This window comes from Phascolarctos cinereus, unplaced genomic scaffold, assembly GCF_003287225.1.
Source record: "Phascolarctos cinereus isolate Bilbo 61053 unplaced genomic scaffold, phaCin_HiC Scaffold_5;HRSCAF=322, whole genome shotgun sequence".
Lineage (NCBI taxonomy): Eukaryota > Metazoa > Chordata > Mammalia > Diprotodontia > Phascolarctidae > Phascolarctos > Phascolarctos cinereus.
This window is the reverse complement of record NW_027555958.1, coordinates 87,782,979-87,927,157: the sequence shown is the minus strand read 5'-3', so window position 1 is coordinate 87,927,157 and position 144,179 is coordinate 87,782,979.

Genomic DNA, 144,179 nt, shown 5'->3' with positions numbered 1-144,179 from the left:
TGCTATATCATGCTACTGATTCAAACTCCTTATTTTGCATAGAGGAAACAGATGAGCTCTAGAGGGATTAAATAACTTATTCAAGGCCTAGAACAACAGAATTGGAGTTTGAAGCCAGGTCTTCTGACTCTCAAGGAAGCACTCCTTGACTATCCCTGCTTTTAGAGTGGAATCCAGGGAGCCACACTTTCCTCAAAGCTACCATGGGATATCTCCTTCATTCCATATGATGATGAGAATCTAGAGGACCCTACAGGAGGGCAAGTTTTCAAATTCCCTGTAGAAGCAACATCACAGGAAGTTTGGGGAAATTTGGAGGTAATGGAAGCTGTTTCTTGATAAACAATATTGAACAAATTTCTCTTTACTCAAATCCTTTTGAGAAGCTACCAGGAATTGTCAGTTCAATCTCCTCAATGCCAGATCTCATTGTATCTTACTTAAATACTGGACCATGTGTAGCTTACTTGCCCAGTTTTTGAAAAATGTGAAACTTTTGCCAGACCTTTTTCAGTTCTGTATAGTCCACCCATCAAGATTCTCATCTACTCAAAGGCCTACCTTTGAGTGATGCCATAACTCTAGAACATCCTGGATTCCAGAGTTGACACCAAGGAGTACTCCAGTGACTAACATGTGGGTAACTGAGTTCACATTAGGTTCTTGAGTGTGGGGTATATTGAACTTTTTACCTAATATTATTGCCTATTTTAGGTAGAAGGGGGAAAGGTAATTTTGGCACCCTCTTTCACTGCTATAGATTTCATCCCTTTCACACACCTTAGAAGACAATCTCTGCAAATCGTCACTGAAACGTTAGGTGTTGAGCCTCTCTCGATTTAGCTGGGCTGGCTGTCAAATATACACTCTGTGAGTTGGTTCATACTTGAAGCCTTCCCATCTTGGTAGCATAACCTTTAAGCAATGGTGTTTTGAATCACCATCACAAATTTATCTCTGTGATGTCCAATGATATTTTATGTTATTGTGAATATACTTCATTATAAACCCAAGGTTACCTCTTTGCAAAAAGGACTTCAGTAGAGTATAGTAGACTTTTGTAAATACTCAGGGGACATAATGCCTGACAAACCTGGTAGTCCAAGGTCCTTTTCTCACACTCATGTTCCTCAGGAAATTTGTTGAATATTTTTATTGTTGACATCTCACTTCAAGAAGTTACTCAGGGTTGCTGAAGTCACGAATCACATGTTTGTCTCTAATGTGAAGCAAACTTTCCAAATGATGAGCTGAAAACTTGTGTCATGGAAATGGGGAAGGAGCAGGATTATAATTTTGTTTAAGACCTCCACGCTATGAAAATTATGTTTGAATTTCCCTTGGTACCACTTAAGAGATTTGCAGAAGAGTAAGCTTGCACGATGAATAATGTAGCATGGCTTCCTGAGGTGAGGATTTATAACTAGAGTTCTGGAATACTGGGGCAAACTGACTTAAGCCAATTTTCTGCATATAGGGTCACCAAACACACCTGAAAACCGTACCAAAGAAGAGATATGAGAAAATCCTCCCCCCCTCCCCCAATATATATGCTCCTTTGTAGAGGCTGGAGGTCCACAGGTGTGAAATTTTCAGATTGTTTTTTTCCCATTCACTGATTGGTTTTGCTAACTGTTCTTCCCTATTATTTCACTCTTTTTAATTAAAAATAATTTTTGTTTTATGAGATGGCTCTCTGGGAGAGAGACAGGAAATTTTAGGTAATGTCAAAACAAAAGGTATCAACAAAAAATATTTAAAAATTTCAGTAAAAATATTCACCTTTGCATGACACACTTAGCTATGCCTTTCAGAGGAAAGATTAATTACATTAGTAGTCCATTAATATTCCAGGTTGCATTGGGTTACAATGACCAAAGAATTCATCACAAAGTCACCAGCCTACTGACCACTGGACAAGAGAAATGTTATAAAGGATGTCATCACAGAAATGAGTGGCCCCAAAGTGGTTCAGAATGACCGGAAAATAAAGTGGGTCAGTGTTTTGGTGAGGTATAATCAATACACAGCCCACATAATTCATTGGTATTCACAAAATGCCAAGAGCACTAGAGGAAGACCCCCAGTGGGAAAGACCCTTTGTGGAGGATTTATGAGAAGAGATAGAAGTTGCACAGGATGACAGGACATGGAGGTGTTGCAATTGGCACTGTTACAAAGATGGGCCACATCCATTATACTATACATCTATCAACATATACCAAAATACCCAAGCTTTCTAGGTTCTAATATATGTATGAAGAATCATATTTTCTCCCCCCTTTTTCTTCTCTTGCTGTCTCCTGCAGACTGCTGGTAAAACTGCCACCCTGGACAGTTATCCCTTCCACATCATGGGAGTTAGGGTGGAAGTACCCTCTAGATCTGGAAAATCTTCCCCAAAACTTTTGGCCCTCCCTTCATACCAGAAGAGAAGTCTGAATTATTATGGTATTAAAAGATAAAATAAGTTGATACTATACAATTGTATATATATATATATATATATATAAAATGCATTTCTGAGTTTCTAAACTTTTTCTGTGTCATCTGCTGGCCTTTACATGTCATCTGCAGCTTCTGCAAAAGTCCCCAAAATTCCCATTTAATTTCTTATGCTGAACTGCAATATAGCAAAACCACAATGGGAAAGCTGTGATGTGGAAGGAATAAGTGTAATAATGTATACTTTTCTCTGACTCTCACCATTATTTTGTAGGTTCGCTGAAATGCTGTAATTTAAATATTTATCAAGTTGCATCACAGCGGAGCAAGAAATACTCTTATTCTGTATTATATTTATTGGTTACAACAGAAGGCTTCACAAGGGAATGGGGGCTTGGGGGAGGAACTGATGAGCCATGATAGTGATACAAAAAAGAAGAAATAATTGAGCATCAATGAAACAAAAGATACGTTGAATAGGGTAGAAGGAACCTTAAAGAAACAAAAGCAAGTAAAGCCATTTTGTTAATATAACGTTCAATTTAGTATAGACTTTTCAAAAGCCGGATGTTAGAGGAGATCACAGTTTCAATGAATTAATAAACATCCATTTAACTTCCTACTCTTTGCAGACACAGTACTGGGCACTGGGGAATACAAAAAATGAAACTATCTTTGTTCTTAAGGAACTTAGATTCTATCTGGGGTTTAAAGCTCTCTATTGTTTCCTGCATAATCTTCATTTTTTTGTTTTTGTACATTAAAATATATGTATTTATTGATGCTTGTAGAATTCATAATAAAAGAGAAAATTGCAATACAAAAAAGAAAAGGAAGCAGATAGACCAATTTAGAGATGGAGATAAAATGTAATGGGGGAGGTGAACAATTCATTCCTTTTATTTGGTGTAGAACAAGCTGGAGAGTCCTACTAAAATTTCCAGTGGTAGGGTAAAGAAAACTTGCAAACCAGAGCTAGGTGTCCTCAGGACTTTTTTTTTCTTCCAGGATGGTATTTTTAGTGGGTTTAAGGCATTATAGGAGGATCTATGAGCACTGTGCCACACTCCCTTCTCAGATACCAATGCACGCCTCAGATGTTCATGGAATGAATAGTTTCTAAAGAGGGAAGAAAAACCATGAGGGTGATAGAGAGAAGATTTCCATTGGTGGAAAAAAAACAAAACAAAGGCATAATGTACTTCCTCTTAAAGTCTGTGCTTGGAAAGCCTGTCCTTGTCCCCATCCTCTCCAGTGCTCCAAATTCAAGGATTGGAGATAAGAGTGTAAACTTGAAGCCAGAGAGAATGTTTTACTGACAGCACTCTAAATTATCTCAGACTTACTACAAATTCAATTTAGTTTTAACAAGAAAGTTATTGTGTGTTAATTAAACACCTATTGATTGCTAAAAGCATACCCATTGAGGATTAGCTATGTAATAGATAGGGGCATATGTCATAACTGCTAAATCTAGTACTTAACAAGTAATAACTGCCTGTCTTGTTAGAAAGAAATTAAATGTCTATATAATTATGAAACTTCATGTTACTATTTTCATTCATTGGACTCACTGGTGCAAGAATGCAAATAAGTTTTATTTGAAGTATCACTTTCAAAACAGTCTCCTACTTGCCACCATCTTGCTGAGTTTCTCATTCTCACAGAGGGGAGTATTGTCGCGACTTTCTCACTGGCTACAGAGCCTACCTAGGACCCAGGGTTTCCCAATCACCTGAAGAATCAAGACCAGCTTGATCTTTCACTCCGAACACGCATTGATGAGGCAGGAGAAAAGATGGCAGCAACTCTGTTTATTTTTGGCAAAGCACTTACTTTTATAGTAAAATAACAGGAACTCTTTCTCAAGTTACAATGACGTATAACCCATGCTGTGTTCGTGGACAGTGCATGCGCAGTCCATGCACTTACCTACCGCCAATCACAAATACACTGTTAATGACTAATGAGTAACTAGGGAAATTAAAGAGACATGGGAAGGAGCACCAAACCAGGCATCTTGCTCGCGGACCAACACCCGAGAGGGGCCTCAGCCCTTCAGTGAGATCTCGTGAACTGTCTGTAGCCCTCTACATTCTTACAGATCCCTAACGGAGTATAAAGGGAAGGTTCCTGAGATCTTGCCTCTGAGCCTTGACCATGCCAAGACCACATGTACCATAAACTTGGACCCTGCACTCAAGCTACAAAATAGGAATCCAAGATTAAATTAGAATAGAAATATGTCTTCCTCAATATTAGTCAATCGCTGCTAAAGTCTGATGCTCCTCAGAAACACCTAGTATTGTAGCACAAAATTCCAAGGACAGCTAGGCACAAATCCCAGAATCAATTAGCCAACAAATATCATTTGACCGCCTACCATGTGCTCAGGAATTTTGTACATTGTAGAGACAGGACTGACTAAGCTCCCTACAAATTCATACCATCTAATCTGAGATGGGTCCTCCCCACTGCTTGGCAATCCTTTTATTCACCTCTTATTGAGCCTAATTTTACTCTGATGCCATATTGTGGCATGGCAATAATCCTGAGCTGTCAAATGCCATGCCAATTGAATGCAACCTTGGACAGGATTACTAAGTTGAAAATGTTTAATGTGGAAATGGATAATATTTGTTATCTGAAGGGCCTCCTAACTAAGTTCAAAGAGGTTCCTCACCAGAAGCTGGCCACCAACTGATCTTTGTTCTTGGCAATAGTCCCTCATGAAAACTGGCTACTAAGGGTAGAGAGGTTGCAGCCTTCATTGGAGTGGAGGAAGTAACCACTTTATAAAGATACGTTCAAGAATCCTGAAAGTATAAAAATACTGAAGGACTTTGCAGCTAGGTGGTGCAGTGGATAGAGCACCAGGCCTAGAGTGAAGTAGACTTGAGTTCATATCTTGCCTCAGACACTTACAAGCTATGCGACCCTGGCAAGTCACTTGAATTCTCTGTGCCTCAATTTCTTCATCTATAAAATGGGGGTGATAATAGCACCTATCTCCTAAAGCTATTAAGAGGAACAAGTGAGATAACATACGTAAAGTGCTTTGCAATTTATAAAGCACTACATAAATGCTAGCTATTATTGTTGTTGTTGTTGTGACTAAAGTAAGAAGTTAGCTATAGTGCTGTTTCCAACAATATTCCAAAGCTGCTTGGCTTTCTTCAAGCTACCATCCTCAAACACCTCCCATTCTGAGCAGGTAACTTCATCTGTCACTTTATTGAGATCAAGGTCATTCAGCTTGAGCACCTCCAACTTCTTTTCTCTTCTATTGAACATTTCTCAGTCTCCTTCCCTCATATCTCAGGAGAATAAACATTCCTCCTGTTTTACAAGCTTAAACTACAGTTTCATAGGATCAGAGATTTAGAACTGGAAGAAATTTCAGGTGCCATGAGGCCCAACCTAATCATTTTACAGATAAGGTAGTTGAAGCCCAGATAAGTTAAAAGGCTTGCCAAAAGTTACATAGATAGTAAGTGACCAAGGTGGAATTTGAACCTAGGTCTTCTAACTTTATTATCTACCTGCACTCTTGATCCTATGTTCTCTCTCCTTCTTGACCTTCTTCCCTCTCTTTCTGGATTCTTCAATTCTGCTTTCTTCATTGTACCTTCCCAAGTACCATGCAAACATGTTCAGCTTTATCTTTCCAATGATAATGATGAATAATAATACTAACACTTCTATAGGATCTTAAAGTTTGCAAAGAAAACCTTTCCCTTGATCCTCTACCCCCACCGGACTGTTGTCTTCTCTTCTTCCTTTCACTGCCAAAAATCTTGAGAGTATTCTCCATTTACTTCCTCCAGTCTTCACTACCTACTCCTTTGTCTTTGAAATATGAAATCTATCACCACCGTGATACTCAAAATGCCCTTTCCTAGGGTCCCCTAACATACTGGAGTGTCTTCTTGAATTTCTTCTCCCCAAGATTAAAAAAAAAATCTATCCTGTTGCCATTAGGTTCTCACTTTTATTTAGAACAATTATGACCAAGTGTTAAGAACAATTTTCATGCATATGTAAACCTAAAAGGTACCACCAAGATATAAACTCAGATCACTGGATTCAAAATCCAGAGTGCTAAATCACACTGTAGAACCACCTGGGAGCTTGGTATAGTGGGTAGAGAGTCATTATCAGAGCCAGGAAGTTCAGGGTTCTGGTCCCCCTCTGACACATACTGGCTAGACAAATCACTTGCCCTCTCAGTGCTCTGGATGAGTCTCTAAGACTATATAAATTGTAAGGAAGGTGCAGCCTTACATTGATAGAGATAATTTCCTCATCTGGAAGTCCTTTATACCAATAAAATCCAAGTCCAACCCTAATCTCAATCTTCACATAAATAGAGACTCATCACCAACACTGTTTACCACCCATACTGTTAGATTTAATTTTCACCTTGCTGTGCCAGAAGAAAATCCTTCTGTTGAGACTTCTATGTAATGCACAACACAGGCAAACTTGGAGTTATACTTTATAGAATATTCATGGGATGTTCCTGGGACATAGAGCAGGAAGATAGCTTAGATATCATCTAATCCAACCTCTGCATTTTACAGATAAGGAAAATGAGATCCAAAGTGCCTTAAAAAGTGAATCCAAAGGGTTATGTTGAAGAAGAGGAAAGAATTAAAGGGTGTGAGTTTCTGAGGGAAGGAACAGGGCAATAGGATCAAGAGCACAGGTGTAGAGATTAGCGTTGAAAAAAGGAGAGATGCTTCCTGAGACAGAATCGAAGGAAAGAGTGGGCAAAGATATAGGGACATTTAAGTGGAAAGGAAAGAAGCTGGGGGAGCTCATGTTGGATGGCCTTGATGTCATTAAAGAAGTTGGGATCATTTGCTAAGAAGTCAGTTAGCAATAGATCTGAGGACAGGAGATGAGAGAAGAGAAGGTTTAAAACAGCCTCATTTGGGACCGGAATGAGAGCCATCTCACTTCTTGTTCACAACTTGATTTTGTCAGTGTGACTTTTTCCTCTTTGTCGCAATCACAAAATCACATAGGTTACCCAAATACTAAGTGGCAGACCCAAAACTCAAAATCGTGTCATCTGACCTCAAATCCACTGCTATACCTCGTCACTGATGAAAGTTTCCTGGGTAATATTAGCAACTTCAGTCTTCCTCCCTGTCTGCTCCTGCAAACTATCACAGACAACAGTAAGTCAATAAACATTTATTAAGTACCCACTAGGTGCCAGGCACTGTGCTAAGCATTGACAGTACACAGAAAGAAAAAAGAGTCCATGCTCTTGAGGAGCTCATAGGCTAACAGAGGAGACAGCATGCAGATAACTACATATCAACAAGCTATATACAGGGTAAATTGGAAATAATGAACAGAAAGAGGGCACTAGAATTAAAAGGGTTTGAGATACATTAGAAAATGAAGGTCATATGAGAAAAAAAAGACATCAAGAAAAACAATTGAAAGCAAAAGAACAGTCTTTCCTGCTTTCCCATTGAGCACCTGCTTCCATCTGTCAGGACTATCATTGGCTGCTATTGATGCTTCTTCCTTAAAGGAATATGCCTGGGGACTAATCAGCACATTTTCAGCTCTTCTGCAAATCAGACCCACAGTTACACTTAGCTGGCATTCGAAATGGACTCTCAGGTTGTCAAGACCCTTTTCTCCACTCACATTCTACCTCTGACCGATGAGCCATCCTTCAACCCTCCCTGCTACTCGGTTTAGGGAAACTGAACTCATGCCCTCAGCAACTAGTACCAGTACCATGTAAGTGACCTTGAATTTTCAGTAACCCTCCAGAAGGTACCTAGCAATCCTGGAGGGAAGCTATTGATTACCACGGCAAAGAGCTCTGTTTCCCCTTATACAAGTCTAATTTTGCTGAAGAGAATAAATATGCCAGGTCATGGGTACCAAAATGCATATACCCTTCAAATGCAACGTATCTCACAGGCAGATCATCATAAAATCCATCTTATCTAAAAAAAAAATTATCCAGTATCACAACTGGAATAAAGAAGTCTGATATCTGCGATAAATAACGAGGATTATAGCCGATCTAAAAGAAGGGTCAACAAAATTTACGTTCCATGTCATCAGTCATTGCTTGTCTCATGGTCCAGAAGCCACAGAAAGTACCAGCAAACTAAAGTTTCCCTATGACTCTGCTGAAACTCCCTCTCAGTGGTGACATTGGACGCCACGTACAGAATCGCTCTGCCAATCTATAGAGACCTTGTCTTGATCTTTGTCAACCCATTTTCCCGTGTTCCAAGACTTCATGCTTTGCCTCCTCCTTTCTTTCTCTCCGGATCCTTTTTCTTTGTTTAAGGGGGAAATGCGGCTTCCTGCAGGGACCCCCGGGTGTGATCCTATTGTTAGCAAAGGCGCCGTCAGCCCTGAAAATGGCAGCGACTGCTTAATCATGAGCCCCTGCAACATTCCATAGAAATGCAAAGTCTTTGTATAAACCAGATGGCTATAATGTGTTTTTATAGTTACCTTGAAAAAGAACAGGACAATGGAAGTTATCTAAACACAATGAAGGGAAACGCAGCAACACAGAAGTGCCTGGTGCCTTGCACGCTTCCATCTGCTTCTCTGTCTAATTTCTAAACAATTCATACTGGTCTAATATCTTCCATCTGGGACTGGGCCACCGCTTTAGTCAATTAGGCATTTTGCCTAGTGGTCCTAGGAATAACCTACATTTACTGCAGGATTCTGGGCAGGTGAGAAAGTAATGGTCTTTTTCCACTGGAAGTTCAGTTTGGAGCAATCTGGCATTCTGGGAAGTTGTTCTGCCTGCCCCATGGAGTCTCTATTTCTATATGTAGACCTTAAAAAACAACCTAGGGCCCGTGAAGGAAGAATGGTTATAGGGGTCAAATGATGGACAAGCTGCATTGTGGAAGTAAAGCCCAGAGGGACAAGAGAGGTTCAAAATTGAAATTCTGAAGTCACAAAGGGAAACAATTCCAATGAGGAAAAATGAGAGTTGTCTGAAAAGACTGAAATGGAGGCAACTTGGATTTTTTTAAAAAGGAAATGCACAGAAGATGGGAGGATGGGCTGGCAAGAAGAAGAACATGATATAGTCCTATAAAAATGGTGTCAAGAGTGCTAAAGCTCACAATTAGCTGGTGAGGAAAGATAAAGAAAAATTTTAAAGAGTGAGTAGTTATGCTGGGAAAAAAAAAGGAGAAACAAAGTAAAACTAAGTCCTTTGCTTGGCTGGAAGATAATAAAACTGACAAGAAAAAAAACAAAGCTGCTCAGCTCTCATTTTGTTTCTATTTTCTTTGCCAATGACAATGAACCCTGCATTGAAAATGACAGAACAAAAACAGTTAACTGGTAGCGAACACTCAAGATAAACACAATTGTTAACAGGGGAGAACCTGTTTAGTTGCCTTTGATTAATTCAAGTTACCTGGTCCAGAAGAACTGTATCTTTGTATAACACTGACCTACTTGGACAAGTGGTATAACCTTGCAGGTGAGCTGTCCAACATGGCACTTGTATCTCCCTATTCTCTCTCTGGACTGACTCTCTCCAATTTGCACTCATACTAGCCAGTCTGAGGAGGCTTTCCCAGATTAAGGACTCAGCTATGAGCATGTGTATGATGCAATATCTCACTTTCAGGGTCCTAGAGATTACAATGCTATGGAGAGAGATACATTCATACTATTTGCCATTGTAGCTCCTGAGACCCCACAAGTGTGCTCCTTATTTACAATAAGCAATTAAAATGACACCATTGACTCTTAAACACAAAGTATTTATTAAACATAAAGACAAAAGAATAATCACATTCACTAATTAGAAGACAAAAGAAGAAATAATCAAAATATAACACTCCAACCAAAAACTTGAATAGCACTCCCCCACCACAGTGTCTGAAAGGGAAAGATACATACTTAGAAATATATCAGGGGCAGCTAGGGGGCGCAGTAGATAGAGCACTGGCCTTGGAGTCAGAAGGACCTGAGTTCAAATATCACCTCAGACACTTGACACTTATTAGCTGTGTGACGCTGGGCAAGTCATTTAACCCCAATTGCCTAGTCAAAAAACAAACAAAAAAACCCCCCAAAAAACTATATTAATGATATATACATATAGTAGGGAAGGTACCCCAGGGTACCTTAAGTCTCTAGACTATTAGTCTGAATTTTGGTTGTCTTTTTTAGGGAGGAGTCTGTCACACGTGTCACCTGCTCATGTTCTGAACCTCTCCACTCTTCTGGACAAATTCACCTTTCAGCTACCCTTGGGTCACTGAAGCAGTATTAAAGTAGTGTTAATAGATTCTTTCATTGAAATAGCAGCTCTAAAACCATGGTCAGTAGCTTTCCAGGTATGCTGATTTGTCTAGGTTCTGAAGCAGCATTGAACTATTTCACCAACAAAGAGTTCCCTGATAGAGAGAACAACATACTCTTCAGAGATTCTCTCTGGAGTTCTAAGGAGTCTCTTCATCTCAAGCCAGAGTGATAACATAATCAAGCACCTGAGGTTCTTCCCCTTTCTTGGACTGAATTTGTCACTAGAAGGTGATAGTGACAAGCCCTGCCATTTCTTCAGTAGAAGGATTCTTTCTCCAATAAGCTTCTAGTATTCAGCTCTGCTCTAATAAAAACAGTAGCTACTGAGCCTATGTGGCTTCAATGAGTTTTCTTAGCTTACTCATCTCTATTCCATTCAGTCCAAGCACCAGGGACAATTCCCACCATTAATTTCTCTCTTCAGGTGGTTACTATGTCTTCTCATTCTCCTAATTGCCGGCTTATCTTCTCACCTTCTATCTTCAGTCATAGCTTCTAATGTCTCAAATCAGGCTTCCTCATGAGTAATGACCAACCTCTAACTCAGGTTGAAAAGAAACCCCAAATCTACAATTTAACATGATATAACACAAATAAACATTATACAATTTCATCTCAATCTTCAAGCAGTTTATTTTCAGTTTCTCAGCTATATTTTTTAAAACCCTGAAAAGAGTCATATGCCAATGAACTGATGGACAGCCGTGCCTTACATCTTTATTTTCAGTCAGTTCTTCTGACTCTGAAAGGCTTTCAAAAATAACCTCTAAGTACACTTGTATGAAGTGTGGCTCTTTTAAGGTCCTCAGAACTCTCTTAAGCTACTTTCCTCATACAATGCTCTTTTCTGCCCTTTTCAGCAACTAAAATTCAAAGGGGATAGTACCTTATATTTCGGTATTAAAAGAGATGGCAAATGTGGTTGCTGAACCACTATCAGTGGTTCATGAATGACAACGAAGAAAAGAAGAAATATTACAAAAATGGAGAAAGGCAAATGCTATTCTGATATTCAACATGGGAAGAGAAAAGGAATCTGAAAATCATAGGTCAGTGATTTGGACATGGATTCTTGGGGAAATGCTATAATAAATCATTAAAGAGAGGGTTAATAAATGGTTAGAAAAGGAATCTATTATTACTAAGAGCAAGTATTCATTAAGAAAAGGTCATACCAGACTAACATTTCATTTTTTTTAATGTTACTAAACTTGTAAATCAGGGGAATGCTGTAAACATAATTTACCTGGATTTTAACAAAGCATCTGGGAAATTTCCACTTACTATTCTTGTGGAAAAGATTAAGAGATATGGACACCAGACTTGTTGAATGAATGGATCTAAAAAGCTAATGGTTCAATGTTAACTTGGCTTGGAGGTCTTCAGAGGAACACCCCAAGTATCTGTGGTTGGTCTGGTACTGTTGACATTTTTATCAATGACTTAGTTAAAGCCATAGATGACATGCTTATCAAACGTGAAGACAACACAATGCAGGCAGGGATGACTAGTTCACTGACCACTAATGACTAATACACTTTGACAGGCTAGAGTATTGGGCTGAATTTAATACAGTTATCCCTACCACATAACAGGGGCTAGCGGCTCAATGGTCCCCTTTCCCCCATCTGGAAAATCCATGTAAAATTTTTTGGCCCTCTCTACATACCAAAGAAGAAGTCTTCAGGCTTTGTGGATTTTCTTCTCTTGCTTATTGATATTATACAACATTATACACATATTTTATGCATTTCTGAGTTTCTAAACTTTTTCTGTGTCATCTGTTGGCCTTTGTGTATCTTCTGTGGCTTCTGCAAAACTTCCCCAAAATCTCAATTTAATTTCATATGCCAACCTGTGATATATTGAAACTGTGATGTGGAAGAGATTACTGTAATTTGAAATTCAGTAGGAATAAATGTTGTCATCCTTGGGTTAAGGAAAAACTCAACTTCACAGGTGCAAAATGGAAGAGTAATTATTAGATAGTAATTTGCCTAGAAAAAGATCTGGGGACTTTAGTGGACTGCATACTCAATATAAGACATCAATGTGTTGTAGAAGCCAAAAAAATGAATCTGGTCTTGGGCTGCATTAAGAGAATAAGCCAGCATAGTACCTTGGTGCTCTGCTCTAGGCAGATCTCACCTGGAATACTGCATTCATTTCTGAGTGCCACAGTTTGAAAAGAACAGCTATAGGCTGAGGAGCACCCAGACAAGGGCAACCAGAATAATGAAGTCAATGTCATATGGGAATCACAGTATTGTAAGCCTATTAGGGACTAGTAAACACAGCATGGCTGTATGAGAGGATCTCAGTGCCTCCTAGTCAAAGGTTTATATTGCAAAATAAATAGCATAAGATATTGTTTGGCAACCCACGGATAAATGGGCATGGCGATTCAAACCAGCACTTCTTAAGTGTTTAATTAAAGTACTACTAAAAAAGGTATTATTCTATAATTTCTTTATTGTATTCCTCAAACCATATCAACATGAAACAAAGATTCTAGTTCTGAGAAGTCAAATAATCTCTGGATGACCTTTTTCCTTCTCTTTCCTGGACTGACAGGTAAAGATATGTGATCCTCTGTAATTCATGGTCAACATCAACTATCACGTAAAGCAGATATAATTTTAGGTGATGGGAAGATAGTTGGTAACCATGAGTAGGTTAGGTCAATTAAGGCTGGCCAATGTCCCCTGCTATTTGTCAAGCATTTGGGATTTGGCACCAGCTGTGCTATGGTTTCCACTCACTGTTTTGTTGATCATGTTGCAAGGGGAGGAACTCTGACAGAATGGTTTATTAGGACAATTGGTGTTCCATGTTTTTCCATGAATATCTTCCTTTGTGTTTTCTCTAGAGAAAAGGGACCTTAAGGTATCATGAGATCATATCTAGAGCTGGAAGGGACCTTGGGCATCTTCTAGTCCAGCTCCTTTATTTTAGAGATGAGGAAAAGGAAGCCCAGGGATAATGAGTGACTTGCTCAGGGTCACACAGGTCCTTGAATAGAAAATGATTGCAGTTCAGTTAAAAAAAAAAAGACCTTTCATAGATCATTCCAGGGTGTTAAACTTGATCAAAAACCCTATTCTCTACCTCTTGTCAACATTGACATGTTCAGACAAGCTATTCCCCATCCCACCCTTCAATTATCTGAACTCTGAGATCTGCAGTACCTGAGGCAAAATGAACAGTCATGTAGATAGAGCAAGTGATGTGAATAGCTGTGTTTCCTGAGAATCTAGTGGGCAAAGGAGAGAGGTCAAACATTGAGTCGTAATGAAAATCTGTTATATAGATAATTCAGAGTGATAGAAAACCCTCTGCAGAGGTACATTATCATAGAAATGAAAAATATCTTCTATCTCCTACCCAAAATCAATGCTGAGTACATTATAGTTCAAAACAGGTTCCCCAAACCAAGGCAGTCTTGAATAGTCAAGAAATGGCAATGCCTATAAATTACAATGAGAAGGTCTACCCCCTCCCACAGGGCCTTAGGAGAGACACCATGAAAAGGGGATAGGTTAGAGTGGGGGTGAGAAAAAATGAACGTGTTTAGAGAAAAGAAAGGATACCATGTTAGTCTTTCAGAGCCGATCTCTATTTTTTACTTTGGAGTTGGCCCCAGAAAACTCTCACTATGTTGAAATTTCTTTAGGAAGTGGAATTTGTCTAGCCTAGTAGTAAAATGAGATGAGTTTTGACATTAAGGGAATTCTTTTGACCCTCTCTTCTTTTTTCTTCTCCTCTCCTCTCCTTTCTTCTCTTCTCCTGTATTCTCTTCTCCTCTCCATCACCTTCTCCCCTCCAGAATACTGGAATTGAAGGTATTCATCTGATAATAGCAGGTTCATTGCTCCATAAAGTTATTGCTCAGCCTCACTTTTATAACTGCAGAGGATGGTACTCGCATTATGGCAATGGTATGTTAGAATGCTATGACTAGGAATTCTAGTTCTGCTTCTCCTGAATTTGCTGTGTGATTTTCCTAAATGTGCAATGAGAAGAATGAAATAATGCCATCACGAAACAAGACTTCTAGCAATTAAAAATGCTCAGAAAAGCAAGTTCAACATAAATATAATTTATTCAGAGTATTATTACTTAGAAATTTATTTAATATGTTACACTGCTTCAAAGATCTACATTATATGTTCTTACAATCATTTTATCTCACTAATCAGATGTAATCCCAATTATTATTTTGAAAGGAAAGGATTCCCCATGGAAAATTTATAATGTGATTGTACCAACTTGACTGTTTTTAAATGATCAGTTGTACACAGGGATAAGAAAGCTCAGGTTTCTTCTTAGGACCATCATTAAACAGTTTTATATTCATCACATTTTGTAAACTTCTGGACATCATGGGCAAAGATTGTGCTCCCAGCATAAGGAAGGAATGTCATAGATAGACTCCCAGAATAAAAGACTGGAAAGTACCATAGAGGCCATCTACCTTTCCACCTTTTCGCAGCCAAACTCCTAGAATCTACCTACACTTACTGCTTCTACCTCCTATCTTCTCATCCTTTTCAACCCTTTGCAATCTGGCTTCTTGATCATCACTCAGCTGAAACCATTCTCTCCAAAGTGACCAACGAACTCTCAGCACATCTGGTAGCCTTTCCTCAGTCTTCATCCTCTTTGAACTTTCTATTGATCTTCATCCCTTCTTGGATATTCTCTTTTTTTCTGGCTTTTTGTGATACTGTTCTCCCCTGATTTTCTTCCTATTTTTCTGAACCACACTCCTTCTCAGTCTTCTTTGCTTATTCACTATCCATATCATGATCTCTAACTGTGGGTATACCTCAAGACTGTCAAGGTCCCTCTCTCTTTCTACCCTCCCTTGGTCATCATCATCGGCTCCAGTGGCTTTAATTATCACCCCTATTCAGCTGACTCTAGATTTATACATTTAGCCTTTACACTGTCGTCAAGCCTGAAATGCACTCTTTCCTCACCTCCACCCCTTAGAATTAATCTCCTTTCCTTCAAGGTTCAGCATTCTCATGACCTTCTACATGAATCCTCTCTTGATTCTCCCAGATCCTAAGGCCTTCCTATCCAAAGTTACCTTGGATCTACTTTGTATATATTATATATGTCCAATTGAAGTCAATAAATCAAAAATAATTTATGATGTGATTACTATGTATTAAGCACCGGGGAAACAAGGAAAAGGAAAAATGGTCCCTACCCTTAAGGGTTCACACGTCAATGGTGGAGATATCTAAGACATATATGGAGGAATAGACAAGAGGTAAACTCTAAGGGGAAGACTCTAGCAGGGGTAGAAAAAGGACTGGGAAAAGTCTCCTGCTGAAGGCAGAATTTGGCTTAAGATTTGAAGGAAGTCAGGGAAGCTAAGCTGAAGATGAAGAATGTTCCAGATACGAAGTTTGGCCAGTATAACATTACAGAGATGGGAGATGGAGTGCTGTGCACAAGGAAGAGTAAACAGGCTACAGTAACTGACTTATAGTGTGTGGAAAAGAGTAAAATGTAAGACTGAAGGTGCAGCTAAGTGGTGCAGTGGATAGAGCACTGGCCCTGAAGTCAGGAGGACCTGAGTTCAAATCTGACCTCAGAACAAACACTTGAAGCTTACTAGTTATGTGACCCTGGGCAAGTCACTTAACCCCAATTGTGGAAAATTTTTTTTAAAAAAGGTAAGACTGGAAAGGCAGGAAGGTGCCAGATTATGAAGAGTTTTAAATGGCAAAGAGAGAAGTAGTATTGGTCCTGGAGCTAATGGAGAAACAGCCAAATTTGTGTGGGGGGTGGGTAGGGTATGGGGTACTATTACATGGTCAGGCTTGTGCTTTAGAAAAATCACTTCTGCAGCTGAGTAGAGGATGAATCGGAATGGGGAGAGACTTGAGGCAGGGAGACCACCACATTGAAATAGTCCAGTAGAGAGGCAATGAGGGCCTGCACCTAAGTGGCAGTTGTACGAGTACAGAAGCAGGGACATATATGAGAATTATTTTCAGGGTAGAAAGGACAAGATTTTGCAACTGATTTGAAATGTGAGATGGATGAAAGTGACAAGCCAAGGATCATCCTGAAGTTCTGAGCCTGGGTGATGGGGAGATTGGTTGTGTGCTGGACAGTAACAGAGAAGCTTAGTAGTGGGGAGCATTTGAAGGGAAAAATGACTTGTTTTGGATATCTCGAATTCTCGATTTGTGTGGGACATCCAGTTTCAGATGTTCAAAAGGTACTTAGTGGGACCACATATATTTGTATATTTGGACAGACAGTATGGTATAGTAATTAAAGAACTGGCCTTCTAGCTCAAAAGGCCTGGGTTCAAGTAACATATTTTGTACCTCCTGGCAAGTTATTTACTCTCTGAGTGCTCTAGGCAATTCACCAAGACCCTAAATTACAGAGATGGTGCTGACATGCATTGGTAGACGTGCGTTCTTCATCTACGTGTTCTCTATCCTATATGTACATACTTAATAGATGATGTCCTAAAAAGATTTAGTGCAGTTTTAGCCTCAGAATTGTGCGAAAACTTTTGAGGCATGATGTATATTTATTTATTTAACTGTTTACCCCCAATAAAATGTAAAGTAGGGACTCCGTATTCATGTCAGGCAGCTAATACAAGTGTTAGGTGTCTGACTTATGGGTGCTTAATAAATACTTACTGATTGATTGACCTCTTCTATTATTAGTCCAGTGATTGGCTTTTGCCAAGCTTTGGATACACTGTTGAGTTGCCCTTTATTTCACTGATACTCTTACTAGGAGGACAAATGCAGGTGTCTGATCATTTATATCTTGGAGGCAAGTTTAAGGTATGGGGATATTGAGGGTGATCAGAAGGCAGAAGTTACCAGAGAGGATTCTCTATGGTGCCTGGCACATGGTGAGGACTTAACAAATTGCCTTATCTATCTATGTATTTATTTATCAAGAAGGTCCCCCCTCACTCAATTTCTGAGGACAAGTTCTAGTTACTGAAGCATAGTGGACTCCACATTCTCTTTTATAACAACCACCACCACCACCACCACCCCTTTATATAGTACCTACTATGTTCTAGATACTATGCCAAGCACTTAACAAATATTATCCCATTTGATGTTCACAGCAAACCTGGGAGGTAGGTGCTGTCACTATCTCTATTTAAGTGACTTGCCTAAGGTCATATAGCCAATAAGTGTCTGAGGCCGGATTTGAACTTAGGTGTTCCTGACTCCAGACCCAGTACTCTATCCACTGTGCCATTAGCTACCCTAAGTAGAGTACTACAGGTGTGCCTTCTTATAGTCATATGGATACCTGAAAGGCAACTCACTGGGAGAAGATGGTATCTACAGCTCCCTAGATGATAATATGGAAAGAGACTGAGGCTTGGACTTGGGTGACATAGAGGCATAATATCTTTTTGCCTCTTTCTCGCTGTACTATTACTGGCCCCCTGGGGAGGCTGGACAGGGGAAGACCCTTGTCCTTTGTATGAATCCATGGAACAGAAATTTGGAATGAGCTTTTTGATGGTGATTAAGATCCTGACAGTTGCTCCTGTTTTCGACTCTTCTCTTTTTCCTATTTTGTTCCTCCCTCCTGAAATTGCATACTCCAAAATGCTGGAGGGTCCCACTTTGTATATGGCTTGAGGTGTTGAGGACTAGGAAAACCCAACAGTGTGCCTGAAGTAGTGAGGGGAAAAGAAGTTTTCTTCTCCAGGCTCTACCCCTTCTCAACTTTACCCAGCCCCATCACCCCAATCAAGACATTGTGTGACCTAAGTAAAGCTTCTTTCTGGCCCCCAACATACCCTGAAGGGCATAATCAGGAAACTTTGGATTAATCTTAGCAAATACTTCAGCTCCTTGTCTTCATTTGTTAGCCCTCCTGAGGGGTGGCTAAGTTACATAGTGGTTAGAGAGCACTGTGCCTGAAGTTAGGAAGAGCTGAGTTCAAATCCAGCTTTGGAAGCTTAATAGCTGTGTGACATTGGGCAAAGTCACTTAACCTCTATCTGCCCAAGCATCTTCAACTATGAAATTGGGCATAATAACAGCACTCACCTCTCAGGGTTGTTGTGAAGATCAAGTGGGATAATATTTGTAAAGCTCTTAGCACAGTGCCTGGCATGTAATAGGCAGTATGTAAGTGCTAATTCCCCACCCCTCCACCCCCTTCCCTCTTAGGTTTCTGTTACCTGGGAGAAGAATGCTTGTGTTCAGAGCTGCTTCCGTGAATAGTACTTTTCCACTTCTTGTGCTTGGGTATCTAGTACAAGATTTTACAGGCTAGTCAATTTATTCTTTTGATAGATGAGATAGTGAAGCTCTATGTAGGTTTCTTATATTTCCAGGAATAGGATTTAGTCAACAAGCATTTATTAAGCACTTACTGTGTGCCAGAGACTGGGCTGAGTTCTTTGGATACAAGAAAGAGGACGAAAAAACCAACAAAAAATACTCCCTGCATCAAGGACTTTATATCCTAATAGAGAGACAATACACAAGTAATGATACATGCAAGATAGGTGCGGTGCAAGTGGGTGTTTAACCTCAGATGGAAGGCCCTGATAGGTGTAGGCCTCCTGCAGAAGGTGGGATAGAAGATGAACATCAAGACCTTGAGAAGCTCGGTCATATAATGTGCTCAGACATTTTCTGTATGATGCTGGGCCCAACCTTCCTTCTTCTGTGGTCTAAGTCCCATAAATTTTCTGCTCTGGTTGCATCTTTTTGTCTCTGTTTGGGGCCTTGCTTGCAAGTGTTTAATGGCATCCTGCAATATTTGTGTCTGTGCCTGTGTAATCTCCAACAGATTAGGAACCTTATCTGTGGATGTGCTCGCTAGATTTGGCATGTGGGTTCTGATGACTCCTGTGAGGACAACTTGATAATTCGAGGTTTAAAGCAGACAGGGACTCAGGGATTTGCAGATGCAGCATACTTAATGAACACAGCCATCAAGAGTAGAGAAATAGATGTCATTTAGGGGAGAGGAGACAGGAGACGAGCAGGAGGGGGTGGTGCATGGTGGGAGAAATCTGGCACACTTTTAAATTATTAAAATCTTGATGGAAGGGACACATAATGACCAAGACCCTTCTTGGCATTTCCTTCTTGTCATTTATCTATTGTTCAACTGTATTTCCTTATTCTTTTGTGGCATGTGTTTTATTTTTAGGTTATAAATTGATTTTATAGAAAGGAAATACACGTTAAGTTAAATATAATATTTTGAATGTTGTTTAGAGTGTTGTTAATGCTTAAGAAATCTTAATAATCAGAATTAAAGGTAATTAAGGGAATTAAAGGTAAAAGTTGTTGCCCAAATCCCTAGAATGACAATAACTCAATCAATACTCAATTGAATCAGTGATCTCATCAGTGTGCCCTCCAATATTCAGACTGCAATCCATTCATACCTGCCCATCCTGTGCAACCATGTGTTATCTCATGTGCTATCTCATACTTTTGCAATGTCCACCCCTGGGGGCTTTTCTTCATTTCTCCTGGTATGAATCACACAGGCAATGCATTCCTCATTTTTATTTCTTGACTAGCCGATTTTCTTCTTCACTCTTCATTTCTCTCATAGCATCCTTTATTCCTATTCTCCTTTGAAATCCCTTCTTTGTTCTACTTTGCAGCTTGCTACACAAGCCATGCACATCTCCATAGCACTCTGTGGGATACTCATTTTTAATTCTTATGAGGCTGTAGTGTTCTAAGACTTGTAGCTATTTGAAAACACTAGTAGAATATTGGTATTAAAAAGATGGGCCTTTGTTTCTGGTAGAAGTTGGATATTATTAAAGGAGTTTTGCAGCTTCTCCAAGGCAACCCAGCCCATTTCTTTCTGTTTAATTCTGGGTCCAATTAATTTTCCATTCATACTTTTTGTCCAAGAGCTATCTATCTATCTAACTATCTATCTGTCTGTCTACAGAATACAAATAGAAAAAAAAAAGATAATACCTGCCCTCAGGGAGCTTACATTCTAATAGGAGGAGATAACACATGACACGTGTAAACTAGTAGTGGCCAGGAATGAGTATTTCATTTTAGAAAGTGATGGGGATAGTGCCTGGAACCTTGGGAGAGTAGATTGACATATTCTTTCTGATTTGATTTTGGTTCCAGAACTCGAAGAGGGATGAGGGGAAGAGGGGATACAGTTGGCAGACTGGACAGAAGATGACAGAGAAATAAAGTGAAGCATGGGAGGAATCAGTTATCCTGCCATGCTACTGGTGAGGCACTCAATTCTGGGCCTGATGAAGGGGTCCAGGTCAGGCTTTCTGGAGATGAAAGGATTATGTTACCAAATTTGATCTCTATAATAAGGTAGACAATACTAATATCTCTATTCAAATTATACAGATGAGGAAGCCATGGCCCAGAGGGGCTAAGTAATCTCAAGGTCACATAGATCTTAAAGAACAGATATTCACTCAAGGCTTCTGACTCCAAGTCTGAGGCTGTTCCCATTTAGTCCCTTGCTGCCTTCCTAATAAAATGAAAAATGAAAACAACTTTCCAAATCAGCAATTCAGGCAGGAGTGTCCAGGGTGTTAGAACGCTCTGTACCCTTTTGCAGAGTCTTTCAGTGAGCATTGTATTTTTAAGTACCAAATCAGAGAGGCAGATGTTTTTCTCATCTCCACCCACTACTCTGTCATCAGTTGCCAAGTCAGGCGGTGATCTACACAGAGCTCACACTACAAAAATGGTCACTGCAGGGGTGCTGAGCAGCAGCCCTTCTCCTCCCCCTCTCCCCAAAGCTCCTTCTCCTTGCTGCCCTTCTTATGTTTCCTCAGACAAACAATAAAACCCAAGTCAAAAGTGAGCAGGAAGGCAAGAACAAGTAAGAAAGGAACTAGTCATTTGGTTAAACTTTGCCTGCAAAGGCAGGGCTGGGTTTGAAAGGAAATGAAGAAAAATCCTGACTAATGGCTGAGAGAAAAATATTTGCTAAATTTAGAGCAGTTTGTACTTGTAGGCTTTGAATTTTGCAGCATTTTAGAAGCAAAGCACAACTTAGTTTCTGGGAGAAAAAGACTTGAAGCATCAATTAGAGCTGGTCAAATAGCATTTTGATGAGGCCAGGATCTCAAAAGAATTCAGGAACTCTTTTTTGGCATACAGCCTATGAGTTTTGAAATGAAAGGCATTGTATGGTGGGGACAGTTGAAAAGTTGCATGATTTTCACCAAATGTACCAAAACACAGCTGCTTTTCGAGTCTCTTGGCAGGATGGCTTAATCTACAGCACAGAGTCAGAGATGACTCTTAATTCCCACCCTTCAAACTGAAGACAAATATAGATCCTGAAAGGGTGTTATCAAACTCAAGTGCTTTGGGTCTGTGTGTCATTACTGGCTTCACTCTTCCCCAAGATCCCAGGGGACAGAAAAGTGCTGATCCACTGCTAAGGGCTTAAGGAGGAAGGATCCCAGATGAAATATCTGGAGCCGTTCCATAAGGTGAATGTCAATTTGTGGTAAGCAGTTCCTTTCCTCAGAAGTGCTATTGGAAAAATGACCTAGCAGGTGGCACCTTGTCATTCCAGGAAAGCATAGAGGTCTCTTCTCTTCTTTGTTTTAAATAGGAGATATGGAGAGGCTAATCTGGTTGCTTGTCAATCATTGTTCCCTTTTCATACTCAGATTATCTTCTTAAACGATCTGCCTCCATTGGGTCTTTTTAAAAAAAGATTTTAAAAAATAAGCATGGCGTAGTGGAAAGAGATCTGGGTTCTATTCTTTCTTCTAACTAGTCATGTGAACTTGATGGCATCATTTTCTATGTCCAGGTCTCAATTTCCACATCTGTAAAAAAGTTGATTAAAATCCCTTCCAGCTTTAACAGGCTATGAATCTATGTATCTGTTTGGCATAAGTGAACCTCTATGTGCCATTGCAAACAGCCTTTGACTTTCTGTCATGACCACATCCCGAGTGACCATTGGGGAACTTTGGAGAAGGAATATTTGAATGAGTCACCTATTACAGTAATTGCTAAACTAGGTCCAAGGGTAATAATTAAACTTCTATTTTACATTCTACCTTATTTGTTTCCCCTGACTCATATATTCTTGGGATATTACCAGATCAGGCATCTCCTGGTAGTCTAGATTATTTTAAAGGCTATATAGGCAATACAAAAATTTCTTTATCACTTATTACACAGCAAAGGTGAGGGTGGAGGGACCAAGGATTTATGACCTAATTAGCCTCTTGGATCAACTTTGAAATGATTTCAGAAGTCTAGAAAAAACCTTTGTTTTGATTCATCCTTTTGGAGTTCATTTAGGCCAAGTGATGTGGTAAAAAGAGCAAGGGTTTTGGAAACAAAGGATCTGGGCTTAAATCCTGCCTCTAAAGTTTACTATCTTGGCAAATTTACTGTAGGCAAATCACTTTAACTTCCAAGGCCTCAGTTTCCTCATCTGCAAAATAAGAGAGTTGAAATAACTGACCTACATGTCTCACTTGTTCGAACTGAGTTTTTTGAATTTGAATGTCTGAGTTGTTTGAATTCACTCTGACCAAAACCTGTACCCACTACAAACTTTGGCAAATTAAGTCAATAATAATGTGAGCAGAGAGATTCAGGACACAAAGAAGTTAATGAATAAGCAAAGTGATAAATGGTGAGTAGAGAGAGAATCCTGGGAATCACCAGTCAGAAGGCTTTGTCGATTTCATCAAGTATAACTTGTTGACCATTGGGCACATACTATGGATATGCTGTGAATGTTCTACAGAATCTAATTTTTTAGAAATCAGAAAAATAGGAAAAACCCAACATTCTGTTTACCCTTTTCATAAGAAACAAGCAATCAGGTGTTTATTGAGTAATATTAACAACTACCACTCATTACTATATGACATAATCCCTGCCTTTAAGAATTTAACAGGGTAGATGGTAAGATAGAGCTAATGTTCTTAAAAACAGCCAAAAGTAGCATAAAACAGTAGATATTTAGATATTTAAAGGGCAACACTGATAGTTACTCTAAGTTCAGAGAAGGGTGAGGTCAGTGAAGGCTCATCAAGGAAGGCTTCACATAATAAGAGATAGGTGTTGCCGTCATCTCTTTCCCACGTTCTACTTTAATAACCTATTCTTGGGTATTGGGAGGACTACTTAACATTCAATGCGTCTTTGCCACTGCCCAGCTTTAGTGAAAATGGGTGTTTATAGGATTTGAAGCTTTCTATGCCTTCTTGAAGGCACGGAACTAAAAGTGTTCAATATGAAGCCTAGAGGGCATGCTTACATTTCCTTTGGAGAGTGATTATCTCTCTAGAGTGGGTTTTCACCAAAGTGAATCCTGTTATCTAATAGTGGACACACATTGGGTCGAATGCCACTCATGAGTGCACCCTTACTGAAGGTTAAGTCTCCTTACTAAAGACCAAGTCTTCTTTCCCAAGGACAGCAGGTGTAGAAGAGGGCCCAGATCCCTGATTCCCTGTTTCTTAAAGCCTCAAGTCCAAACTCCTCTATGCGGCTTTTGAGGTCTTCCATCATCTGGCACCACCCTCTCTAATTTTATTTCCTTCTACTCTCCAGTGGGCTGCTAGGTGGTACAGCGGATAGAGTGCCAGGCCTGTAAGGAAGAATTGTCTTTCTGAGTTCAAATCTAGCCTCTTACCTGTGACCCTTGGCAAGTTACTTAACCCTATTTGCCTCAGCTGCTCATCTGTCAAATGAGCTGGAGTAGGAAATGGCAAACCACAGTTTCTTTGTCAGATGGGATCATGGAGTCTGACATGACTAAAATGACTGAACAACGCTCTCCAATCCAAACGCGCGTAGGTCTCTGGGTCATCCCATGAAGGCGCATTTCAAGATCACGCAGAAGAGGGACTGGAGTTGTTCTGTTTGGTCTCAGAGGACAGAACTAGGAATGATAGGTGCAAACCACAAAGAAGTAAGTTTAGGACTGAAATGAGTAAAAATTTATTTAATTGTTCAAAAGTAGAAGAGGCTGGCCCGGGAGATAACCGGTTCTTCCTCATTAGGAATCTTCAAACAAGGGCGAGGCAATCATTTGTCATTCATATTGCGCAGGTAATTCTTTGTTCTATTGTGTTCTACAAGAGGGTCAACAAAGTCCCTTTCAACTTTGAAAATTTGTGATTCTGTGAACACACCAATGCTTTCTCCTTTCTCCTAGCCTGAGGAGTTGGTCTCTTCCCTTCACCTCTCCTTAATAAAGACTAAGCTCAAGATGTACTCTCTCTGGCATAGGTCTGACTCAGGGAGTTCACATTTGCCCCTGAAGGAACATAACTACAGTTGACAGAGACCTTAAAGGCCATTGAGACCAACCCTTTCATTTTACAGATGAAGAAACTGAGGTCAAGATGTTGAGGTTTAGGGGTGCTGGGACCCTGAAATAGCAACAACATTTGTGATGCTCGAATTGACAAGTAGGCTAAATTGAATTTGAGCCATTGGCCAGATAGAACCTGAGCACCTTAATGGAGGTGAGATGGATGTCATATACAGAAAGACTGTGGGAGGGATCTAGGAGTGGCCAAGTAGTCTGGGGTGACTGGAGAAGGGGTCTAGGGAGGATCTTGATGGGAGTGGCAGGTTGGGGTCAATGCCTGGACCAAGAAAATGGGGTCTAGAGAGGATCAAGGAGTGGAGGTCTGGGGGTGGGGGGCCAGGTACAGACAATAAAAGGGCAGTTAATTAATTGGGAAGGGTTGATACCTCAGGTGAACACCACAGACTTGACTATGTGGGGAAATTAAAAGGGAGTTCAAGGAGGGGGGTGGTTTCCAGAGCCTGTATCCTGTCATTCCCTCCTCAAAACCCAAATTCTTTTGGGCTAAGGGACAAAGGTCTCGGCTTGGGACCGTACCCCATCAAAGAGAGGTTAAGTGACTTGCCCAGGTTACACATCTAATAAGTGTCCGTGGTGGGATTTGAATACAAGTATCTTTGGCCCCAATTCCAATGCTTTATTTAGTATACCATGAAAAGGGGGGGTTATAAGGTTATGGGGCTGGGATTCATTCATTGTTGTTTAACAAATACTTATTGGACATATTATATATGAGGTGAAGGCAGTGAGGATGAGAGGTTGAAGTGAGCATAAATGGTATGAAGGAATGGTTGGTGTGGGAAGCAGAATGGTGACAAAGTTAGAGGCAGTTGGAAGGGGGTGAGAGAGACCTGGTGTGGAAGGATACCATTTCTCAGGGAACAGAGACATACCAGAGGCACCACTCAAGCACAATAAGAAGAATAGAAAGGAAGTATATAGTTATACAAATATACAGAGAGCCAAGCACAGACATGTACACACCCCAGTGTTTCAAAATATTCCATTTTCATGTGAGGCTCAAAGGTCTTTTCTTTCTCCATCTGGCATTAATGGGAGCTTGTGTTGGAGCAATCCAAATAGCCTTGCAGGAGGCTCAAGGAGAGAGGAAATCCTGGTGAAGAAGAATGAAGCTTCACTGTAGCATACACAAACAACAGGAAATTCTTGTCCAATGCCAAGGGGAAATGATGGAAGTTTCTGTCACTGTGATGATGGGAAGAATATTTCTATAAGGAAAATTACAGATCTACTAAAAGAAAGAAGAGATGGTTAAGGTTGACTCTGCCTGACTCCATCTCTGAGAATGTAGGTAATCTGCTGGTTTACATACATCAACTCACTGTTCCTCTTCTTTGATGAGGATCCCTGAGAAGGGCAGAACAGACAAGGGACAAGCAGATGAATATTGAGCTTCTCATTTGGATGTGGAGGATGTGAACGGAGGAGTGGATGGACTCTGGTAGAGCTGGAGAACTTCCTGAGGCCTCTGTGTGATCCTCTGATTTGAGGATAAAATAAACTAAGGAGCCAAATAGAATGACAAATTGACTCAGTGTGAATGGACTAATTTTATTAGAACTGTGATAACTCTTCCCCCAATCCCAAAGGAAGCAATATAAATCTGTCCATATCTGTAACTTTAAAATGGGAGAATAAATCATTATTATCATCATCATCATCATCATCAACAGCTGCATCATCATCAGTAGCATTAGCAGCAGCCACCACCACAACCATCAAGCTTGGCTTTATTGAAATATGAGAATGAAATGGTTTTCCATCTTTGTAAAAATGAGTGACTTTGGGTGTTGGGCACTGCAGTATAATGTCAGATTTGAGTGATGTAGTTTTCTTTTATTATAAATTTTTTATCATATTATTTTTCCTGAACTATTTTCCCCTTTTATTCTTTGTTATGTGTCTGCTTCCATAGAGGAATGTAGAGAGGGAGGGATACTTTTAGAAATGAAAATTATGTGAAAAGAAAACCTTGAGACTAGATATGGATAGAGACTGGATGATTTCATGGATGTAGGAACTGGAGCAGGCATGTACCTTCTCTGCAACTTATAGTTCTAACTCTTAACTAGACCCTACCAAGCTTTCAAGTCACTAATCTATCTCTGTCCTTCTGTTCTCAGCCAAATTCTTAAAAATTATTGTGTACACTTTATGTCCCCACTTTCTCTCTTCTCACTCACTCCTCAACCCATTATAATCTGGCTTCTGATTTCATCACTTAATTCAAATTGCTATTTCTGAAGTTCCCAATGGTCACTTAATTGCTAAATATGATGGTCTTTTCTCAGTCCTCCTAACTGATCTCTGTTGCTTTTGACTACTCTTGTCTCTCTGGGTTCCATGATGCTGCTTTCTCTTGATTCTCCTCACCTGTCTGATTGCTCCTTCTCAGTATCCACTGCTGGTCTGTCATCAACATCACACCTAACTATGGGTGTTACTCACCAGGATATCTCTGTTTCTCTGTCTCTCCATATTTATTCTATATTGTCATATATTTACATACATATACACATAACATATCAACATATAGATAGAATGTAAGCTCTTTGAGAGTATGGATTGTTTCATATCTTGCTTTTGTATTGAAAGTTCCTGGCATACAACATGACATGTAGTAGGCGGCTGAATAAATTCTTGTTGATTAATTGAGAGATGCCTATGGCTGTGATCTTTTTTAATCCTCTACCCCATCAGTTAAAAAAAAAAAGATCATACACCTCCAATATGTGTATATGTACTCATTTGTAAATTGTATATGTGGAGAGTTGGTGTAACATGATAGGGCTGGCCTTGATGCCAAGATAACCTGGGTTCCAGTCCTTCCTCTGATATGTATTGAATGTGTGACCTTGGTTCAGTCACTTAATCTCTTAGATGATGATCTTCATTAACAGAGGGAATTTCTCCTAAAGGGATTTCCTATATCAAAGAAAGCATAGGTCTAGTCCCAATCTCTCTATATGTTATTATAGTCATAATCGTGTATATTGTAAAACTTGTACAAAAGTGAAATAATAAAAGATTGATTAAAAATGAAATAATATTTAATCCTAGAGTCAATATGGAATCCCTAGAGTTTATTGAATAAAGGAGTGACATAGACATTGAGGAAATTCACTTTGGCATCTATATGGAAAATGGATTGGAGTGGAGACGGACCTATCAAGACTATAGTAATAGTGGAGGTGAGAGGTGACTGGGGCCTGAACTTGCATGATGGCTTTATGAGTAGAGAGAAAGAGGACAGAGGAGAAGATCTAACCAATACTATTTGGAATCTTATTGTATGTGTGGGATGAGGAAAAGGAGGAATCAAACACGACACCAAGGTTCTGTGGGTAGAAACAGGGAAGTTGAAAGAAGGGTGTGGGAGAATAGATAATATAATTATATCTTTGATGAAGATCATCATCTTTAAGCATGTCTGCTCATCCTGTGTGACTCTCTCCCACCCAAAATGAAAAGACCAAGAGAAGACAGGGCTCTTACGGTGTCTCCTCCCCCCCCCTCGCTCCTTCCCTAGAAAATGCATCAGCCACTAGGTGATCTAGGAGGCAGCAGGTGGGGTGGTACTTTTCTCAATAGGACCAGCTCCCTGGGATCCCTGAAGGACCTACTTTCAGCTCAGATTTGGGGATTTTAGAAGCTTGCACAACTCAGGGAGAGGAAGAAGCAGGGAAGCGTTAGGAGAAAAGGTAGGTGTTGGACACAGGACCTATAATGAGTGATCACATAGGTGATCTATCTTTCCCATCCTTTGAATGGCTGATCACAAACCCTTTAGGATTAACCCTTGTGGTAAGGTCACAACTCCCCGGGAGTTCTGCTCTTCTACTTTGGAGACCACTGGCCTGGGGCACTAAGGGGTTAAGTGACTTGGCTAGGGTTACACAGCTAGTCTGTGTCACGGATAAGCTATGAACTCAGGTTTTCCTGGCTCTAAGACAACCTCTCTAACTCAGTGCCAAGTTGCCTCTTTAAAAAGAAAGAACTATCAATAAAAATAAAAACAAAGTTTATGGACAGAAAATGAAATAAAATGGATAAATTCAAGATATCAGGCTATCTTAGGAATGTCAGCTGCCACAATAGCTCTTACAGGGCGTAGACTTTTAGTATATTAAGAGGCCTCGTAGATGAACCTGTAAGTCACAGACTAAGTATGGTAAAAGTAGGCTCCATTCAGTAATTAAGGACCTGCTCATTTAACAAGGTACATTTATAGATTGTTATATTAAGGGACAATAACATTCTGCACTTACTCATTTTAGGAAAATCTTCTGAAGTTGAAGGAACTATCTAGTTACTAAAAGTGAATTTTTTTGTTGTTTTTATTATTATAGATTTGTGATTTGCAAAGCTCATATTTTAGGTACTCTTTTTTCTATATATAATATTGCAATTTGAGTAAACTACCATAAGGTATACAGTGGTGTCTGGGACACAAGATGGTAGGACATATATATATATATATATATATATATATATATATATATGTGTGTGTGTGTGTGTGTGTGTGTGTGTGTGTGTGTGTGTGTGTGTGTGTATGTGTGTGTGTGTGTATATATATATGTGTGTGTGTGTGTGTGTGTGTGTGTGTATGTATATATATATGTGTGTGTGTGTGTATATATATATATATATTTTTTTTTTTTGTCAAGGCAATTGGGATAAAGTGACTTGCCTAGAGTCACACAACTAGCAAGTGTTATATGTCTGAAGTTGGATTTGACCTCAGGTCCTTTTGACTCGAGGGCTGTTGCTCTCACTGTATCACCTAGCTGACCTCCATAAATTTGTTAAGTCGATTTCTGTTTTGTAGAGGGATTGTATCCTTGCCCCAGAACACATTTTTAAAAACATATTTAAACAAAGTATAGGATTTCAAAATGGATTTAAGAAGGTATTTCCTTTTTCTCCCTTCTACTTTTGGGCAAGGATACTCCTATATTAGTAATTGATGAACAATCAAATAAGTACCAAGTCCTAGGCATAATGCTAGGGACTAGGGATTACAGTACAAAGAAGGAAATAATTTTACTTGCTTATGGTCTAAGCAATGCAATGGTTAACTTCATTCATCTTTGGAAACTGCCTTTTAAATGAAAATGCTACAGAGAAATAAATCAACCCAGAGAAACAAGGGCTGGGGGAACAAGCAGGTCTATCCCTAGGAGCAGAAAGGATGGGGAAATGAGGAAATCACCACCTCTGTTTTCCACGGCTTGAAAAGTGCCAGCAGTTCAGCATCTGTAACACCTGCATAGCTCCATCACAAGCTCTCATCTTGTTGTCCCAGCATTTGATTTTCATGGTTTCTTAGCAGCCATGTCCTACCAGAACCCTTCTTGTCTTCTCTCCCTTTTCTCTTTTGCTGTACCCTCAGCATAGCTGTCCTTGGTGGCAGCAACTACATTTGCCTCCTGCCCATGGACACACCCAATCTCTTCCTCTTTCTGATCCAGTTGTGTTTTTTTTTTTTGTGATAGTAACCATGCCATTTGTCTTCCCAGGACTCATAGTACATATTCTGTTTTGCTGGCTTATGTCCATGTCAAACATATCACCTGTATATGGGGTTTCTGCCCTTCTTTTTCTCTCAGGATAGGTGGCTGAGTATATCACTTACGATCTATGAGTGATTGTCCACATGAAAGTTAACTTCTTGAGGACTGAGGACAGGATTGTTGGGGGATTTCCATCCTGACCACTGGGAGTCTCTCCAGTGGCCCTATGTTCACAGCAATCCAAATGGGCACAACACTCCCATCCTTCTGTGTTACCTTCAAGTCACTTCCCTTCTTGAGCCTCAGTTTCCTCATTGGTTAACAGAAGGAGTTCAGAGTTAATGAACCTAGGGTTTCTTTCAGTTCTCAGATTCTGTAATGGCCATTTTGCCATACTTCTCTGTATGGTTGCATGACCAGTGACTCTAGTAGGGGCAAGATAATTCCTGCTTTAGGATAGGTAGACTGGTTGAACAATCATTTTTAACTGCCTTTCTATCTCCCCTTACCTAGGATGGAGTTGAATTGACCTAAAAATCCATTTGTACTTCACCATGTGTTAAGTTTTTTAAAGCAATTGTATCTGAACGCTATCGCTATAGGTTGCCCTAATTAATTTTATTTTATCTTACATTCTTGAAATTAGGTGCTCAGAACTTGGCATACACATTTATGCAAAATAGTATGCAAATTAATGCTCTGGGCCAGGAGGCCTTTTTAGCAAACACAACCACCTTCTCCACTAGTTCTTTGTCTTGTTAATGCATTTCCTTTATTCCTGTTCTTTTCTTAAAAACAGAAGTGTGGATAAAAAAAAAAAAGAAATCAATGAGAGAAATAAAAATATACCACACACTGGGAATGGGCAAGTCAGTGATCAGAAAGGTCAGAGAAGTCTAGAAGTGCCTTTATTTTCCCACATTCTAGAAAATGTTTTGGCCATTGTAAATCTGTATTTGTGAGCATAGAATTTGCTTGTAGAAAAAGTCTTTCCAGAGTAAGTGGTAAATTGGATGTCAGGTGAATAAATTCTACTAAAGTCTGCCTCCACTTCCTGTGACCCTGTGTTCTGAAGGCTGTACTAATGAACCATAATGATGGATTGGTTCCACTAATCTGGAAAAGCTGTGAATATCATCCTGGCCAGTGACTTGGTTTCTATTGTGGAAGGAATAGCATTTCCAGGTTAGGAGAAGCTATGTTTGGAAGGCAATGGATATTGTGGCCAAAGACCTTGGTTTCAGTGCCAACTATACCACTTACTACTTGTATGGAATTGGGCACCTCAGTTCATCTCTTTGCAGGGTATAAAATGAGGGGGCTAGACAAGGTAACCTCCAATGTCCCTTCCGGCTCTAAATCTATGATCTCCTGAAAATTTGCCACCTGGTAATTGGCTATAGTGATTTATGATGGCATGGGGATTTGTTTGGCTTTGTTGGAAGAACTGCTCCTGTTGATGCAAAACTGCCTTTTTCTAAAGGCCTTTTCTCAATCCTTGACCTCTCTGAGCTTTTGACACTATTGATTACCTTCTCTCTAGGTTTTCATGACAGGTTCTCTCTTGGTTTTCCCACTTGTCTTACTACTTTTTTTCAGTCTCTTTTCCTTCATCTTCAGTCACATCATGCCCACTAATTATGGTATCCCTTAAAGCTCTGTTCTACGATCTTTTCCCTTTATATTATTTCCCTTGATGATCTCATTAGCTTCCATGAATTCAGTTTATTATCTCTATGCAGACAATTCTCAGATGACTATCCTAACCTCCAGACTCCTATCTCCAAGTGCTTCTTGGATAGCTTGAATTTGTTGCCCTTTAGGCTTCTTTTAACTCAATGTATCCAAAACAGAATTCATTAATGTTCCTCCCACCCCCACCCAAATCCCTCCCTTATACCTAACTTTCCTATTACTGTCAAGGGTATCACCATTTTTCCAGGCATATGGCTTACAATCTAAGTGTCTTCCTTGACTTCTCATTCTTTCCTCACCCTTATATGCAATCAGTCCTAATCTCTCTCCTGACTTCTAGTGTCACTTTTTTTTTTTTGGTGGGCAATTGGGGTTAAGTGACTTGCCCAGAGTCACACAGCTAGTGAGTGTTATATGTCTGAGGCCAGATTTGAGCTCAGGTCCTCCTGACTCCAGGGCTGGTGCTCTATCCACTGTACCACGTAGCTGCCCCCAATGATTTTTCGAAAGCATGGCTCTGCAGGTATTAGCTCCCTAGTAAATAAACTTCTATGGTTACTCATTACTTCCAGGATGAAATGTAAAATTCTCTTTAGCTTTAATGACCTTCACAACCCAGCCCCTTCCAATTCTTCCAGTTGTGTGTGTGGTTTTTTTCCTGCCCTCCATGTACCCTGCCGTCTAGCAATATTTGCCTCCTTGCTCTTCTTCACACATGACACTCCGTCTACCATCTCTGTAACTTTTCATTGCTATCCCCCATTCCTTGAATGCTCTTCTTCCTCATCTCTGCTTCCTGGCTTCTCTGGCTTCATTCAAATCCTATCTAAAATCTCACCTTTTCCAGCCCCCAGAATGCTGGTATTTTCCTTTGAGATTACCTCCAATTTACCCTGTAAATGTGTTGTATGGATATAATTTGTACATTGTCTCCCCCATTAGGATGTGAGCTCCTTGAAGACAGGGGCTATGTCTTTTCTTTTCCTGTTATCTCCAGTGCTTAGCACACAATAAGTACCCAATAAATGCTTGTTGACTTTTAAAATGTGGAAGTATTTAAGGAAGAAGAATGATTGGCACTGATTGGCACAGTTGGTACTCTCTTGTTTTTAACAGCTGACTGGCCCTTGGTGTCTTAGATCTTGTTAGCCAACCAAATTCTAGATCCTTGTAGATAACAGGGAGAGGTATGTGAGAAGACAACAAAGAATACCGAAAATGAAGAGAGTCCTTGTCTCATTGGGCTAATTAGACAGAGAAGTGCATTTCAACGTGGCCTAGAAGAATTGAGAGTCAGCATGTTGTAGTGCAGAGAGAACTAACCTCAGAGTTAAGAAGATCTGGATTCAAGTCCTGCCTGGGATGCCTACTGGACATGCAAACCTGGGCATGTCACCCAACCTCTTAGTGCCTGATCTGCATCAGTAGAAAGAATTTCTTTATATGAGAATTCCTAAAGAAATCACAGATCCAGTCCTTATCTCAATCCTAGAAAGGTTGTGAAGCATCATTTGGACAGATGCAAAAGGATGAAGGAAGTCTGTGTAGGGAATGGAATTATGAAGTGAGGATGAACTAATGAAGTTTTCAATCAGCTTATCAATTTTTGGGCAGAGTGGTAGGTTTCTAAGGCTCTTATTGAACTCAGAATTACTTTTGCAAACAGCAAGAACTTTTTAATTGAAAAAAAATTTTTTTTGACCAGACCTGTGATGTTGTCATTATGGGCAAGGAACTTCCTCTATCAATGCAGATAGGCAACTGTTTTTTAATTTATAAGCCAAGACTGTCTGGGGTTACTGAGAGTTTGCCCGGGGCTATTCAACCACAGTCAGATCAGAAAAGTGAAGGGAGGGCTAACCTGACTCATAAATTGGCTTTATGTCTATTGGACCACGCCGTCTCTCCATTTCGCAGATCTTCAGTTCTTCACCTTGTACCATATATTATTTCTGTGGAATCAAAAATTATTTCAATTTATATCAGATTTTCTAAACCACAACAGTTAGCTCCCTAAGCAGCACACATATACCCACACATAGTACAGATACATTACCAAAGTTAAACCAGAAGCCAAAATTGAGAAAAATTATTCAATTCTATGCTTTTAGCTACATAGCAAAAGGTGTTTTGAGGTACTAAACTGAATTCTGTTTATGTATATAGCAGATTGAAAAAAATTGAAATTCTGGTGTCAATGAAGAGAAGGATAGCACAGATGCTTTGGGTCTGGAGCCCAGATGTTTCAATAGTTGTAACAACACCTGGATCAAGTCCACTGGTAGCAGAAGCAGTCCCAACACGAGCACTGACAGCAGACAGGCCTCAGTGGAGGTCTGTAAACATGCCTGGGCTTCCTGGAGCCAGGGTCCTGGACAGCAGTCTGTACCAGATGGAGAGACCACACTTCCAGAGGAAGCTTGCCTCTATAGCTCAAGGGAAGGCATGTGTGAAATTGCTAATATTTCATTATCAGTTTTTGTTTTCTTCAAAGCAGAAGACTTGAATTTACTACTACCTACTATTAAGCAAGTTCTTTTTTCCTTATGCTTCCTTTCCCTTCCTACTTGGTCACAAGCATAGGCACATTGTGGATGATTTAGAGTGATGGCTGAACCACAACCAAAGTACAGGAGCATCTGATGTTGTGGAAGCTTGACTTTTGGAGGATTCAGCAGTTTCTTCACATACTAAATTCTGGCAGTTTAGCTATTAAAAAAAAAAAAGAGCCTGATTTGTAACCAGTCCATTAGAGGGGCCTCTTTTTCAGTGTCAGCTTCGTGTTCCATCCAGCCATTCTCTCACCCCACCCCCACAGGCCATCTCACTAGTATAGCACTGAGACTGGTACATTGTAGGTATTTAACAAATGCTTATTGACTGACCAGCTTCCTGTGCTGTCACCTCCCCACCTACACTAGCAAGGCCCTTCTACATTGGACCTGAGATTTCAGAATAGTCTACTCATCTTTGGGGCTCTTGTCCTAGGGCTCAACTCACTTGACTAGTGATAAGGCGTATAAAAATGACCTCACTTAGCTCCCCCTCTCCTTAGTGGATGGCTTTAGGTACATTAGTTTCACATTCCACTTAGCCACCCACGCAGGCCATTTCACCATCTACCTGGCACTGTTGATGTGCTCTTCTCCATCTGGACCAGTACTCTATACATTGAACCAGAAATGGCACCTCTCTCTCCCTCCCCCAATTTCTTACCTTCTTAGAATTAAATAATCCATACATGTGTCGTTGCTATTCATACACACACACACACACACACACACACACACACATACACACACGTATGTATGCATGTATCTATATATGTTGTCTTCCCCTGTTAGAGAAGAGCTTCTTAAGGCCAGGGACTGTATCTTTTAAAAAATATTTGCATCCCAGCACTTACTACAGTATCAATACAGAGTTAAATGCTTAATAAATGCTTTTTTGTTCATCCATCCATCCATCCATCCATCCATCCATCCATCCATCCATTCGTTCATTCAGAGTTATAATGATACTCTAGCAAAGTCATACTCTGATGTCTCATTGTGATATGGAAATGATATTGGGTTCTTGGAAACAATGCCAACAGAATACAAACTCAAGCAGGTCCTTCCAAGCTTGCTATCAAAGAGAGCATTCTAAAAGAGTTGCCTTGGGAGGTTGTGGGTTCTCCCTAATTAGAGGCTTTCATTCAAAAGCTCGATGAGTATTTTCTTCCTTAGCATACCACACACCTTGATCCTCAGAACACCTTCTGTGTCTCCACTCTTCAACTTACTCTAGTCTCCAATTCTGCGGCTGGGGAGTAAGAACCCTGCAATCACCTTTCATTTTCAGTGAAATGAAATGAGTTGGACATGATAAGTGGGTATAGACTGTCCCCTTTGCCTTAGACTGTCCCCTATTCCACTTTTCTCTACCTCTTAGAATCCCTTTTTCACTTCGAGCCTCAGCTCACACACCATTTTCTATGTTAAGCCTTTCTTGTTCTCACCATATCTTTCTCAAAATTACCTAACTTTTATTTTGTATATATTCTTTATACATTCATATAGTGAGGTCTAGATTTATTTTCCCAACCCCTACACCAGTAAGTAGCAAGGTCAGATTTCTAGAGCTTGACTTTCCCCTTCAGATGTCTTTGAGGTGCAATGAGGTTGTGTTGATACTATTTGCCTAGACTTCCTTTCTGGTATCTTTTCCTCAATATTAATTGCTGGTAGGTAGTAATCCATCACCATTTAACTCATTGAATACTCCTTGATAAGCAATTAACATCAATTAGGTTTTACAAAGTTATATACACATATACATATCTATATCTGTTTATACTGAAGAGATATCAAATAACTTTTTATGTATAGATATACAAACATATCTTCTCAAACTGGGCATACTCCTGTCTATCACCTTGGTCCAGGGGCATGCTGGTCCAGGGGCAGCCAGCTCATACTGGCTTAGCAGAGCCAATTGCTAATTTTTTAGTGTGAGAATTTAATTGGCAAATGTCACAAATAAAGGCTTTGATTTATTGTTTTGCTGATTGTCTAGACCAAGGGTTGCTAAAGTATGGCCTGCAGGCCAAATATGGCCCCAACTGTTTTGATATGGCATCATGAGCTAAATGGTTCTTACATTTTAAAATACAACTTTATTTAAACATAATTTTTATTTAAAATGTAAAAAAAAAATTTTAGCTCATGGGCTGTACAAAAACAGGTGGCTGGCCAGATTTGGCCCACGGGCCATGGTTTGCTGAGCCATGGTCAAGACTTAAGAAAATGGTGGAGAAAATGTCAATAATGCAGATGATTAAACTTAAAAGTGTATTGCGTGTACATTATTTTCTCACCTGAAATCCAATTGTTAAACATTTACCAGCCTTCTGCTGCATTGGTCCCATGGGAGAGTGGCTTAAACATAAAGCAGTTGCTACCAACTTAACCATTGACTATGCTATACCCAGAAGTAAATTCAATGGTAGAGTCCCTCCCTTGCTTGTAGGGCGTGGTGACTTGGCTGTCTGACCAATCCATTGAGGTCTATTCTCTTTATCCAGGGCAAATGAAGCCATGGGCACATGACATGATTGTTTTTCTGTTTCTATTGTGTTCCATTCTTTCCTGCTCTTGTTTGAATTTGTGCTGGAAATGGAACCAACTAGGCTATGATCTTATGAGCTTCAAAAGATCAGCAAAGCCACCAGGGGTCCAGTAACTGGTGGCCATACCAGAGTTTAATGGCAGCCAAATGTAGCGTATCCTTGAGGAGTGACTTGCTTGGCCCAGTCTGGATAAAAAAAAAATGACTCTTGGATCTGCGTGTTCCTTTATATAGCCACATTGATTGAGGCAGTGATAGAAAAGGGACAGAAGATGCTAAGAGTACTCAGCTCCTAATACCTCTAAAATCATAACTTAAGGATTGATACTCTTAGTATGTAATCCTTACTCAATAACCAAATTGCTATACCATATCTATATTCTCACTGTAGATGAAATCATAAGATAAAATGGAATTTTGGTTTATTGAGATATTGTAGACTATTTCTCCTTACAGAGTTGAATCAAAGATTGCAAGACTTGGCTTTATTGTGTCTTTGACTTAATCATCTTGCCTGGCAGTGATAATCTTCTTTGAAGGCAAATACATCTATATCCCAAATTTGCCTCTTCTACTTCCTCAGTGCCATATTACCTTTATAAGAATGGTCTGTGTCCACATAGATGATACCCTTTATGAAAATGTAACAGGAGAATAGGCAGACTTTGATTAAAAAATGTTATGTAGTGGACTCTATCTTTAGTCCCACAAGTGACTGAAAGGAACAGAGAATACAAAATTCTACTATGTCTACTGTTTGTTTTATTTTCAAAATGTATTTGACTTTAAAAGATAAAATGCAGAGTTGAAAAGATTCTTGGCAAACAATGTATTTTTCATACATCTGGCAAAATTATAAAAGAATGCATCAGATAGATATATAACTACAAAGTCAGTTAACTTTTCAACTAGGCACTGAGTATTAACATCAAGTGAAGCATAAAATATGGAGAAATTTGTTCACTATAGATATTTATCAACACCACGAAAACTGTCTCATTTAAAGTCCAGGTGGAAGGTGATGAGTTTCTCTTACACAAAGGTAAGTTTATATTAATGGAATTGAAACTCAGAACACTACAAAGACTCTGCAGTGAAATGATAATTATTCAAAAGATTTGTTTACACATCCATAATGGAAAAAAACAGTGGATAAAAATACAGGTTGTCCAAATTATAATGTACAGAAGGGCAGATAACCTAAATCTCTAGTGGCTGTATGTTGGATGATTAATTTTTTGGCCATGGAAACCCAAGAAAAGTATAAATTGATTCTCAGTCCTGTATAATCCCTATCTGCTTCTGTGGTGACTGGCAGAGAAGTAGAAAAGAATACAGGAGGTGCTAAGAATCAGACAAGTTTAAAAACTCTACATAAATATGAATTTAGCTGTTGAGAATTTAAATTTGAGATACTTTTGTAATGACCTTTGAGTAGACGTGTTTCTGGAGAAACTGAATAATATCCCTCTAGTTATCAGTGAAACCAGAATAAGTAAAGAAGTCACAGATAAATGTAACGATAGACTCCCAGGCTGTCCTTGGAAAGGCAAATAAAGGAGTTGATTTAATTTTGTGTCCATAGGCAAAAATAAACATCATGGAATATTTGACAAAGTCTAGTTCAATACTCAGGATGAATATAACCAAAAAGATTATCATGAAGATTATTGCAGTTTTCAGGTGCCAACATTGGTTGCAAGATGAAGAGCTGAAAAAGACCCTTCAAATTAAATGAACACATATTTTAATATTTAGTGACTTCAATGCAAAACTGGCTGCAGGTGAGGATTTTTCCACATATATTGAAAAATATGACCCAGGATCAAGAAATGAAAAAAGAAAAATGCTAATAGATTACATAGAAATCTCATGTCCACATATCATGAATATGTATATATATATATGGGTATATGTATATGTATATACACATATGTACATATATATATGTATATATGTGTGGGTATATATACATACATATGTGTGTATATATGTATGTATATATGTATATATATGTACATATATGTGTATATATACATATATACATATACATATACATATATACATATATGTATGTATATATATACATATATATACATATATGTATGTATATATATACATATATATACATATATATATACATATATATATACATATGTATATATATATATATATATATGTAGGCACGTTTGTTTTTTGAGAAAAGAAGCAGGAAGTACCAGACAAGGTATATATAAAAAACTCCAAAAAACAAAATTGAATATTTCTGAACATAGGAAATGACTAGTTACTAATGTGGGAAACATTTCTGTATCAGCTATCAGCACAAAGTCACACCACTGGTTTATCAGAGCAAGAACAAAGTCAACACGGAGTTAGGAAAAAAGAATAAAAATAAAACAATTTGGTGTATGGTCAAAACAGCTCCCACTTTACCTGTTTAAACAATCCATCAGGAAAATGGAACATGCATAAAGGAACAAACATTGACATTGATTATTATCTATAAAAGTTTAACATATGCAGAGCCATCACAATCTAGATAGTGGTAAGGTCCTCCTGTGAGATTCTTCTACCAAAGTTAACTCCTTGTAGAGCTAAGATTAATGTAATTAGGTCTTTGTTCTACCATTGCTGACTGTCTTGTTAAAGAATGAACTGGGGCTTCCCTGGGGATTTCAGATCTCTTTAATGTACTTTTGAGGATGACTGATAAAATCATGGTTCATCATTCACCTGAGATTTGCCATTGGACTTGATTTTTAAATAGAAGGCCAAAGAATAAAAGACACAGGGATTATCAGGACTGAGACAGGCAGACAGAAGCCGGTCAAACACACCTAAACTTCATTTTGTTGGGGGGAACCCTTTGTACCTCTATACTCCATGGACTATTATAGATAAATTGATGCACTATGGAAACACATGGCCCCCATAGATGAGGGAACCATGTGGCCCCAGCAATTGCAGTGATTGAAGTTATCAGTGTGGAATAGCAAAGCTGTGAGCCACAGGTAAATGAAGCAACAGCAGCGGGAAGAATGGTAGTAGAAGAGGGATGGGTGATGAATTCTGGGGCTCTGTCTCTTGGACCTGAAGGAGCAGTTCTTGGGCCATATAGAAATATCTGCTGCACAGGACAAAACCATGATGTAGAGGCACAAACCCAGGCTTTGCCCAATTCAACACTTGCTAGATATCTGATCCTAGGCAAGTTACTTTATATCTCTTAACCTCCCCTCAGATTCCTCCTTTGTGAAAGGTAGATGACAATACCTGTAGTATCTACCTCAAGGTTGATTTGAGGTTCAAATGACGTAAGTGATATCATTCTGGAAGCATCAAAATACTAATAAATGTCAACTCTTGCCATTCTTAGATGCATTGTGTGGATCTAGGTAAGCTGCTTTCCTTTGCTGGTGGGAAACTAACCACAAGGTAGAACTGGAATTCAGGAGGACCTCATAGATACCTAGAGCAGATAGGAAAGAGGTTACTTACCAGAAGAAGGGGGTTACTTAAATTTTGAGCAACCCTAAGTCTTTTCTCCTTGTGGAGGGCTTCCATCCTAGTATAGTGTTATAAATCTGGAGGACTCTCTGGGCCCTTAGTGGTGATTCACCAAAAAGAAAGAGGAAGGATTTTTTTTTAAGGGTTAGGGCATGAGTTCCTCCTGTTTGGGGTCTTTCTGTTGAGTTAAATAATTCTATTTTTCAATGTTATATTAATCTGCTTGCTTATATGAGAGCATAGAAAGCTTTACCTTTTCTAAATCTGATCATGTCTAGAGCCTTGTTGTTAAGTTGTTTCAATAATGTCTGACTCTTCGTGACCCTCTTTCTTTTTTGTGTTTGTTTTTGGCAAAGACACTGGAGTGGTTTGCCATTTCCTTCTGCAGCTCATTTTACAGATGAGGAAACTAAGGCAGAGTTAAGTGACTTGCCCAGAGTCACACAGCTAGTAAGTGTCTGCAGCCAGATTTGAACTTAGAAGGTGAGTCTTCTTGACTCCAGGCCCAGCATGCTATCCGCTATGGCACCCAGCTGCCCTTTCTAGAGCCTTAGATATGAACAAAAATCTGTTGTTCCCAGAAGAAACTCTAGCTATGGACAGAAGCCAGATTGATTTGTAAGCAGTCACCAAGATTGACTAATCTCATATTTCTTTCTCATTCTTCTTCCTAGGATAGTACTAGGCATCTAATTGGTATATGTATGTAATACATACTTGCTGATTAATTTATTAAACACATTATGTCTTATGTGAAAAGCTCAAACAAACTGCATTCTCTGTGTAAGGCATAGTTGCTGATGTTTACCAAGCAATAAATGACTTCTTTTCACTAGCTGGGTCCTTCAGGTCTGAGAGGTTGAAAAATGTAGGCTAGTCTGCAGCAATAGATTAAAGAGAGATGAGCTAGATTATGAATGGTTTACTAAACATGATTTAAAATAGGAAGGTGAAAAAATAGTCTACATTTTTTTTTCTTTTTATACTCTTTTTCATTTTTACCTTTTGTGTATAGATGTCTATGGAAAAGGTTGTAGGAGAATATCATAACTGCTATCCAGTAAAGATGACCTGAGAACAGGGGTGAGTACTACACAAAAAGGGTCATTTATGGTTTAAACTTTTTTTTTTCCTCTTTGTGTAATAGTGGTGATTCCTTTAAGGCACGATCATTCAGCATTCCATTCTAGGAAAACTGGACTCCTCCATTTCCTCCTCTCAATCTGCTCCCCCCACTCCACCCCACCACCTCCAACTTGGAGAATATGCAGATATTGTATCTGCCCCACAGGGACCAAGTGGTAACTTGAGCATGTCCAGCTTTTCTCTGTGTCCAGCTATATGCGACTCCTCCTTGGGTTGAGTCTCATTTATCATTGTTGAACTGGAAAAACTGATGATGCAGGTTCCATACCTGATAGAAGAAGAAGAAGTGATTTCTGGCTGGTGAGTCTCTTAGAAGCAGCTTTCAAGAAGGCAAAATGTGATTTCTGTTGGGTGGTAGAAGAAGGAAGAGTCCTCCATTTGGGCAAAATGATGGGTCCAGTGTCCTTTGATCCCTCACTCTCCACAGGGAGCATGGACTCAACTAGCTGGGCTCTTACTGGTGGGCCATGATTGCCTTGCCTCTCCTTTTTTGTTTTCTTTCTTTTAACATCAAGACAGTGAACATTCAAAGGTCCTAGAAGGCCTTTGAATGCTGGCTACAAGCATAGCGTCTACCAGAATGGATGCAGTTACAGCAAGATCAAGAGTAACAAAAAGAAACTATTGAAATCAAAGAGGGAAGTTCCCAGAAAAGGAGATCCCACTTGGATTCTGCCTGGTTATTTGAGATAATGCCATTGTATAGGTGAAATAGAAGACAGCTAATTAGCAACCTTGCATAACTTTGGTACTAAGAGCCAATTACCTGGCACTATCTCATTGGCAGAGATTGATACTTTGATTATGTTTCCTTTCCCAGAATACTACATGGAACTTTGGGGGAATTTCTCTTTAGGTGAGATATGGGACTCTCTCTCTTGGTTGAGCTGACTTATCTCATTCGCAGTGGTAGAGTTTATTCCCCTTTGTGTATTATCTGGTATATATTCTCCTACGTATATTTTCTCCGACTTCTTTTTATTATTGACTTGGAAAAATGAGTTTACTAGCTATTTGTTGTGTGTGTTCACTGTGGCACTGGCATTTGATGGAAAGTGAGTCAAGCCTTGGGTACATAGCTTGGGGCTATCCTCTCCCATTAAGGAGTAGTGATTAGCAGTACAGCTTGTACTTAAAAATTATTTCCTCTAGACTAATAATTAAGGGAGCAGATAAATATAATTCTAGCCCAGTACTCCTCTTTATCTGAGGACAACAGAGTGTCTAGCCTTTGGCCCCAACCTACTGCTTCCCTTCTTGGCAGGACAGAAGGTGAAGAGGAGACTATAGAAATATCTCTTTTTGCCTCCCTGAGAGTCCCATGCAGACACACATAACGCAGCACACCTAAACACCCTTGACATTTGCAAACACTATGTTTCAATGAGATTTAAGTATTAGCCTCCCATTATACTAGTCATGATAAGTTACTGATTCTTTTCTAAATGTCCTATCATTCTTTGTTGCTTAGATTTCCTTTTCTTTGTGGGAATAAATTACCTGTTCCATATATGATTCATTTTTGTACGTCAAGTACATTTTTTAATTTTTCCCCTTATGGGGGGCAACCCTAGACGTCAATTCTATAAGGGAAGGAAAAAGAGTAAGCATTAATGTAGTGTCTGCTGTGTGCCAGGCACTGTGCTATGTGCTGAAGAAGTATTAGCTCATTTGATTCTAACAACAATTCTAGGAGATAGGGGGCATTATTAATCTCATTTTACAGTTAATGAAATTGAGGCAAACAGAGACTCAATGATTTGCCCAGAATCACACAGCTAGGAAGTTTCTGAGGCTGTATTGAATGAAGGTCTTTCTGACTCCAGGCTCAGTATTCTATTTGCTGCACCATGATCCATGTACCACTAGATGCCCATAAATATTTCTATAAATAGTAACTTTATAAGTAATAAATTTATGTGGAATGGCTGAGGTAGGGGTGTTAAGCCAATGAATGTGAGTGTTGGGCAGCCTATTTTCTCTACTGAGAAGTCTGGCAAGAGAAATGAACTTGGCATACAGCCACATTGCTGAGCATAGAGAGCTAGGAGGGTTGGGTACTCTGACCAGACTTTGGGTATTGTCTGGTATATATTTTCACACTGCCCTTTCTCAAAGGCATGTGAGTCCCAATAGCAGAGGCCTCTAGCTTCTATGCTAGACCTGTATTTCTAGCTATAATGTGACAGATACAGCAGGAAAATATGAATGGATGAGCACCAAATGAACCCAGAAAACAATGATTCAAGCAAGAGCCTTATTTTCTTTTGTCAAGGTAATATAGGGAAAAATTAAATTCCATAAGCATGTATTCACTTTAACATCTAAGATGTAGGATTTCAGTGAGAGGATTGGTAGTCAATAGAGAGGAAGACTTGGAGTCATAAAGACCTGGGTTCTAGTTCTGCCTCTTACACATGATGTTTTTGTAACCCTAGGCAAGTCACTCAAATGTTTTAGGTAGCCCTCTAATTCAATTATTTTCATTTCAAGTAAATTAACATTTATTAAGCACATCTTGTATGTAAGTCTCATTTATCTAATTTTATACATGTATATACACACAGTAATATATATGGACATGTATGTCTATATATCTTGATACATATCTATATACATTGTGTATATCTGTACGTAGTGTATATATAGTATACACGTTGTATATGTTGTGTGTATATATATTATATATGGTATGTATATTTATATGTGTGTATGTGTCTATATATGTCTCTATTTATATGTGTAATTCATTCATTCAGTCCTATCTGACTCTTCTTGGGGATTTCTTGGCATAGATACTAGACTGGTTTGCCATTTCCTCCTCTAGTGTGTCCCCATTTTACAGATGAGGAACAGAAGCAAATAGGGGTTCTGTGACTTGCTGAAGGTCACACAGCTAATAAGTGTCTGTACTTGTACTATGAATCTCTCACCCTCTCCCTTTCCTTTTCTTTTACCTTCTTCTTCCCTTCCCTTCCTCCCTCCCTCACTTTCCTTCTCTCCATTGCCATCTATATCTATAAAATATGGACAAGTCAGACCTAAAGATAACAGACTGGGTTGACTTTGGGCTGACCCTTCACCAGTTGTGGCATCCATTCTGGACAAGTTGATCCACCTGATTCCCTGAACTTGCTTTTAGGTATGCAGCTGTAGTTTCCATCGTCTCCAGTCTCTGGCTTGGCTGGGTAATACTGTACTGCTTCTGCCGGGGCGTTGAGGTGTTTGTTTTCTAACTGGAATACTGTGGTGCCCTTTGAGAAAGGGCAAAGTCCTAAGCTTAGGATTGGCAAGAGCTTATCCTCTTTGGCTTTCTCTGGGCCTCAACCCTGAGGTCAATTCCCAGGCAAGAGATGGGAGAAAAATTGTGTCTCCTGTTGGACAATTCTTCCTCGCTCAGAGCTGGGTTCCTTCAGTATGGAAACCCACCCTGGTTTACAGTGACCTGCCCTTAGGAACCTTCTGGCACATGCTAAGCCCTTAATAAATACTGGTTGACTTGACCATCTAAGTATATTTGCCAGATTCTCGTTCAAAATATGTGGCTGGAGACAGAGGTAAGAAGCAGTCTATGCCTAGGAGCAAGCTTATTGTCTTTGCTGTTCTTTTCATAGGTGGCAGAGCTATGCAAACCTTCAGACCCCTCCTGAGGTGAGGAAGGCCTCCCTTTATATTTTATTGGCAAGGTCTCAGTCTCAGAAAGGGCTGCTAGTTGGCACAGTGGATACAGCACCTGCCCTAGAGTCAGGAGAACCTGAGTTCAAATGTGACCTCAGAGACTTATTAGTTGTGTGACCCTGGGCAAGTAACTTAACCCTGCTTGCCTCAGTTCCTCAACTGTAAAATGAGCTAGAGAGGGAAATTGCAAACCATTCCAGTATCCTTGCCAAAAACAAAAAACAAAACAAAAGAACAAAACAAAAACCCAAATGGAGTGAAAAAGAGGTGGACACACTGAAATGAGTTAATATCAACAATCTGGGAAGACCTTCAACTTTGCTGGAATCTAAATGGTACATACCTTTTCTAGAATGGAAAAGAAGGTGAAGGAAATGAGCATTTATTAAGTGCCTACTGGGTGCCAGATGGTCTGCTAAACACTTCACACATATTATCTCATTTGATCCTCACAAGAATCCTGTGAACTTTTATAGTTGGGGAAACTGAGGCAGGCATCAGTTAAGTGATTTGTCCAGGGTGACATAGCTAGTCATTGAGAATGGATTTGGACTCAGGTTTCCCTGACTCCAGGGCCAGTATCCACTGTACCAACTAGCTGCCTTTAGCTTATTAAGTAGATCTCTTAGGTGAAATTGTGGGGGAACATGAATCTGCATCATCGGAGGGGTTAGCTACATGTTGAAGAGATGGAATAACCATTTGAATAATCAGAGTAATTGAATATGTTCAAGATACTATATTGGGCTCTTAAAGACTAAGTGATAGACAAGTTGGTGTTCCGTATCAGTGGAGGTGATTTACACAGTAGAAACTTCCAACACCAGTGAAAGTATTGCTCTATACCCTACCCTTTACACCATGCTCACCCTGTAGGTTCCTCCCCACCACCCCAGGAAGAATGCAGTCGGGAAAACAAACCAAGAGTATGTTTGGGGAACAGGGAGCAGACCAGTTTTTCTGGACTACAGGCAGAAGAGGGTTGATAAATGTTTAACTGGTCCTCCCCTTCCCGCAAAGAACAGTATGCTTGGCACACTTTTAAGTTTAATCTGTATTGTTAATATTTTCTTCATCACTTTCTTAAATTTAGACATTTCACAGAACCATCAAACTCTGATTTGCAGATTACACTGAAAATTTAAGAAGCCAATATGAGATGACTCCGGCATGCTCTTGAGTGCTGAGTACGTACTGGGAGGGTGTAGCGTGAGAGGAGGCTGGTTAGGTGGGGTACAGGCTACTGAACTTTAAAGGTGAGAAGCCAGGCACAGAAAACAAGGAGAGAAGTGATAGAAGAACTCTTTTTAATAACTGACTACTCTCAAGTCCAAATCTAGAAAGAAACTTGGAGAAGAGAGTTGCTAAAATCAAGCAATAAATTGGAGGCACTGGGCTCCCAAGGAAAGACACCATGATTTACCCATTTTGTCTGACAGCTGCAATGCTTTAGTTGCTGTTTTGCCCTTTGCTGAGCATATGGAAGCTGAGAGTTCTTTGGCTGGTATCCAGGCATCCAAAAGTTAAATTGATGGGCACTGCCATGAGGGGTTCTAGCTAATGGGAAACATAAAGAATGAGGCCTGTTTGATTTTTGCTTGTTCCCTTTTCTTCCTTAAGAGTTTTCTTCGCAGAATAAACCTAGATACTACTCTGTTCAACATATTTCTTCTGTAGTTTCCCCCTAGGGATGACTCACACCAATACGAGCTCTGTTTTGCTGTTCCGGGCCATTGGGCTCATCAGTTTATTCAACTGACTTTTAAAATGGCCTCATTTTTCCCTGACATGGGGGAAAGAGGCAACAACGTGAATGCAGAAAAATAACTGGCGGCCCAGCTCCTGCAGAGTGTCATTAACCTTACGTCCAGCTTTGGGTCCAACACCAACATATTATAATCTTGACACTCTTTAGTAAGATGTCTGATATCTCTCCCTTGTGTCCCCCCTCCCTGGCCCCATTGAAGCACTCATGGTAATGGTGGGACATACACTAGGCCCTACGTTATTTTATAAATGAATGCTACAAAAGGATTAATGGATTTTTCTGGAGATGGTAAGTTCCATCTGAGCTTCTAAAGGATGAGGATATTCTAATCGGTGTGTCCAGGACTAAGCCTCAAATGTTTATTTACAGTTCTGTGTTTCAAGATATCCCTTGCCCCTGTCTTCTTTGCTTTTTAGCTTAATATATCAAACACTACACGGAAAGATAAGCCAGGGAAGGAATGGGAAACACTGGTAAGATATGTTACTACTGGTCAGTGCCTGGCACATAGCAGATACTTAATAAATGCTTGTTGACTGGACCATTGGACCAAACCTATATGCCGGTTTCCTTACTTGCCGAAGTACTTGAAAATTAGTGGTGATGTGTGAATCTGTTAGCCTTTCTGGGCCTTGGCTTTCTCATTTGTAAAATGAATGGACAAGCTAGATGACTTCTAAGGGTCACTGCAGTGCTGAATCTATGATTCCAAGATCTTATCGTAAGGGACTGCACAGATTGTGTCAAAAGGCTTCAATGATGCAACATCCCCACGTGGGACAGGCTGGAGAGGTAGGGGACTTATCCTCATGAAGAATAAAACACCTTGGAGAGACTGTAGGTGGGTGGTATGAAACTCAAACAGAAATGAGTCCACTAAACTATACATAAGGATCCCTGCAGGCAGCATATTGACTTAGAAAACCAAATAGTAATCTTTAATAATTAATTTAATGATTAAATATTAAAATAATTTAATTATTATTAATTTAATATTAATATCTTTGTTTTATCATATTTTATCTTATGAAATATTTCCCAGTAATGTTAATTTTCTTTGGGACACACTTGAGAGTGTCATGGCTGCATGCTCTCCACAGGTAGCGTGCTTGATACCTCTGCTAACTATATGGTTAAGAAAAGCCTTTTTTGATTGGCTATGTAGCCAAAACTGAGAGTCTTCAAAAAGTCCTGAGTCAGCCTTGACCTAGGCTCTTCATCTCATTCTCTTCAGGTACATGCTAGTGGTTTGACTCCTTCACTGATGGACACAGTAGAGACAGTTTAGGTAAGTGAGGGAATAGGCCTGTGTGGTTTTTTTCTCCTTGAGACCATGTGACCTTGGTCTTTGAACTCTATTTTAGTTCTATTCATTTTATTTTATTTTATTTTTTTAGTTCTATTCATTTTAGGTGAAGAGATTAGAAGATTTCAATCTTAAGAGTTTCAAAAACAATAAGCATCTTCCTTCCCAGGACCTGGGCTTTGTAGTCAGTTAAGCCTTAGTGACCAGAGGAGTAAAAAAAGACTTTTGGGAGTGACCTTTACAATCCTGTCCAGAGGCAGTGAGACAAGTCGTGGGGCAGTTGTATTGCATCTGCATGTGAACTAGGTGGGACTAATGCTATGTAAGAACTGAGCCAAGTTTGTACATACTCTCACTAGAGAATGAAGTCGGGTAGGGGAAGAATGTGTTCCACGGGTGGTGTGGGTAACCTGATGTTTCCTTAGTGCTGATTCTTCAAAGTACACAACCATTTGTAAAAGCTAACTGATGTCAAGATGGAACTGGGGTGCTACTCATTGGCCCCTAACAATTGGGGAGAATACTTCTGTAGAGATATGAGCTAATGGAAATAGAGAAGAACTGCTTCCCAACCCTTTGGGATACCCTAGAACCCAAGCCTGCTCTGGGAAAGTGAGCTAGAACATAGTTGCCACACTATGACTTAAAAAATGTATTGTTCTACATAGGGGAATGAAAGGAAGGAGTGTTTTAAAAGTATATGGTAGAAAATACTTCATGAAAGGAAACATCTGTTGATATACAGGAATAGAATTTGGCTAATTCTCTATTAATCAGCAGATGTAATTCAGAGCAATCCCCATGGTGTCATCCTTCAGAGAAAGCTTAATAACAAAGACTGATAGACAGTTTTCTTATTACTAAAAAGCTACTGGGCATAGATCGTCCTAAAAAAAACCCAACCCAACCTTTTTCAAGGACAAGGATCCTTTTCAAAACAAATGAGCACTTTCTGATCGTAATCTTTCATGGCATTATTCTTTGACTTGAGCTTACTGTATCTTCCCTGTTCTGTAAATGGATCATTTTGGCATAAATTTTGCATTTATCTAAAAAAATTGGGAAATCACACACCCATTCTAGGTAGTGAAAAGACTGTGACAACCCTATGTTTCACTTTCATTTCTTGTTATCTTCTTGGCCTCTGATACCTGTACACTGTACCATCTGGGAGAGAGTCTTTGAACTATGGGAATATTACCTTGTTGATATAATAAAAGATATATCAAATATATATTCCATTTTAGGATTTTGGTGAACTTGCGATCAAATCAATCAGAATGCTGCTGGTTATGTGACTGCATTATTCTTTGAACTAACAAAACAAAACATTGATAGTTGTAATCTGTTGCCTTGTCAATTATACAGACTTGTAATCCTACATGATTTCATATTGTTTTGGGTAATCCAGGCACATGGTGGAAATAGCTTTTCCAGACTAAATATTCTCAGTAGGTTTTCATGGCTTATCTTATTAGTAAGGATTAATAAAATCATTCAAGATAACAGCCAAGTAGACATTCTAGGTTAATTCAACTTTGTTTATCAAGAAAAAGCATTAACTGCGGACTCTTAAGATGTAGCCAATTCCATGACCTGGGGTGAAAAAACTTAAGATGGAGCCATAGGAAATTCAGTTGTCTGCTGATCTTAGCAGAATTATCTTTTCCTGGGTTACCTTCCTGAACACTGTAGTTCCTTTTTAAGGTGGTCGGACATATTTTCCTCTCAAATTCTCACAGCTATATGTGGATGAAATTCGAAATAGCACAACTATTATAAGGTGTCCTAGGTTCTTTAGCACTTTATTCTTATTGAGCCAAATTACCTCATTGGCAAAAATAAGTTCTTTTTGGATGTGTAATTCTTATTGATTCTATTTTTCTGATTTATTTGCTTCTCTTTTTATTACTACCACCACTACCCAGTAAAAGCCATTGTCACCTGCCTCTAAGACTATTGTAGTAACCTCCTAATAAGCCTTCCCACCTTCACTCTTGCTAGCCTTTCCCTCCCAGTTCCCACCCCCTCCCCTCATACTATCTATTGTTCACATTACTGTTAGACTAATCTTTATGTCATTTTGCTCAAATATCTTTAGGGGCTCCATATTGCCTACTAAATGAAATCCACATTTCTTTAGCTGGCAGTTAAAGGCTCTCTACAATCTGGTCTTATTATTATCTTATGAATTCCTTTCAGGTCTTATCTCATCCCACTTTCCTCCAAAGACTTCTGTTTCCCAAACACTCCCCTATGCTTTCTTTCTTCCTTGTCTATTGTTTCCTATGGGAAACAGCTTACACTGTTTCCTGTGCCTAGATTATCCTATCTTTCCTCCTCCTCATTACCTGATGAATTCCTGTCATTTAAAGCCAAATTCGAATGGTACCTCCTCTAAGAAATTTATTTTTAGATCTTCCCCAGTCAGTAACAACTTTTTTTTTCACTGTGTTTTGAACATTTTTAATACACTTATATGGAATTTTGTATTACACATATCTCTATATGTGGCATACTCCCCTGCTTAACTGTAAGTTTTATATCAAGAACTTTTTTGTCTAAACTTTGTATTTCTCTCAGTACCCAAATATAGTTCTGTATACACAGTAGGCACTTCAAAAATGTTTCTTGAATATAATTCTGCCCCCTCCCCAATTCTCAGAATCCCTTTAGTTTCAAAAAAGTTCTCTTCTTTCACAGATCTCATGTTTGCTTTGTGATGTAGTGGAGAGAGCATTAGATTTGGGAGTCAGAAAGACCTGAGTATGAATCCTGCCTCCAACACTTAATGGTTCTGTGATAATTGTTGTGAGACTAAAATGAAATACTATATTTAAACTGTTATAGAAATGCTAACTGTAGGGGCAGCTAGGTGGCCCAGTGGATAAAGCACTGGCCTTGGAGTCTGGAGGACCTGAGTTCAAATCTCTCGTCAGACATGTAACACTCACTAGCTGTGTGACTCTGGGCAAGTCACTTAACTACAATTGCCTCACCAAAAAAATTGCTAATATTATTATTATTATTATTATTATTATTATTATTATTATTATTATTATTATTATTATTATTATTATTATTATTATCATATTTGCTATTAGGGGCCAGGATGTATAACCCTAATGAATGCTACTCCTATCCTTTCCTCTCATACTGGAGTGGAATGTGACTTGCATATGACATCCACACCTTGCCTTGAATTGACTTGATCCACATGTCTGTCCACACAGCTTTCTCCATCTTGAAGGCCCAGCTTAGGTATCACTTTCTCTAGGATGCCTTTCCTGATTTTCCCAACTAGAAGGGATCTCCCACTCTTTGAAACTCTGACCTCTCTGATTCTGACCTCTCTTGTTATATACTTGAGAAGATTCTGACTTAAAACTGTTTATTTGCGTATCTGTTTTCCCTTCTTTACTAGACTATAAACATCTGGTAGACAGGGGCTGTATGTTTTGTCATCTTCGCACTTGCTTAGCACTTGGTATGAGAAGGTGCAGTGGATAGAGTGGCAGGCTTGGAGTCAGGAAGACCTAAGTTCAAATCCGGCCTCAGATACTAGCTTTGTGACCCTGAGAAAGTCCCTTAACCCTGTTTGCCTCCGTTTCCTCATTTGTAAAATGACCTGGAGAAGGAAAATGGCAAATCACTCCAGTGTCTTTGCCAAGAAAACCCCAAATGGTTTCACAAAGAATCAGACCCGACTGAAATGGCTGAACAACAACAAATTCAATCAATCCATAAAAGTTTATTAAGCATTTAATGTGTGCCAGTAACTATGTTAAGTGCTGGGAATGCAAAGACAAAATTGAAATAGCCCTTAACAGCTGATGCTCTAATGGCTAAAACAACATATCTATGTCAGTATGCAGCACATACAAACTCTGGGCTCTTTATGGAGCTTTGAATCTGTATCCAATTTCTCCTTGACTCCTGATGCAGACATTGCTGTCAGCTGTTCCAGGATTCCTGTTAGGTTACTACTGGGAAGTCCAAAGCCATCTTGATACTTCAAAGCTCAAAGATCCTCCTCTGGTCAAGGTAGGGAGGGGGCAAGGCAGAGGCCTAGATCTTGTCCTTAGGAGTGACTTCTTCTCTTCTCTGCTTTAGCAAGAGGTTTAAATCCTCCCTTATAGTTAGCTCCTTGGTTTTACGTAGGCCCCAGAGGATGTGACCAAGTCCATCAGTCAATCCAAATGGATTTTCTGTTGCTCCTAGAGAGGTGTTCAGACTTTTTTCACATGCAGTAAACAACACATAATTATGTATTTAATACCTGATAAGTGTTTCAAAGCTAAGTGGGGTGGGGACAATTTTAAGCAGACCCTTAAAATATATACCGAATATATACAAATTGTTATTAAATGTTTGTTCACTTGAATTGAATTGTATGAATATCTTCTTTAGGCAGACTCCCTGATACATACGCAAGCAGAGGGTACACACACACACACACACACACACACACACACACACAGTTTTCCTCTCAAGACTCAAGTGACCACACTGGAAAAAAATGCTTTGAGATACCAATGATTTCATTTCTAAATTCAGCTGTGGCTATATTTTGAACCACTGATAAGAATGATTGGAGGTCACTAAGTCGGGTGGAAAGAGATGGGGCTGAGGAAAGGAAGGAGCTGGTGGTGACAAAAGACAGACAGGGCCACGTCCTCTACCTTTCCTATAGTCATTTAATTCCCAAAGAAGGAAACTCTAACCTCCTGGTGACTATCATTACAGCTCCCTGTGAACCTTTCTGAGTAGACTGTTTGAGGCCCAGCTAGCAGAACCAAAGATAAAGGAAAACGGTTAAATCCCAAAGAGCTTTCCTTTCCCAGGCTTCCCAGATGTGAAAAGGTTGGGAATGCAGTATGGCAGCAACAGTGACAGGCCTTTGTGCCCCTGAAACGAAGAAAATAACTTTCCCCCTGTTTTCCTGGAGTACTTCCTCACCCTTCTTTTTTTTTTAATCACAGAATTTTGTGAGGTACAGGGGGAATACTGGTCAAACTACTTAATTGTAATATACTTAATTAGGTTCTTAGCCATGTACAATGCAAAGAGCACAGGCTCTAGAGTAAGGCAATCTGGGTTCAAATCCCTCTCCTGCCCAACATCCTGTGTGACCTTGGATATGCTATTTCACCTATTTGGGCTTTAATTTCCTCATCTATAAAACGAGGGAGGTGGAAAAATGGCCTCTGATTCATTCCGACTCTAAATCTGATTTTTTGATTCATAATAACTTAATGAGAAAACTCCCCCCCAACCATGTCCACTTTGCTTTGTAAAGATATAAAACTAACTCTTCTTCTGCGAAATAATAACTAACAATAGTTCACATTTATATAGTGTTTTAAGGTTGCAAAGTGCCTTACATTTATTATCTAATTTCTATCACTGATAATTCTATGTTGTACACAGATCTCTGATGGAAGAATGAAACATCTCTGGGGAAAAGGGAATACTTTGCTTTTAAGCTATTTAAAGTGCCTCTTTTTCCACTCAGAATATGGAATAGACTGTGGTTAATTGATCCCTTCCCAGCTGCAGAAGAGGGACCTCCCTTCAGAGGTAGTACCTGCTGGAAATTACTTGAAGATGGGAAGCTGATTAATTTTCCTTAGGGAGCATTTTTCTCCTCTTTTAAATGAGTTCAATGTGAAGAGGTATTTGATAAAATATCCCTAGTTTAAGACAAATCTTTTCCCTCAGTTCAGGACTAATTGTCCTCTGGGACACAACAGACCAGACAGCTAGAGCAGCCAGAAATAAAAGGGCATCTTGTGCCTTCAGTGTGAACTAGACAGCTCCACTCCCACCATAAATCATTAGGGGAGTTATCATGCCTGCTTACAGTTTATGCTATGTAAAGAAAGCCAGTGTTACAAACTGTGCGTGGGCCAGGCTGTAGGAGAGATCACCTGAAATGTGTATAAGAGATGCAAATCACGTGTATCTGAACTTATTTAGGAAAGTAGATCCACGTCACAAGGAAGGAAGGAAGGAAGGGAGGAAGAAAAGAAAAAAGGAAAGAAGGATGATGAGTTGATTGATTTAAATGATAAGAAAAAAGGTTTACACTTCTGAATTTCTTAAGCAATACCTGCCAGTTAAATAACAAATCGGGACCACGTCTCTTCAGGGTGGCATTGGACCCTGAATGCGGGGGCAGGGAAAGACAGATGTTTGATGCATTAAAAGAAAACAATTCATGGGATATAAACTAGGACACAAGATTAAGTAATCTGATTTCTAATTGGAGGAAAGATTAGGGGCTTTCTGAATTGGAGGGAAATGATTGAGTTTTGAGAATTGGGAGAGGGGAGAGTGAGCAGATAGACTTTCCCAGATGTGAAACAGAAAATGTCACTCAGTGCCCACAATTAGCAAGCAGGTGGAATTTACAGGAAAATGCAACTCAAGCCTCAAAAATGGAGTCAGTTTTAGAAGGTGGAGTCGTTTTGGTTCACACAATTCTCACATTTCTCTCAGGAAGGAAGAGAGGGAGGGAAGAAGGAGGGAAGGAAAAGAAAGAAGAGAGGAAGGAAGAGAGAATGAAGAAAAGAAGGGAAAGAAGAAAAGAGGGAGGTAGAAAAGGAAAGGAGGGAGAGAGGGAGAGAGGAGGAAAAAACATTAAGCACCACCATATGCCAGTCATTGTGCTAAAGGCTGGGATACAAATACAAACAAAAGAAAATCCCTGCCTGCAAAGAAGCTTACATTCTAATGGAGTAAGACAATATACAAAAGGAAACTGAAAAGGGGGGAGGGAAGGTGAAGGTACCTGATATAGGGGCATGGTTTGAAGTCCAGAGAAAGTTATCAGGAACAGAGTCAGGAAAGTAATGAAGGAAAGCTTGTCTGGACCTCTTCACATAATGGAGGCTCCAGGAGAAGCTTACCAACTGGGAGAAAGGGAGCAGGCCTTTCCTAGTGATGATCCTTTTGTTGACAAAACAGAACACTCCATGTGTCTTGTATTCAGCAGATGATGTGAACATTTTGAACATGGGGAAGAACGAAATGCAGGAGAAACATTTTAGTGATGTAAATTTTTTGTTGTTGTCATTTCCCTGAGTGGCTCTAAGTTCAGTCAGCCCAGGAAGTCATGCTTTAGTGAGGCAGTAAATGATAACTCTCGAATGGGGTCTGGTTTTTTGTTTGCTTGTTTTTTTAGCTGAAATGTATTAGTTGCGCTGTGGGTAGACATGAAGCCAGTGGTAAATTTACTCATTCATTTTATTGAACAAGTATTTGTTAAGTTCATGCTATGTTCCAGCTACTGTTTTAGGTGCTGGGGATACAAAGACAAAAACTAAATAGTACCTACCCACAAAGAGCTATGGGGGTGAGTGGGATGGACAATGACCATATGTACAGTTAAGTAAATTAATACATAGATATAGATAACCTATAGTCTTAGTTTATATATTTATATAATATGTGCAAATATATGTACATGTTTACCCATATAAGCACGTGTTTATCTAAACATGTATATACTTACACACATGCATACACACAACCCCCTTTACCCAAAGTAAAAACCAGGTGACTTGGCAGGAAGTTGGAGCTACTGGGAGGATCAGGAAAGACATGGGTAGGACAAGTAGTAGCACTTGAGCTGAGCCCCGAAGGAGCTGGGGATTCCAAGAGGTAGGAGTAAGGAGGGAATGGATTTTAGTCATTGGGGACAGCCTATGCAAAAACTAGAATAATGTATATGGAAAACTTAAATAAATATAAATATAAAATTGTCTATAATTTATATAATATAAAATAAAATATAAAATATAAATAAATGAGAATTACTGTGTCTTCTATTTTATGAAGAAGATCTAAGCCTTCTAGAAGACCTTCATCTATAACATTTTTTTTTTAACCTAAATTCTCAGGGGCCTGGATTATGGCACTAGCATATTTTCTGGTTTTCCTGATTCTGGTCTCACCTCCCTCCAAACCATCCTGTGTACTACCCCCAAAGTGATTGGCCTAAAATACCATCTTCATTACTTTACTCCTCTGTAAGTGTTTATGATAGGTTTCCATTGTATTTCAAGACTCCACTGAATTTTTTATCACCTAATCAATAAGCATTTATTAAATCAGTATTATGTTTTGGGCAATGTGCTTATTGCTGAGGAAACAAAGACAAAAGTGAAATAGTACCTGCCCTCTTGGAGCTTGCATTCTACTAGGGGAGGCAATATGTGCATATCATATTTATTAGTACAGGTCACAGCCTACCCCTACTTTGTTGTCCTGTCTATGGTTGCCCTGTCCATCATCCTTGTTGAGTCTTAGATCCTCAAAAGAGTATCTACTCCATCTCCTACTCTCGAATTGATCTGCCTAAAGCATAAGTTTTAAATTGATATTCCTAAAGTAGAAGTCTGACCATGTTACCACACTCCCCCACACAGCCTCCCTTCTCTCACCTTCCCTATCTCCTCCCAAAGAACAGTAATATTTCACTATTATCACACTCTAATGTTTCCCTGTGACCCCCCAGGATAAAATATAAAATTCTTGGTTTGGTGTTCATAGCCTTTCATGACTGGGCACCCTCCTATCTTTCCAGTCTGGTTATACCATACTCTTCTGTCTCCTCTGTGTATTCTGTGATCCAATGACCTTGACCTCCTTCTTGTTCCTTACACAAGATACTCCATCAACTAACTCTGGGCATTTTCACTGACTGTCTTCCATGCCTAGAATTCTCTCCCCCTTCTCATAGCCATTTCCTGGCCTCCCTGTCTTCCTTTAAGTCCCAGTAAAAAATTCACCTTCTACTTAAAGCCTTTCTCAGTCCCTTTCAGTATTAGTGTCTTTCTTCTGTGGATAATCTCCAATTTTATCTTGCATATTAACAAATGCTTGTTGACTGTTGGAGGTCTTTTTCTAGGTCTTTCTATCTATCATCAACATTACCAGAGCCCTTGGGCAGTTCATCTGTTATCATTTTGGTGGTGTATGTCGTCAATGGAAATCTATAGCTTATATCTACTAGATACTTTTCCATTGAATTTTTTTTTGAGACTGTGTTTTAGGATTCATAAATACACAGCAGCATTTTAAAAGGTTATTTTTTACTATTAGGAAAAAGGCTTGGGATGTCTGAAAGCGCTGCATAGTTTGTTAAATGCAATCCAATCTGCTCTCTTCTTCCTGCTGAGTTCTGGATCTAGTAAATCTGATGTTCCTATCAATGGTAAATGTACTGATGGACCAACTTAATTGACTGACCACCGAAGGGAATGCCATTGTCTTACACTTAGTTTTTCCTATATGGTTTATTTGTCCAATCTCTAGTTACCTTGAGAATAAGAGTTATGATTCTTTCTCTAATTAGCTAAATGACCTTAGGCAAGTAATAACTTTTTTTTCTCTCAGTTTCTTCATGTCTTAAATGGAGATGGTAGTACTCTTCTTTCTGTCATAGAGTTATTTTGTTTGTAAAAAAAAAGAGATGATAGGTGTAAAAACTACCTTAAGAGATCAAAATAATGTTTATATATATCATAAATATCATAGTATTATTGAACACTTCCTTCATATCCTTCCCTCTCCCATTACCTAGTATGGTGCTGGGTTCCTAATGAGTGCTTAATAAGCAGTTGGTCATTATTATTGAACAGAGTCTTTAATAAATATGCTGTCACTTAGAAGAAGTAGGAGAATGTTTGTATAGTGGACAGAGTATTGAAGGACTGAGGAGCTATAGCTGAAAGGGACATTAGCGGTCAACTAGCTAAATTCTCTTATTCTAGAGATGAGAAAAGAGGTTAGACTGCTTGCTCCAAATAGCATGAGTAGCAAGAGTCAAGATTTGCACTTGGGAACTATGACTCCAGGGCTGACTTTGAAGTCAAGAAGACTTGGGTTCAAGTTGTGCCTTTGATGCGTATTAGCTGTGTGAACATAGGCAAGATATCCAATTTCTCAGTGTCCTAGGCAGCTCTCAGAGAATGTAATTTATCAATGAGTTGCATCTGCATTGATGGATGGAGTTTCTATACTGGAAATTTCACTTACTATTGAAATCGCAGGTCCAAAGAGTGAAGAAAAGAAATCTAAAAGTTTGAAAGAGGAATGGTTCAAGGAAATATTTGATCCAGCCCTGAAACTTACACCCTTTCCAAAAATTTGTGGAAGAATCTAAAATAATTTTCCTTCTGAAATATTTTATTTTGTCATTTAGGTTTATCAACAGAGTTTGTTGAATTATATACTCTAAGAAAAAATATTGCCATCTAGTTTCTGGCCTAATTGGGGAGTATCAAAAAGATCTAATTTATATGAAGAACCTATCTTAGATTGTTAGGCCCTGAGACATAGGTTACATTTGTATCAAAATGTTTGGATGTGCATTTACATATTCTAGAATTCAGCATAAATTTAAGTAAGCAGAGCTGACCATTCCCCAAAGGTGACTGGGAAAATTCTCATGACAGCAGTCTACTAACACTCCTACATTCCAGATTTGTGTCCATGGCTATTCTCCACCCCTCACTCTAGATTGTTCAGATTAATCGTTTGGACATGGAGAAAAAGCCCAGTTGCTTTCTGGTTTATTTTTCCCCAATTTGTCAATTTTGTCCATTCAAGAAGCATCTATTAAGCACCAACTACAGGTATGGCCTTTTACTATGTATTGGGGATATAAAGACCAAAACAGAATAGTCCCTGTCCTCAGGGAGCTTACATTCTACTCTGCAAATTAAAGGTATAAAAAGAAACCTAAATGTCAACAGTTTGAGGAGGAAAAGTGCATGAATAACTAGGGGGATCAAGGAAAGACTTCCTGTAAAAGGGAGAACCTAGAATGATCCTTACTGGTAGCTAAGGCTTTTTTAGAGATTGCAGCATGAACAATGATTATGAAGAGGCTTGGAGTTGAAAGATGGACTACTGGGTATGATGAAGAGCACATAGATTAGATCAATCTCTCCTGGATCCATTTTTGTCATTGTCTATCTGTGCCATGTAGCAAAGACCTTTTCATGCAGATAAATATAGACCAACAGGAGATGAAATTAAAGGGAAAAGAATTTATAAAGCTTAGTTGAAAGCTCTCCTGAATTCTCTTGTCCAGCTGTCCATATTTTGCAACACCTTGGGCAAGTCATTTACCCCTTCAAGGAGATGACCACTAAGCTTTCTTAGGGTTCTTGTTCTCTGAATGTAGGAGCCTGTAAGCTCATGGGCCTTCTGCCTCTCAGTAAAGCTCTATAGACTCTGAAAAACATGGTACCTTTAGAGAATCAGCATTTGCTACCTAAAGCATGACTTCATGGGCTGACTGAACTTAAATGATCTCAGCAACATATAGGCCGATTGGCAATGCAAAGCATGTCTTGCCCGCAGGCTTTGACATGGCATAGACACCTAATGGAATAGTTGAAACTTCCTGCAGGGTGGGCAGATTTTTAATTTTCTGCAGAAATATGAAGGCAGCTAACTTTTTTTTCCCCCTAGGTTTTGAACTGCCCCAGTGAGTATTCCTTGACACCCGTGAAAATTGAGCCTGAGAATTATGCTGAAAGATTAGAACCCAAAGCAAAGGGGTCTTATTCAGAACTATATGAAATAGTCATAGGCAGCCTGGAAAGTAATCCTGCTTCCCATTCCTTCAGGCAGGACAGCTGATGAGATTTTAAAAGCCACCTTGAAGCACCCAAAGGATTCCATACTTTCCAAGGAGCGATGGAAATATGCAGGTTGCATTCATAAATTAGAATTCTCTAATAGGGCTGCCTGGTAACTTGTGCATTCATATGTTTCTAGTGCAAATCTATGAATTTTCTGATTTTGTCACACTCTGATAAGATTAAAAACATACTTAAATTTGCTCCTGCTAACTAAGTTGTGGAAGTAATTTCTCATACAATTGAAATCTAAAACTTTGGAGATCTCTTACCCATTGGGATGGAGAGCAATGTGTCAATTTCCATAAAATTCAGCCACCAATCAGAAGGGTTTTTTTCCCTCCCTTCTTTTTCTTAAACTTAGAAAACTTACCCAGCATCTATTTCCCATGTTGAAAGGGAATTTTATAAAGTAAATTTATCCTTGGTGCTGAGTCTAAAGTATCTTCTCCTTCAAGGGATTTCTCCTATCAGAGAGAAAAGCCAAATGATATATAAGGCAAGAGCCTATAGCTTTTTCTTTGAAAGGTGCAAAGCTGCAAGTAGTACTGGTGAAACGTCTTTTAGGATTTGAGCTGCTGAATGGGCACCTGTTGGCATCTTTAAGCTTTCTGACTTGGGAAAAGTCTTGAGGAAATATTTCTTGGGCCTTTGAACTTGTTGTACAGGAACATTTTTTAAACTGTCTATGTAAACCACAAAATATATTATTTCCCAAACCCTAAGAATGTATATCCCAGGTGCTGCTTCTCTATTTTTTTTATTATGTCCTTCTGTTTCTCTGTCCCTTTGTCCCTCTTTATTAGCCTATGTTCCGGTCTGTTCCTTCATCTCTGTCATGGTCTCATTCCTCTCTTTAAGACTGAATTTCATCATGTGTAAAATAGAGATGATAATAGTTGTACTATTTACCTCATGGAATTGTTTACCTCAAAGAGTTGACATTAAAGTATTAGTTGTGTATGTTAGTTCTCATTATTATCAAAAGTCTTACCAGTCTCATTGTACCATGGAAGTGACCCAAGGTTCCTAGGGGCTATGTCAGTACAGCTTAAATGATGTAACCATTTCTGGTAGCAGTGCAAGGTATAGGCTTTTCCTGAAAGGAAGATTTTTGTCCCCATGGTTACCACTACAATGCTTGGAGGGAAGAGTCCTCTGTATAAGCCAGCTATATTGATTTTTACCTCTAAGAAAACTGGGAGGAAGCAAATATTTACTAAAACATGGGAGCTTTAAAGCAGTGTGGGTGAGAATTTTTTCCTTCTTTTGTATGCTCTTTCTTTAATTAGGGAAGACTGAAACTTTTCCCACCAAATAACTGAGGAAACAAAAAATTCTGTTTTGTGTGTCAAAACAATGTCAATGAATCTTAATTCCATTTATATTGATAATGCACCAGTAAAGTATATGGAGCTAAAAATAGGAAGAAAATAACTCAATAGAGTTATAGCTGTGTGACCCTGGGCAAGTCAGTTAACTCCAATTGCCTGAAAAAAGAAAACAACATGTTTTTGAGGTTCAGATAATTGTAGGATTCCCTTCAAATCTTCAATGAAATGCTTTATCTCTAGGTCCTAATCCTCCCTCCCTCCTTTTCTTTCCTTCCTTCCTTCTTTCCCTCCTTCTGTCTTTCCTTTCTTCCTTATTTCTCTCTTCTCTCCCTCTTTCCATTCTTCCCTCTCTCCTTCCCAGAAGTGAGAAGGGAGTGCGTTCTAGGCATGGGGTAAGACAGTTATGCAAGGACATGGAGACAGGAGACATGATGTTTTATCTGTCAGTTTGGCTATAATAGGGCTTTTTAAAGTTTTTCCACTCCTGACTCCTTTTCAAGGCAGTTGGCATTGCATGGCCTAAGGGCATGCACAGTGCAAAGTGTGCATGCATTGTGCTCAGAACCAAGGCTGCAATGAAGTTGTATGATGCAACATGGGCAAGTGCTGCCAGAAACACCTTGGATTCATTACATGTTTGATTTTTAATTAACTCTTGGTCATTGCACATTCAGAAACCTTTTACCGTTGCCAGATTTTTTTGCAACCCCATATGGGGTTGTGACCCACAGTTTAAGAAGTGCTGGGCTAGAACATAGAATGTGTGAAGGTGAGTGGTAAGACTGGAAAGGGAGTCTAGAATCAGGTTGTGAAAGGTTTTGCTTGCCTCTGGAACTTGTATTTAATCCTATAGGCCTTGGGAACCCTTGACTTCTTGAGTGACATGGCCAGACTGGTACTTTATGAATATTGAATTTGACAGCTGTATGGTGTATGGACTGGAGAGGAGAGAGGCGGAGGCAGGGAGACCAATTAGGAAGGAGAGTTCAGATGAAAAGCAAGGAGGGCCCAAATTAGGTGGCTCAGGTGAGCAGAGAGAAGAGGAATGGACGCAAGAAACATTCTGGAGGTGAATGCAGGGTCCTAACGTCCCAAAGTCTGGACTTAGCTATTGCTCAGGCTGCATAGTTTTACAAACATTGTGAGATAGCTTCATCCATTTCTTTCAAGATTAGACATAAAGACAATCATGTGAAGTTTGACAGGAGATTATTAGATTTCTTTAGGCATCATCATCAGCATTCTAAAAAGGTGTCTGTCAAGTGCCCAGCTCTTTATGATGCCTTGCTAGGCACTGAATGGAGCAAGTTACTCCTTGTCTAGTTTATTCAGACCCTTAGTCAAATTCTAACCATTTTATTTAGAATCTAGTCTACACCTCAAGAGGTAGTTGAAAGAGTCCGCAGTCCTAGCAGCAGGAAAGACCCAATGTTTGGTCCTACCTCTGATGCTTATTAGTTGTGCAAAGATGGGCAAGATACTTAAATTCTTTTCTCCTCAGTTTTTTCATTGGTAAAATAGAAATAGTAATGTCTGTTGTGTCAAGACAATTAAGATAATAGCCCTTCATGTAACTTAATAAAATAAAAAGATGAGGTATTATTAGTATCATTATAATCTTATGTATTTTTGACTACTTTATTTCAATGATAGAGCCATAGAAAGGGAGAGTGTGCATATTGTACGTGCATGTGTGTGTACACATGGGTTTGTCTAAAAGGGATATATTGGGTGGCTTTGACAGATACCTTGATATTCTTACCCAGTTTTCTCCAAGGGAGAATTTGATTCCTGTCTAGAGGGGGGAATAGGAGAAGGGGTCAGGAGGCTAGTCTCTCTACTCTTCACAGAGAAAGGTTACTGGAACAAAATTATATCTATTTGTTTCTCTAAATATTGCTAGTCTAGGAGAATTGATTTGTCTCCATTAGTTTCAAGCTGCTTTTGTGATTGTTATCCTTTGTAGAGGAAGCTTACAATTAAGCTTATATCTGAAGCTTAACTCCTTCCTACCAAAGGCTAGTTACCCAAAAGACAATTCCAAATAACGAACAGCAAGTAAATCAACTTATTCAAGCTGATAACTAATGGAAATCAGTACAGTTATATAGATTAGAATATACCAAACAATACACAGAGTGAACAAGCTTTCCCATTGGTAACAAGATGTCTTAGTTCAACGAAGAGAGTCCCTGGTCATATCTAAGGAGGAATTCCCTAAATTTTCTAGTGAGGAAAGCTGGAGAAAAGGAATATGTTGGAGAGCTGATTTTTCCCCCAACATCGTTGCCTTCCAAAGTCACTTCTCTTTTTCTCTAGTTTCTTTTTGGGTTGTTGATGTTTGTTTGTTTGTTTTTCCCCTCTGAAGAGAGTCTAGAACAATATATGTACTCTCTGAAAGCAGGAACAAGTAGGTCTGGTCTCCCTTCTCCCAAGTTCTTACCAACTCTACCCAAGTATGTATGCACATTGAGCCATCATTCTCTTCACCAATGAAAAGAGTCTTATGCCCATGTGCCAGGCTTGGATCTAGGGTTACAGAAATGGGAGGAAATCCTCTAATGACTGGCAGGTAGAGAAATATTCCATCATTCAACCTCGGCTGGAGTTCTCCAATGTCTGCTTCTTGGAACCTCTAGTTCCCTTCAAGGGTTAGCAAAAATTCCACATTGGCTTTTTCTGAAATCCCCAGTTAGTAGTGTGTCTCTAAAACTATATTTATTTTGTATTTTCTGATTTTTGTACATATTCTTTCCCCTTTTTTACCACATAAGATGCCTTGAGAGGACAAGGACTATTTCTTTTTTCTCTTCATATTTCTGTTGACTGGCACTGTGATGTTTCACGAACTGGCTGGAATCGATTAAGTATCAAATAAGATTGTTTATATAAAACACTTTGAAAATCCCAAAATACTATATTAATGAATGAATGAAAATTCATTTACTAAATGTTTATTATAGTAAGCAATGGTTATGAAAATAGAAAATTGATACAGTCTTTGCTCTCACAAAACTCATATGCTATTTGGAAGAGACAAAATATAAAGAAGGGTCCAGATGAAGGGAGGGTAAAAGGAACCAGTGGTAGTAAAGATGTTGCTATGGGGCAGGTGGCAATGTCCAGGGATCATTAGGCTACATCAATAGGCCAGACAGGAATGCCTAGGAATATAAAGAGAGTAGTGGAAGGGCAATGGAAAGGCCCAGTGCTCATTTAGCTGAAAGGATTGTAGTTAACCCTGCTCTTCCAAGGTGTAGAGTGTCCATTTTCACAGCTCAGTTTGGGAGGGTGGCTAGAGGTCTCAGTCTATTACCTTAATTAAGCAAAAGAGAGAGTGGGCTCATGATTTGGAGTAGAATGGGGACTCTGGGTTTCTTTCTGGCAGGATGGGGATGAAAAAGTCAAATTCCATCCAGGTAGGTAATAAGGGAAGGAAACATTGACAGCCAGGTTGGGAGGAAAGGTTTCTCATGTGGAGATGGATGGGATATGGGCTAGGTAGGCAGATAGAATGAGGTAGGTGACAGGGAGAATATCTTGAGGCTTCTTTTTCCTTCTTGGCCCACTAAATGAGTTCTGGGCTAGATATTGACTGTCTGTTATTATGAGCAAATGTATAAAAAGAAATATGGACATAGATCATTATAGCCAATTTCTGTAATATTGATCACCTGAAAAATATCAAAACCATGAATTGGATCTGTGTGTAATTTTCTGGATTAGAATTTGGACAAGAAATGAATAACAAAAAATTATGAGTTCTAATTGAGGCAGTAGAATAGAAATTCTCTGAGGGCAGAGATTATTTTGTTTGTGGTTTTGTATTCCTAGCACTTCCTACCATGCCTGGCATTGAGAAGGTGCTTAATAAACATTTTGTTGAGTTGATGGACGAAGACAAAAAACAAAACAAAATGAAACAAACCCACAGTGTGCTTATTAAAAACATTTGCAGAGCAGTATACCAGTCAATGTTTTAAATAAGATGATGCAAATAATTATCTAAATCACAGCATTCGTATTCACCAATGCAAATATGTAAGGAGAAATTAAGTGTGACATCCTTGACAAAAAAGGGCTACAAATGACCAATTTAACATAGAGTTCAATATGACCTTTTATTTCCTTTAAATTTTAATCTTTGAATCATGTAACACATTGGAGAACAGTAAACCAACAATCACAGAAGGCAAACTTGCTATGTCCTCTTTAACTGATTTACAAAATTAGCAAACAAAGGAAGCAGTGAGTTTGACAAAGCATTGAATTGTCACCAAAATTTATTTGAAAATATGCAAATACTTTCACATGGATTTATATCTGCAGTTGAGATTTGTAATGAATGGCAATGTTAAGGGGTGATGTATTTAGTGGCTAGGGGTTGAATAGTAGGAAATGGGTTGGAAGGTCCCATAGGGGAGGAGAAGAGGCCCAAGCAGAGTTATAAGGATTTGTGTTCAGCTTAATACTATTAAACATCTTTATTAATGATGTGAAAGTGGGGGAGGGATAAACAGCTCATTAATTAAAATCCTGGAATCTAAATTGGGAGGTGTAGCAGAGGATGGACTAATCACTTTATCATTTACTGGGTGTGAGGAAGTTGTGTAATTTAGTGTGTATACTGATTAAAAGTGGAACAGATCTTGTTTGACAAAGGTATTTGCTCAATTTGTAGCCAGCACTTTGGTTTGTTTTCTTCAGACATCATATAATCTTATTCCCTAAGCCTTTTTATTTGTGTTAGATTCAGAATCATGCATCATTCTATTTATATTTTAAAAAATGCAAGTGGAAAGAAAATCCATTTTGAAAGAACAAAGTGGTGCAAACAATACTAACTATAGGGAAGTAATATAATGGAATTTCGGCTATGTAGCACATTTGGTTAGTGTCCAAGATCCAAGATTTTGTCCGTATATAGTTTTATTTTCTGTTAGCACAGACTACATCCCTTTCTTTAGTCAAAATTTTCAGAAACATTTCCAAAGGGGGAGCACTGGATGAGAGAGTATTGAAGGGTAGAGCAAATGCATCACTTCTGTGGTAGTTGATAATAATAGTTAAAAGGACATGTCTTGCTGCCCATGGTTAGAAAAACTAGGTGATGTAGAATCAGAATCAAAGGTTATTTAGTTGAACCCTTTACACAAACCTTCATTCCCCTCTTCAAATTCCATACAAGTGGTTATTTGATCTTGCTCTAATGCCCTTCAATGGGGAGGCAGCATGCTACATTGAAAAGAGCTATGGATTTGGAGGCAGAAAATTTGGGTTCAAAACCCAACTCTGTTACTTACTGTCTACATGACCTCAGGCAAATTATTTACTTATCTGGGTGTCACTTCTTTAAATGTAATATAAGGAATTTAATCTAGATGACCTTTAAGGTTCCTTCCATGGATGTCCAAAACAGGACTCATTCTCTTTCCCCTCCCCATAGCTTTCCCTCTTCTGAACTTCCCCATTACCGTAGAGAGCATCACCATCCTCCCAGTCACCCAGGTTAACACCCTCATTGTCATCCTTGACTTCTCACTCTCCAATAAGTTGGCAAGTCAATAATAATTCTACCTTCACAACATCTCTTGCAGTCATCCCTTTCTCTAGTTAGACTTTCCACACCTCTCACTTGAACTGTTTTGACAGTCTTACACTTGACTTGCCTCTTTTAAGTGCCTTCCCTTTTCAGGCTATCTTGCACACAGCTGTCAAATGGATATTCATAAAGCACAGGATCCTATTAAGAGGCAGCATGTCATAGTGAATGGGAGGCTTTGGACTTAGAGTCATGAAGACTTGGATTTGCATTGTCTCTCAAGTACTTATTGGCTGTGTGACCCTTCAAGTCCCTTAAATTCTCTGTGGTCAACCAAATGTGGACAGGGAGTACAATGAGATTTAGCGTGGAAAACAAGTGAATTCTTAGATATAGGAGGAAATTGGCAGGGCTCTGAGTCGGCAAAATGTAGCGGAACTATTTTCCAAATGCTATGGGTTCAATGACATATAAATGAATTTGCCAAAGACCTCTTCTTGTCATTTTTAAACCTCTGGTTTGTTTTAGCTAAAACATGATCTGTATGACCATGATTCTTTTACACTAAACTCATCAAAGCCTATTTGTTAGTGGTAGCCTGATGTTTCAGAAGCCTTCTGGGTCCATGCTGGGTGTGTTTCTCAGTTTTCTTTCTTTGGACCAGGAAATGGGATTTGCTAGCTTGGTATGGAACACAAATCTCCACAGATTTTAATTTTAATTTTTAGCTTATTTCTAATACTGATCTGATCCTCCCTCCCTCCTTCCTTCCCTTCCTCTCCTTCTTTCTTTCTTTCTCTTTCTTTCTTTCTTTCTTTCTTTCTTTCTTTCTTTCTTTCTTTCTTTCTTTCATTGTGCTATGGTTAACAGATTGCCCTTTATATTAGACCTGTGCCCTCCTCTCTGGTAAAGATTTTATATATCTATATCTATAAATATATGTCTGTAGATCTACAGATCTAGATATCTCTACATATTTAATTATCTCTATATGTAGTTAGATAAATATCTATATAAATTTATATAGATATATAGGTATAGATCTATTTCTATATAGAGATTATACCTCTACATACATATATGTATGTATGAGTATAGATACACACACACACACACACACACACACACACACACATGTCACCCCCTCCTTTCCTTATAGAATTGACCTGGGACAGAAATGTGATCTGAGTTGGAAAGAGAGTAAGTGCATACTTAAAAGTCAAACATTTTGTAACAGGGTGCCAATGAAACACAGAGATCCAAGAGACAGAGATAAGTGAGAAGACTAGCTCTAGATTCAAGACTAGAAAGACCATACTAAATTTGGAGGTCAAAATGCAGAGAATTCTGATGAATATACCTCTGTTGGTCCATATGTCCATACAGTTGGAACCATGTGAGTGAATAAGATAGTAAAGGGAGGGATAGTGTAGATAACCAAGGACAAAGGGGGCATTCTGTGAGACTGTAGCATGGCATAGTGGGAAAAAAGTACAAGAGGACTTGGGTTCAAATCCCACTTCTGATTTACTACCTATATAATCTGAGACATGACACAGCTTCCATGAGTCTCAGTTTCCTCACCTATAAAATTAGTGAGTTGGATTAGATGACCCTTCGACCTCTAGATCTGTAATCTTAAGTGACATTTGAGCTACAAATTGAAAGCCTAAGAGAAATCATTCATATTTCCAATGGTGGGAGTGGCATGAACAAAGACAGGAGGCAGGAAAGTATGGGATGTTTTGAAGAAGAGTGAGTCATTCAGTTTGCCCCGAATGTGGAATACTTGAAATGAAAGGAGGCATTGTGAGTAGAAAAGTACAAATCCCTTTAGGTAGGCAGTTGGGAACTATTACTGAAGACTTTTTGACCACTTGAGTAGCCATCGTAAGATATTTATATGAAGCTGAATCTTGTAGCAAGTCATAGGATAGATTAAAACAAGGAAGAAATTGGAGGAAGGGTGACCAGTTAGGAGACTAGAGTCTTATCTAGAGATAATGAGTGCCTTGCAAAGACAGTGGCAGTAATGGGAATAAAAAGGAGAAAACATAGTTTAGAAATATTGCAAAGGTAGAAATGAGAACACTTGTCAACTGATTGGTTACAGTGAGTTGAGGAAAAGGAAAGAATTGGAGATAGTAACATGTTTATATAATATTGTAAGGTTTAGGATGTGCTTTTTTTTTTTTTGGTAATAGGCCTGTGATGAATGGGTGGTGTAAGAATCATTAATGCCACTTTACAGGTCAATCAACCAATCCATATTTGTTAAGTACCACGTACCAGGCATCATGCTAAGCCCTGGGGATATAAAAAGAGGCAAAAGGCAGTCTCACCCTCAAGGAGCTTACAATGAAGAAACGGAGGCTCTAAGATTTGCCCATGCTTACACAGCTGAGAGTTTAAGCAGGATTAGAACCCTGGCCTTTCATGTGGCCCCTTCCTACCTTTCTATTATTGTTCATCTTGGTCCACTCCACTCACTCTGCATTCCAGTGACACTGACATCCTTATTCTTCCTCCAACATGACATTCCTGATCTGTATGCTGGCAATTTAAACTAGCTGTTCCTTATCTCTGAAACTCTTTCCCTCCTTACCTCCACCTCCTGGTTTCCCTGGCTTCCTTCAAGTTACAACTAGTCTCACATCAGGTAAATCTTTTCGGTCCTTCTTAATCTTAATCTTTCGGTGCCTTCTCTCTGAGACTACTTACAATTTATCCTGTGTACATATATCTTCTTTGTACATAGCTGATTGTGTGTTGTTTCCCCACATAGACTCTAAGCTCCTGAGAGGAGGGACTTTTTTTTGGGAGGGAGAAGAGGGGGACTTACTTTTTTTTTTTTAAGGAAAGAAACCAGATCACAAAAAGTTGTGAAGGAGTGAAAAGAATCTGAGACATTGGAGGTGGGTTTATTTTTCATGAGTTTGCCAATGAAAAAGAAAAGAAGATAGGTCGAGCAGAAGTGAGAAAAGACTTTTTTAAAGAATGAGGACATCTGCACATAGTTTAGACATAGAGGAAGGAGCCAGTAAATAAGGAAAAATCAAAGATGGAAGAAAGAACAAATGATTGATAGAGTAAAGCCCTAGAGGAAGGGGGTTGAGGGGAATGAAAGTATAAGTGGAGTGATTAGTACTAAAAGGGAAAAGAAGAGCACTCCACCCATCAGAGAGGCCACATAGCAGGGAATGTGTTTAGGAAGAGCAGCAAAATGCCATGACTGGAAATCTGTGGTGTTGTAGCACCTGTGCTCTGAGCTGCCTCTCCATGTATGTGCTCCGGCAGAATGAATTCCCCACTTGTATTCCCAGCGTCTCTCCTCCCCATTAATGGTATATGGATTTGTGGGAGAATGTCCTGCGTTTATTGTCCTATGTTTATTGAGTTTTCTCACTATGTTGTTTCATTAATTGCTTTTGCTTTGAACTAATTGTTCCCTGTGGCTGACTAAAGATAAAGTAAACACGTTGGTGAGGGCTCCTGAGTTATGGTTTTGGGTGGATTGTTGGATCCTAGGTTTAGAGCCAGAAAAGGGCTCTGGTGGTGATTTAGGCCAGCCCCCCTCACTTTAGAGATGACAGAACTGGGGGCCAGAGAGGTGCAGTAGTTTGCTCAAGCTCACACAGGTAGCTTGGGGCGAGGGTGGGATCTGAACAATTCCTTGCTTCTCAACCCAGTGCTTTCTCTACTGTGTGGATCCATAGCTTGAGGAAGCTGTTCTAAGGCCCATACCTGTGAGAAAGGAGCGCCTGGGGTGGGACAATAACTGATATTTATATAAATATTTAAGATTTCTTAGTAATTCATTATCCAGATACATTATCTCATCTGATTCTCAAGGTAACACCACTGTGTAGAGTTTTTAGTATTATGAGCCTCCTTTCACTGGTGAGGAGGAAGGCTCAGAAAAGTTAATTGATTTGCTTGGGGTCACACTACAAATGTCAGAATCAGGATTTGCACTCACTTCTCTCCTTCAAATGGAATACTCTTTCTATCATCTCAGTGTGGCCAAGAAGCACTAAAGGCATAGAGAAGGCTAAATAGTGTCCTTGGCAAACATGCTGCCCTAGCGTAGGAACGAGCATCCATGATTCAAAGTTTTCCATAAGTCTTTTCCAAGGTGCCCCCTTCCTGTTCCCGAGGAGAAACGTGAGCACAGTTCAGTGTCTCAGAATGATTCAGTCCTTGGCGTCCTTCCCAAGGCTTCCGGCCATAACGAAGAAGACAGACTGAGCTCACCCACTCCTTTCCTGTGGGCTGTGATCCATATGGACCTCCATTTGACTTGGAGGTGAAAGGTAATACAGCACATTACCAGTCCCCTGACTCATGCAGAACTCGGCCAGTTTGTTATCCCTTCAGCCCTAATATTGTGACAGGTATTCATTCTGGGTGAACTTGTTGGTAAGAGGATCATGTAGTCAAGATGAATTTGGAAGGAATCCTGTAGAAAGGGCAGTAAATCCTTTGTGATTCCCCTAGACTCACTCAGTCACTCACTCACTAGGCAGTGATTTGTTCTGAAGCACCCTCACCAAAGTCCTGTAAATCAGATGCCATATGGTGTGCATGAGTTCACTTGTCCACAGAGCACCTGGTCTTCGTGCTCACCACGTCAGAAGAAGCTGTATCTGGGGACAGTCAGGCTCAGCAAAAACCCTCTCCACATTTTCATTTACATGGGGGAGAGAAAAGGATCACCCACCTCCAGCTTCACGTTCCCTTCTAGAAAGACGGTTTTATTCTATTACTAGAAAATAAAAGGAGGTGGGGATGGGGAGATGCCTTTTTTTTTTCAAAATAAGATTTAATAAGTATCATTTAAGGAAACAAATTATTTAATAGACAACAGATAGATGAAACAAAACGTAGGTCCCAAAGACAAGTCCCACAGTTGGATTCATTTCACTTTGGGCATGGGCTTGAGCCTGGGTAATGGTGTGCCCCATTTAAGGCAGCTGGGCTTTGGAGTCTGTGTTCCCTGGGCATGTGGGCTAAAACAGCCACCTCTAACACGCTAATGCCTGAGTGACTCAGCTGGTTGCCCTCCAGGGATCTGTGAGCCAGACTATGTGGCCTGCTTCCTGTGCAAAGGGCAGACAGGGAAAACTGGAAAATGAGTTGTAGAGATCAGTAATGAGTCTATACTAAGACAGTTCTTCCCTCCCCACACCAAATCATTCCTTTGAATATCTCCCCCTTTCCTTGTCTTCATGGTATGGAAGAGGAGGAGGAGGAAGAAGAGGAGGAAGGGGGGAAAGGGGGGAATATATAGAGTGTTTTTTTCTCTCTATTTCTTCTGGAAACATATAATTTACTGTCTTTTTGTGTTAGCTTTTTAACACTGACTTCTCCACCCCTCTGGCCTCTACTGTTCATTCTCAAAACAATGGAGGGAGAAAGTTGAGTTGTCTTATCCCAAATAACTTTGGCCACTTAAAAAAACTGTAAGTATCTAAAGGACATAATGGTCTAGTGGAAGAAACTTGGGATCTGGAGTCAGAAGATTTGGGTTGAAATTCTACCTAAATTTTCCAGATTCTGGGATCCAGACCACAATCTCAGTAAATTGTGAGAACATGTGATATGATTCTTTTCCTTTGAGTAGTTTCTACAAGGGATGTAGGAAGAGTCATTTAGATTCAGAGGTTCTGGGTTTGAATCCTGACCCTGCCACATAAAGTGTCTGTGATATTGAGCAAAGCACTTAAACTTCTTGGGTCTCAGTTTCCCCATCTGTAAAATGAGGGGGAAGACTAGGTGATCTTTGAGGTCCCTCTATCTCAAGATCAGGGATTTTATGGTTTCTCTGCAGCTGCTCACTGAATAGTTACTTACCTAAAGTTGAAGCTGGGGTGAGCTCGGGGTGGAACGGGCTGGCTTGCTTAGGAGGATAGTGGGCAATAGCGGCAAAACGAATATGAATACAAGTAATTTTCCTGACGCCTGATTCTTTGTGGAGGTTCCATATATTTAGGGAAAGGAACAAGCATTTATTAAATGCTCCCACGTGTCAGGCGTTGTGCTCAGTGCTTTACAGATATTTCATTTGATCCTCAAAACAACCCTGGGAAGGAGGTGCTATTACTGTTTCCATTTTGCCATTGAGAAAACTGAGGCGGATGGGGGTTAGGTGACTTGTTTAAGACCACAGCGTTATTAAGGGTCTGAGGTGAGCTTTAGACCTGAATTCAGGTCTGGTTGACTCCAGGGTAATCATTCTATCTAGCTGCAACACCTGCCTTTCATATTTTACTCTTAAAAATTAAACGTTTTTTCAAGCAAAAAAAATTTTTTTTTCTTTTTCCTGTCATTCCTTCCTCCCTGCATGAGTTGTTGGGGGCAATCCTTCTAACAAATAGGCATACTAACTTACTACTGTAAATGTTTACTGATTAGAAGAAGGCACCATTTTGTAAATGGAAGATGAATTCCATAGATTGGAAAGAGGAAGGGAACCTACTGCATATCAGGCACTGTGCTAAATGCTTTACATCATTTGATCCTCATGACAACCTTGTAAAGTAGGTGCTTGTATTATTCCCATTTTACAGTTGAGGAAACTGAGGAAGACAAAAGTTAAGTGACTTACTCAGGTCACTCAGCTAGTAAGTGCTGACTCCAACACCAGGACTCTATCCATTGTATCACCTAGGCAGGGTTGCTATGTCCTGTCATTATCATGGGTAGTATTCAATCAGATCCTACATATTTGGATGGCCATCACTTTCTGCATTCTCCTTATTTGGTTTTCTTCTCCACTGGTTTACAACTCAAATGAGCAAATGTTCTAAAGTCTATGCAATAGAATTTTTGGGGATGTTCTTGTAAAAATTAACTTGTAGCTCATCATTTCACAAATATTGCTCAAAGACAGACTGTATAGCTTTTTAGGGACATAGTATTGCTTAAGTTTTTCTTGAAAATAGTGTGAGAACTGGGACAGATGGGTGGTTCTGTGGATAGAACACCAGCCTTGGAGTCAGGAGGACCTGAGTTCAAATGTGACCTCAGACACTTACCAACAGTGTGACCTTGAGGAAGTCACTTAACCCTGTTGGCCTCAAAATGAAAGAAAGAAAGAAAATAGCGTGAAAGCTAACAAAAAAAAGGAAGGAAGTTGTTTCTTCAACACAAAATGCTTTATATGATTTGACTAAAATGGAAGGAGTAGCCAAACTTCAAATAACTATACTTGTAAAAACCCTGAAGTTGAATTTCTGAGTAACTTCATCACTGAGCTCCATCATTCTTCTGAGGCTGGTTATTTATTTGAGGTTAACTTGGGGCATTGGTTGCAATAGTAAGTTGATTTGTGACATAGCAGCAGACTAGAGAAATATTATGTAAAGCAGGGCACCAAGGATCATAAGATGTGCCTTGCAACAAAGGATTAAAGAATGTTAGCATCCCCTTTGGGAGCTATTTCTTCAACTTAGCTCTCACAGATTTGCAGGTTGGGTCTGGGAGTGAGGGGTTGCTACCTCAATTTAAAAGTACTTTCTGGTCCACACCCCTCCAAATACTCATAAAAAATGGCTCTAAACAAATTCTGAAGCAGCAGAACCCACAAAAAGACAGAGTGAAACAAATTTCCAGCCTGAGACAACCTGGATGACTGATCAGAAAGGTGTATCTCACCGGGTTGGGAGCTCAGCACAGCGGTGTGGGCATATAGGCTGCAGCAAACCTGGAGCAGGCCTCAGAGGACTGAATTTCGGGCAGCTGTGGAGGTTTCCAGACTCCTCAATCCACCAATGCCAAAGACAACTCACAATGGCAGTGGGAAAAGTCTGTTTCTGCAGTGCTGAGACAGGAAGGCAGGGGTCTCAGCTCCATTCCCCAAGAGCCTGGCCCTGAGGGGTGCAGCTGCTTCCCTAGCTTCTGGCCCATAGACTGAGAGGCAATCCAATGGCTGATCAGAGAGGGATTGCAGGGATCTCTTTGCCAATGCTGAGGCAGGAATCTCTTGCTTTGCCCGGGTTTGGATCTGGGTCACAGTTCTGGGCAGCAGTGCTGGGGTGAGGAGGAGGGCTGGCATGGTGGAGCTTGTAGTGGCTGTAGAGAGGAACCCCTCCTCACAGTTATAGGACAGAAAGGAGTACTTGTAGTCACAGGCCAGGAAAGGAGTAAACACCTTGCCCCTTATTATACCACCTTGGAAGAACTGAAAATATACAGGTCCCTACAAGTATCTCTGAAAACAGCTGTGCAAACCCCCAAAGCTTGGGACAGTACATTCTCCACATTGGAAGCAGATTTGTACCTTAACAAAGAGTTTAAAACTCAAGTAACTGGCCGGGATCATGAACAAGCAGTACAAAAAGAGTCAGACTGTATTATCTTACTTTGCTGAAAATGAAGATCAAAATATACAACCAGAAGAAGACAACAAAGTCAAAGCTCCTACATCCAAAGCCTCCAAGAAAAATATGAATCAGTCCCAGGCCTTGGAAGAGCTCAAAAGGGATTTTGAGAAGCAAGTAAGGGAAGTAGAGGAAAAACTGAGAGTGATGCAAGAATCACAAAAAACAAGTCAACAGCTTGCTGAAGGAGACTAAAAAAATACTGAAGAAAATAACACCTTAAAAAATAGCCTAACCCAAATGGCAAAAGAGGTCCAAAAAGCCAATGAGGAGAAAATGCCCTAAAAAGAAAAATTGGCCAAATGGAAAAGGAAGTCCAAAAGCTTACTGAAGAAAATACTTCCTTAAAAATTAGAATAGAGCAATTGGAAGATAGTGACTTTATGAGAAATCAAGACACAGTAAACAAATCCAAAAGAATGAAAAATTAGAAAACAATGTGAAATATCTCATTGGAAAAACAACTGACCTGGAAAATAGATCCAGGAGAGAGAATTTAAAAATTATTGGACTATCTGAAAGCCATGATCAAAAAAAGAGCCTAGACATCATCTTTCAAGAAATTATCAAGGAAAACTGCCCTGATATAGTAGAACCAGAGGGCAAAATAGAAATTGAAAGAATCCACAGATCTCCTCCTGAAAGAGATCCCCAAAGGAAAACTCCTAGGAATATTGTAGCCAAATTCCAGAGTTCCCAGGTCAAGGAGAAAATATTACAAGCTGCCAGAAGGAAACAATTCAAGTACTGTGGAAACACAATCAGGATAACACAAGATTTAGCAGCTTCTACATTAAAGGACGCAGGGCATGGAATATAATATTCCAGAGGGCAAAGGAGATAGGATTACAACCAAGAATCACCTACCCAGCAAAACTGAGTATAATCCTTCAGGGGAAAAAATGGTCATTCAGTGAAATAGAGGACTTTCAAGCATTCTTGATGAAAAAACCAGAGCTGAATAGAAAATTTGACTTTCAGATAGAGGACTCAAGTGGAACATGAAGAGGTAAACAGGAAAGAGAAATCATAAGAGTCTTATTAAGGCTGAACTGTTTACATTCCTGCACGGAAAGATGATATTTATAACTCATGAGACCTTTGTCAGTATTAGGGTAGTTGGAGGAAAAAAATTATATGTATATATATGTAGGTAGATAGATAGAGGGCAAAGGGTGAGTTGAAGATTAAGGGGTCATATCTGGAGAATAAAATTAAGGGATGAGAGAGGATTATACTGGAGAAGAAGAAAGGGAGAGGTAGAATGGGGTACATTATCTCACAAGAAAAAAACAGAAAAGAAATGGGTGGAGGTGAGAGAGGGAATGAGTGAATCTTATTCTCATAGGATTTGACTTAAGGAGGGAATAACATACACATTCAATTGGGTATGCAAATCTGTCTTCTACAGGAAAATAAGGGGGAGACGGGGACAAGAGAGCAGGGGGATGATAGAGAGGAGGGCAGATTGGGAAAGGGGTAATCAGAAGTAAATACTTCTGAGGAGGGACAGGGTCAAAAGAAAGAATAGAATAAATGGGAGGGCAGGATAGGATTAAGGGAAATAGAGTTAGTTTTTCACAACATGTCTACTATGGGTATGTTTTGCATAACTGCACATGTACAACCTGTATTGAGTTGCTTGCCTTTTCAATGAGGGTGGGTAGAGAGGGAGGAAGAGAGAAAATTTGAAACCTAAAGTTTTAAAAACATGTGTTTAAAAAATGTTTTCACATGCTAAAAGAAAATAGGAAATGGGGTACAGAAGTCTATCCTGCCCTACAGGAAAATAGAAGGGGAAGGGGATAAGAGAAGGGAGAGAGATAGAAGAGAGGACAGACTAGGGGAAGGGATATTCAGAATGCATGCCATCTTGGGGGGGAGGGGGGGATGTGAAAATTTGGAACTCAAAAACTTGTGGAAGTGAATGTTGAATTCTAAAAATAAATAAATTTATATTAAAAAAAAGGATCAGGGGAAAAAAAGTACTTTCTGGGTCTGCACTCCTAAAACTTTAGTGCCTGAGCATCCACTGGTGTGCTCATCCATATTAGTCTACCAGTAGATGATGATGATGATGATATCTAAGATTTATGTAATGTTTTAAGTTTTGGAAAATGCTTTGAACATATTATTTCATTTGAGCCTTACAACAACCCTGTGAGATAGGCACTATTATCATCTTCATTTATTTATTTATTTGTTTTTGGTGAGGCAATTGGGGTTAAGTGACTTGCCCAGAGTCACACAGCTAGTGAGTACTACGTATCTGAGGCCAGATTTGAACTCAGATCCTCCTGACTCCAGGGCTAGTGCTCTATCTACTGCACCAGCCACCTAGCTGCCCCTATCATCTTTATTTTGAAGATGAGGAAACTGAGACTTAGGAAGTTAAGTGACTTGTTCACAAAGTTAGTAAGTATCTGAGGCAGGATTGAAATTTACATCTTTCTAACTGAAAATTCTATTTACTGGGCCACTAGCTTGTTTACTTAATACAAAAAAATGCATTCACTGAGATAGCGTAATAAGAGTGGTAGCTATGAAACATTTTCTCCCAAAGACTTGGGCAGGGTGTACTGTCCCACAAATGCACAAAGTATCTGTGTGAAGAGTAGGCACAGACAATGTATACTGCCAGTAAGACACAAATATGGGGGGCACATGTAGTGAAGATAATTCAGGCCTTCAGCATGGTAGGGCTACTTTGACTTCTTGTAGGATTTTCATATTGCTTTACCCTTGGAGCAGAGCCTCCACCTGATCAAGGGCTAGTCAGGGCTCCCTTGGTTCGGCTTCTCCATACAATTGAACTCAACTGTCAGAGTTATCCCTGGAATCCATGGCTGCCTCTCCTCACTACTGCCAGAGGTCAAGTTCCTTGAAGCTGCTTCCTGACTTTCAACTCTCTCAGTCTCTAAGTGTCTTTCTCTTCCCTTTGCTAGATGTGTCTGGTTAGAGGAGGAGGAAATGAGAAAGTCTCCTCCCTCACCTCTCCCCACTTCCCATTTTTGTCTTGGTAAAGGTATTGGGGCCATATTTTACAGAGTTGCTGAGTACCTTGAATGTTCTCTGACTGCTTCTCAGGGGTTGGCAGGCTTGTATTTTAAGGAGTGTGGCCAATTTTGGGCCAGCCTGTGGAAAGCTGCCCCTCTAATTTCACCAGGGAAATTTCACACTTAACAGGGGATACACTTGTCCTTGTACATCATTTTAGCGCATTAACACCCTGCCTCTTTGTTGTTTCCCTCTTACTTTCTGTGACTGTATCATTTGAGCTTTAGGGTGGTAGAAAATAATTTCTTTTCCTCACCAACACAATGTGCTTTATATTCCTGTTATTTTATTGTTATTACTGTTTTATCTTCATTTGGATTGAACTTGTGATTTCACTGGTATAAGGAAGACCTAGTGAGAAAACTTTTTTTTTTCCTCCAGTGCAGATAGCAACTGTTTGGCAATTTATATTCTTAGAACATTGTTTGGGGGTATTGAGAAATTAAATAATTCTTTCTGGGTCACATAGTCAGTATGTGCCAGAGGAGAGATTTTAATCTGTTTCCTGGACTCTGAGGTCGATTCTCTATCCACCATACCATACTGCCTCTTAATTACTCATTAAGACAACCTTTTAAAAGGCTTTTGTCTTTGAACCCTCAGTGTTAGCACAGTGCCTGTGTTTGGCACTGTACTAGGCACTAGGGGTTCAAAGACAAAAGTGGGACAGTCTATACTAGACAACTTTTTGTTCATTATATGATCTGGAAGGAAAAGTTAAGGGTAGCAACCTAAATTGGTAAAATTTTGTATTACAGACTAAAAAAAGTAAGAAGTACATTTCTATTTGTGTTATTTTCAAGAATCTATATTGTCATCTTTGAAGTTTTAAGTGGAGGTCTTTGGGAGCCCATTTTAATAATAGATGAAGATTCATAATTGTCATGGCAATGATCTCCCTTGCAAAAGTATTTACATTATTTAAATATTAGCAAACTTTTCCCCCCACTGATAATTCAAAGAGAAGTTGACCAATTTTTGTACTAATTATGATTTTTATAATTACCTTTGAATCTGAATTCATGAGGTTTTACCACACTAGCAGATAGTCAATATTCAAATTGAACACTTAGCCATGGAAATGAATGCTGTTCACAGAGGTGACTCATTTAAAAGCAGCCTAATTTAAAACTACATGTAAAAAATGGACTACTCTATTCCCTTACTTTAAAATAAGTCCAATTTTAATAAAGGATTTTGTATTCCAAGGATTAGAGAATGCTACCAGTGTGGCACAAGTTTAAACTCTAAGCTTCCCAGATAAAATCTTAGGTATTTCCTAAACTTAATTTTGCTGCAAAAATAACCATAGAGCATAGAGTGTTTTCTTGTCATGGAAGCCCTTAACAATTCAGGGACTGCTTAGTCAGTCTGTGAATAGAAATATTGCTTTTAAGGACATGGTAGAAGCAACATCCTTCTCCCTTCCCCTATGCAAATTAAGCTCCAAAATTAGATGAGGAATATAAAGCAGCCCCAGGACCTAAGGAGTGGGGTGATCCTTGGAGGCTTTGCTAGTGGATCATGATGGTTAACCCAGGCAAGGGAGCTTCTGTTAGCTGAATCAACTTGAAGTGTCCCCAGTATCTATACTTGTTGAATATTCCTCTCCTGCTGTGGCTAAGAAAAATCTCCTTTTTTACAACTGGTCCATGACTTAGAGGTGTCTCATTTTGTTCCAATATCAAATCTAAACTACTAGGGAACTGACCTGAGTCCGGCCCAACCCAGAACAAGAGGTTAGATAATAGTTGGGTGAAGGTGTATTGCTGGGATCCAAAGGGGCTTTTGCAGAAGCATCAGATGGACCATTCAGTTTTGAAATTAATAGACTCCTTAAAAAAAAGCTTTTTAGGGAAGGCCACATGGCTAAACTAGAGATGACCAATACAGCATGGAGGAAGAAGCAGAGACAGTAAGGAAAGATTACTAGAGAATTATCTATCAACCCTACATACACACACACACACACACACACACACACACACACACACACACACACACACTGGGGTGGTACTCTTAAGGTGTAGATGCTAGGGGTGCTTAGACCCTGAAATCACGACACATGGGTCCTGCCCAAATGAATTCGACCCAAGTCTTCTTTCAGTCAAAGACAAGGTTTTATTACAGATGAACCATACAGACAAGACTCTTAAGGAATCTGAACATTAGTGATGCCTGTAAGGGTGAGCAGGCATGAAGAAATCTCAGTGCTTAAATGTGGGCCAGGATGGATCTTATATACAGCCAAGTCATTTGAGGTGACCTGGGAGAAGTATCTGAGGTGACTAGGGGAGGAGTTTAGAGAGAATCTCAATGGGAGTGTCTAGCAGGTTGAATGGGGTCATCTGGGAATAGACAATGGAGGGCTAGGCTCCATCAGGGTAACAAAGAACTGGAAGATATGGAAGGAAGAGGTCTGGATGGGGTCTGGATAAGATCAAAGATGTGAAATATACTAGGCTTCATTAGGGTATCAGAGGGAGGTAGGACCTAGGCAATAAGGCCAATTGATGGGAATAGGAATAAGAGATGAGGAAAGGCCAGTTGAGTGGATTGTAGCCTTAGGCAAATATTTGATTCTTCTTTGATAGTTCAAAGAAAGTTTAAGGGTTTTCTGGGACCCATAGACAAATGAGACCCAAATTCTTTTTGGGGTGATGGGCAAAGGTTTTGGCTTGGGCCTATAACCCATCAGTAGGAATGATAGAGATGTCAAAGGCATGATGGTCTTTAGGCCACTGCAGGAGGAGGGAGAGAGTCCATAGTGGTTGTTGGAGAGATTGCTTGGGGGAACTGGTAGATTAAAGAGTCATTTGCATAACAATAATAATTGACAGGACCTGATGAGGTCACCAAATGAGAGTTTAGAGGGAAAAGAGAGGAGGACACAGGAAAGAGTCTATGGGTACATTTACTATTAAGAGCTATGAAATGGATAAGGATACAGTAAAGGAGACAGAGGGGTGGTTGGACAGCTAGAAGGAAAACTAGGAGAGAGAAGTGTCATGAGAGCCCAGAGAGGAGAGAGTATCCAGGAAGAGAAGGTAATCAATAGTGTCAAAAGCTGCAGAAAATTGAGGAAAGATCATTAAATCTGGCAATTAGATCATCAATAATTATGATAGGAACAGTTTCAGCTGAATGATGAAGTTGGAAGCCAGATAGCAGAATGCTTAGAACAGAATAAATGGAGGCACCGAGTGTAGATAGCTTTTTCAGGAGTTTAGCTGAAGAGAGAAGAGATGTAGAACAATAGCTTGAGATATTGTAGGCTCTAGTGAGGGTTTGATAAGGAATAGACTTGGCCGTGACTGTAGGCTTCAGGAAGAAGGCACACAACTACTTCACTTTTGCCTTTGTCTTTCTAACACTTAACAGTGTCTGTATATAATAGGCACTTAATAATGTCATATTAATTGATGGATTAATGATTTCTGTCATCTTGGAGTTATCTTTTGGGTGTGCCTCGTCCCTCTGCCATCTTGGGAACTGTCACAGATTGTGAACTCAAGCTGGTACTGAGGACCGATCACCAAATATTTACTGACTCAGGTGGGTGGCCTTCACTTCTTACTGCCTTTGCTCTAAGCCTCCCAATACTCTGAGTGAGAAACTGTGAAAACTGATGGTTCATAGCTGGCAAACTCCCAAGTACTGATTCCCTAATCCCTGTGATTTAGAATCACCATCTGCTAAGGTTCCCTGCTCCTTTTCCCCAAACTCTCAAAACTATGAGTTTTAGTCCTCTGCCCAAACACTTTTCCTTTTTGGCCCTACCTTTCCACTATACCGTTTGGAATGTTAGACCTGTCATTAATAAGCTCCGCTTCCTAGATCTCTTCATCTCACATTTTCTCTCTAGTGTTCACAGAAACATGTGGCTCTCTGGAAGACCCTGCAGCCTTGACCATACAGTCTACTGCATTGTTCCCTCTCTTATGCCCCACACCCTAGACAGGAAGGTGATTCAGTAGACTCCTTGTCCCCAGTGCCATTTCCAGTCCTTCCCTTTGTCATCATCACTCAGCAATAACAACAATGATTAGCATTTAAATAGCACTTTAAAGTTTGCAAAGCACTTCGCAGGTTATGTCATTTGATCTCCACAATAGCTTTTTGAGATAAATGCCATTACAGACTGGGAAAGTGAGGCTTAGAGAGGTTTAAGTGACTTCCCCAGGGTCACACAGCTAGTATTTTTTTGAGGCAAGATTGGAAGCTAGGTCTTCTTGATAATCAAGTCCAGTACTGTAACCTCTGCACCATTTATAAATCTCTACTCTGAGATTCACTTCTCCTATCTATATCAACCTGTCCAGATCCTTGTTGTATTAATATATTGGCCTCTAGGTTACTCTCTCTTCTTTCTAGAGATTAGTACTTGGCTCACTGTCTTTCTCTAACCCTATCCCTGCACTCTTTATCTGAGGGCTTCAAGGTACACGTTGATGTCCCTTCAAGCACATTGACCTCTCCACACTTCAATCTTCTCAATTTCCATTCTACTTCATTCCAATTCTTCATTCCACTTCGGCCACACACAAAGTGTTCATATCTTACATGTCACTGTCCACAACTATGCTGCCTTCATGACAGCTGAAATCCTCTCCTCTGAGGACAATCACCAACCTTTCCATCTCTTCTAATGTCCCCTTGCTCCTTGGCCTATTCTTTGATCTAATCATGACCTCCAGCCCCTCCATACCTTCCTGTTCATCACCCATGTTTTGAGGTCACTTTTGCCCCTTCACTATCTTGTACTATTCAACAATACTCTGTCCTCTCCCTGTGGATCTCTTTCACCCTTGTCCGACCATTTGCTCTGACAATTTTCAACAATGGGTCACCATCACCCTCTCTGTTCCCATTTCTAGGCTGCCGAATACTGTTGGATGAAGTCATGAACCTTTACAGCCTCAAATTGCTATAAATTCATATGATTTAATCTCAGTTGGGTCTTCATGGCTGTATGAAAATCCTCTTCTTTCTTGGTTGACTTTCTTTTCTTAAAAAAAAGTTTTACTGATGTTTTCGATTTTCACATGGTAGTCATTTCTTCATAAAACCCCTTCTCCATCAAACACTCCTTTATGTTAGTTGTTAGGGCCCTTCCACCCAAGTTATTTTATATTTACTGGGTGTTTATTTTGTATTTAATTATCTGTGTATGCATTATTCCTCTCCCTTTCTCTCCAGTCCCCACAGTGGAATGTAAACTGCTTGAGGATAAGAGCTGTTTGGTTTTCTTTTTGTATCTCTGGCCCCTAGTAACTAGCCTGACACATAGTAGGTGGTTAATAGATGCTTGTTGAATGAATAAATGAACAAATGAAGAAATGAGTAGCCCACTCCCTATACTAACTCTAGGAGTGTCTATACTGTTTTTCAGAAGAAAAACAGGAATGCTGATTTGATCGAATTAACTTTGCTCTAAAGGGTATACGTTAATGCTAATTCAATAAATTCTCTTTGGAATATACATCTTGTGAATATGCATGTAAATTCAATACATTATTTTTGAGATGAATGTGTCTTGTGACACTCTAGTGAAGTGACCTATATGCTGCTGTAGTCCTCCCTTCTACTCAAATCTTGTTTTTTTATGTGACAAAAAATGATGCTACCTTTTTTAGAGCGCTGGGGGAAGATGGCCATATTTATGGTGATTTTGGCTTTCAGACTGAAAGAATGCATCTCTAATTATTTGTATTTTCAAGTGATAGCCCTAACCTTTTGAGAATGATGTCCTAAAGTATTTTGAAAGTTGATGCCAGTGGATAACCACATCCTTCTACTAAAGATGCTTTAGTAGCTGTGTGACACATTGAGTACTTGTCAAGATGGTCCATGGTTCTGACTTCTGTAAATGATCTTATGTTATTAAGAAACTTGAATTTTGGAAAGGAGCCATTGGCTAGGTATGGGAAGGAAAAGTAAATTCTAGTGGTATGCTTCTTTTGGCCAAATGTGTATGTCTTACATTATGTTCCACAAGAAATATAGAATATGTTGACTGCCATGACAAAAGATATCTCTGAAGTAGGGTGCCATTCATCATTAACAAAATTCAAATTTCACGTGAATTTAGGCCTTTTACTTCTCTGTATTCTAGAACTTATGGGTTCATTTCTGGTCTGGAATTGTATCATGGGAATTGAACCAGCACATATGAATTGCTTTTCTTCCAAACTTCCCTATTTCTATTGAAGGCACCACTATCCTTCTAAGCTCCCAGATTCTTAACTTTGGCATTATCCTAGACTCTTAATTCTCTCATATCCCTCATGTGCATTCAGTCACCAAATCTTCCTTCACAATATCTCTTGACTTTACTCACTTTCCCTATCAGTGAAGAGATACTTCACTGATAGAGGTAGTGTGCAATCAGCCATCAAGTATTTATTAAGTATGTTCAGGCAGTATATGCCAGACACTCTGGTAAGTGCTATGGATACAAACAACCACAAAAACATAGTCACTGACCTTAAGAAATTCACATTCTAATGGGGGAAGCAACATTCAAATAACCATCTTCTTCTTCTTCTTCTTCTTCTTCTTCTCTTCCTCCTCCTCCCCTCCTCCTCCTCTTCCTCCTCCCTTCTCCTCCTCCTCCTCCTCCTCCTCCTCCTTCTCCTCCTCCTCCTCTTCCTCCTCCTCTCCTCCTTCTCCTCCTCCTCCTCCTCCTCCTTCTCCTCCTTCTTCTCCTCCTTCTCCTTCTCCTCCTCCTTCTCCTTCTCCTCCTCCTTCTCCTCCTCCTCCTCCTCCTCCTCCTCCTCCTCCTCTTCCTCCTCCTCCTCCTCCTCCTCCTCCTCCTCCTCCTCCTCCTCCTCCTCCTTCTTCTTCTTCTTCTTCTTCTTCTTCTTCTTCTTCTTCTTCTTCTTCTTCTTCTTCTTTCTTCTTCTACTACTTCTACTACTACCACCACCACCACCACCACTACTACTACTACTACTACTACTACTACTACTACCACCACTGCTACTATTATTAGTACTAGTACTAGTACTAGTACAAGGCAGCTAGGTGGCATGGTAGATAGAGTGCCTGTGAAGTAGATAGAGGGCCTGAAGTCAGGAAGACTCACTCATCTTCCTGGATTCGAATCCAGCCTCAGACACTAACTAGCTATGTGGCCCTGGGCAAGTCACTTAATCCTGTTTGCCTCAGTTTTCTCATCTGTAAAATGAGCTGGAGAGGAAATGGCAAGATACTCCAGTACCTTTGCTAAGAAAACCCCAAATGGGATCACTAAGAGTTGGACATGACTGAAAAATGACCTAATAACCAAAAGACAGCAACTATTGCAACACAACTATTATTACATATTACTAGCACTACTACCTAGTTAGCTAGCATTTCTTTGATGCTTTAAGGTTGGGAAATTATATGGCACTTTAATGTTGACAAAATGCTTTACAAATATTATCTCATTTTATCCTCACAATAACCCTAGGACATAGGTGCTATTATTATCCCCATTTACAGATGAGGAATCTGAGGTACAAATAGGTTAAGAGATTTGCCCAAGGTCATACAGCCAGTGAACGTCTTAGGCAGAATTTGAATTCAAGTATTCCTGTCTCCAAGTTCAATTTTCTATCCACCGAGCCACCTAACTACCTACCTATGTAGAGTATAAATGGGAGATAATTTCAGAGAGGTTGTCCAATCTACTCTGCATTGATCAGACTAAGGACATTGTGTTCAGTGCAGAACCCTACATCTTAGAAGGGAACTTGACAATCTGTACCACATCCAGAGGCAGGCAGGCAGGTAGGATGGCTGAAGACTCATGTTGTATGATCAATAGGTGATGGAACTGTTGATGAAAAGTCTTCAGGGGAATATGATCTCTGCCTGCAAATATTTAAAAGGATAACATGTGGAACTGAAATCAGACTCTAATTGTGTGACTCTAGAGAGAAGAACTAGAACAAGTGGGTAGATGTTGCAGGAAGGCAGGTTTAGGTTCACTATAAGGAAGGGCATTTTAACAATTAGAATGAATTTAACAAAAAAGAACCAGCTATATGGTAGTAAGTTTTGTATCACTGGACATATTCAAGAGAAGCAGCATAGCATAATGAATGGGGCATTTGGCTAAGAGTCAGGAGGACCTTGCTAGGTGTGTGACCTCAGTCAAGTCTCACCATCTTTTTGTACTGCAGTTTCCTCATCTGTAAAATGATGGTATTGGACTTGAGAACCTCTAATGTCCCTTCCAAGTCTAGAACTATGATCCTATGATTACCACTCATTGGAGATATCACAAAGGAAATTCAGGCATCAGGGAGGGGGATTGAAGTAAATGACCTGTAAAATCCTTTCCAGTTCCAAAGAATGATTAGATAATATCTTACAATGTTAACAATAATAATAATACCTAACAATAAAATCTTTTCCACTTCTAAAGAATATTAATGTTTAATAACAGCAATGTATTAACAATTATAATGTTAACTATTATAATAAACATACAATATATTATACAATAAATATAATAATTATTAATAATAGTTTATGTAATATTTTAATATTTACAAAGTGCTTTACATGTTAACTCATTTTATTATCACAGAGAGATAAAATGATGGGGCTATGGTAACACAGCTAGTAAGTATGTGAGGCAGGATATGAATCTGGGTCATAATGATTCCAAATCTGGTACTCAATCCATTGTATCACCACACTGCCTGTACTAGGATTGTAGTCTGACCTGATAATATTTATTGGTAATATATTTATACTTATATTGCTAATTTACTTATATTGGTAATGTTGATATAACAATATATCTAGTATTGCTACTAATAAATTATTACTATATTTAGATAGGTATATATGCAATATATTTATATTATCTAGTGAAAATACCTCTTGACCCCCTTGAATAATAATAGCAACACATATTAATATTGTGCTTTAGTTTATAAAGCAGTTTCCTTACAATAATCAAGCAGAGTGGTTAGAGCAAACATTATTCCCATTTTATTGAAGAGAATACTGCAGTTCTGAGAGGTTGTAACCAGCCTATAATCACAGAGCTAGCAAGTATCCAAGGTAGGGTTTGAACTCAGGTTTTATGTTTCAAAGTCTAGGGTTTTATCAATGATATCATGGTCAAAACTGTCTTTTTTGGCTGTATCTTAAATTATCTGTCATTCTCATTAGAACAAACAGCTCTGATACGCTTGTAGCAGTATGCTCACTAGCATAACACTGTTCAAATCAGTCATTCAGAAACATATATTGAATGCAAGCTACTTGAGGGCAAGAATAGATTTCTTTCTTTCTATTCTTACTATCTAGCACAGTGCCTGGCGCATTGTAGATGCTTGATGAATGCTTATTGGTATGCGAACCGTTGCTGGGAGTTACAAAGAAGTATAATGTTATCCCTGCCCTCAAGGAGCTTACATCTAGATACATATGAACGTTATCCCAAAATAGAAGCACAATAATAAGAAATAAATGAATAGAACAGGAAATAAGTGCTTTTTTGGAATTCAGAGGTTAGATGGGTATAGTCTGAGGTGGTGAGGAAAGTTTCCAAGAGAAAATGGCTTTAGTCCTTCAAATAATTTAATAGATTCAACTCTTGGCAGAAGAGAAGCATAATACATATGCTGTAAGTTTTCTTTAAATTAAATTTTCTTTTTTTAATTAAAAGAAATCCATTTTTTCTCCTATTCATACCACACTCCCATCCCACTAAAAAGAAAAAGGAAATTCCTCATGTCAAATACGCATAGACAAACAGAACTAATTTCTCTGTTGTTTGTGTCTAAAAATATTTGTCTCATTCTGCAACCAGTCCATCATTTCTCTGTCAGGAGATGGGGAACATGCCTCATCAAAGTCCTCTGGAATCATGGATGGTCATTGCATTGATCAGAGTTCTTACAACTTTCAAAGTATTTTTTTAACTAATGTTGTTATTATTGTATAAATTGTTCTCCTGGTTTGGCTCATTTCATTCTTCATTGGTTTGTACAAGTCTTTGAAAATTGTTGTCTTTTTATATTAATGTCGTGGTATAAATTGTCTTTCTGGTTCTGCATCAATTCATTAGAGTGAGAAAGATGTGCTTCACACCTACCAGGTATGTGGGAGGCAGAGTTTGTGTCCATGCTAATGAACTCTACAGCACAAGGTACTTTGTAATGGAATTTTACTATCTTTCCGTTTAAAATTTTATTTGACATGGTAAGTTTCTAATCAAGCTCACTTGTTAGAGCTGGAAGGAGTGTGGGCCTCAGTTTCCTCATTTGTAAAGTGAGAGAATAGGATTAGAGGACCTCTGAGGCCTTTTCTACATCTATTTCTATGATTCCATGAAGAATAACACTTGTTTCATTTATCCTTGTTTTTTTCCTCCTCTGGTACACATTTAACATTCACATTACTGCAAAGCAGGCTGTAGGATGAGCCACTTAGGAACTTTTCTGTTCCCATTACACTTATGTCTCTTATTTAAGGATGCTAATTGTCCTAACAACTTCTCAGATGCCTCTTCTCTTATTCTTCCAGAGATGCTAATGAGTGCTTTCCTCCTAGTAGCTTTCTTAGCATGCCAAATGATAACATTAGATAATCCCATGATAATGAGGAGCCCACCTACTTGCCTCAGTTTCCTTCATCCCACCTTTTTGGATTTGGTTAATGCCAGACTTTTTGTTAGACTATTATTTAAGACCCAGATTCCCCAATCCAATTCCCTTGCCAAATCATCAATTCCAAATCCCATTTGAGTTGCCTGATTCTTTGGATAATAAAGAAAGAGGGGGAACAGGGAAGCTTGATTTCTCTTGGGGGATGTTTCTACCTCAGTTGCATCTGTGTTTTGCACAGAGTTGTATTTAGGTCACTTAATAAATCTGAATCTGTGAACCAGAGAAGAGGCATCCAGCAAAGCTGGAAGAGTGCGTCATCGCCATTTTCCCATTGGCTGTTTTCCTCTCCAGCCAGGAAAGGTCATGCTTGCTGACTACTGTAAGCTGTGCCTTACACAAGCATCTTGAAGAGGCAGTGGGGCTGGTTTGAGTTGGGAGCTGTACAGCTTCTGTACTCCTTGGGAATCTTTTCCTTCTTGGTTGTCTGACTTTTTAAAAACAATTACGTATGCCAAAGAAATCCAATAGCTGGTTTGCTGAATCTTTATTTCAACATGAAACTCAAGTCTCACATAAACAAGATCTTTCAGCATCTTGCCCAGACAGTTTCCTCATTGACATAACTGGCTCAGCCTGCTGTATTCACCCAGGCTGCTGTTGTCAAAATAATGTTTAAAAAATCCATATTAGAATGGAATCCAAAGATTGATAGTTAAATGGCATCCATGTAATTTGAGTACTTATGTTCCTAAATCTTTCAATTTGGTTTATAAATATATATATATGTATGTATGTATCATATTTGGACAGACATACACATAGAGATGCCCACCTGCACCATGTGGCTTTTATCTGAACATGGTACAGATTTTCTGTCATTGAGTTGCTATTAATTTAAATCATGACTAAAGTTCATTGTGTCTCTCTTCCTCTGGTGACATTTTCTACTTCACACATTGTCAACCCCATTTACCATGTTGTTATTCAGCAGCGGTCACTTCAGGGAAATAGCACATCCAAAGAAGAAGGAGGCTTTCCCCTGGCAGCTGACTCCATGCATTGACAAGCCCCAGTCTACATGCAAGTGAGGACATAACACAGACGAACGAACGTTGGAAGCTGACGGGGTTATGTGGCTGTCTGTGTAGATCAGAGATCACCAGCCTTGATTTCTCAACCCTCCAGGGTGTCTCCCGTTAGCTCAGATTGTCACACAGTGCTCAAAACGAAATTTCTTTGAATTTACTTTAACTCAACAATAATATATTCCACCGGATACTTTTTTGGGTGGGGTGGGGAAAGATTATTGCTAAAAACAAATGAAATAATAGGATTTCTCAATTCTGGAAAGATTTTAGAATTCTTTTTCTAAATTAACTGTTTTATTTATCCCCGCCCCCCACAATTTTAAAACATTTTTATTTAAAGTTTGAGTTCCAAATTCTATTCCTTCCCTCACCTCCCCCCTGATTTTAGAATTCTTAGTATAAATTAGTCACTTAACCCTGTTTGCCTCAGTTCCTCATCTGTAAAATGAGCTGGAGAAGGAAATGGCAACCACTCCAGTATCTTTGCCAAGAAAACCCTAAATAGGGTCATGAAGAGTTGGAAACAATTGAAAGGACTAAACAATAACAACCATGACAATAAAAATATAAATTAAGGGGGGTCATCAAGTGTTGTCAAATTGTGACTTTGCGACCAAGTAGGGGCACTTAGGTATGAGCTTCAGCTTTTTTTTTTTTTTTAGAAAACAAATGAATCCATGCCTGTGGATTCACTCATCTCATTAATGCACAGAAATTAGAGATCTTAGGCTCCTAGGCAGATCAGGAAACTGAGGCCCAGAGAGATGGAGTGTCTTGCCCAAGCTCACATCAGGGATAAATAGCAGAACCAGTATTTAAACCTATATTCTAGGGAACTCATCCTCTTTCCTTCTCCTCCCACTTTCTCCCTACTCTTGTTGATGATGTTTTAAGCATAGTGCCCTCACTGAAGTTCACTACTTGAGTCTCTTCTTTTTAGTTATTGTCACTACTCGGCAATTCTCCCTTTCCCCACCTTCTACCTGATTACAGCTGCCATGTTTTCTTCCTCCTTCTATCTCCCCTTTCTCTGATTCTAGCCCTCATCAATTCAGTAACCAGAATAAACTGATCAAACTCATATCAATGTGTTCATGGAAGAAGAACTTCTCTGAGAGTGCCATACTTCACAGGGCACTGGACTTGGGGTCATGAAGACTGGGGCTGAGCCCAGGTACATAGGGGGTACTTATTAAATGTTTATTCACTGAGTGCCCTAAGTTAAACTTCTGCCTTCGTTACTTACTAGATGTGTGACCTTGGAGAAGTCACTCTCTGTGTTTCATTTTCCTCATTTATAAAATGAAGGGGCTCAATTAAGTGGCATCTAAGGTAACTTCAAGTTCTAAATCCATGATCCTATGATCTTTCTCCCTACTTACATACACACACACACACACACACACACCCCCCTCCTCAAAAAAGTTATATTCATAGTCTTTGGAGCTTAAATAACAATCAATGCTTTTCAAATGAGTGACTTACTAGAAAGTATTTTAGAGAGCAAGTAGTCCAATTACATAGATTAGAAAACTGAGCCCTAAAGAAATAAATTGTCCATAGTTACACAGAGTAAGTGGCAAAGCCTTGGTTTAAATCTCAATCCTCTGACTTCTAGTCAATTTTCTTCTTCTACCATACCACATATGTAGCTCATAAAACTTATTCCTTTCACAGTGTGTTAGCTAAACAACACCATGAGATATTAAACCACAAGAAAGCATCTTTCAAATATATTTTCATACAGTATTTATTAAATAGCAATATTTTATGCAATGTTAATGGGTCAGCTAATTCATTTAGGGCATTGTAGCTCTAAATTTTAATTCCTTTAGGTAATTAAAAAATTAATTCTAAGAAATTCCTAGAAAGCACAAGTAAATTTTATATAATTATTTCTTGCCTATAATATAAAATAGTTTATATGAAGATATGGGATCAATATATAGTTATGACTAGCAATTTTGACACTTGAGACAGGCAGTGCAAAATAGGCCCTCAAAACAACTTTTATGATATGAAAATAATACAAGAAGTGATTAAGATTCATGCACTTGAGCGTGTGGGAGACATTTCTGCTATATTGGCTCACAGAATAGAATTTCAGAGTTAAAAGGGACCCCACAGGTAATGAATCTAATGCAGCCTATGAGATTTGGGGTCCTATGAATTTTCTACTACATCGGACAGGTCTTGTTAAAGTTCCTCCTCCAAGAGAGCAGAGAGAGAAAGTAGCACTGGGGTTATTCATCCTGACTGGGGAAAGGATGGGGGTACTGCTCATGAGGGCAGATGGGAAAGTGACAAGCACGTCTGGAAAGAATGAAAGGAAGAGTAGGCTCTGAGAAGTGGATGGGATGTGATAGGTTAAGCAATGTGGGATGGAAGGAGAGCTGGAAGGTGTGAGGAGGCAGCTTACAGACCTAGTACGACCTTTAGAGAATTGAAGAGATTTGCCCAAGGTGGTACAGATAGAAATAACCAGACGTGGCACTCAAAAGCATACAAATTTTTCAATTCTAACTCCAATCCTCTTGCCACCATTCCCAAAGGAAGAAATATTGTCTTGAGTGCAAGGCTGGGAGAGCTCAAAATGCCTGCAGATTATGACCGTAGGATGGTTGTTTTATTCTCAGTACTGACCAGACTCTATCAATTCCGTTTAAGCCAAGTCAGAGATCCTGGGAGTGACATGTTGTGGGCAATTCCAGCTTGGTCCCTCCTGGATTTTCTCACCTCTAACATCAATCCCAGGGAAGGGTAAATCCCAGAAAGTTGCTACACTGTGCATTACTCCCAAACATAGGTAAGCCGGGCAGTCTTAGAATAGCTGTCTGCCTAGGTTGCATGGTTTGGGGAATGAATCAATTGACAATGAAAAAGCATTTATTAAATACCTACTATTTCCAAGGAAGCACTTGACAGGATTAAAGCTCTTGTATTGAAGCTTATTGCTTATTGCCATCTATGTAGTTTTATTCTTTTGGGTCTTTATGTCTTCAAAAGAGTCCCCTGTATAAAAATGCCAATTCCCCAGCAAGTCTTAAGTCATGTTTACTAACAACTTATGAATAAGACACAGCAGAAGTGCTTAACAGTTAAAAGAAAGTTGAGTACCAGGATAATGTTGAAGGGAGAACCAGGACCCATCCCATTACATCTATTCCTCAGCAGTTCTCTTCCCTACATTCTTTCTGGGCTTACTGGTTCCTTTCCCACCTGCTCTCTGCAAGGGATAAGAGGTTTCTGATTCAATGAGAGGAAGGCAACTATTGCCTACTTCGTGATCTTACTGTTGGTCCTGTAGACCAGAACATGGTGTAATGATAGGTTCTAATTCCTATTCTGCTCTGTGACTTTGAGCAAATCACTTAACATTTGTAGCACACCATTGTCTTGCCTGAGATTGAATGTGACCATGTTTTCTATAATTGCTTTGTCAGCAGGCAGAGTGTAGAATTAAGGTGAAAGTGTGACTAAATGTAATATTTTTCCTTTTCTTGATTATCTGGGTTTTTGCGGGAAACACTCTAATCTATAGACTTTAGCTGCAAAATAAAAGTTTGACTAAATAGTAACAACAACAACAATAGCTACCATTTCTCTAGCTCTTTAAAGTTTGCAAAGTGCTTTGCAAATACTATCTCATTTTATCATAATGACCCTGAGAGGTAAGTGTCCTTGTTATTCTCATTTTACAGATGATGAAGCTGAAACAGATAGCTGTTAGATTAACTCTAAGGTCCTTTCTAGCTCTAACAATGAGTTCCTTTGAGAATACCTTCCAGTAGCCATCTTTTTGAGTCATCTTCCAAGTTCAGTACAGGCACTGAGCCAGGACAAAGAAATGATGATAATTAGCAGCAACCTACTGCTTAACATGAAATAATTTGGTAAAAAAAAAATATTTTAATGTGAATTGACACTTGTGCCAGTTAGAATGCATTAGCCAATCTGAGAATTTGGCAGCTAGAACAAGAATTTCAGAGATCTCACATTCACAAGTTGACCAGATCACTGAGATTTATCACATCAGCACATTAGTAAGGATTAAACCATGCTCTGTACAGAGCAATGCATTGTTTTTCTATGACAGCTGGCTGTGCAAGAGTTCAGTAACATCAGTCTAAGCTCATGTCACTTCCTAGAGAATTAGAAATCAGTGTCCACATGCGCTGTGGCTATTGGTGCAGCTACGGAAGGTAAAGTTCATTAACGTTCATTTTGGGAATGATTTAATCACGAATTGTTGATGCATTGCCAACTCATAAAGTCAACCCAATATCAACTCATTAGTAAGAAGTTGAATCTGGCCTATGGTTGTTCTGAGTTTGAATATAGTAAACACTACTTGAGAGAGAGCCTTAGGATTTTAAAAGGAGAAGAAGCCTCATTTGCTAAACCCACCTCAGAGAAAAGAAAGAAAAAATGCTAAAGCTGAAGGAGGAAAGCTGCTAGAATGGATCATATTTGGCAGCCAGATTGTTTAGAAGTAAGTCAGTCAAAAAGCATTTCTTAAGAACCTATCATGAGCCAAGCACCGTGGGCATACGTATCTGTCCAATGCGTGTTTGATTCCTGCAACATCATATAACAACAAATGCAGGGACCGACCAGTTATTTTCAAGCCTCAAAGTCTTTTACTTTTATAGAACATTATTTCACAGTGGTGTAGGCTATTTAGAGTTGGAAATTTTCTACTTCCAGTTTTCCCTGTTAAAGTAGAAACTGCAACTTCAGTAGCACAAACTTAAAAAGCATAGCATTCCCAGGTGAGTTGGAAGAGATTGAATGTGGCCATATTTTCTCTTATTGCTTTGTCAGCAGGCAGAGACTGGCATGAAGGTGAAGGTGTGACCAAATGCGTCATTTCTTTTCCCTTTTCTGTTTATTCCATTTTCCACAGGAAACTCTAATCTATAATTACGTACTGTCTGCCAGTGTCATAAAAGGAATGGACAGGGCTACTAGCTGGGGATGACAGATAAAGGGTGCTGTGATACCTTATGGTCCTATATAGAAAATGAGAAATGGAGGGTGGAGCTCAGGTTACCTGAGGCCCACGATATGGTGGACATATGACTCATGATTCTGAAGTCCTCCTAATTCCTAAAGAAGCAGTAGCACTCTAGACTCCCGCATAATTAAGACATCCTCCAGTCAAAATCTCTACAACTCTTTGTTACGGACACCTTTATTTCCTGTATGATTAAATCTTTCACTTTAAAAGAAATTGCACCATATTAAGTGGAAGATTCAATAGAAACTACATTAGACTCTCTTTGAGATTCTTTGGCATCTTTTCTATCTTAATAATAGGTCTTGATATCCATGACTTGGGTTATGGACCCTTTCAGCCAGAATCATACTAAAGGGTCATACTCTTCTTAAGCCCATTAATCCAACCCATCAAGACCTTTTGTCTATACAACAGTTCTAAGTGAATGTTTGGTTTCAGTTAACTCATTAATATTCTGTGACTGAGAGCTCAACTATATGATCTCCAAGGTGCTTTTCAGCTTTCAAAATCCTATGAATTCTTATGTGTCCATCAAAATCCCCTTCCTTGTTTTTGCCACCCACAGTCAATCAACAAGCATTTATTAAATGCCTGCTATGTATCAGGTGCCATTGTAGGTGCTGAGAATATAAAGACAAAAATGAAGCACTTTAGTCCTCAGAAAGCTTAAATCTATTAGGGAAAATAACATATGCACCTAAACTATACAATCACACTGGGCAATATCATTCATTCATTCATTCATTCATTCATTCATTCATTCATTCATTCATCTTCAAACTAAGGAGACTTAGAAAACTCCTTACCATCTTTCTAATCTAAACAATCCAATCCTTAAATGCTTCCCATGTATATATAGCAGCAACACGCAAAGCAACGGTTAGAATACATTTACACAGGGTCTTGTTAAATTCTACAAATTGTCATCCTCTGTAATATATATTTCATTGCCCTGAGAGGTAAGGCTTTAAAGTGATTCCAAAAAGATAAATTGTCTATTATTTCAATAGGCAAGCTATTCTGCAGCCCTAAACATTTAAGAGAGTTTGGAATACACACCCTAAAGTTTCTTCATCTAGATTTCCCCCCTGTACTAGATAAGCAATATTCTTTTAGATGCCTTTCTCACTATTTTTCTGGTTTGCTGGGCTCCCTTGAGGCTTGAGTTCAGACACTGTGGAAGCAGTTGCTGTAAATGATAGTCAATAGATTGACTGTATTTTCCCTGGGAGGGGTCATATTTTCTTTACAGCCCAAGCAGCAGAGCCTGGACCAAACAAAACAAAACACACCAAGGGACTGTTGTGGCTTATAAACAGCATCCCTTCCTTGGTTCACTTCCTGACACCTCCCTAGTTTGTGCTTTGTAAACTCAGTAAAGCCTCGGAAGGGTGGGAAGACATTGTTTGGTTGTGTAGAGAGCTCCCAAGTCATCCTCAACAAGTCAGCAATTTCTTTGAGGAAGGACAAACAAGAAGGAACAGGGAGCAAGGCAAGGAATATAACAAATGAGCCCTTAAAGATGAAATCTTGGATGAATGTGTGGATTTTGAATGGTTTGGGGGGAAAAAAGCAATTTAGTTTCATTTGTGACAGGTTTGCTTGTGTGAAGCTATTAAAAAACTAGGCACAATGATGCAGGAAACAGCCTGTGACCCATGCTGCTTTTCCCTGTTTACTTCATCCTAGGGAAATTGTAAAAGCTGCTTACCAGATTGTCAGAGGTACATCACTCCGAGGGGAAATTACCACAGCTTCCTCTATTAGAGGGCAGGGAAAGCCTGGTGGACTAAAGAACCAATAATTTTTTGTGGGTATCAAGAGTTTGCCTGTTATGAATGCAATGTGGAATGGAGCACATGAGTAAAGCTGCAAGAAGAAACCATACTTAAAAAAAACACAGAAAAACAACAACAAAAAAATAGAGGAAACTGCTGTCTTTCTGTTCTTTGTCTCCCTGCTGCCAAGAACAGCTGTGTCATTATGAATGACAAAGAAAGCAAACAATTTGTAGAGATACAGGGCCAAGCGATCAAAATTGAGTGCCTAAATTACCCATGGGGAATTTGTGCCTATTAGGAGACTCTGGGGGGAAAAATTTGCTCACATGCAATTGGATATCTCCATTGCATGAAAACTTGTGTGCACTTTACATTTGACATACGCTATTAGCTGGTAAGAACCAGACCAAGCATGTGTTCAGGCTCAGCTTGCATTCTCATTTTGGGATCTTCCTTTATTTTTGGTAGATTTCTACATATCATAGAAATTTGCCAACATTTATGTGATTTTGTCAGACTTCTTCCCTACTTTATTTCACAATATGGTTTTAACATGTTTCTCCCTCTGCCAAAAAAAAAGTGCAACAAAATAGCCAATTTACTTGGCAAGAACAAATAATAAAGGTAGCTTTAAAATAATTTACAACCTGAAATAGATTTTGCATATTACTAATGAACAAAAACCCTTAGAATCCACACACCTCCTACAACTCCAAGATTTTGTTAATTATTTTCAATAGTTATTTCTGAAAGAATATGGACAAGAGAGTTTTACAAGATTAGAGGGAATCCATGAACGAGCTGAGGTCTGTACATTGGAGGAAGGACCTACTCAATGAGATCAAAGAACTGTCCAAGTATAAAAGTAATCTTAGAAAACATTTTTCTGATAAATTTAAAGTCAGCAAGAGAACTTGGTGAAGTCTAAATGTTCTATATAGTTTGGAAATAAGAATGGAATTTCATGAGGCCCCCAAAGCAGCCGAGAATAATTGTTTCATCCCATGGAGATGCACAATGTCCAAGGAAGATTTTAAAATTGTCCTCTGATAGTTTTGAAAGCATAGTTAGAGTTTTATCATTTAGAAAATAAGGGGGCTAGACTAGGTAATCTCCAAATTTTTATCTCACTCTAATTTCCTATGATTCTATTATTCTATCATTTTAAGAATTGAATTAAGACTGTGTCAGTTTGGGTTGTGTTTTAGCTATTCCTGTGACTCATATCATAACCATAAGGAAACAATCTAATTTCCATCATTTGCATACTCAGGATGATACTCATCCAGGGGAAGTTGTCTGAGTTAAGCATAACTGGTGTTGCCCAGATTTTCCCAGTGGCTAAACTAATCTGTTATTTGTGAGATGTATCTTCAGATACATGTGAAATACGTTCAGATACATTTGTGAGAAGTATCTACAGAAACTGAACTGATTCCTCCCTCCACTGCCTATCATGTCAGTAGTGTTAGTTAGCAGTTAGTTGTGTAGTACACTATTTAGTGTTTAGTACTATTTAGAAAAAGAAGCAATACTTTTCTAAATATGGCTCATTCTACTTTCATAACTATGCTGACTTTCTGCCTTGTGAAAAAAATAAAAGCAATTGGATTTCATGTCTATAGTTATAGCTCTCCTATCTATACTTATACCTTTACCTGTATCTGCCTATCACCTACCTACTTAATTTATAGTTTATAAAGCATTTAATTTTGAGAATCATACATTTAAAAATCACACTGGAAAAAAAAACACAATTCTTTCTCCAAATCCAACATAACTACTTATTCAGGGCAATTTACAATGGAAAATACACTTTAACAAATTTATGGCAGTGGCAAAAAACTTATCCAAGTTTAACATTAATAAACAGAAGTATGTTGGCCTCCAACACTCCCATCAAGCCTAGGTATGAGGAACCCTCAGGAGAAGTTTTTTCCCTATTATTCTCAGTTTGACCCCCTTTACTATTCTCAATCTATATCCTTCCCATAATGAATCTGCTTCTCTATTCATCACTTGACTTTTCTTTTTGCTGCATTCAAGTCACTGATTTTTTTTTTTTTGCTTTCTTCTAACATTCACAAAGAAGTACAAAGTCCTCTCAGTTAAGCTATGAGAGCAGGGATCTTTTTCTCCCCTCAGATTTTATTGGTGGATATTAGCTCCTTCTCCACCTCTATATGGAACCCCTAGTTAGAGGCGTGTCCCCTTCTTTAGGGTTTATACTGCAATGGAGTAGTATGCGGTGGAGTGTGGGTATATGTTTGAGAGTGGAGGGCAAGTAGGCCCTCCTATTGGGAATCTACCCACTCAGAAATCTTTGGCCACATCAAGTTACGATCTCATTCTAATTACCTTCTAACTATTTGAAATAGGCAGCAGAATACTGCTTCTCTCCTTGACTCTATTCAGAAAAATAGATTCAGGATGTAAGGCAGGACCCCCTTGTTTGGCAATTGAATTATTCCTTAAAAAGGAGAAACCACTGACTTTCAGAAGTGACCCTTAAATCTTGGTGTACAGAAGATATGGTATTGTCTCTCGTCCTGAAAAAGGAGGAGCTGAGCAGACCTGGGAACTCTAATCTAAGACCTGAGTAGGTGGACATTCAAGACAAAGGCATTATGAAATTGTTTATTTTCGACTCAACTCCCTCTCTTTCTTGTTGAGCTGAAGAACCTTTCTCTAAGCATGTTGCCTTTCTTTTTTCTCTTTTTGATGGGAAGAAAATGAGATACTTCTTAACTCTCTTCTTTTGTTCTTTTCTTCTTCTGGAGGAAAAGAGAATAGAGTTTTCTTGGGCTTGCTTTCCTTTCAGTTTTTCTTCTTGGAGGTCCACAGAGCTCTATCCACTTGAGCCACCTAACTGCCCTTTACAAGTGTTTTTTGAAAACAAAGGTAATGGAAGATAGAAATTGAGTTTATATATATATATATTTTTTTTTTATGTAGTCGTAGTTAATGTATATGTTACTTTAGTTCTGCCTTGTTCACTTTAGACTACTATGTTTTTCAATATTTCTATATATTTCTTGTGTTTATCACTCCTAATGATATGCCACAATTGATTTACATATCATAGGACTAAAAGCCCTTACAACAAAGCCTAGATAGCTTCCCCTGATTTAGCACATATTCTCAGGATGTGCTTTTTGGTTAACATATGGCAGAATTTGCAAATTATGTTCCTTTGATCTTTGGAACCGTCTGTATATGACTTCTATGTTCGCCTTTGCAATTTTGTTTCCTGCTATTGTTACTTTATATTGGCTACTTATAAACTTACTATACTGACTAGAAGGGGTGGGGTAGTGTTCTGATCAAGAGGACCAGAACAAGATACAATTTTAACACAAGGGGCTTTACAACTAAAGCAGTTTTAGCCAGGTGTTTTTCTTTTTTTGTTTGCATCTTAATCAGTGGGATCATTGGATCAAGACATTTCACAATTCCTAAAAGACATTGTTGTATAATAGAAAACATACTTGGTTTAGAAGAAACAAGTTTGAATCTTGCTCTGCTACTCTTTGGATAAATGTCACCTTGGATAAGTCATCTGGCTTCCCTTGGACTCAATTGCCAGCAGTATAAAATGACCCTTGAGAACCCTCCTGGGTGTAGATCCTATTATTCATTTTCAAATTACTTGACAAAAAGCTTGCATAAATTTACAAGTTTACTTGCCAATAATGTTAATAGAAAGGGATAGTGGATAAAGTGATGGTCCTGAAGGCAGGAAGACCTTGGTTCTCATTCTGCTTTTGACCCTAGCTGTGTAATCCATACATAAACCACTCAACATTTTTAAGCCTCAGTTTCCTCATCTACAAAATAGGGGTGATAATACCTATACTACCTACCTCATGATTGTTGTAAAACTCAAATGAGATCATATATGCAGAATGGTTTGCAAACTTTAAAAGTGCTAAATAAATATGAGTTATTAGTAGAAGTATGTATGTTCACCTGTAGCCTCACCAACACTGACTTCATTTTTTTGGAGACAATTGGAGTTAAGTGACTTGCCCAGGGTCACACAGCTAGTAAGTGTCTGAGGCTAGATTTGAATTCAAGTCCTCTTAACTCCAGGGCCAGTGCTCTATCCACTGTGCCACCTAGCTGCCCCAACATTGACCTTTAAAAAAAAATAAATTTATTTATTTATTTTTGGTTTTCAACATTCACTTCCATACGATTTTGAGTTCCAGATTTTCTCCCCATTTCTCCCCTCCCTCCACCTCAAGACAGTGTATAAATTGACATAGGATCAATATATACGTTCATATTAAACCCATTTTCATACTAGTCATGTTGTAAAGAATTAGAACCAATGGGAGAAACCACAAGAAAGAAGAAACAAAAAAAAAGCGAGAGAGCAAATAAGATGCTTCAATCCGCATTCAGATGCCATAGTTCTTTTTCTGGATGTGGACAGCATTTTCCATCATGAGTCTTTTGGAGTTGTCTTAAATCTTTGAATTGCTAAGAAGAGATAAGTCTATTAAAGTTAGTCGTGGTATAATGTGGCTGTTCCTGTGTACAATATTCTCCTGGTTCTGCTCACATCACTCGGCATCAGTTCATATAAGTCTTTCCAGGTTTTTCTGAAGTCTGGCTGCTCATCATTTCTTATAGCATAGTAGTATTCCCTTACATTCATATACCACAACTTGTTCAGCCATTCCCCAACTGCTGGGTATCCCCTCAGTTTCCAATGCTTTGCCACCACAAAAAGAACTGCTACAAATATTTTTGTACATGTGGGTCCTTTTCCCATTTGTATTATCTCTTTGGGATACAGACCTAGTAATGGTATTGCTGGGTCAAAGGGTATGCACAGTTTTATAGCCCTTTGTGCATAGTTCCAAATTGTTCTCCAAAATGCCCAACATTGACTTTTAATACCTTTAATTATTTTGTCATAGGATGACTACTAATTGTACATCAAAATTGGTTCAATTTGTATTTTTTATTAATGTATAAAAGCGAAGTTTATGAATTATCTTTTTATATTCTTAGACCATTTTTCTATTCAGAATTGTGTAACAACCCAAGTTTATATAAGTTGCTTATATATTGCGTCTTTCAGCTTTTATCATCTGTATTTGCTTTAAAAGTTTCACTGATTACTGACTTTTGTTTTGTTTTGCTGTTAATTTTTTTTTCTCTGTGATTAATAGGCTTATAGTTCTTTCAAGCTACAAGTGATCTCAGAGGCCATGTGGTATAACCTATTCCTTTTACAAATGAAGAAACTGAAGTCCAGGGATATTAAATGACTTGCTCAAACTCACACAAGAAATGTGTTAAGGTCTGGATTCAAACCTGGATTCTCTAATTCCTGAGCCAGTGATGTACTGCACCCCTCTGTTTCCTGCAAATCCATTCAATTCAGTTCATAAGCATTAGTGGATTGTTGTGAAAATACTGTACTAGGTAACCAATAAAATATGAAGTTTGGGTGAAACACTGGCAAAACTCTCCTGGCATAAAATTAATTAATTATTCATTTCACTCAACAAGAATTTATTAGGAGGCTACTATATACTAGAAACAGTGTAAGTAGGTGGTGGGACTCCCAAGACAAGAGACAGTTCTTGACCTTAAGGCACTTTGCCTCTAATATTTTCTTCTATTTTTCAGATAAATATTACTTTCCTTTTCCATAATTAAGAAAAGCATATTTGTCCTTTCCTCTTCTTAATGGTTTTGAAAATGTTTATTTTCTTCATCAAATGGATTATTTTTTGGTAGTATATGGCATGAGGTATGGATTGAGATGTATTTTCCATTATACTGTTGTCCAGTTTTCCGGTTGGGTTATTTTTGCTCTGGCAAACACTCTGATAGAAATCCTCAAGTTGTTTGCAGTTCTTTTACTTGGAGGCACATTGGTTGGCAAAACTCTTGTGGTCTTATGTTCCCTGAGTATGAGTCAATTCCCCTGACCCCAGAGCTGTGCTGCAAGGTTCAGGCTCAAACCAGAACAGGTCTAAGACTCCTCTGTGGTTTCTGTCTTCCTTAGGAAATTTAATCTAGCCTCTGGTGATATGGAGGAGCCATGGGGAGAAAAAGGCAGACTTAAGGCTGTGTTCTTATTACGACCTATTCCACATCATAGTTGATTGCACATGTCATATTCTTCACACTATATTGTAACCTCAAGAGGTCAGGGTCTAGGTCTTATTTATCTCTCCCAGGACCCAGGAGAGTGTCAGCCCTTAATAAATAGTCATTATATTGGACTGAGTGCTGAGCAATAGCTGGAGAAGCCACAAGCAGAAATAGGTTTTGCTAGGATACTTTGGTGGAATAAATGGCTTCATGGTGAAAAAAAGACTAAGAAACTAAGGCGAGGGGAAACAGGTAAATTCTTGATTGAATATGTAATTCAGGATTTACTTTTCTGTGCCTTCATAGTACCGAGTGTGAAAGCTTAAAGCCATCCTGCGTTTGTGCCATCTGTCAGCTTTCTTCATTATCATAATTCACATTTTTAGTATCAGTTACTAGAGCAGGAGGGATAAGAAATCAGATTTACCTGGTTTGTAAATATTGCTAATGTCAAACTAGAATGAGCCCATGTTATACTCTCTGCTAGCTTTTCAGTCAACTGTAGTGTTGACATAAGTTATTTGATATGCTTCTATGACCTCCTTTATATGTAAACTAGTTCCTAGTTCTGTACTGTGCTCTTTTTTTTTTTTAAGGTAACTGGTTCGTTTCTGCTTGATTTTGTTTTTCTATGTTAAAGGAAGTGATAGAATTAAAGATTTGGAGCCAAAGGACCTAAGTTTAAATTTTGCCTCAGTTATTTGCTACCTGTGTGATCTTGAGCAAATTATTTCATCTCTCTGTGTCTCAGTTTCCTCATCTGCAACATGAAAGGGTTGTGCTAGATGAAACACAAGGTACAGTCTAATTGGAAATCACCTGCCCGGCCCCCCCCCCCCATTTGTTCTTTGTGTTAACATAGAGAATCTTACTCTTTGGAAATCAGGCCAGCTCTTTTTTGATTCTGGTAAGGCATCAAAGTCTTAGAAATTTTAGAATGTGTTAATTTTTTAAATTAAGAAAGTTTAACATTTCACGTTTAATGTTTCACATTTAAATGTTTCGTGTTTAAACATCTCATATTTAAGAGCATCATATTGGTTGGTATATATTTTTCACTGTTTAGCTGCTACATTGCAGAAGTATATTCTAGGTTAGATGGCAAACCCATTCTAAGATGGTTTGGGGAGCCATGGGTTTCCAAAAAAATGCAAGCCACTAACTAAGATTGCTCATTTTTAGTTTCTTCCCCAAAAAGTAATATTGGGTATATAAGGTCAGTATAAATTGAAATGTACTTTAAAAAATTAACCCAAGCATGACCTGGTAGATAGAATGCTTCTTGACTTGGGAGCCAGGAAGACCTAGGTTCAAATCCTTTTATAGACAATTACTGGCTGTGGGGTCCTGGGCAAGACTTAACCTTTCTGAGACTCAGCTTTCTCATATGTAAAATAGGGATAATAATAAATGTACCTCACAGGGTTGTTATGAGGCTTAAGTTATATAGTGTGGAAAATGTGGTTGGGGATGTTGCTTCTGCATATCACTCAGTCAGGGGGTTGAACCCTATGTGACAGTGTTGGAGTCAATTAAAACTGGGAGGGAATGCAAAAGTGAAGTGGCTGGGTGGAAGTTGAACAAAGGAAGTTTAAAGTGGAGTTGGTGGGTGAATGGACTGACCAGTGAAAAACGGTTCTGAGGTTAGGTATTGATTAACACATCTGTATCCTAAGCAGAAGGGGTTTGGACATACCCAATAAGAGCAAAATTAAATAAGAGCCTGGGTCATCTAATTGTGAGGAGTGGGTGATGTAATTAGGGGTGGAGACTCACATGGGGAAATTAGGCGCTTTAGATAGGCTGTAACCTCTACAGTACCCAGCTAATGGGGAAACGGGAAGGAAATTCGAATCGAGAATAGGGAATAAAAAGGTGTGCATCTGTCGATACATGTGCTCTCTCCTGTGTGCTCTCTCACATCTGGGACACCCGACATTTCCAGGTCATTAATAAAGTTTCTTCTTGATTCAACAATGGTTTTGTGGAATTGGAGATATAGATAACATGTAGTGTATGTAAAATGCTTTGCACACTTCAAAGCATTGCATAAATGTCAGATTTTATTATTACATTAAATCCACGTTGAATCATCAAGATTTAGTTTTTTGGGGGTGAGGTTAAGAACTCTTTGGTAAGTGTGTAGAAATCCAATTTACAATGAAACATCCATGAAATATACCATTTCCCCCCTCTCTTTCAGGAAATTAAGAAAGGAGGAAGGGAGGAAGGAAAGAGAAGGGAGGAAGGAAATAAAAGGGGAAGGAAAAAAGGAAAGAAAGAAGGAAAGAATGAAGGAAGCAAGCAAAGAAGGAACAAAGAAGGAAGGAAGGAAGGAAGGAAGGAAGGAAGGAAGGAAGAAGGAAGGAAGGAAGTTCTTCCCTTTAAGAATAAATAAAGAACACCACATATTCACTTGGGTCCTCTATTTCCACTATTGTGGGTGTAGAGTTTCCAAAAGTTTGCATTCATATTGTGTGTGGCAACCTTTATTTTAATATTGAGCAACCAGAATATTTTTTTTCTGTTTAAACACAAATGTCTTCTCTTCTTTTCAACAACAAAATTTAGTGCAAAGCCTTTTCAACTAAGCAACCACTATTTTACAAATCCAAATCATTTATTTTCTTTCATTCTTGAAGCAATCCCAAGGCACAAAAAAATCAAATAAAAATTCAGAAACCAATTCTGAAGCCCGTATACCTTCAAATTATATTCAACATTTAGATAAGAATTTAGCAATCCATTTACATTCATACATGGTTTTCACACCCACAAATAATCCATTGATACTTGATTCAGTTAGTGAAATTTTCTTGAAAAACCTGTCCAGCCGGTCTTAACGTGTGTGTGTGTGTGTGTGTGTGTGTGTGTGTGTGTGTGTGTGTGTGTGTGTATGCCAAAAATCCCCTCTGGCAATGCCTATAGACCCGTTCTGAGAACTGTGTTTTTAAATGCATAAAAATAAAACACATAGGATTACCAAAGAAACCAATTACATTGAAATTCAGTTAGCAAAATATTAAACAAAGCAAAACAAGTTCTTGGATGTAAGAACCCTGAGCCAGTCTGTGCTAAAGCATGTGCTAGATGCTATCTCCATATTTTGTGTTATTTCTCTTCTTTTTATGACTTACTTTGTTGGGGTCAGTGGGTACCATTCTTCTTTGGAAAACTGCCATGCAAGGGAAGTTATAGTATCTATCAAAGCCTAACACTTTACTTTTATAGTCACACCTGCCCCTTTAATTCACTGTAAAACTTCTCTCAAGTCCTTAAAGAGTCATTATGAACTCTGGGGAAGCCAGGCTAACATGGTTGGCGCAACCTACCCAGTCTGCAGCTTGATAACAACAGGAAGGCCTTCATTAATCTTTGAAATGTAGCCAGACCCCTGGTAATTCCAAAAGGCATTACATTAAAATGAAAAGCCCCCTTATGACAAACAAAGGTGTGTTTCTTGTTTGCTTACCACCATCATCCATTTGTAACTGTCAATAGCTGCTAGTAAGATCAATGGGAGTTATAAGTTTTGCTTGACTGAGGAAACCAACAATCTGTATTTCTAGGTAATGTATATTCTTTTTTGGGAGTCCGGGGTAAAGGAAGATAATTGTTGTTTTTAAATGGAATTCCATTTCCATTGGTCTACCTGTACCTTTGCTCTTTCAAATTGCTGTAGAAACAATTGCCACTTCTCCAACAGCTATTTCAAAGGAGAGAAAATTTCAGTTTCGGGTTTGCATGCCCTGTAGCTAAGCTGCTTTTACATTCTCCTTGCAGGGGGAAAAATCTGCAGTGAGGCTAGTGAGGGTAATGGCCATACATATGCATTTTAAATGCAATAACAGTAGGTCTTCCCAGCTGTTCGTTAAATGTTCAAGCTAAGGGGCACAATGGGTGAGCTTGTTAACCTTTCACCTCAGTGAATCGAAATTGGCCAGAGTTAGAAGCTGTTGCTGTCCAGTTGAATCTATAACTCCTTCTGAAAAAATGCTCCCTATCAGCCCAGATGGTGATTAGGGTAGATTAGGTAGATTAACAATACGAAGTAAAGATTAATTCACATTTTTATCTCAGGACCTGTTATTTAATATTCATTTACCATTTTAACTTTCCTTACCTATCTATCTTATGATCTAAGGAAACTCAAATGCAAAAAAAATTATCTTTCTCTTTTTTCTCTTATAAATCCATCCTTTATTTATTCCAGTCCCACTTCCATTCTTATCATTCTGCATAAACTGAATCTGATGTGGTCAAAAGGGTCTTCTCATGACTGACTCCAAATATGTTTGCTTTATCTTGATACTAATCCTTCTGATTTTGGCAGTTTGTCATCCTCACTTTCCAAAAGCCTATGCAGCAGTATTCTTTGGACACTAGCTATATATTCTGCACAATCCTCCAATAGCTTCCTCTGGCCCAGGACACATAATTTCTTTCCCCAGATAACGAGTTAATTTTGGAGTTTATTAGATACATTTGCTCTACAGGATTTTTTATTCAACAATCAGCAAACACTTAAGTGTCTATTGTTTGCAACTGTGTGCTGCATTGTGGTAGACACTCCTGAAAAAATACATGAGAAACAATATGGTTTTCCCTGTTCTCAATGAACTTATGATATAGTAGGGGAAACAATCTATATGCAAATCTGGCCTCAGACACTTCCTGACTGTGTGACCCTGGGCAAGTCACTTAACTCTGTTTGCCTCAGTTCTTCATCTATACAATGAATTGGTGAAGTAAATGGCAAACCACTCTAGTACTTTGCCAAGATAACCCCAAATGGGGTAGTGAAGAGTCAAATACAATTGAAACAATTGAGCAGCAACAAATATAAATGTAGTTGAGCAGTACATGCCTGATCAAGTGATTTCTCTTCTCCCACAGACCCATACCCCACTGATAAAATCACAGAAAATCAAGTAATATAATAACAAAGCATTACTGTATTTAAAATGTGGGTACATCATTACCCTTTTACAGGAATTCATATAACAAACTGTTTTCTGGAATTAAAAGATTAGCTAGAAGGCATTCTGGGTATAAGAAACACAAAACAAAGACAGAAAGGTGGGAAAAGGTGAGATGTGTTCAGGGAATAGGGGAATAATCCAGTTTGACAGAAACATAATGTACAGGAGAGGGAATAATGTGAAATAAAACTAGATAGTCTGAAGTCTGATTGTGGAGGCTTTCATATGCCAGGCCAAGGAATCTGGCCTTAATTTGGACAATGGGGAGCCCCTGAAACTGAGTGTGAAGGGACATAATCACACTTATGCATCATGAAAACTTATCTAGCAGCAGGGCATAGAATACATTGGAGAAGAGAGTGACTACAGGCATGGAGAGCTGTTCTTTCTATTGGAAACAAACATCTAAGTGAAAGATTATAAAGCCTAATAAAGCATGATGACATGTTTTGAGAGTGGCTATGGCCTGTCAATAAAGAATCTGCTGCATTGGTGTGGAGCAATGATTCTGGCACATATCCTGTGACTGCTTGGTTGTGTTTTGGATATTACTAACTTTATAGGGTTTGCTTTATTAAAAAAAATGCTTTCTAAGAAACCAAATATAAAATTATATTATGCAATAATGTAATATTTAACATTAACTGCAATAGCTCTATAAAACAGAATGATACAAAATTTCTTGTTTTTCAGGTAAGAAAACAGATGAATAGAAAGAAGCCTGAAGACCAGAATATTAGCTGAAGATCTAGGGTTAGAATTTGTGAACCCCATCTCTTTAGGAGTTCTGCCACTGAGTTAACTGTGAGTTAATGAAAGCTGCTTTGGCGATGGCTTTACCCGCTGTGTCCAGCTGTCCTTAGGACAAAATGTTGCAGCTGTTTGCCAGTAACATAATATGAACTGCAGGATTCACACATGTGGTAGTTAAATAGAGAAGGCAACTAAACAGAGAATATGAAGAGATGGGCGAAGGGAATTGAGAAGGCAAATGGCTAGAAGAAAGCAGTTGAGGGAGGGCATTGATTCTCAAACCTTTTCATTCTTCTATTGGAAATAACCTCTGGTGCCAGAATAGACATAATAAGTTAGACAAACTCAGGATTAGTGAAGCAGTTGAAACCTTTAATATGCTTCCTGCAGGAAGCAGGTGTGGAACTCAAGATGAGCACATACAATCTACAGAAGCCAGAGGAAGCCTTATGTCTCTATTCCTGGCCACAAGTCCCTCCTAGCTGACTTTCATTGGTAAAAGCACAGGTCACAGACTTCCCGAAACGCCCACCACATGTTCCCCTTGGTATGTTTCTCCTCTGTCTTCATACATCGCATATTTAGGAAATGGCTTCTTAATCCCACCCTGAGGTGGAGAAGTTAGTATTCATGAGTCTATTAAGCGTGCACACTCTATGTAAAACTTAACCTTGTCCTACTTCCAGCCTCTTTAATCAAACAACCAGTTTCACTCGATTTTAGCTGGTTCTTGAAGCTCCTCACCCAGAGCTACTTTCCCCTCAATTTCTGTATTTGGAAATATAATTGTTTCTTACTTCTCACACTTCAGATCCTTCAGAACACAATTCAGGTGAGAGAATAAGATGATAAAGGTTTTTTGGTTGGAGGTAATATAGAAGAGTACTTAAAGATGCAAAAGAAATGGTTGGGAAAGAAGATGGATAAGCAGTCATTTTACCTGGGAAAACAGCTTAGCTAGCAAGTGATACTCTTCCCTACCTCATTCCTGCCCAAACAGCTATGTGGATTTCTATAGTTATGGTTTCCAGAATACCCACTGATGGGTCTTCATCTCTACTTTGAGTAATATTGATATGTGCAGATTAAAAGATAATCAACAGATGAGAAGACCAGGAAAGAGAAATGACAAAGTTCTTTTGTGGGTAAAAAAAAAATGGATGTTGAGAAAAGAGGAAAGAAAGAGTGGGACAGAATTAAAGCAAAATGAAAAACACGTGGTGATGAGGGTTTAAAATTGCTTAGCGTAAACTCTTTGTTAAGTGAGAGAAGCAGTGTGTTACGGTGGAACAAAGAATAGATTGTTAACATCATTGAGTCATGTCTGCTCTTCATGACCCCATTTGGGGTTTTCTTGGCAAAGATACTGGAGTGGTTTGCCATTTCTTTCTCTAGCTCATTGCATAGATGAGGAAACTGAGGCAAACAGGATTAAGTGACTTGCTCAGAGTCACATAGCTAGTAAGTGTCTGAGGCCAGATTTGAACTCAGGAAGAGAAGATGGAACCAGCACTCTATTCACTGAGCAGTCTACTTGCCCCATATAATAGATAAGAGGTTCCCAAATTTGGATTTAGTTCTAGATTCTTAATGAGCTGCAGTGTGACCTTGGACCTTCACCTGTGGAAGGCTAAATTTCCTCATTGGTAAAAGGAGAGGTCGGACTAGATGACCTCTAAGGTCCCTTCCCACTCTAGAATTCCATTATTCTATGTCCTTTGATTTAAATACTGACAACCTCTCTACATACTGTTTGGTTTATTTTCCTTAGCTGTGTAAAATGTGATTGCTCAATAGTTTGCAAATATTTGAAGCATTAATAGATTAAATTATATGGGGAGACTCTGGGACTTAATAGAGCTTTGAGTTCTGGGTGAAATCTGATATTATGAGTTTCTTTTAACTTAGTTCTAGAAAGTTAATGTGGTAGATATAGAAAGTGTTAAACAAGTTCCAAGTCAATGTCAATAAATCTTGGAGTTTTTAAGAAGTATTTTTACATTGAGTCACAGTAGTTCTATTCTGTTTCTCTAAGTCTTTGTATCTCCAGTGCATAGCACAGTTTTTATACATTGTAGGGTTTTAAAAGAGCGCTTGTTGACTCATTGCTTGTGCAGTGTATAGAGGACCAAGCTTGGATTCGTGAAGATTCATCTTCATGAGTTCAAATCCAGCCTCAGATACTTACTAGCTGTGTGATCCTGGCAAGTTCCTTAACCTGTTTGCCTCAGTTTCCTTTCTGTAAAATGAACTGGAGAAGGAAATGGCAAACCTCATTATCGTTGCCAAGAAAACCCCAAAATGGGGTCACAAAGCGTTGGGCACAGATCAACAATAACAACACACTCTCGACGCTAGAAGTGAATTCTTCATTGGATTGTGCCTTCTTTTAGATTGAGTTCCTCATAGAAATTTATTTATCAGATATTTATTTGGCACCTAGAGCTTGTGGCACTGTACCAGCTGCAACAGAGGATGCATAATAAGGCAGGGCCCATCCCCAAAAGGAGTTTACAATGCAGCAGAGGAAGCATAAGTCCATGAAGAAAGTAGAAAATTAGCAGGCAGTGAAAATGTTTGTACGCACAAGTGCTGAGGGGGATGCAAAATAAGGGTGTGATCAGTGTGGAGAGAGGTTGGTCAAGGAAGGTTCCTCAAAAGGAAATAAAGCTGGACCTGAGTCCTGAAGGAAGAGATAGACATGAATGGGAAGGGGGGAGAGAAAGGGCATCACAAGTACAGAGACAGCATTAGAAAAAACAGTGGTCTTGGTGAGACTCTGATATGTGAAGTAAGTGAGATGATCTAATTAGATGGCAAAGATTTTATTTTGTTTTGTTTTGTTTTTTACTCCCCTTCATGTTTTCTGCAGCCTAGCCAAACAGACTTTCTTGCTGAGTAAAAATGTCATCTCATTTTCTATCTCATGTCTTTGTATGTATGGGCTGTCTCCCATATCTGAAATATACTCTCTTCTCATTGTTGCCTTTAAGAATCCCTGTTTACCTTTAAAGCTCAGCTCTGGCATCATCTACATGAGGCCTTTTCTGATCCCTGCAGCTGGTGCTGCATCTCCTTCCCCCTACCTGCTTCCCACAGAATATTCTGGACTTAGAAGCAAAGAGATCTTTGTTTGAATCCTGCCTCAGAAGCTTATTAGTCATGTTATTCTGAGTAATTCTCCAATTACTTTACCTCCACAAGCCTTATTTTCCTCATCTATAAAACAGAAATAATAATAGCATCTATCTCACAGGGTTATTGTGAAGAACAGATGAGACAGTACATGTAGGGGATAAAGCTTGAATGGGGCTGGCACTGTGATTTCACTGGGGATAGGGAGGCCTCTACCAACACAGATCAGCTCTTTCTCTGTAATTTATAGTCTTAGAGAATTACCCCAGCCCTGAGAATTTAAGTTACTTGCCCAAGGTAGCACAGCCAACAAGAATCAGAGGCACTTTGCAAACTTTAAATATTATGTAAATGTCAGCTATAATATGTGTGTTGGCTCCTCCATAGAATGTAAGCTCTTTGAGGGCAAGAGATATTTATTTTTTCTTTGTATCCCTGGCACCTAACATAATGCCTGGCACATAGTAGGTGCTTAATCCTTGTTGACTGATAAATTTCAGGACAGATTAAGTTTGATAAGTAGAATGTTTTGGGTATTGATTAGGGCCCTGAAAGTTAGGATGATCCAGTAGGAAACAGACACTGTAATCCCGTCAGTAAACTCAAAAGCATGATTGTTGTTTTGGAGGAAGATTAGATACCTGTATATAGGATGTTCCAGTGTAGGGAAAAACTAGAACTAGGGAGGAAGATGTAGAAAAACGACTTTGAGATTATTAGGGCCTGAGCTAGTTGTGGCTGTAGAAGTGGAAACTATAACGTGAGAGGAGATTGGAAAGAATTGGTGGCAGATTAGACAGCTGATCCGGAAGAGGAAGCAAAGAAGAAAAGAAGTAAAACATAACCTTAAGGCCACAGTCTTGCTGAGTCTGTGTAACCAAGAGGATGATACTGGCTTTGACAAAAATGGAAAACTTAGGAGGTCGTAGGAGTAGGGATTTGGGATGGAGAAGGGAGGAGTCCATGAGCTTGGTCTGTGCTAGATGCCTTTGAGAGGTTCACAGCAGGGCTTGAAATTACCACCAAAAGAGTGCCAGCTTTTCCAGTTAGGTTCATCTCCTCCTCAGTACATCTTTCCTTGCTGATTTTCCAGCTCTTTCCCCTCTGGGGACAGCTAAAACTTAAGACAGCAGAAATGTGCAAAAAACCTGCTTCTGAAACAAAGCTTTCCAACTTCTCAGAGAATAGAAGAGGATTTGGTTTGAGGTAGAGGGTTTTGATATCTTCCCTCCGATAGATTTGCTAGAAATGTTAGTAAAAATTGAATTGTACACAACATCGGGCCTGCCTGTCACTCAGTGCTTCCCCACAGAGTTTGGAGGCCTGCAATGGTATTACCGTTACCATTGTCCACAAACCTTCAATGAGTTCCTACGATGTACATGATACCATACAGAGAGAATATTTCACATCATGACATCTTGCTAGTTAGAAATATAAAATCAATGAGTAAATATGCATTGGGTGCGCCTTAAATATAAGACACTATCCCAGGCGTGACAGGGAAGATCATGGAACTTACATTAGGCCACATTTTCACATTTAACCCTTAATGGGCTGTGTGGTATGCAAAGATCAGTAGAAATTTTCTATAATTTGTGCGGCTGGCCTTTTCACCTAGCTGGGGAAATGATTTTCTCATTATGTATAGTGACCTCTACACATGCCACATTGTAGAAAATGTGTGTGTGTGTGTGTGTGAGAGTGAGAGAGAGAGAGAGAGAGAGAGAGAGAGAGAGGAGAGGGAGAGAGACAGAGAGAGAGAGGGAGAGAGAGAGAGAGAGAGAGAGAGAGAGAGAGAGAGAGAGAGAGAGAGAGAGAGAGAGAGAGAGAGAGAGAGAGAGAGAGACACAGACAGACAGACAGAGACACAGACAGAGACACAGAGAGACAGAGAGAGAGGACAATCAGCTATACAAATATGTTTGCACTTGATCATCATCACTAAGGCTTTAATTACAGACAAAGGAAAACATACTGTTATTTGTCTTGCTGAACTGCGGTGTATATGTGTATGAGAGAATACACATATATGTAGATACATATATATACACACACACACACACACACACACAAAAAAAAGTGTCTAAATATTGTTTCTTTTTCCAGAAGACTGTCAGCTATTTGAAAGCAAGGACTGTCTTTTTTTTTTTTAATGTTTTGTATGCCCATTGTATAGCACAATGCCTTGCACACAGAGGGTGCTTAATAAATCTTAAGTGGATTTGATTTTATTTCTTTTTTTGTTAGTAAATATACATTTATTTCCATTGAGTTATAATGGAATAAAGTGTGTTGAACTGAGTTTTATAACTAGAAATATATCCTAGAATTAGTACATTTTGTGGAAGATTTATACCACTTGCTTCCAGTAATATTTATTCACTAATATTTTTCCTTCTCATCAATAACTTTTATTTTCTTTCTGTGAAAGGGCAAGAAGGAAACTTTCAGCTAAGAAGATTACAGACCAATATGTTAGCCTATCTGGTTGGTTACCACCTTCAGCCCACTTCCCCTGTAATGGTAAATCTGATGGTGAATGCTATCTTACTATAGAAGTAGCAACAGTATGATACATCAGAATCCTCTACTGCTAGAACACAAGAGAATCTTCCTAACAAAGAATCTGGGGCTGAAGTAGCCCACTGGTAAATTATATCTAAGCATAACTTCAGTATGGATAGAATGGTTAAGATAAGTATATTGTGACTTCTGAACCTGAAGTAGGGGTGTGTTAGTAAATATTTAACTCTCTGAAAATAAAATGTATGCATGACATATTTTTAAGTGTAATCTGCATTATTATTTACTCCATCACTTTCTTAAGTATAGATGGTTTAAAAAGAATCAAACCCTGATTTGCATTGGTTGCTGCTTTCTAAGTTGTGAATGCTCAAGCTGAAAATTTACAATTGACTGAGTAGGCTTCTACGTAGTGCTGGTCTGAAGAAATGATGGCAAAAATTGTTCTCCACAGTAGTAGAAGTGGCACTTGTCAGACCTTCCCTAATTAATTCAGAACTATATGACAAGATTTCTTTCCTTGATTTCAAATGCAAACAGTTTCCAGGATCACTTAAAAGTGGGAAGGGAAGCAGAATATCTACTAAAATTAATTTCTGACATTCAGTAAGCATTTATTAAGCATACACACTTTGTAAGACATTGCTTGGTGCCAATACCACAAAGAGAAACACCCAGGTTGTCCCTGCCCTCAAGGAGATTGCTTTTGACTAGAGCAGCTAGTATAATATGTAGCTAGATAAGTCAATATTATATGATTCCAGAAATGTTTAAATTGTGGATTCAAAGCCAAGTAGAGGGGCAGCTAGGTGGTGCAGTGAATAGAGCACCAGCCCTGAAGTCAGGAGGACCTGAGTTCAAATCTGGCCTCAGACCAAATACTTGACACTTACTAGCTGTGTGACCCTGGGCAAGTCACTTAACCCCAATTGCCTAAAAGCAAAAAAACAAAACAAAAAAAAACCAAAGCCAAGTAGAGCAGCTGGTGACCAGTGAAGAGGTGGCTACATTTGGACGCCTCCATAAAGGGAGGCTCTGGGAGGAGCCCTTCAAATAGAAAAGCAGAAGCAACTCATTTGGATTATAAAATCTATACAAAATATTAACATTGTGAAAACAATGAGATTAAATGAAATGATGGATCCTAGGGGCCATACGAAGCCCCTGGAGATTGAGTAGGGGGATGATGACAAGGTCTGTGAGTGAGGAGGAGAAGGTGCCAGTAGCAAAGCTGAAGCAATTTCTATGATGATGAGTTTCCTGATGATGAGTTTATCCTGGGTGGGGCATTATGAAGATGAGGATGGAGTTGAAATCAGGTACAGCAGCTGGTGGCAAACTAATACATATATGTACATGCGTGTTAGTATATGTATATATATGCATGTATACACACACATACACATACACACACACATAAATAGCAGCACAGTGGATAGGGTGGAGAGCCTGGAGTTAGGAAGGAATGAGTTCAAATCTTACCTCAGACTCTTACTAGCTATGTGACCCTGGACAAGTCACTTAACCCTGTTTGCCTTGGTTTCTGGAGAAGGAAATGGCAAACCACTTCAGTACCTTCATCAAGAAAACCTGAAATGGGGTCATGAAGAGTTGGACATGACTGAAACCACACATCAGTAACAATAACAAAATGTGTGTGTGTGTGTGTGTGTGTGTGTGTGTGTGTGTGTGTGTGTGGCCTTTCTACCTGGTTGTTGATTTTTTCATTATTATAGCAGCCTCTGTACATACTCTACCCACACATCATATATACAACACTTTAAGAACTACCACTAGGCCCACAAAGACTAGGGGACTGTTCCCACTCCTTATGCATTAAAAGCTCATTTACCTTGGACTTACACATGTAGTCTAGGGGAACCTAGCCTCTAAGGTGGGTATTTAAACCTCCTTTTTCACCACCTTTGCTTTTTTCAAAACCTACCTCTTGCTCCAGGAAAAATTTTTATTTTAATTCAGGTTTTGGCCCATGTCTAGGTCTCTCCAAAGGGGAGTGTCAAAAGACTCTTTACAATATAAATGAAGTAAGAGACAGCTATTTATTTCCTACACACAAAAGACACATTATACACTGACATAATGAATGAAAATAGGATTCAGTAGTGGTTTAAAACTATTTTTATAATCTCTTGAAAAGCTAATAATTAATCTAGATCAGAATTTGAAGCAATTTTTAGCCCAATACCTAGGCATTCCACATTTCTTCTTAACTCTGTATGGTCTATACATCTCCCAATCTATGACTCGTGCTGATGGTTTCTGTGATGGAGGAATTCTCCTGGCTGCCTGTCAGCTCCAATCTGTGTACCAAGAGCCCCTCAAACTAATGGGTCACCTCTGAGCTTGAGAATATTTGGTGGCTTATTAAGAAAAAGAAAGAGAAAAAGCAGCCTGAGGCCTAGGTGCGCTCTTGCCCAATTGAGTCTGTGTTCCACGTGGAAAGAGCAACGGGATCGTGTGAAAGTTTGCTGCCCATCTTCCCAGCCCATCAGAAGAAGGTCTAGTGACAAAGAATATTACTTGCCACACAGGAAAGTCAAAGGAAGAAAGGGAGCCAGAAGCTGTCTTTCCTTTTTAACTGATGAAGCACCTTCTTTCCCTGCTGTTGTCATAGGGCAGACAAGAGAACCAAGGGACCAACCTGGAATTGTCTCATCATACTAAAGTACAAAGTCCTTTCAGGGATGAGTCATCCAGGGCCAGAGCAGCAGACTTCATCACTTCAAAGATCCTAGTACCCAGAGCACTGTCACATACATATAATTGGCTAGAAATGGGCAGAGAGAATCTGCAAATATTCTGTGGACTATCATCACACATGCATTTTATTTACTTTGTATTTACACCCACACACACACACTCATGAAGTAAATTTATGTACAAAGTAATAAAAATGTAATAAATTTTTCTAAGAGAATCTTATGAAATTTATAAGGAATGAAATTCCTTCAGACTCTTTCAACAATAGAATGGTTGCTAAACAGGGAATTTGCTAGAGTTTGAATGAAAGTCTTGATTCTCAGGGAAGTACTTATTTTTTAAAGACTGGAGACTTATCTTAAAATACAGTAATGTACGTGTGTGTGTGTGTGTGTGTGTGTGTGTGTGTGTGTGTGTGTGTGATTTGGTGGTAGAAGGTGATAGAAGAGAACAAGGTAAGATTCGTTTCCTTCCATATCTATCTACATTATGACAGGAAGTAAAAGAAGATTTTCCATCAGTAATTCAATTCAAGAAGCATTTTTACAAGCGCCAATTATGTATTAGGCGCGGTGTTAGATACTGAGTATACAGAGACAAGAATTGAAATAGTGCCTAACCTCAAGAAATTTGGAAAATCTGGTTGGGGTTTGGCCAGATCTTGTCTTCAAAGGAACCATATGAGAATTGTGTGCCTCTCACCACGACATTTCAACTAGGCTGCAGTCAAGATGAATGCTTTGCAAGGTTTATCTTTGCATGAATGAAAGTATCTGCTTTTTTGAATTACGTAAACTCATTTCATGAAATGTTATTTGGATTATGCATGCTAACATTTTTATGGATATAACAAAATAATCCTCTGCAAGGTCCTACTCCGATGCTTCAATGTTTCACCTTGTGTGGAGGTGTGAAGGTGATCAATCCTGGCTTCTTGAAGGTTATGCCAGTGAAGCACAATGTCTGTCAGTCTCTAACATGCTGGGAAGCCTGTAAGCAGAGGAAGACCTAGTCTGTTTTCCAAGGGCCAACTGGGATAACCAGAGAGAAGAACATCACCAGTGAATTGGCCATCTGATAATGATTTTTTTGGTATGGTGGGGTTGAGGTGTGGTGGGAAGGCAACACATGAAATAAAGAAATATTATTACAATCCTCTACAATCCCCTTTCTCTTCTACAATGGCAGTGTAGGAGTAGCAGGAAAGGGGGCATAGGATGATGAAAATCAACAGGTTTTAGATGACCAATAAACTTTCATTTGAATATTGATACCCTAAATATGAGACACTTGTCTAATGACTAATGAGTGGTTGTATTATTATAGAAGCTTAGTCACATCAATTTTGACATTCTTTCTATAAACAAAGCCAGAAGAAAGAAATTGTAGGTAGATAGAAGAATGGCTCAAAGAGACCACTTGGAAAGATCAAAAAAAGGGGATGGTAGAGTGAGTTTTATCATATGCCCGAGGGGGCCAAAACACTATTTTATGGGATATTTGTTCATCATGTATTGTAGTATAAATGTAATATTTCCAAGAAGACCATCACCCAAGGAATCCAATTTATGTACCAACATTGGCTGCTAAGGATGAAATGGTAGAGAAATTTTATGAAGAATTTGATAAGATCTCCCAAGATAAGTCAGCATATATTCTGGTACTTGATGACTTCAGGGCAAAAGGTGAAAAGTGAACATAGGGAGAAAAATATGGGAAGGCATGCCTTAGGAAGAAGGAATGAGAGAGGCCAAAGATGAAATAGATTACAAGAAGCCTTGTGCCTCTGATATCATAAGCACTTTCATTGGAAACAAAATAGGTGCTGGGCATGGAGAACACCAAATAACACAATAAGGAACTAAATAAATTATGTTTTGATAGACAGGAAAAGACTTGTTATTGATGTGGGAGTCATTCCTGAGTCAGCTGTGTACAGTCAGATCATCAACTTGTCAGAGGCAAGATCAGAATTAGTAAGAAAGAAGAAAAAATAATAACAAGAAAAGGATATGCCATACAGCTCAAACAACTTAACCCTGAACTATTAAATCAAGGAAATGAAAATTTTTTAAAAATCAGGACTATAACACAGAAATGAAGTCCACAATTCCTATACTACTTTTATCCAGAAGTTTTACCAATGTAAATTAGTTGCCAAAGCAAGGAGATCAAAAGGGCCTGATGAAGTGCCTTAGTCAGCAAACAGCTGACTTATGTTCCAAATGGAGAAATAGCTGCCAAAGGAAACATTGAATTAGAATGTAAACACATTTACAAAATCTACAAAGGAAGATAGACAGTTATATATATTATTGCCTCATAAAGCAGTGAAGAGCAATAGAAATAAAAAAGGTGAAAAGAAAGCTTGGTACATATTTACCTAAGGCAAGTTGTATCAAAAGCATTTATGGATGAAAATGGAAGGACCAGAAACAAAAGAAAAATGGATAAGATTTGCAAAAATCATTATAACAGGATTCTTTTCTCCATCAAGAACAGTGGAAGCATACTTAGACTTTGATGGTGCAGGTATGTTTATAGGGGAGGTAGAAATGGCTCTAAAAAATAAGAAAGGTAGAAATGACCCTAAAAAATAACAAAGGAGGGAAAAGGAATCAGATTGCAGCAAGTGTGCACTTGAATTATATATATATATATATATGTATATATATGTATATATATATGTATATATATATATATATATATATATATATATGTATATATATATGTATATATATATGTATATATATATATACATGTATATATATATACATATATATATATGTATGAATTTATGTATGTACATATACTATGAATTATATCTGTGCTGGAAGTGATGTAGTTGTGAAGGCACTGAGGAATTCATATATAAAGTATATCTTTGTGAAGATAACAAAAATGTGGGAAAAAACCTTGGACCTCATTAACCCCTCCAAAAGGTGAAAAAAAAACCCATCAGTAATTCGTGATCTACATGTCTTCTCTCCCATGTATATAAAATCTCTGTGAATTACCCACACACAAATCAAGGGGACAAACTGGCCTTTTCAAGGAATATTCAACTATGGACCACATGTTTACTTTTTTTAAAATTGGGTCTCTGTATCTGACCTGAGGGACAGCTAAGTGGCAGCTAAGTGGCTCAATGGGTAGGGTACCAGGCCTGGAGTCATGAAGACTCATCTTCCTGAGTTCAAATCTGACCTCAGATACTTTCTAGCTGTGTCACTCCAGGCAAGTCACTTAAGCTTGTTTGCCTCATTTTCCTCATCTGTGAAATGAGCTGGAGAAGGAAATGGCCAACCACTCCAGGATCTCTGCCAAGAAAACCTCGAAGGGGGTCATGGGGAGTTGGATATAACTGAAAAGACTAAACAACAACAACCACCACAAAACAGTAGCAACAACCACAATAACATCTCCCCTGAGCTGGAAGCTACTCATGACCTGATCCCATTACTGATTGGTATCAAAGCTTTGTTCGACCTGTTCCATTTCTCACCTAGACCAGTTCACCTCTCTTTCCGTAGCATGGGGGCCGACTCCTGGGGCCTCACCAGATCAGTGCTGGGCTCAGGATGGATACCCAGTAAGACTTATATAGCTTAGAACTCCTGAATTTAGCCTCCTGAGCAGCAGAGACTCTAGGTGTGCACAACCACACCCAGCATTTTTACCTTTACACAGTTAACTGAAAGATATAGAGAATATATGATTCCATTATTCTCATTGTTTGGATATGAAAAAGCAGCTCATTCTGTAGAACAAAACACTGCCATACAGGTTCTTTCACTATAAAATATCTCATATCATATATCAAAATCATTCAAGCTTCCTTGGAAGACGGAACCACAGAAACCACTATGCTTAATTACCTTCTGATGATGAACGTCAGGCAAAGCATAGAACAGAAAGATCCACCAAAGGAATCCAGTGCTGTGATGGAAAAGGTACTGCACAGACCACAGGTTGAGGAGGGATTGATTGATTCACTGTAGAAGGTAAGGTCCTCTAGGGGCTGCTGATTTCGGGCAACATTTGGCTGATTGGATGAACCCAAATAACATTACAGAAGCTACTGGAATAGATCTGTAATCACTTAACAATTATTTATTTTCAGTTATTTCATTCTGTTCCTCCTTCTCCCCCCACATTGAATAGGCAAGAAAATCTGTAATCATTTAATGGAATTCAGCCTGATTATGCAGTGGGAAAGACTAAGTGGACAAATAATACCTGTTGCTTAGATTTCAAAATGCTTTTGGATGAACAACTTATGGAGCTTGTCTAGCAGGACAGACAGTACAAATGGACACCAAATTGGGCCCAGAATTGAAAAGGGTGAAAGCAGATTAGCTTACCTTCAGAAAATTATGAAACTGCTTTACTGACTCCAAGCTTCCCATGAAAGCAAAGGTTCATCTTTAATAACAACGTTCTGCCAATGTTGCTATGTTGTAGTAAGACATGGAATAAATTACCTCCATAGAATTACAAATGAGTATTTGCACAGCAGGCAAGAGAGAGGTGAACATTGGGGGAGAATAGGTTGCAACATAGAACCAAAAAGGAACTTTGAAGACTTGGAATGTGATCAGGAAATTGTATGATAAAGATAGTAGACTGACTTATTACATGGTCCAAAGGAGGGACAGCCAGAGTGCTTAGTTGTCACCTTTGCAATGTCAGCAGGAATTCAGGAATGCCTTCAGCGCATTGAGAGGACTCTCTGTTAATCTTATGAGGGAACATAGAAGTCCAAGCATGAATATAAGCTGTACTACTGGAGGGACCTTCTGAATCAATGAGATCATGGATCCATTTGAAAATAACTGAGCAGAAAGATAACATGTAGATATGTAACTACGATAGTGGTTGGTGGTTGTCCTTGGTTCTAGAAGAGGATTAAAATGACATCACTATGTTGGGGTCAAGGTGCAGTGTGTCTGACTGTGCTGGCTAAACATGTATGAGCTCAGAAAGCTCTACCACAGGTCGGGCACAAATAGTCCACATGAACATTTGGAGTGGAGAGGTCTCTAAATTTGTGCATCTTGTTTCTTTTGAGCCACCCCAATCCTGCTTTGCTCATAGAGCACAGCACCGTCTTTGATAAGGTCACTCCATGCTGGATTATTCCTGTGTTGGTGTCTCCCATGTCTCACAATCAAAAAGATAAATGTAGATGCTAGTGATTTAATAGGATGCTTGGCTGATTGCATCAAGCAAGAAAGTTCTTGCCACCTAAGTCCTTGGCACTGTCAGATGTTTCATCTCAGAAAATGATATGATTTTATCAGTGGAAATGACATTAGAGAAACAACATGACCATCTGCTTTGCCACTGCACCCTAAGGACCAGGGGACTTTTCCATCTGCTTTGCAGCTATATGTTGTATACCTTATTAGAATGTGGACTCTGAGAGAAGGAACTGTCTTCTTTTTCATTTTTGTATCCCTAACACTTAGCACAATATTTTGTACATAGTAGGTACTTAATAAGTGATTCATACATTCATTGGTGTGACCCTGGGTAAGTTATTTGACCCCTTAGTGCTTCAGGCAACTCTGACATTATAAGCAGCAAAGAAGATGCCAACCTGCATCAGTTAAGGCAGTTTCTTCACCCAGGAGTTCCCTATACCAATAAAATCACACATCCAGTCTCTATTCTTACGTCTCTCTATGTATGTACATATATACACACATGCCCATAATTATATGTATACACATATGCATATAAACCTGAATGTCATCTATAAATATATACGCCTGCTTCGAAGAGTATAGAATGACATATTGGGGTTTGCAATTCCATCAACAATAAGTATCATTAACAAACACTGAAAATGTTAATTTCTTTCCTATGTAAAAACTTCTAATGTGTCTTGTCAATAAGCAAATATTCAAGCCATAAAGGGTTAAAGGAAAAAAAAATCTTGGGTGTCTGGAGAACTCTTGATTATTTGGAACTAATATGATTGAAAGGAGGGTGATCTGTACTTATCTTCCCCAAAATACTGAGTAGAAAACTTTAACTATTCTGGAGGTACATTTATTTCATTTGCATATCTTATAGTTTCTCTTCTAAAAAAAAAGTAAGCTTATTTATGGAATTGGCATCTAAGGATTTCTTCCCACAAAAGTTGATGGCAGCAGAGAGTTACCCCCACCACTTCCTTTTCAGTCCTGTCAGCTTTATAAAGAATTTAAGTTGTTTTCGGAATCTCTTGTCACTTCTCCTACATTGAACATTCGTATATGCTTTGTTTAAGCTTCAAGAAAATGTATTCTTTTGGGAGGAGGCTTTCTTTCAACTCCTTAGGTTATTGCTCTTCTTAAATGAAGCATTATAGGAATTGGAAAGAGGAAGCCCACCCTGTTTACCAGGGCTTAGATTGTAAGAGATTCTGAAAGACAGAGCAACTAATACTCTGAAGAGTCATATTCTCTGGTGGCCCGGAAGAAACACTGGAAACCCAGAAATAGTGCAATCAAATTTCCATCAACATAAAGAAGTAGGAGACAATTTACCTTTTTTTAAAAATTAAAGCTCTCTGTAGGCATTCACTTTTCCCCCAAACACCTTTCTCAATACGATTCCTTGTCAAGACATCACCCTCCTGACATCATTGATCCTCTTCAAGAATGAAGGATGAACAACAAATAACAATGGTCAATGTCCCTCAGAGACTACCACCCACCATTCACAGAATGCTCCTTGTCAAGAACCTCCCTGTGGTGGATTAACTGGTAGCCAGTTTTCCTTGTATGCTGTTCTTCATTATCATTTATTTACCTAACCCAATTCCTAGATGGTTTCACACCGCTTTGGAGGATTGGGGGAAGTGTGACATCCTAGGGTACAGGGCATTGGACTTGAAGCCAAGAAGACTGGGATTCCCACACCTCTGAATCTTATTTTGACCCTCTCTAACAACTTAAGCTCTCTATGAAGCAGTTTCTCCATCTGTCAAAGGAGAGGGTTGGACTCAACAGTCTTTGAGGTCTCTTCTAGTTTAAAATGTATGATCCTAGAATGTAAACTCTTTGAAGGCAGGAGATGTTGCCTTCTTTTCTTACTTTCTTTAAAAAATCTTTGTCTTGCCAATTTGCTAGCACATTGCCATTCATACAGTAGGTGGTTAATAAATGGTTGCTGAATTAAATTGTAGATCAATTCAGATGAATAGCATTTTGTGGAAGCACATGATTTTCTTCTTGTTTCATTTAGATGCTTGTATTGTGTATGGTCCAACCTAACATATTCTTTTCAGAGATCTTAGCTCATTTCCACTTTCTTCAAGTTATAAGCAAAGCAGCCTATGACAAAGAGAATATTCTGCTTATGCCAGATGGGGATGAGTTCTCTCCCCTCCCCTCCTTTTTTTCCCCCTGAAACACATAACTGCATTATGATGAGCTCCTGTTGGTTTCAGTTAAGAGTATGGGGAGAGACAGCTGCAGTAGCAGGGTAACATTTGGACAGGCTTCAAACTTGATGTGGGCCCTGGACTGGCTCTGGTCTAGGTTTAGGATTATAACTACCAACCCGCTCTAGATTCCACCCCCACCCCTACCCCCAACCCTTCACAAAGCCAGGACAAGTAGGACAACTGCTTTAAAGGAAAAGAATAGAGTCTGTATTCAATTCCTAGCTGGCCACTTATGAGGCTCCATGTTAGGGCTAAGGTTGAAAACAGCTGCTGTTTGTGGTTTTGATTTCAGATTGGAACAATTTGCTGGCTGTAGGCCAGGATTAGTATTAGGATCAGAAGAAGAGCACAGAACAGGCAAAGATCTGTTGGAATTCAGCTGTTGCTTTCAGGGAAGAGGAGGGAAGGAGTGACCATGTATCCCTCTCCAAACCTGTCCTAGGTCTCCATGTTTGTTTAACATTAAAGCAACTTCCCCCCTCCCACCAAGCATCAAATATCCATAGCAGTGAAGGCACTAGTACTTGAACCTCTAGTAAAATCCAGATTCATCATTTCATCCAGGGCTACTCTTCATCTAAGAATAGGTGAATCCTGCTTTTAAAATTAAGTCTTATTTTTTGGATTAATTAGATCCTATTTTTAAAATTAATATTAGTAATAGCTAGCATTTTCATAGCACTTTAAGGATTTCAGTGCACTATTTATATATGCATTTGATTGTCTCAGCTTCTGAAGTAGGTACTATTATTATCTCCCTTTTACAGATGAATTAACTGAGGCTAAGAGCGGTCCAGGGTCACACAGCTAGTAAGTGTCTGAGATGAAATTTAAATTCAGGTCTTCAGCCACTCACTAGCCATATCTTGTAGTAGTCTGCTTGTTTGTCTTTCTGCCACATGCTTCCCTGCCCTCCAGTCCATCCTCCACCCAGCTGCCAAAATGAAAATGAATACATGACAGTAAATAATCTCTTCAACAAGGAGTGAGATAAAATCTCAGCTCAACCAAAGAAAGTTGAGATTGGGGAGTCTCCTTTTAGCATCCACCAGCATTGCTGGTGCTGGAAGTCAAGGGACATGTTTGGGTCTGATTTCCCCACATGTCTTCCATCTCCCATTCAGAAATTTGCACCTTGATTCCCTCACCTATCCCTCTTGAACTCCCTTTTCCAAAGTCTCTCCATACTTACAAAGTATAGTGGGGTTAGAAGTCTCTCAACTTATCAGGCATCATGACTCTGTCCCCCCACACTGTTGTCAACATCACCCATGAGTTAGAGGGATGTCTACCCCAAACATGTCTGCCACCCAGAAGAATGGCCAAATGAAAGCAATTATTTCCAACAGCCATGAAAATGGCTAATGCTGGCACTGTGAGACACTTAGAGCTTGGTCAGACATTGAATATGCCAAGCTCATTCACTGCATCCCTGGCCATTGCTAGTTGTCCTGCCTTTTGTCTTGCTACTGGACTTTGATGACTCAGGAAGAGAGAGTGAGGCTGACCATTTTGTGCAACTGTGCCTCACTTAAAATCTAAGTCATTCGCAAGTCAAGACATCATCCTGTGATGTCATTGGTCCTCTTTGAAAGCAAAGGCCAAGCAGCAACAAGAACAACTCAGCATCACAGGACTTTCCTTCAGGAAAACACACCCCAGGCTTGATGGGGGAGGCAGTGGAGTCACACTTCTACTAATGCAACTGAAAAATCTTACTATTCTTTTCAGCAACTACATTACTACAGTATAATCTAATGTTGACTTTAAAGTTATTTAGAACCTTAGGTCTTTTTTCACATGAACTGCTATCTAGGTATTTGGTTAATTTTTGAAAATAAAAATTATTGGACATTATATGCATATCTATTATAGATTCTACTTTTAAAGAACTCCCAGGATGAAAAAGTCACAGCTACTCTTGATTCCTAGACTCAAGAAATCCTTTCCTGAGTTTGGTCTTCTGTGGAAATGCAGGGAAAAAAAGATCAGCTACCTTGTTATAAAAACCTTATAACTGCCATTAGACTTTTGGGACATCCTATCTTCAGGATTATAGCTGGAAAGAGAACTTAAGTGACATTTGGCCTAACATCTTCATTTTATAGTTGGGAAAATGAACTCTAGAGTGGTAAAACGATCTACCTAAGATCAGATAGGGAGGAAGCAGCAGCCAGAGAATTTTAACTCTATAGTTTCCTTCTGGTTGAGTACTCTTTTCTATATGTTTAGATTTAAAGTGTTTGTAGGTTTATAGATGCAGAGCTTAAAGTGTAACATGCCCATGTTACAGATGAGGAAACTGAGTTGCAGAAATAATAGAGTGGCTTGCCAAATGGTTATATTGCTAGCAAGTATTTGAACTGGGACTTTATTCCAATTATCTCTAAGTCATGTCTTCTTTCTATTACATGATGGTATAAATGCATGTTAAGTTACAGCTACTGCTCTAGGCATTAGGGATACAAACCAGAAATATGATGTCACATGCTTGTAAGATCATGGATCTAGAGATAGAAGGGATCTTAGAGATCAAAGAGTCCAACCTTCTCATTTTATAGATAATTTTATAGATTTTGTAGATGACCAATTACCCAGGGTCACATAGCTAGTCAGTGTGTGAGGTAAGATTGAAATCCAGTGGGGGCAGCTAGGTGGCACAGTGGATACAGCACTGGCCCTGGAGTCAGGAGGACCTGAGTTCAAATCTGGGTTCAGACACATCACACTTGCTAGCTGTGTGACCCTGGGCAAGTCATTTAACCCTGATTGCCTCACCAAAAAAAAAAAGAAAAAAAGAAAAAAAGAAAAGATTAAAATCCAGTCTTTCTGATTCCAAGTGTGCTATACCATGGTATCTCAAAAGAGATTGCCAGTCACAGAGACCAAACTATTTTTGTTGTTCGTTTATTCAGTGATGTCTGACTCTTCAGCACTTTCTGTTCTTCACTGTCTCTTGAAATCTGTCCAAGTTCATGTTTGTTGTTTCCATGACACTATGTATCTATCTCATCCTCTGCCATCCCCTTTTCTTTTTGCCTTCAATCTTTCCCAACACCAGGGTCTTTTCCAATGAGTCCCATCTTCTCATTATATGGCCAATGTATTTAAGCTTCAGCTTCAGTCTTTGACCTTCCAGTGAATAGCCTGAATTAATTTCTTTGAATATTGTCTGAGTTGATCCTGTTGCTGTCCAAGGTACTCTCAAAAGTCTTCTCCAGCACCACAATTTGAAAGCATCAGTTCTGTAGCGCTCAGCTCCAACTCTCACAGCTGCTGCACACAGCTACTGGAAAAACCATAGCTTTGACTCTATGGACCTTTATCTAGTTCTCTCCTCCTAACTTTACCTTTCCTCAAACGACAATTTTCAAAAGACAAAAGCTGTGACTAAACCTGGTGGAGGAAGCTTATCTATCATCATCTATCTATCTTTACACATTATTCTTTTCCATAGGTCTGAGTCCCTTGAGGGTAGCCATTCTCAAACTTTTTGGTCTCAGAACTCTTTTGCATTCTTAAAAATATGAGGACCTCAAAAGGCTTTTGTTATATATCAACAGTTACAATATTAAAAATTACATCATTGTAATATTTTTATGAAAATAGTTTTGACCTGAAAGACCTCTTGGAAGTATGTCATGAATTCTGATGGGTTCTGGGACCACACTTTAAGACCTGCTGCCCTGGGAACTTGATATCTCTCTCTCGGTCTCTCATTTCTGATACATAAGCTTTTGCCTTATCTTTCTGGAGCCCAAGCCTTTACATCATTTCCAGGCTTGTTGCACTCCTTCCTGCTTTACACATACTCTCCCAGTCTCCCTTTATATGTGGTCTTCCCACATTAGAATGTAAGCTTCTAGAGGACAAGAACTGTTTCCTTCCCTTGTATTTGTATTCCTAGCACTTAGCACAGTCCCTGGTTCACAGTAAGTGCTAAATACATGCATTCTCTCTCTGTCTCTCTCTCACTCTGTCTCATCTATCTATCTATCTATCTATCTATCTATCTATATCTATCTATCTATCTATCTATCTATCTAATTAAAACTCCCATGTATTCAGACAGAATAACTGAAATGCAATTCACCTTGAAAGAAGATCATTTACTACTAAAGAGATTTACCAAAGGAGCCCTTTAAATTTCAAATACCTTCTTTGTATTTAAAAGAGAATTTGATGCAAGGTATTTAATTGAAATCCACTTTGGGGGGCTCACCTCTACTCTAGAAAAGGAGGTATGCTTGTACAGAATGTACAGCTTATATAGCAGGAGGAAAATCATACCTTTTTGTCAGATGTCCAAAAGACCTACATTTGAGGTCAACTCTCACCCTAGTTTATGGGACTTGCTGATTCCCAACTCAATCCTGTCATACAATAAAATTGGGAGCCTGATCCTGAACTATGTTTCTTTTTTTTTTTTCCTCTGACATTTCATGTATTGCTTGTTAGTCACAAAAATAATAGCTTCTTAAAATTTTCATTTGGCATTAAGAGGAGTTAATAGGATCCTTTAGTCTCTCATGTGACTATTTAATCAACTGAACAATAAGGCTCTATTGTGTTTGTTATAGTTATTCTGGATAATAATATGCCTCATATTTGTTCAGTGTGAAAAATTATTATTTATTACAAATCCTCACCTTTGTCCACCTTTCTTTTTATTCTAATGCCTAGATTATAGGAGACATTTCATATTGGGAAAAAAAATGACTCACCATTGTTTTGATTAATGTATGCTGTAATAATATTTTATAAGAACTTATCAGCTTCAAGAATTCCAGAAGCTTTAATTAAATTGCCAAGCAAGTTTGCATCAGGGGAAAATACACTTGTAGGTCCTGAGTATCTTTTTGGGGGTGAGAGTAGGTGTTGGGTGAATGGTCCAGAGAGGAAGAAACAATAGTGTTTTAATTTACTTCTAGGGAATTTAAATGTGGACCCCAAATATCTGCATGTAGGGTACCTGTCGTGGTTTTTCATTTTTTTCCTTCAGCTTGAAGGTACAGAAAAAAAAAGAAATCCTACAACTATCCCACTGAACAAGGCCCAGCAAACCCTTGATCCTTCATCTTCCCTATTTACCTCTTCCCTCCCCATTTCCAATTCCCTTACCTCAGGATAAGCAATAAGTATCTTTCGACCAGATTCTTCTTTCTTCCCCCTTTTTTATCCTCCCTTCCCAGGTTTATTTTTCTTTCATAGCTTACCTGGAGTTCATTGACTGTACCCTCTTTCCCCACCCAAAGCAAAAGAAGAGCCAAGACTAATAGTCTTATGCTTTAATTTCCTACGTACCTTCCACCAACCACCAACAGTATCTCCTGGTTCCTTTGATGCCGAGAACATTCTGGCTGCTAAGACTGTTAAATATTGGGATGTGTTATTGAACATGATTTCATACTCTGGAAATTTCAGCAGTTTTTACAGTACCATTTATGCACTTGAGATATGTATGACCGCCCAGATTGTCTAAATGTATAGATGAGGCTTGTGAGTAGCTTGGAGAGATGTCTCGGGAATCCAGCACACAGCTCTCCAAAAGGTGACTGAGATATCTTCCTTGAGGGGAGCCAGACAAGGACTGAGCACTTGTTCTCTCCCTGACTTATCTCCAAGAGTGGTATTTGGCTCAATTGTATCTATCTGTCCCTCCCAATAGTGGTAGTCTAGGAGTATAAGTCTGGCTTAGAAGAGAAGCTGCTTCCACAGTTGCCCTTAAAGGGGAGGGTAGCTCTTAGCTTCCTAAACTGGCCAACATAGCCTTTTCCCACCAAATACTCTTACACAAGAGAAGATCACAAACAGTTAACAGTGAGTAAGCTCATTTTTTCTAACAAAGCACAAACAGAAGTCAGAGAAGTTATGCAGATTTTTGTTGTTGCTGTTGAATGGGATGTCCCAGTGAAGACTTCTCAGTGTAATTAAGGTAATGAGTTCATAAAGTAGTGTGAGAAATGAACTCTCAGAAGTGAAGGTTCCTCAAAGGGTCAAATAATTCTTGATTACTACTTTCAAAATCCTCCCCCACTCAGACCCTGTTTTTAAGCACTTAACAAAGAATAAGCCCTGCCTCACCCCCAACCTGAGCTTTGTCCTTGGCTTTGAATTTCGAGCCTGGAATGTAAGCCCCACCTCCCGATTAAGGGGATAGGAAGAAACTCTCAAGTTTAGAGTGTAAGCCCACCCCGGGTAAGGGGATTTTTGGCAAAGACACTGGAGTGGTTTGCCTTTTCCTTCACCATTTCATTTTACAGATGGGGAAACTGAAGCAAGGAGGATTCAATGACTTGCCCAGGTTCACACAACTGGTAAGTCTGAGGTCAAATTTGAACTCAGGTCCTTCTGACTCCAGGGCCTACTATGGCACCACAGGTTTTACCAGACTGCCAATATGGATATGTGGTACCCAAAAGGTTAAAGAACTCCTGCTGTAGAGTTTCAAGCAAATCCAGAGGTGTCAATGGGCTGATTTCCTCCACCCTGTCTCCAGAGTCCTCTGTTTACCTGTCTCTGCCAAAGAATCTCTGGCACCAGCTCAGTCAGTCCCTTACACAGTGTTACACTAAACCTTCTCTCCACCAATCAGGAGTCACGTTTCCCTCCATGCACAGAGAAGCAAGCAAAACTCCCCAGGCTTTGGTGAAAGCCTTGCTACTTGTATAGACCTGCCTAGAATGTGTGTATGAATGTGTACAGGTAAGACTGTGGGCATGTGTGTAGCACGAGTGTGGTAGGAAGATGGCTTTTGTGGATTCTTCACCATTTTTTTTTTTGGTTCTGGGAAAGGTAGTATTAAAAAACTGGAGTGTCAAGCTCTCTAAACTGTTTGTTACCTCATTTCTCCCCTTACCATGAATGAGGTCCCTATATGTTGAAACCCAGCTCAAAGTAAGCCTCCCTCAGAATATTATCTCTCCTCAATCAAGTGCTTGGATCCAAGTGGTTGGTAGCAAGGCAAGGGACCTGAGAGAAATGATTATTAAATAACAAATTATTAGGGAGATCCAGGGCTTTTCCCTTCCTATAGTCTCAATTTCTATTAGATCAGGCCAGCACCTGAAGGACATTGATGATAATGAAATTGGATTAACTTTCTCCTCATCTTATTCAGACCCCACCCAAGTAGGGAAGCCCATTGTGTTCTACTCCAGCTTTGGTGGAAGGGGGTAGATAACTTTATCTAGATTGCCTGAGGCTGGGTGGTCTGGGAGCAACAGTGATTAGTCAGTCCTCCTCTTAGAATAGGTCCCCGTCTCATTATAATATTCATTCTTCTTATTAATTGTTAATCAGAATTGATTGTCACCCTCAGGAACACCCACTCTCCTAAGGGCATATATATGAGTTGAGTGGGTTCCAAGTGGGGTCTTGGGCATTCCAGAGTAACACTGACCCCTTTCATTAGTTATTTGCTAGCATAATTAATAAAATGATTAATTACCCAGAAACTATGTCTCTTGAACTTCTTATATGTCACAAACCTCCAAACTAACCAGTACCCTATGGGGATAGTATTCCCCAAATGAACCTGACCACCAAAGATTAGCATAGAGGTTGGAAGGTTGAGGGTCCAAAGTTTCCCCTTCCGTAAGTGGTGAGTAGGGAAGGAGGAAAGAGGAGAACTGGAGAATAGGCTGTAGAGAAGTTAAACTTTCATTTTGAATGTCTTCCTTCCATAAGTGTTGGAGGAAAAGGGGAAGGATGGACCCTCTTCCACATGGCCTCTGACTAGATCAGAAATAGCAAGGGGAAAAAAGGCAAATTTGGGGGAGATACTCATTTCCTCTTTGTCTCTTCCTTCTTCTTTTCTTTATTTCTCTTCTGCCCCCGGGAGAGTGGCAGCTCTGTTGAGATTTACATAGCTGTTGCCTGTCTGGGTTTTTGTCATTGCTCACTGTTGCTATTTGACTCTCAGCCTCTAAGCCTGTTCTCTTTTTCAGTAAATAGAAGAGGGCCCCAGGCTGCTCTTAATGGAAGCTCTCCAGTGCACACAATTCATGGGATTCTAGATTGAGAGCTGAAGGGAACCCGAGAGGCAATCTAGTGCAATCCCTTCATTTTACAGATAAGGAAACTGATAGCCAGAGAGATTAAGGGAAATGCCTAAGGTCACATGGGCAGAGTAATTAGCAGTAATTAGCAGAGTTATAATTTGAACTCAGGGCCCATAACGATGAGTTTGGTACTCCAATTTTGCACTTTTGTCATAAGAAGAGTATGCTTTTGGAATCCTATTTCTATCTTTTCTTTTTGACTCACACTCTTGCCTTAGTATTCTATCAATACAGTTGTTCCCACCTGCAATCAATGGCATCACCAAAAGGCAACTGGGATAAGTGTTTTCATCTTGAGGCAGACACTTTACTACATTTTTAAAAAATGTAATTTCAAAAAGAAATGCCATTGAGTATAGACCTTGACTTGGAAAGGACCCTAGAGGATATCAAGTCCATTCTCTCATTTTTAAAGATGTGGAAACTGAGGCCTAGAGAAGTTACATGACTTACCCAAGGTCACATAAGTAGTGCTTGTCAGAGGTGTCATTTTAAAATTAATTTTTATTCACTTTTTTTGCATTACCAAATTTTCTCCCAATGCCCCCTCCCCAACTCTCCTTAAGAGCCATTCCATATACAAACATTTTTAAAGGAAAAAACATCAGTAAAACTCATCACCACACTGAAAAAGTCTGAAAATACATGTCATGTACTATGCTGGTGCACCTCCAGAGGTAGGATTCAAAACCAGGACCTGTGTCTTTAAATCCGGTGCTTTCTACTTTACCATAATATGGTGAAAAGAAGATAAATTTTATTGTATTTCCCCAGGCTGCATTTTAATCCTTACTACCCAAATATTAATAATCATCATCATCATCATTACTATTGATGATCATGTTTGATACTCTTTCTTCAATATGGATCAATATAGGCTAGGAACTGATAATTTACTGTTTCATCTGATTTTCATTAACCAAAATCCCATGAATTTTAAAAAATCATACAAACATTTCATGATTTCAAAAAGTTTGAAAAGCTTAGTTTTGGAGCTTACATGATCACTTTTACAAAAGCAGCCTAATTCCATACAAATACAAGTTGAAAAGACCTTGGCACACCTCCTTTGTCTCTGGTGAAAATGAATCTCATTTGATGACTGACCTTCTAAGCAACTGCAGCTTCTCCAGAAATATATCGGATCTTTTGGCTCCCAGATGTTGCCTTGCAAGAATCATTACTAGAGTACTCAAGGGAAAACCTGAGCCACTGCTGAGGCTGAGCTGACTGAACATTTAAAAATAAAATAAAATAGGTGTATATGAGCCATGAGCACAGGGCTTTGATTCCTTAGAGGCAGAGATGGAAGAGGGTGGGGTTTTTTTTGTTTGTTTTTTGTTTTTTTGCTGTTGACTGACAGGGCTGATTTGGTGTACGCAAAAATACACTAACAAGTGCATTTATTTGAGTTACAAGTTAATATGTTTTTCAATGTTGCTGTCTTGGGTTCCCCCCAAAAAAAAACCCCCAAGTGACTTGAGTGATATTTGCAGAAATAAAAGTGCCCCCCTCCGAAAATAGAACTGTGAGAGCAAAGCATTCTATTTGAAAGAATTAATCACTTTTTATTTATTAAATACAGAATTCTTGTGAAATTGTTATGAACACAACAGGAGCATGCAGTCACTTTCAGCAAAGACTGCCACACTTCTTGGAAAATTCCTTGCAAGTTGCTGACTTGTTATTTAGCAGAATTACTTCCTTTCTTTTGCTGAAGCCTACAGAATTTGCTCATTCTTTAATGTTGCAATGTTGCCTCTCTTTTGACTGGACAGAACCAGAAACAGATGCTTCCCACTTTCTTTTCTTTGTGGGATGGGAAGTTACAGGTTTTGACAAATGATAAAATTTGCTTCATTTATTATCCTCTAACTTCTTGATTCCTGTGGTCCTAGTCACCTAAAAGGTGATTTTACAATATTAGTAGCCACACGAGGGCACCTTGGGAGGTTCAGTCAAGTGGAATTGGTTAGGAAATCAACTCTTCCTTTCTGTTTTGGGAGTAAGAACCTCTGGCTAATGTCATTTTATTTAACTCCCTGAAATGACTTTCTTGCATATTTCTTTTGGTATCAATCACTGTGTCTAATTTTCATTCCCTTCCCCGCCTTCCCTCCAACCTTTCTGCATTAGACCATTCAGGTGCTGTTCTGAGATTTGCTTTATTATTCAGCAGCAAAGGTACAGTATATGGTGCAGGGAATTCAAAGATTAGATTCCTAGCATACTGACGATAAGCCCTTGTAGATAAGGAGAGGGAAAAAAACCATTTTTAATTAAAACCAATTAACATGAAACTGGAGTTTCTGGTCATTAATTGTTCATAGAGTGATTTGAATTTTTGAAGCTCCTTGGGTTTTGTACTAGTTACTGAAACTGTAGGAAATGGAGGTCTAGAGTTTTTGTCCTTGAGAGTGACTTTACTCAGAATATCTACATATTTATTTCTAAATGAGAATTCAATTTAACCTTACTGACTCATGCCCAGAATGGCATTAGTTAAGTCCTCTAATTTGTTTGCTTTGGGAAGTGAGTGGAAAAATGGATGTATATTTAATTCAACAAGTATTTATTTAGAACCTACTATGTGAAAGGCATCATGTTAGAGGCTAGGGATTCAACGATAAAAATGAAGCCCTCCAAGGACTTACAAACCAACAAAAGAGTGAGAGTGGGAGATACAACATGTGTGCCTGTTATTTCCAGTGTTTCTCTGCCACCTTCAATAACAATAACATACTTAAAGTATTAATGACTTCTGCATTTTGGCTTCAAACGATCACTTCTATGTCAATGACCAATACATGTATAATTCTAACTGCAATTTCTCCCGTGAGTGCATTTCCAAGACTTGTTGAATATCACCACCTGACTGTTTCACACCTCTAATGCTGTATGGACAAACTTGAACTCATCATCCGTATCCTCCCCCCACCTCCTAAAAAAAAAAATCCAAAACTCTGATACTTCCCTTTTACAAGTTTTATTGACGTTTTATCTTTTGTTTTTAATATTACCTCCATTTAACATGCTTTCCCTCACACCTTCCCAGTGTCATCCCTTATAACAAAGAATCTAAAATAGAGGTATAATAAATTCAGCATAACTAAGCAGCAACATGTCACTCAAATCCAACATACCCATTACCCATAGACCCTCATTTCTCTTGCCACTCTGGATATGTTGATTATACCACCACCTTCCCAGTCACACTGGTTTAAAACCTTGAAGTCATTTTTGACTGTTCCCTCTTTAACCCCATGCTCCAACAGTTACCTAAATCATGTCGTTTCCATCTCCCAATATCTCTCATATAAGCCTTTACTTTATGCTATTAATGGTACCATTTTAGTTAAGGAAAATATAACCTCTAATTTGGGCTATTTTGGTCAAATTCTCAAATGGATCAGGTCTATTCAATAGTTCTCTCCAACAAAATAGGTCACAACCTTTTCCACTTTTGTTTATTTTCTCCCCAAAAGTTGCCATAGGGGTCCACCCAAAGTGCAAGGGATGTTCCTTACTTCCCCTAGACATCTCCAGACTATCAATGGAGCACTCAGGCTATTCAATTATCATTCCTCACTCTTTCCTAAGGTCTAGCACTTCTTCTCTTACTGTCATACAGATATCTTTTATTCCAGACCCTGAGGGTCTTCTCCCAGATATTTTTTTTCCTAGGTAAAAGAAGCCATTCTTTGCCTCCTTTCTTACCGAGCTTTAATCACTGAATAGGCATTTGCGCCTTTGGTAAAACTGAGACCTCGGAAAGGCCTTAGCTTAAAAGGCCAAGGTCTTCCATTGCTTCCAGCCATCTCCGGTCCTGATCAGTATCTTGCCACTGGTTCCAGATGGCTGTGGAGGAGAAAGTGAGGCTGGTGACTTGGCACAGCCCTCACTCACTTAAATCCAAGTCTGCAAGTCATGACATCACCTTCTTGATGTCTTGGTCCTCCTCGAGAATGAAGGACAAACAACAACAATCTTTGGAGTTGCTCCTTGGATAAGTGAGGAGGCTACTCCAGTGAGGTTTTAGCAAAAGCTGAAGGTCTACACTTGCTAAAAGAAAGAGAAGTTAAAAGGCAAAAGAGAAAGCCTTAAGATGGAAAATAGACATTGCTCACCTCAGGCATGAATATTTTAACACATAGGAAGGGATCAAAGGGACAGTGAATATACCTCCAGGGCATAGAATGAAGTCATACTTTTGTCCCTAGTCATTCTGCCTAAGATTCTTAAAGGAGGATGGAAGGTGACAGTAATGAAGTCAAACTCCTAAGGCACCATGGTGTGATGTAAATAGTGAATGGATTGTCCAGCAGGGGAGAATTTATTGAAAGGAGATGAAAGTTTTTTCGCCTCTTTCCTGCAGGTGATAAACCACCTCTAAGAGCTTAGGCTCTGAGGGAGCCAAGGAAAAGACTGCCATTTCTAAGCTGAGAGTCTCGCAGAAAATAATACTCCAGCTGATGAGAATGCAATACTGCCAGCTTACCCAGTGGCTGAAGGTCACAAGAAGTCCAGCAGGTGCCCAAGCCCAGGAGGCCACTAGATCAATATGTCCAGCAGGGACAGTGTACCTAGAGAAGAGCACAGTAGCTAAGCAACCTGCCCGTCTCAGTTCAGTAGTAGCAGAGCCTGGTGAGGAACCTGGACAGCCACCAGGCAACTTGTCCAATAGCAGCTTAGCCCCTCCAGCCAAGACAGACACTTCTTCCGTCTGAGCTGTCATCGTGGTGGAGACAATGTGTCCTACAAAGAGCCAGCCCAGCGGAATAGCAGAACAACTTGCAGTAAACTCGGTGAGAACCATCTGGAGAAAGGAAGTGGAGGTGCGGTAGAAACAGAGCTGTGATTTATTTTGGCTTTGTGTGTCCCTTACCCTTGGGACTCAGTGCCATTGTACTTTAAATTAGTGCCCATTCTTTTCTTCTCCTAGGTTTTCTCTGGGTATTTTTTGGGGGAGAGTAGACCTTCAGTGTTGGTGGGAAATGCTTTGTAACTATTATCTTTGTTATGCCATCTTTGGGACCGAGTCTACTGGTGGATTAACAGGAAGCACATGGGTGGGGGTTCAAAAGCTGCTGTTTAGGAGGATAGCTATCTACATTGTTACTCCCAGAACACTAGAAGTAGTAATAGCCACCCCTCTGGGGGCCCAGTCCTCTTGTGGCTGTGTGAGTTGGGCAAGTGAACTTCAAGGGGTATGCCTTGTGCCTTTGGCATGCTCATCTTTAGTTCTTCAGAGGCAATGGTGTTCCAGGTCTCACTAACATATAACTACACTGGTAAAATGTTTGCATTGAAAGCATCTGAATGGGATGTCCCAGTGAAGACTCCTCAGTGTAATTAAGGTTTGGGATAAGGCTGAGTGGGATGAGGGGTCCTGTGAAAACTTCTTAGAAGAATAAATAGAAATTGTATTAGACTCAAGGCAGGCATAGCAGCCTGACAGGCCTAAGTTTCGATTTACTAGAAATCACCTGATTTACAGGAATTCAACCCCAAGTCCCCCACCCCCATGCCATTGTTAAGTAGTTAAAGTTTGCCAAGCCTGAAACTCCTGAAGTAGCCCCCCCCACCCCCGTATTTTGTTGATGCACCTGTTGCTATATTTCGGTCATGGTGATCTGGCTATACAGTACAGTGTCTAGCTTGACTGCACATCTTTAATTGCTTCTTTGGTATTACTTCAGCAAACTAAGAAATATAGATATGTATATTGTGTTCATTGTTTTGTTTTCAGTTTCTATGGACATTGAGAATGTGAGCCAAATATTGGCCAGTTAGTGGGAGGGCAGAATTTGCCCATTAGGGTATTTAATCAGGTCCTTTGCTTCTGTCTGTGTCTCCTTTCATCAGAGCATCCTGGTGGAGGGACACCCAAATCTTGAGATTTGAATAATAATAATAAATAATAATAATAATAATAATAATAATAATAATAATAATAATTTAACTCTCTGTTTCTCCTTGGATACCTCTGTGTGTTCTTTAATTTGAATGGTATCCCACACACATCTCTCCTTCATACCACTGCCAAAATAATCTTACTGATCAATTGGTCTGATCACTTGACTTCTCTGCTCAAAAACCTTCAGTGGGTATTCATTACTTACCAAATCAAATATAAACTCCTTTGACTGACTTTTAAGCCTTTCCCCAAAGAGTTTCCTCTCTCTCTCTCTGTACACTTGCAGTCAGTCAAACCAGACTATTGATTTTTTTTTTGATTGAGGCAATCGGGGTTAAGTGACTTGCCCAAGGTCACACAGCTAGTAAGTATTAAGTGTCTGAGGCCGAATTTGAACTCAGGTCCTCCTGACTACAAAGCAGAAGCTCTATCTACTGTGCCACCTAGCTGCCCCAGTTTTCTTAATTTCATTCTGTCTTGTCTTACATCCATGAATTTTCTCATGATTTTTGATAATAATAGCTAATATTCATATAGTGCTTACTATCTGCCAGGCACTACAAATACTGTCTTATTTGACCCTCACCATCAACCCTGGAAGGTAGGTGTTATTATTATTCCTATTTTATATATGAGGAAACTAAGGCAAACAGAGGTTAAGTGACTTGTCCAAGGTCACACAGCTAGTAAGTATCTGAGGCAGGATTTGAATTTAGGTCTTTCCGACTCCAGGACCAGTGCTCTAGGCACTGCAACCTTCTCTTCTATGTGTGAAATGGACTCACAGAAGAAAGAATGTTAGCTCTTTAGTTAGAGGAGCTGGGTTCTAATCCTACTTCTAATGCAAATTATGTGATTTTGGCCAAATTATTTCATCTTTCCTGGTCTCATTTTCTTCACCTATAAAGTCACTAGATGGCCTCTGTGGTCCTTTTCCAGTTCTAAATTTGTGATCCTTCTGTTCCATCAAGGTCTTGTTCAGGTGCTACCTTTTCTAATCCTTATACCTATAAATGATCTATCCCTCTCCAAAATTCTCACTGTTACTTTGCCTGAATCTTTCTTTGGCACCTAGTACATTATACTTTGCATCCTACTCAGCTGAGTATATCTCACCTTCCTTATTATATATACCGTAAGCATCTTGAGGCTAAAATTTTTTTTTTCATTTTTCATCTCTATTTCTGGCTACTATGCATTGCACACAGTAAATGCTTCGTAGATATTTATTGGATTGAATCAAAAAGAATAATACCATAGCCAGATTTTAAGCAACAGTATCATATTTTCTTCTACGTGCTTTGGTTTGTAACTGCTCCAATATTTGAGGATAGAGAGGATAAAGAAAGAAACATTTCACCACAGGGAATTTGGCATCTACCAAAAGAGTTAACAGTGTTAGTCTAGGGGAGAGTAAGGATTTAGAACTGTTTTCACTCTCTGTTCTTAATTTATAATGTAGCCTATTGCCCTTGACCAATAGATATTGAATCATTTCAGTGAAAAGAGAGTAAAGCTAGGGAAGGAGCCTGGAGACAGCTTCAGGCATAGATTGGGGAACTGCCTTAGGGATTCACAACTTCTGGCCATTGGAAGTGTCAGGTGCTCTAGGGCAAGGGAAATGTCTCTTCTTAAAACAAAGCTGTCCTCAGATCAGGAGCCATTCTGCAATGCTGAGGCTGCTAAACAAGCAATCCCAGCCAGAGTTGCTCACCAAAAAATGCCTCATTTTTTTTTAATGAAGTTGTATACCTTAGATTTGATTTTTCCTTATAGATGGCCAGATGTTGTCAATCGACCAATCAGTAAACATTTTTTAAGTACTTACTGAGAACCAGGCACTGTTAAGCACTGGGGATACAAAGAAAGTTGAAAACAGTCCCTGTCCTCAAAGGAACTTATATCCTAATAGGGGAGATATACACATAATAAATATCAACAGGATACCTGCAAGTAGGTAACTTCTCTGGTCCCCTAGTTTGATCTCTCCCTCGTCTGATCTCTTAGTATTTTGTGTAACACACTTACCATAATACATGATGATGATGTTTCATTTTTTCAGTTCCTTCCAACTTTGTTTTTTTAATTTTTTTTATTAATAAATTTATTTATTTATTTTTAGTTTTAAACAATCACTTTCATAAGATTTTGAGTTCCAAATTTTTTCCCCATCTCTCCCTTTACCCTACCCCAAGACGGCACATAAATTGAAACAGGCTCAACAAATACGTTAATATTAAAACTATTTTCACATTAGTCATGCTGTAGCTTCCAACTTTTTGTGATCCTACTTGGGGTTTTCTTGGCAAAGATACTAGAGCGGTTTCCATTTCCGTCTCCAGGTCATTTTACAGATGAGGCTGAGGCAAACACAGTTAAGTCACTTGCCCAAGGACACACAGCTAGTAAATGTCTGAGGCCAGAGTTTGAATTCAGGGAAATGAGTCTTCCTGATTCCAAGCCCAGCATTCTATCCACTGTGCCAGCTAGCCGTCCACCATAATATAAACTTTTTTTTTTTTACATTTGTGAAACTACCTTCTCAGTGTGACTATTTTTTCCAAGGGGGCAGATAAAAATAACTATCCATCCTATGTCCTCCCATAAATCCTCCATAGGGCATAACCAAATGTGCTGGGTACCTTCTTTTCCGTTTTTTTAAAAACATTAGCTGGGTATTATTACAGCAGGTATATGGGCCCTATGAGTCAAGTCAACAAGTATTTATTAAGTACCATTATGTGCCCAGACACTGTTTTATTTGTGTTGTGATTGACCCACATCTTTTTGGTTAAAGGAACTAGGTTTGTTTAGCCTGAAGAAGATGAGACATAGACTATTGGATTTCAACAACTGTCACTTTCCCTATCAAATTGAATTAGGTGGCTCAGTAGCGATTCAGAAAACATCTTTTACAACTAAAAAACCCCCACTTATTCCTCCAACTACAATACCCCTTTAAACTAAAAAATAAAAATAAAAGCCTTCACAATTATGTATTTTATTTAATTCTTAAAGTGAAGTTCTTTTATCTGTCTTCCAGCAAAATGTCTCACATATAGTAAGTCTACAAGGAATATTTGTTTCATCTTTAAAAAAATGTTCCCCCTTGAATATTAAAGCAATTTATCCCATGCTAGGAGATGGATTCTTTGGGGATATGTGCTGAACAGCTGAGAGTTTGTGAATGGCAAGGCCATTCCATAGTCAAAGCACTGACATCAATGCACAGAAGCCCAGGAACCAAACACTAGTCCAAGGGCTCCACTGTATTGGATTCCTGAATCCTGGTGTGGAATTTGGCTCCATTGGCTTACTCTGAGAGGCTTTGGAGGTGACCTGTGCAACTGAGCTAACTCAAAAGATCCAGAAGATTTTGGCCATGACTTATCATTTGACTTCATTGAAACCTTTTTATAATTCAGCTCTTGGCCCTTCTAGAGACAGTTTCTCTCCTCTTAAATTCACATGGTATTTCTCAGATTTTTTTTCTTATCAAGAATCTTTGACACTGAAGCAATGATTTCATAGAATCATAGATTTAGAACTGGACAGGACCATAGGAACTCCCTAGTTTAACCCTTTCATTTTACAGATAAGGAAACTGAGGCTCAGAGAAATTAAGTGACTTGTCTAAGGTCAGGCAGGTAGTAAGTGGTAGAACCAGGATTTGAACCCAGGTCATCTGACTCCAAATGCACTTCCCCTTCCATTGCACCATTTCTAAACATTGTAACCTTTGCTAAATAGGTCAGAACAGTATTTAATATTTTAGTACCAACCTCCCATAATAGTTATACTTTTTTTTTTAAATCCTGGCTTTATTCTGGCAAACCTGTGGTTTGAGAGGAGGATGGAGCATCTTCTGACCCACAGTGCAGTTTTTCATCATGTTTGTCTAAACAAAAACATGTTGCAGTTAAATTTCAGAAACATATTGAACAAAGTTTCATAGCTAAATAAAACATTTAAAAAATTTTTGTCTATAATTTTATGGAATAGCTTTTCCTCCTTTACCACTACCTCATTAGTGACTGTGATATAGTTACCCCAAAAGTCAGCAAAACTGCTGCACTGTTAAAAGTGGGTCTTATGCAATGTGAGAGCCTGTTGTGAATCAACATTTTCACACATGACTCAAATAAAAAAAAAAAAAAGCAAAGCTAGGCCTGCCATCACAGATGGCAGATGCTCACTTGGAAAACCAATTGAAGATGGAGACAACAAGATGAGAACCAAACATAAAGTTCTCAGTTCACAGCAAGCAAACGCAGATGTGAAAAACAAGTCATGAAACTGTTTGCTTCTTCATAATTAAAATGAGAAGAAATGCAATATTTATTCTTAAAAATCATAAAATATTTGTGCATTTATAATTAAAAATAACTTTTGGTAAATGTGAAGGAATGCAACACTTGTCTGGTTCAATTCTGTTCATATGTATCATATAAGAAATGCACACTTTCTTATATTATATATATATATATATATATATATGAAATTTCCGCTGTCTAGATAATTTGCCTGTGATTTCATCAGTATAGACTGTATTTTGCCTCTTTGTATCCCAACACTTAGCACAGTGCCTGGCATCTATTAAGTGCCTAGTAAATATTGATTGATTAATTGATTGATTAGACAAGTCCCAGTATGGAAACTTCTTTTACCAATGGGGATCAGCCATTCTCCTGTAACTTAGAAACTTAGAGAATTGTCTGGGAGCATTCAGAGGTTAAGCGACTTGCCGTTGTTACATAGCTAGTATGTGATAGAAGCAGGGTTTAAAGCCATGTTCTTCTTGACCCAAAAGTGAGCTCTCTATCTGCAACATGTAGTTCTCAGACTTTTTGGTCTCAAGATTCTTTAATACTCTTAAAAATTATTTAGGATCGGGCAGCTAGGTGGTGCAGTGCATAGAGTTTCAGTCTTAGAGTCAGCAGGACCTGAGTTCAAATCCGACCTCAGACACTTGACACTTGCTAACTGTGTGACCAGTTGCCTCACCAAAAAAAAAAAAGCAAAAAAAAAATTTATTTAGGATCCCCAAAAGAGCTTTCATTGACATGAGTTTTTTTAATCTATAAATACTTATTATATTAGAAATTTAAAATTTAGTATTATGAAAATAATCTTGACCTCAAAGACCCTCCCAGAAGAGAGTAAGAAATGCTAAGTTATTT